General features: G+C 38.4%; 1 protein-coding gene across 4 annotated transcripts; it reads right to left on the bottom strand.

Annotated features, from left to right (window-relative positions):
• Positions 1 to 47737: 47737 nt before the first annotated feature.
• On the bottom strand, positions 47738 to 113382 carry LOC150091466 (glutamate receptor ionotropic, kainate 2-like). 4 transcript variants are annotated; one of them, XM_090375694.1, is made up of 15 exons: positions 113007 to 113382; positions 78897 to 79058; positions 70497 to 70748; positions 70140 to 70315; positions 69001 to 69054; positions 68052 to 68216; positions 67034 to 67186; positions 66739 to 66840; positions 64952 to 65053; positions 62534 to 62737; positions 61081 to 61641; positions 60573 to 60795; positions 52562 to 52827; positions 49990 to 50435; positions 47738 to 48450 (listed from the first exon to the last, which is right to left on the bottom strand). In XM_090375694.1, the coding sequence occupies exons 1-14, from the start codon at positions 113098 to 113100 to the stop codon at positions 50199 to 50201; spliced, it is 2751 nt and encodes a 916-aa protein (XP_090231820.1). In that variant the 5' UTR covers positions 113101 to 113382; the 3' UTR covers positions 47738 to 48450; positions 49990 to 50198. The 4 variants fall into 4 exon arrangements, with proteins under 4 accessions (XP_090231820.1, XP_090231810.1, XP_090231828.1 ...); XM_090375684.1 differs by lacking the exon at positions 62534 to 62737 and adding an exon at positions 62222 to 62425; XM_090375702.1 differs by lacking the exon at positions 62534 to 62737 and adding an exon at positions 62222 to 62425 and having other exon boundaries at positions 49990 to 50411.
• Between the last annotated feature and the right edge of the window lie 30797 nt (positions 113383 to 144179).

The raw sequence follows: 144179 nt of genomic DNA, 5'->3' as shown, positions 1-144179 counted from the left end.
CAATAATTGCCCACATGACGTGGAATTCGTATGAACAGATGAATCGGACGAAGGTGACAGTGGAGTTGGAGATTCACTGACCATCTATCACTGGACCGCGCAGTTTTTAGGTACCAATCGACACCGTTTACAAAACAGCAGCGGTCAGCGTTTAACGATGGTCTCAGGGATTGTGATCATAATCCCTAAAAAGGCATTATTACCATATCGAACTCCTCTTCTTATAATGTTATCATCAATGAATACATTACGCTTGTTGAAAATGGAAAAAGATAAATAGAGAATGTAGTTAAGCCGCATTAAATTCAATTGCTTGTTGAGTTGGTGGAAAGCCTTCAAAGTTTGCTCCATTTCGTTGCTACGTTACGTAGATATAAATAACTCGAAAGTGATTATATAGAGTAATGAAAAGCATTGACATCCAATTGTAATTTCTGTAAAAGGTTCCAGTTATTGTGGTTTTGATAAACACAAATGTATGATTACGAAATTGATCTCCAGGCTAAAGCAGACTGCACAATGTGCGAACAGCTGACTGATGATGTTTTGTTCACTGTGAAGATAATCGGATGTACAACTCGAGAGCTTTCTCTAATTTTCTTTGTCGCGTTTAGCTATAAAGTTTTGAAATGGAGGAAGAAAATTTCGGCTCGGATAACTCAAAGATTCCAAAGAGGAACATTAAAATTAAACTTTGCGTGGCCAGAACACTACCGAGATCTTCAATCTTTATGTAAAGCCGATATAGCTAATTTGTGAAAGACATTGTCAGAGCACTGAGGAGTTCCTCCACTGAAATAAGCATTTTAATAAGAAAGATTGGCTAACTGGAATGAATGGTGGTTGACAGGTGGTTGTTATGATAGACTGTGGAAGATAATATATGGGGGAATGCAATTTCGCTTTGTAAAATAAATGGTTAATGTCTGAGTTGCAGTATTGCGCATTACTTTTGGGATAACCCTTGCTGTTTCTTGAATCCAATAAATCCAGCTTCGCAGACCATGCAGAATTCAGATATGAATAGAGCGCCGACCCCGTTCGGAAGTTATGAAAAATCGTAGATCCCAGTGCGGTACATGGTCATACATTTCTTAGGATTAAAATTGGAGTGCCGGGAAAGCAAGATAGCGATGCTCGTGAAAAATGTCTTCCTTCCCTCTTCGCCAACGGTGATCGGAGCCTTACAGCAAATCTCTTTCGGTGGGGAATTTCACACTTCGCTTCGTCCGGCCCTTCTGAAGCAACAATGTGCTCGCGGGTGGTGCTAGACTTTGATACATCGCAACATCCTGGCGGGAAGGTACGGAATTCGCAGGGCGGGTGTCGCTGTCGAGGGCACGAAGTCCATTAGAGTAAATCACGACAAGTGAGTAATAAGAGGCGGATAAAAGTAGCAGCCGAGCGCAGAAGGAACGCCGTTTGGAAGGGGTGAAATGCGAGGTTGAAAATAAACGAACACAAAGGCAGTTCAGCGAAGAAACAGAAAATACAGTATTGGAAAAGTAACCGGCGTTGTTCTAATGACCACTTAGTTACGTGTAGCTCTGTGATTAATGCGAAGGTATAGTAATACGCGTGTTCTAGCTGACCGTGGTTCGAGCCCACGTGATCACTAATACGGTAACATTCATAATAGCTAATAAGAATTAAGAAATGGAATTTAAAGAACAGAGGCATCTGTGGCCGGCCGGAGTATAAGCAGAAACTAGTAAATAAATTATACTATTCTCTTTAAGCCACTCTGACGATGTTGATGAACAACATATAACGAAACGTAAGGTGTGCAAGGATAATAAAGCTACATTTTCTCTGTATTGTACACTATAGTCTTTAGTTCATCTGCGAGTCATTCTGATCCGCTTTATTTTAAACACTTGCTGTATTCGGAACTACAGCGCCACTCCAGCATTTAAATTATGCTGATGGATTCTAATAGTGGACAAATTGTTTTTGTCAAGCGGTTCCTATGGTTCCCCATGAATCCGCGTTGAGTACTCCATGATGTATGCACAACGTTGCAAGGCCAGTCAGTGTTGTTTGACTGGCGATGGATTCTAATATTAAATTATTTAGAATTAAAGCTAATTTTGTTCGTGAAAATCGCCTTCTATTAAACCGGCTGAGATGATTTCTGTTATAGGTTCCGCCAACTCCTAGACTTGACCTTTCTTATTGAAGATGGTTTAAAAATTCTCTGGAGGAATGAGTCTCTCTCTCTACACAAAGGATGAAAGGCACCAGGATCAAAAATACCGTTCTCTGTCTTCCGTTATCGAGGTCAACCCACATTCGCCATGGATGCTGACAGACCACTCAGAGAACGGGTTCTTATCAACAACCTATCGGGATGTGTCAAAGCCCGCGCTTCGTCTGACAGCCCATTGAACTGTATATTTCTGTCGCTGTCTTCTGTCAGAAGCGGCATCGTACTCTCCAGCCATCGCAACCATCTGTAATTTAATTACCACAGCACCAGAAGTAATTAAATTTTAATTAGTTTCGATTACACTCATAATCCCTATTTATGTCACGCTGCTGCCGCGTTCCACTCTAACGGTGGTGGTAGTGATACGACAAAGAACGTGCTACCCCTTAACCGTCTTATCTGGGCACATTACGAGACTTGTTTTGACATCTTGTAAGATCTCTCGGTTCTCCTTAAAAGATTTGGATAAGTTTAAACTTCGTCCCCAAGAAATAACTGGCCTTTGTAATAACATACAGCAAACTGCTCGAATTAAAAGAAAAATAATAACAAATAAATAAATGTGTACAGTGATTTTAATGGCCTCATTTTGATAGCTCCCTCTGTCGGGGAAATTGAAGTACTCGTTATTCACGTTGAGATATATTTAGTGTTAGAAGCAAAGTTTATTTAATTCTTGCGAGTATCTGAAGGATTTCTGTTTGCTGAAGTATTAGAGCACTTCGCTCTCAAGAGATGTTGCTGCTGACACCAAACAACCGTCTACAGCTGAAATCCAACGCTAAAGCGGGTTTTAAAATGGAAATAAGAACTTTTAGGCTTCCTGCGATGTCCATTACTACTGCGAAGGAAGAGGATTGGCTTTTAGTGAGAAAAGCTACGCGTAGACCTTGCAGACTTTTATATAAGAGATTAAGTTACCCAGATGGGGAGTGCATCTGCCAAAGATGGAGTTTAGTGATGCGTCGCTTTTTAAGAAACAAGATTCAGACTTCTGTAACGTTGCAGCATGGAGGTAGCGTTAGTCCCGATGCGTTACTTTAATTTCTCCTTCGGAAGAGAGCATCACCACTTCTGCAGTTTGTTCTTCCTCTCAGTACGGTCCCCAGACGTCCATTTTCCATTTCGTTATATTCTTCGAGGCCCGAAGATGTTTAAACTTCGCCATCTGCAAGACACGAACCCATCGAAAGCGATTAATAACTTTCGAAATGTGCACCAGATGCCACGCGGTTTCTTGAGAACTTCTAAACGGACTGCAGCCACTTAAGTTTGCTGTTTGGATGACGCGCATTTCTACAGGAAAGCTGAGAGACAGGCGAGAGGGTTACAATCGCCTCTTATGCGTAGTTTCCGCGAAGCTGACACAGCTGATAAGTTGAGGTACTTACATAAAATGTAAGCTCCTTACGGAACTTACGTAAGATGACATAGATCTTAGTGAAAGGTGAATGACACGTGATGCTCCTTGGAAACGTCTCGGCTTACATTAAGGTGGCGGAGGTGCTGACGTGATGCATAAAGATTGCTTCTTAAGGGCAGCCGCGGTCAAAAAATCTTGCGCGAGCCATGAGATGGCTACTAGCGAGTTGCAGCCTTGAAAGGCGTTATAAGAATCGTTCTTTGATCTCGAGATGAACCAAATATAGTCACGTGATAAACGATGAGCTCCACTTGATCTACAATACTATGAATGGACAAGTGACGAATATTTGGTGTTGTTTTGTTTTAATACCAAATGTATTCATCCACCACTACATTAATTAAAACCCTTCCTGGACTATACGTCTTTTATGTGTTTTCATACTTCAGGATCGTTCCAGGGTTTGTCTCAGTCCGCTTTTGCTTCAAGAAATTTCAAGTCTTATCGTTTCTCTATCTGATTACTTTTCGATTTCGAGTATTCGTCTTTTCTTTGAGGCTTCCTTATCAGACAAAAATCAGAGTGGCTTATATCAATGAGATTTCACGTAAGAAGATTTTTCTGGACCATCTCTTAAGACGATACAGTTCCTTCCATTCGTTCTTTCGACTTGCTTACCCCTCCCCCCCTTACGTGATTTTCTTCTCTCTTAATCTCTCTGCTGATGATTTAAACTACCTTCGGGAACTTTTTAAGCATTTTCCAATCCTCTCAATGTTTTGGACGTCCATTTCGCCATTATATTTCTCTATAATTCGCATTGAACTGCTCCGATGATATTATTTGTAAACATCACACATCTCTATCCTTATCCTGAAAACAGGTAGTTTTATTCTTCGAGCGAAGATTCAAAAGCAATGCTTACAGAAGAAACGGGGAGGCTTCCATCTGATTGGTAGGTAATCGATGACGCACGTCATCGATTACCTACCAGTTACTTTACCTTCTGAGATATACGAATAAAGATACAAAATTTCCTTCACAAATTTCTTCAAATTTAAATCAAAATAAGCTAAGTTATACAAGAATTATGTCCTTTGTGGAAGTACATGCTATGCCAGCTGTCCAAAGATAGTTCTCTGGAATTTTGTTATTTGTCTTTGAAGAATGTTATCTGTTGATGCTTCCAACAGGTTGTTTCTATCTTGAACTCTGCCTTCGAGAGTTACTTCCGAAATTCAGACTTGAAAAAAATATTTGCTCAAGGAACATAAGAGATTGCGCAACCACTGTTCTATGATGTTGATGCATAGATGGAGAAGTGCACTTTCTGCGCATGTGCCATGATGTCCAATAACCCAGTCATGGAAGTTAACCCTCGGTAATGCATCTTCAAAGTCACGCTTGTAATCAAATGTCATGTGGTCCATAAAAGTTATAAGCACAAAACTGTTGGTAAATGATGTCACTTATTGAATCCGGGAAATTAACAGTCGGTAGAAGTTTTCTGAAGGAATGCTTTATACATTCCTTCAACCGATATTAACACGCTTTATTTGGCCAAGAAATGTACGATCCACTTTTGTTTTATCACGAGGGATTTGTCCTTTTTTTTTGTCCATTTGATAGATGTACTTTGAGTCAGAGAGAATCAAATAAGCTGATTGCAAATACTCATTCCGTTTAATGTTTACAAAAATACCTTTGGAGTCTCTATTTGCTCCTTCAACGAAGCGAAAACCCTTTAAAGTCCAGCAAAATAAAAGTTTTAATATCGTTCACATTCTTAGCGAAGTCATTCGGGAAACGTTTGCACCAACCTGACATTCAATCCACTTCTCACACACGACCTTTGCATCATTTCGAAGTTTCGTAATCCACCTAAAGAACTCGCTCTTCATTTTACAGCCCCTCAAAGAAAAAAAGGGGGAAACAAAACAAAAGACTCTGCAGGGATATGTCAGAAATCCAATCTCACCACACGCCTTCATACAAATGCACAAGAATAAATATTTAGCGAGAATTCTCGAGGGAATGTCTTTCTTTGCACTCTTACTTAATAGAATATTTGAAGGACCAATCTGAAGTAAGTCATTTGCATTTTCATTATGTCCCTTTTCCGCTGTTATCTGTCCGGTAATCAAATCTTCGTTGATTCCATCTGACAGAGTCCTTACTTGAGAGAGGAAATATCATTTTCTCTCTCTTTTTCCTTTTGTTATTACGTTTGATGCTCGTGCTAATTAACTGCATTTAAGAAATCGTTGCGTTGTGAAGAGTAAAAACAAATTTGTTCATTTATACATTTCTTCTGTGACGTAGTTTTCTTTTTAAAGTTACAAGGACTTATTAGTTTTCTTAAAGAAATTGCTTTCATCCCGAATATCTTTTGTTGCAGCATTCATTGATAGAATCAAACGTTCAAAGTGTAACATAACCTCGGGGGAAATTTAACAAAACTCACGGGGCCAACAACAACAATTCTAAATGGAAAAACCTGGTTGAGAAATAAGCTGCAAACACCGATTTCATTTGAAATGCTAATTAGTCTGCTTCGAAGGTATTTGTCTAAAGATTTATCACGTTTTTTGAGAGTTATCACCACTGGTCCGATAGTAAGTACATTGGAGATAAAAGATTGAAAATTATCAACGTCAAGCAGAGTGGACGAAATGGATTATTGAAGTGGTGGCAGTTGGAAATCTTTAAATGTCCTTCCTGTTCTCCAGGACGTAAATCCTTGCAATTTTGATTTCTTCAAGATGTAATAAAGAATCATTTTGTTGAGTGGCAACCTAGATCAATGAAAGACAACCATTTTCGTATTTGCCACTGGTTTTCAGGGTTTCTCCTATGTTCCTTTTGCCGTAGACACTAGATGAGGTCTCTGAAATATTTCTGTCTGTCCTCATCAAATGACATTTTCGTCCCAACGCTCTCAAGAAATTTCTGACTGTAGCGAAATGGCAAAGTCTGTCTCTTCGATGATTTAATTTACTGAGTAATTAGGAAATTGTTTCAATTATCTGTTCGGAATACAAGCGAAGTTGTACAAGGAGATTTCTCAAGGTCACTGAAGCAGGTAAAGCGATTATTTTTCCCTCCGGAAGCTAACCACATTACCCACAAAGTGATGCGCCATTAGCAGAGAAAGACCATTACTTTAGAACCACATTACCAATTCATTTTTATTAGTCCTGAAATGCCGAGAAATCCCCTTAACGAACTCCTCATGCATTGATAATTGGATGTATTTATTTCACTAACAAGCTTGTTCCTCCTTTACTGGCCAGCGCGTAGATTTGTTTCAATTAAGAAGATCCAAGAAGTCATTTTAGATCATCAAGAAAAGACAAAGCAGAGCATTGGCTCGCTCTTTCTACAATTCTCTGGCGAAGCCATTTATTCTGTTTTCCTTATTGAAGGTCACCTTCGGACATAATGACTGTATTAAACTTACTCCAATCAGTGCTTGGATTAGAAATAAGTACCATATCGCCCGATGGACTGGAAATTAAAAAACCCCAAATCTTTCAGTCAGGAAATAATACGGAAATAACTCTTGGATTCAATCTCAGGACTCATTACTACAAACAGGGTGTCCAGAAATTCAATAACTAGTTTTGATCAGCGACTTAGGCCATATTGAGCTGTTTGGACGAACTCTGTGGAAGTAGGAATATGAAAAATACACTGCCTGGCCACTTTATTAGTACCAGTGAGGAGCTATGCGTTATGGTGTCCCGAGACCGCTATTATCCGAGTATTCCAGGAATGGAGGAATGAAACACGAACAGCGACAGATGCTGTCGCAAGCTTTGAATGACAGAAGGAGGTATGTGGCGCCTGGAACGGATTGCCAAGGCGGACCATCGTCAAACGACAGCGCAAGTGCTTGATGCCTTCGATGTATGAACCTCGCAACCAATTAACTGCTGGAGAATTTTGCAGAGTTGAGTAAAGCAGTCGGAAGAGTGAATTTATTCGACAAGAACCTTTTAACGATTTTATTTCTTTTTCTCTAGATAATAGAGTAATTGAAACGAAAGTAGCAGTTTAGATCTGTCATTACATTTCTGTATGGGAAGAAATGCCCTAAAGCAAATTCATGAACGAAAGATAAATGTTTATAATAAAAGCAGCCGCTATTATACCACAACAATGACGTAATAGAATGATTTGAAACGTGGTTGGAAATCTATCAAAAACGAACCAAGGTGTGGAAAACCATCTGATGCTGCTGATGCAGGGCCAGTTGGAGTAGTGGAAAATTGAATTAAGAGTGATCGATGTACATTGGTTTGTAGGTTTCAGAGATTGGTATAGAGGTACATCTACCCATTGGTAAAAATAAGACCATTCGCGAATACCTACTCGCATCTAAGGCTGTAAGATGGGGCTCAAGAAACATTGTATTGAGTCATCGACGATTTCCATTGTCAACCTGAAAGATGTCATTTATGGGATGGTTACTCTTACAAGATATGGGCTTATCACTGGAGCGCTGAGACAAAAAATCCAATCCAAACAGTGGAAACCGACACCCTCATTCCCCCCTCCCATAGAAAAACGTTTTTGTACGGACAAGGGGGCAGAAAAAGTATAAAAGAACAAATTCACATATTTTGTGGTATGTTCTCTTCCAAGTGTCACCTTCGAAGGTGACAGAATCTCCAGCAGATGGAAGCTGGAGATTAACGGAATCTCCATCAGCAGAAGCATCGACTTTGGTTTCCAATATTTCTTTCAATGAGCCAGCAGAAATCAGATACAGATTCTTGTTTTTTTTTTTCTTTCGGGGGAACAAGAATCCTGTCCGTACTGTTTCACTGATACGATTTTCCTTCACCCTTTCCTTAATTACTTTACTTAATTTTAACCTTATGCAGTACAAAAAAGACAGGGTTCTGCACATCCGAACATGTACGACTTCTCTTAACCATATATTTACATCCATTAGGGTGTGATTAGACCGGGGTTCGAGCCCGTCACCACCAAATACGGAGGATGCGGAAAGGTCAGGGAATGACCACCGCATATCGCAGAGCAATATGGCCTTAGTTGCTAATGCTCCTAAAAACCAAATAACAAATAACAAACCATTAGGGTGTTTCTTTAGCATCTTACAATACGCGTAGCTTATAGTAATCAATATAATGATTTGTAGAGGAGATCACAGCACTCGATAGTGCAAAATATATCACACAAAGGTTCTGCTTTTATTACTTCATGATTATGTATCAAATGTTCCATTCGGATGGAATTGAAGACAAACGGGAATTAAACTGGAAAGTGGATTGAAGTCGACAAAACCACTGACAGGTTTTCTAGTCATCGGAAGGTCATTAATAAACAAGGCGGAAAAAAAGCGGGTGAAGTCTTCGTGAAGGACTGGAGGAATTCTTAAAGATATCGTCACTCGGGACTTGTAGTTAGCCGATTCCAGGTGGAGGAAACGGGCTTTCCCTTAATGTTAAACAAAAAATTCTTCAACAACAGAAAGTTTTGTAGCACGAAGAGCTTTTTCCCTAACGTTTCACAAAAAAAAGATTGACTCTCTCGACAGATGCTACACTTGAGCAGACACTATCCATAGACAAGCTTAGAGCTTCTCTCGATAGCGATCAGAGGTGGAGGGGGGAGAACGTTCTAAGTGCATTGCACCCTTTTATACTTTCTGCGCTGTTCTGTATTGAGTTACATCTACTGTACCCGAGTACCCGATGCGTAAATTATAAGAAATCCTGAGGTATTTGTGCAGCAATTCTTATCGAGTATAAGAGCGGAAGGGAAGGCTTTTTCTGTTTTAGTTGCCTTTCTTCGCCTTAATGTTCAGCTGTTCGTTGCATACTTTAGTCGTGGTGTCTTCCATATATGTATGTAACTAGAGTCGAGCTGACCTACGGCACCGGAAAGTGTCGTATCCATCATGAAGCGTGCAGGGAGGAGAATTATATTGCCCCCTGTAACAAATCCTGAATGACAGTGGAAGACAGATGGCGGGCTCCAATTCCACAGCAGATCTATAATTTCACTTCGCTATCGATTGATTTTCGAGATCGTTGGGGAAGTAGCCAGTGGAGGCACACGGGTCTGCCGTTACTTACATATTCAAGAGGCTTGAGAAACTTGCAAATCCTTCTTTTGCAGCGTGATAAAAATCCGAATATTTTAAGGAAAGGAACTTTATGGCAAACGTAAATCCAATAAGAATTTATCAGAGTATCAATTGATCCCGTTGTGTTGTGGAGTTTCAGTTACGGAATTTGAGCCACTCTCACGTTTATGGGGTGGAGGGTTCTTCAATGGGATTTTTGTTGTTATGATTTGCTAGTCTTCGTTCACTGCCTGTGCAAGTTACAGATGGGCCTGTCAATAACTAGACTACCCGGAGAGAAATCTAGCGACCCACTATTCATACCGGTTAATTGATTAATGCTCTGGAAGAAAATGATATATAGTGTCGTGCGAATTACCAAGGAAGATGTGTAAAAGCCTGCCATTCAAATATTTGAGTTTTACTTTGTTAATCTCTTATCTATTTGGTCATGAAAACAGTTTTCGAATTTTGAAGATTAAGTCTGTAAATCATGCGATTTATGTCACTAATATATGAGGGGAGTTTAGAAGAGATTTGTATTCATCCAGAAGTTGTGTGGAAAGATGAATTTTTAATACCATAATCTTTATAGAAATTACACAAATTTTGGTTTGGATCTGGCAATTCTCTCCTTTTTTTATTTGAAGCACCGAATGAAGTGAAGTGTCGCAGTGGATAAAGTGGAATAGTGATCAGTTATTTGGTTCCTCTTTCTGCAAGAGAAATCTCCCAAATCAATCTATGAAGTAATGGTCACTGTTTATGGAGAAGACTGCCAAAGTTAGAGTTATTACACATTGGTATAAACAATTCAATGTGGAAGAACCTCGGTGTTGATTAAAAATTCCCAGGACGTTCAGTAAATGCTGTAACAGAATAGTGTTGCAAAAATTGCGTCATTAATTCTGAAAGATTGCCATATTAGCGTCAAAGAACTAACTGCAGGGTTCCAAATTAGTGTAGAAAATTAGTCTGTGGAGAACATCATCCATCAACATTTGTATATGAGTAAAGTGTCTGCTAGATGGGTTCATAGACTTCTGATCCCTTGCCAGAAGAAGGAAAGGGCACAATATGCACGTGAAACGTTGTCGATGTGCCAGGCAAAGCAAGGGCTTTTTTTTTTTTTTTTTTCACGGCTACTCACCATGGGTGAAACTTTGATCTGTCATTATGATCCCGAAACTAAAAAAATGTCAAAACAATGAACGTATGCAGAATCACCACCCCACAAAAAGACAAATGTGCAACCACATGATGGCAAGCTGATGATGTCAGTTTTTTGCGATCTGCATGGTGTTGATACTAACAGATTTCCTTCAAAAGGGCTGCACTATGACAGCGAAGTACTATTTCAACCTCCTCATAAAGCTAAGTGCTACTATAAAAGAAAACGACGGGGAAAGCTGTCAAAAGGTGTACTCTTCTCTAGGATAATCCCTTCCACGATCGATTGTCGACATCGAGCTCGATCTGGAGGCGGATCCAAAAGCGGAAAAGACCCGCGCCCTGCAATGAAGTGCTAAACATCTGGCAGACTGGTTGGAAGTCCTCCTCCCTTGGCCCAACCACAAGAAAAATTTCTCCTTGAAGTCACATTTTCTGTCTCCAAGACAGTACCAACATGGCTCTCTTTTACCCTCGAGACATCCTTCCTGATCACCGGACACGGCTCAATGAACGAGAAACTACACCAGCTTGGTCTGCAAAGAACTGACCTCTGTCACTGCGGTGCCAAAGAAAACTGGGGACCTACGATGACTTTAGACTAAACCTAACACAAATCACCCACCCGGATCAGAGAGGACCTGGAGATACTACTGCAAAAGCCTGAGAACCTTGCCGCCCTTCAACGCATCTCAAAAAGTGTTTTTGCGCAGAGAAAAACCATATGCAGAACGCCGGTGGCCACCAGCTAGAAGCTCTGCTTAATGAAAGCTTGGATAAAGTTAGAACAACAAGACTTCAAACATTTATGATTTTGATGCGAATGGTGAAAAATTGTTGTGCATCAGATTCCACAAACAAGAAATTTTGGTCGGTTTTATTATGATTATTTTCTTGACGAAAAGAAAATGGTGAAATCTTTAAACGATATTTTTATCTTTTTATTTTGTTGTCTAAAATGAATGGTGAAAATTTTCCCCTATACTTTGGACAACATTATCTTGTTACATTAATTCATATAGGTTTACTAGACATTGAGCAAATGAATATTGGCTTTGGACTCTTTATGTGCATCAAGAGTCCAAAAAAATTCGATTTAGTTACAGATATAAAATACAATAGATGATGCTAGTTGATCTCGAAAAAGTTAAATATCTGTATACATCTCCACAGAAACTTGCATCTCCAAATGGCTACAACATCCGGAATAACCCCACGTGCATTAGATAACTTCGCTCCCTTTGAAGTGGTAGCGATAAGTGGAAGTTTTGTTCTCCAGTTCACCTGGAAACTTAGACAAACTCCAAGGACAGAAATATTTCAACCAGAATAATTGCCTTCCATGTTGCGCAAATACGAAGCCGCGGTCCAATTTATTTCTCCACTGGAGAAGTCGCCAAAGGCTTTAATTCCTTCTTAGTTCGAATTTCCCATTATTTGTGGAGTTCGGCAGCGTGTGAGCATCTCCTGTACTAATACAGCTCCAAAGAAATGTTTTTCTTAGCTTTATTGAGTTTTTTCTTTTGGTGTATTCAAAGAAACGCCATTACTTTGGGTTGTACTTTAAGGAATATTCATGTCACTTTTTCTCTGTCACTCGGCGAGGCTTTTTTTGCCTTTCAAGTCAGAATTATTAGGAGCGTTTCGAAAGAAATTTCGGTATGGATCGCACGAATGGTTTTACAAGAACACGCGTCGTGTATCAAAATACACTTCCAGTCGATTTTTATTGTCTCGAGTTTTCCATTTTTAATATCTTACAGTCCACCAAAACGATGTTTTGGTTTTTCTTTATTCACCAGCTGGCGCTGTGTGGTGTTTTTTAAATTATTCGGGAATTGTTTGTTTGTTTTTTTTTTTTTGCTTCTGTTCTTCGTAAAATGTATGGCGTTTTTATGCTTTGAGAAATGCATCTTAAAATCAACACACTGTACGAAGAATTTAGTTTTCTCTTTTCTGTTTGTCATCTGCGCATTGTGCATGAGAAATACAGTTTTGTTTTTTAAAATAAACGGAGGATTAAATGCGCATCCGTTTATTCTTCGATAAGTGCTGTTTTTCTAATCTGTTTTATTCGGACGTAATATCCCACTTCACTCCCATCCTATTTGCATCCCCTCCATCCCTCCAGGTTGTGTTTATTCTCCAAATAAGCCGAAGAATAAAGACAAAACTACAAAACTCTTTTTGAAGAATCGATATGACTTGCAAATTGTTTCCAAGTGTTAGAGAGTTTCAACTGGAAGTTCTGAGAATAGCTTTGACAGGATTTAGCTCTTTGCTTTGATAATTCCTCCCTGAAATAATTTGGACAGATTCTCTTAGGAAACATGTTCAAAAGCTCAGATGTGTGCTTAAAAAGCGCCATCACCCTCAAATATCATAGGTTAATGACCGAAAACCAGGACCTGTAGTTGGTTTGATCATCTTTTCCATCCACTTTATCAATTTATGTTTTTTATTTTTTCTGGACCATTCCAGATCTTTCTATAACATTAAAGAATATTCCGGGATGTTCTAGATTATTGTTTACGAGCGAGAGAAAGGTATGGATGTTCCTGGAAGGTTCTAGAACTTAGGAGACAGAGTTCTCTACTGGTATACACTGCCCCACCATTAATATCGGGACACCCCTCATTGGATGGGGAAACAGGTCTTATTTGCGGGTATGAGACATCGCAGTCACTCTGGGCAACGCTAGGTCAACGGTTAGCGACGTCATATGCAAATAAAGAGGAATGGGACTGAATCTGCCAGAAAACTAACAGAACGGGACAAGAGAATTCTGCGAAGAACTGTGCGGGCAAATCGTAATTTGCCTTTGTCTCAAGTCACACAAACCTTCTGTGACAGTATTGGGACTAATGTCAGCATTAGTAAAATACGAAGGAGACTCCATGACATGGGTTACCATGGTCGTGCAGGTATTCGCAAGCCATTGATCACCTCAACAAATGCTAGACTCCGATTAACATGATGTAAGGAGTGCAAATCCTGGACTGTAGAGCAGTGGAAAACAGTCCTATGGACACAGACGAATCGAGGTTCGCACTCTATCAGTCCGATGGCCGTTCCTGGGTGTGACGTTGTCAGGGGGAACAGTTCCTCCCTGATTGTATCCTCCCAACAATGAAGTTTAGTGGAGGCAGTGTCATGGTATGGGGCTCCTTTCATGGTTTTGCTTGGGTCCATTAGTCGTTATCGACAAAACCATGAATGCTGTGCAATACCAGGACAACCTGAACAATTATGCACTTCCAATATTATGGCAATACTTCGGGGAAGGCCCATACCTATATCAGCAAGACAACGCGCCACACAATACTGCTCAGGTCGTAACAAAGTGGTTTGAGGACATGGGTGTGGAAAAGTTGGATTGGCCAGCCCAGAGTCTTGATCTGAAGCCTAACGAGCATCTTTGGGATGTATTGGATCGTCGGGTACGTGCACGTTGAGATCGCCCAAAGAACAAGGCCGAGTGGAGGAACATATCACGTGACATTTATAAAAAGCTGGTTGAGAGTATGTCGCAAAGATTGAAGGCCGTCATAAAAGCATAACGTTTCAGCACAAAATATATGACACAAAAGTTTTTTGTTTTTTGTCTAAAGGCAGGTGTCTGGATATTAATGGTAGGGCAGTGTATGTCGTGATCTTGCAGAAATAAGCCTGATAGCTTTTGCTACATTTGCTAAAGAAGTGGTATTGAAATCGCAATGAACTCTATTTTGGATATACTGTCGCAGATAAATATAAAGTATGAGCCCCAAAGATTTCCTGTAGCTCATTTTCAAGGACAAGATTAACAGGCTGGCTTAAAGGTAATCATAAATCGATGCCTTTTGCTGTTCCCATGATATGGTGGGAACCTCCAGACCACATAAACGATTGTTACTTTTAATGACCAATATTTCTAGTTTTTCTGAGAAATCCAAACCATAATGTAGAGTATCCAACATACCTTTTGCTCTAAGGCCGGTTCCACACGATGATACATTGCCAGTACCATCAGAAACTTATGGACTTGACTCTGATTTAGGATCCGAATAAGCCTCCAGAAGATGCAAAACCCAGAACGAGTATAGATCCAGACTTTTCAACTTTTGATACTGCAAAGCCGCATCTAATCACTCGGGCTGAATTGAACGATTTGGTCAGAGATTTGGACCTCTCCTCCTTCAATTACTAGGATCACGGCTTCAGCAATGAAATCTTTCTGAAAAGGGTGTCAAGGTGTCTTTTTATAGGAAGAAACCTTTTAACATAACGATCTATTACTGGATGGAGCTTTGGTTTATTGTAACAATGTCCAGGAATTAATGAAAAAGTGAAATCTGTAGCACGGCCCCGAGCAGCGTAGGCTTGCCCTTGTGGATAAGTACAGTTAGTACGATCGCTGTCCTCCCTACACTGGGTGGAAAAGACCCGAGTTCGAGTACCATCGATGACGGAAAGAAACTTTATGGGCCTTTTTCACAAGACATAGACCGAGAAATTTGGCTTTAGACGCTGATGCTCCTAAAACAGCAGTGGAGGCTTTTCATTGATTCATCCAAGGTCAGTTTGAAAGCAGTTTTACTCCATAATAGAAATAAGTATCCATCTATACCATTGGCCCATGCACTTCACATGAAGGAAACGTTCTTTTGCAAAAAAAAATATGCTATGAAGAATACAAATTCTGGATACACTAAATACTGCTGCTTTTTATGCGAGTGGGACAGCCGAGCCTAACCCGAGCTGTTCACAATAACAACAAAATCATAATTCCAGCTATGAGGACGAACTCAGAAAGCAAAATTAAAAGAAAGAGCTTATTGTTGTTAGGCGAAAAATCAAAAGCAGGTATCGGTAGACATTATCTGTAAAATGCGTTTATTCCAGATCGTTTTTCGGGATGAAAAACTATGCAACCTCAAATAAGACGGACTCTGCTATGATGTTTAAAAAATTAAATAAATAAATAAAAAGCCTATGAAAGTTCCACCGCTTGAAAAATGGTGCCGTTTTTTATACACTGGTGTGCAAAACTTAAGGACCAACACTAGTTCTAAAGGTTACAACCACAAATTTTTTACTTAAGGTACTGTAAAGATACTACTGATGAGAGTAGATTCAATCTCAGGAGCGATTCTGGACGACAGTTAACATGGCGAGAGGTTGGCACACGGTATTACCCCGCAAACATCACTTGGAGGGATCGATATGGCGGTTGAGGTGTTCTCGTCTGGGGAGGCGTTATCTTGGATGGACGTACACAACTCCAGATACTGGAAGGCGGTAATGTAACCGGTGCACGCTACTGTACTGAGGTAATCCTTCCCCATGTGCGTCTGTTCCGAGGTGCCATTGGCCCCGAGTTTGTGTTTATGGATGATAACGCCATACCCCATCGCACTGCAGCTGTTGATATGCTTTTGGAAAGTGAGGACATTGTTTGTATGGATTGTCCTGCCCGTACTTCCGATCTAAATCTCATCGAACACATATGGGACTCTCTGGAGAGACGCCTAGCGGCACGTCCACGCCCACCAGAAAATGTTCACCAGCTGAAGAAGGCGCTGACAGAGGAATGGACGATGTTACCGCAAGAACTTATCAACAACATTGTTCTAAGTATGGACAGGCGGTGCAAAGCCTGCATCGACATTACGGGTGGCCATATCTCCTACTGAGGACCACCTCTTCCCTGTGATGCATCTGTATCATGGCAGCCAGCCAGTGCTATGTTGCCATTTTTGAATAAAAATCCCCCTGTACCGTTTTGTTTCCGTTGGTGTTGTTTCCTTCATCATTTCTGTACCTCACGAGGTTCCTTTGGTACGCTTTTCCCATATCCAGGCCACTCCTATGAGAAGCTACAGGTGAAAACTTGACTTGTCCTTAAATTTTGCACACCAGTGTACAGTGTGGAAATAAGAGAATTTGGCCGTCCCGTCAGCCATACTGTAGCCGGGACGGCCAAAACTAGAAAAATAATATTTAGAAGAAACAAGGTCAGAGAAATAAAGAATTTTTACAACTCCATAGAAATATTATACTGTATATACACTGCTGAAGCTATTTGGAGGCAGGTGGAACTTTCAACTTCATTTATGGAAGCCGATATAAAGCTAACAATGTTCAGTGATTTTTGGTTGTTGGATTCAACTCAAAATATTAACGCCTCGTGGCGTTAGCTGCCTAAGCATAGTTTAAACAACCAACCAAACCAGCCTTTGAATAATACCAATTTTTTCCCCTTTGAATCGTGCGCCAGTGTCGCACTTGCGGTCTATAGATTTATCGATTCTTTCCAAAAGTGCAGTATTCACTAAAAGGTGACCCCTCGGGTTGTAAAGTTTTACGTTCCTAATCGTCTTTTGTTCTCGGGCTCATAAAAACGGGATTAAACATATCTCGCTCTCTTTGTCCCCCTTGCGCGCGCCATAAAGAGCACGTAAACCTCGGGACTGGTTTCTTGCGTGGCCAAACTCGGTGGTGAGCGTGGAAATAATTTGCCGAGAATCGTCAAGTTTGCCTTAATTCGTGGATCGCCAGGAGAAGCGAAATTATCTTACGCCCTCTTACAAATTGTAGCGTTCGTGAATAAACTGCGAGCAATTCGGAAGCTATTTTGTCTCAACGCCGGGATATCGTTTATGACCATTGGAGGAAAGATTCCAGTTATCGCTTCTGCACAATGTGACGTAATCTTTTCATTCTTCAATTTATGACGTTTATTACTCCGCGTATATTTTCCTCCTCTTTATTTAGAATTTTATATTAACCCAATAGACGCAGTTGTTTAGAGTATAACCTACAAACGTTTTCCATCAGATGGCAGTGGTCTTTCTCTCATTTAATCTTTCTAAAAAAAACGAAGGAATGAAAAACAGATGCATCTAAGATTTCAGTAACTGACTGCTGCTAAGACCGTAGACTTTAAGGTTCTTTGGGTTGAATATTTTACAAAGATGTAGTTTATTCCTTCTATACTTAGAGAGGATTGCGAGGCGAGTCCAAAAAGCCGTGACGAATATCGAAAATAAATCACACTTGAGTTGATGTCTTTCCTGTTGCACATTTCTCACACGTCCGGGTGAGTGGGGTGGATGGGAAAACCCCGTTAATGACCCTCGATGGAAAAGTAATAAATCTTCCTTGGACTTTCCGTATTTTGATAGATCTCTTCAGTATCTCACTTAGTTCCAACGGCTTCCTGCTTTGGTAATGTGTACTTACATAAATTTACAAAATATGGGAAAATTTCTGCACTGGTCCTTTTCTCTGGCGTTTCATTTTCCGCGAAGGAGGTGGCACGTTGAGGGAGGGAAGTAGGGGTTATATTTATGATGGGAACACTCCTTTATCCTTTGAGCAGGACGTGAGACGAATTTGTTTGTATTGTGGTCAGGCGAGAGTACTGAGGAAAGGGGTTTGGAGGGGTGGAGTGTCAGAAATGATTGGACTAAGGGGCGATGAAAGAACTGTCATCGCCATGGAACGCCTTTGGGCCATCTTTTCATTTTGCAAAGTGTTCTAAGATACACTTCAGATGGATGTTTCTAAGACCATTTTTAAGACATATCTCTTTGAACATGAGGTTGATCATGAATGGGTCTTTCAACTACTATTGTGGTAAATAGACAGTATTCTCAATCGTAATCTGAAACCGATTATCATAATTAAGGAATTCTGTAATTGCTTCCTAATTATTCCATCATAATTCTCTGTTAACGTAATTCTTAATTATTTCGCCCTAATCCTTAACACGTTTCTTTATTTCATCCTAATCCCATTAGCACGCTTCCTAATTTTCCATCGTGATCGTTTTAATGTGTTTCTAATTATTCCATCCTAACTTCTGTTCTTTCAAGATTATTTCGAGGATTATTTCAGTTGAAAAATATGTTCTTTCCAAGAATACAATGAGGCATTCACGGTTGATTGAATTGTCGGCCAGACTGATTTGATAAATGTTTCAAATGCCAAAGGCTTTATAGACGATAATCGAATGTCTCTATGTTCCCCTCTTGATTATCGTCCCTCTTCCTTTTTTTTGACTTAACTACTAGCCAGTGAACAATCAACAAGCAGAAGTGGAATTCCACACTCACTGCCCAAAAATTGGAAACTTTTAGAAGTGGTACCTCTTTCCTGTTTCTGCACTCCCTCAGACACCAGATTTCGTTATTCTTCCATCAGGATATTTGTCAATGGCTGTATTGTGGTCAGTAGAGAACTACGAAGCCCAACTGCCCTTTCCAGCATATGCCAGACTTTCTCAATGGATCTGGGAAATAAGACAGCCGGTGTAGATGTCGATAATCTTGGGGATGTTCCTCCAGCTATTTATATACATTTTTATGGGCTGCAGATACGCTTTAGTTGCGTTGTCGTCTTGTAGGAATCCATTGCAATCTGGAAAAAATGAATCCCTGCAGGGTGAAGATTTTTGGATACGACAGAAAGATATTCACTGGAGGATGATGCTATGCATCCACGAGGTTCACGCTACACTTTCACCCTACCATTGGTGCAAATCAGTAGTAGTCAGACTACATTATCTTTTTCAAATCTTTCACAGTTCAGTGTTGGCGCTGGCGATGCCACTCCATGTGGACATGTGTTTTTGTAAAGGGCGGCTCCTTGAACGTCAGTTCATCCGCCTCGTATCTCTGTGAAGAACAGTATCACTACAAATGGGCCAGATATGTGTGTGACGTAGGTTTGTGTGTGTTCTGTTGCTCTGTTCTGGCCACTTGGCTACCCAGAAGCATCAGTCACCTGGACAGATGATTCTGGGTACTCGTCCACACCACGGGAAGGTGGGCCAGTCCTAATAGTGCTCGTGATGTCTCAATTCCAGACTCTGGCCCACCTGATGTTGCTTAAAGGTGGGCCAGATTCCTCTGGGGGCCCACTCCAGAGGAAAAAAAAAAGCCACTCCATTCAAAATACCATAACCCAACCACTCCCGGTGCAAGAGCACATCCGTGGTTTGGGTCCTCAAAAAATGGCAACAGAGTTCAAATATTAGAATTTTGTTAAACAATCGATAAAATGAACTAAATTTTGAAACACCACTTAGCCCGCCATCAGAAACTATATGTCTTGTTTTAATTTATAACCACATATCTTAATGAGGGCGGTTACCATCCCTGCCTCGCGGAGGCGGGTGACTACTTTCTAGCATTCGCGCTCTTCTTTTAAAAACCGCATCCACATAAAGATTAAAACTTCTAAAATTCTCTTTTGTGGCAAACAAGACACTTAGACAATTCGTCTCCATCAATCCAACTGAAGCTTCTAACAAATTTCTATAATCCAAATATTGTACACATTCTAACATTATATGCTTCGAAGTCTCCACCTCACCGCAAGAACAGAGGGCAGAGTCTCTGAGCCCTAACTCAAATAATCTGAGTGCTAACCCATGTCCTGTCAGTAGAAACATAGCACGCATTCCAAATTGAAGCCATGGTTTAACTCTTGTATTTACAATATCTACCATTGGAAAAAAGGAGTAAGTTTGCCTGCCCTTCTCAGATACATGCCATTTTTCCTGCCACTGCACCATCAGTTCTGAAACTATTCTTTTCTTTTCTGTTCTAATGTCAGAACGAGAATAGACATAATTATCCAATGGACAGGATGACACATTTAAAATGGTTTTCCTGATATTATACTTTATATAATAAACCATTCCTGCCAATAGAACTTCATAATATACCGGCAATTTACCTGCAACCACCTGCAAGGCGTCATTCGAAACGGTCCGGCATGCCCTAGTGATGGACAATAACACAAAACGCTGTGCTTGTATTAGATGCTTTCTAATTAGAGAATTTTCTACACGATGTACCCAAGCTCCGGAGGCGTAGGTCACAATGGGGACAAAGACACAATTATATAACAAATTCAAGGATCGTCCTCTTATCCCCCAGTCACACCTTACAACCCTCCTAAGCTTGGAATACAATAATTTAACTTTGTTCTTGAGATATTTAACATGTGCAATAAAAAATAACCTCTCTTCAAGCATTAAACCTAAATACCTCACCACTTTGACATATCGAACAGTTCCACCAGACAACCTTACAGTGGGAGGACGATTTTCACTTAACTTACCCTTCAACAGCATTTGCACTGTTTTCTCTATAGATATTGTCAATTTATTTTGATTACTCCAATCCTGCAAGGAGGCCATAGCATTCCCTGCCCTGGTCTCTAACTGCAGGCGAGAATCTCCTTCCACTAACATTACCAGGTCATCAGCGTACGCTATGCACTCCACTCCTTCAAACGTTTTCTCAAGGAACTCATCCATGACAATATTCCAAACAAAGGGGCCCATCACCGAGCCCTGAGGACATCCTCTAGTTATAACTTTATTAACTCTACTCTACTTTGTAACTACATTCACATCTCTTTCTGAAAAGTATTCCTTGAACACATTATATAAGTTATCAGGACATTCTGTTTTTCTTATTCTAAAAAGGACGCTCTCCCACCAGAGCCGGTCGAAGGCCCCCCTGAAATCTATAAAGATCCCTAGCACATACCTAGCACCGCTCAATTCCACAGCTTGGACCAGCCTATATGCTGCATCTTCTGTACTCTTTCCCTTTTTAAAACCATACTGGTTTACAGAGCACATAGATTTACTTTCATATTTAATCATTAGCCGCTCTATCAGCAGCCTTTCATATACTTTTCCCAAGACTGATAGAAGAGCAATGGGTCGGTATGTGCCAGTCTCATTCATTAATCGATCCATATCCTTAATGATCAATTTCACGTGAGCCCGCTTCCAGCTCCTAGGAAAAGCCCCCATTCTCAAACACATATTATACAAATTTATAAAAATTTCTGGTCTTAACAGAAAGGCCTGTTTCATAACTTTCACCTCTATTTTATCAGGGCCCGGTGACTTACCATCCCTTGCTCGGTCCACCGCCATGGTGACCTCCCCAATAGAAAACTCCTGCTCTTTACACTCAGTAATATATCGCTCATTTTGCTCCTTCATCTGAACTTGCAGAGAAGTAGAGACAACATCTTCGATTTCAGGAAACAAATCACCAAGTATCCTGCTGACCGAATCTTCCCAGTTCATAGTCTGATTATCTCCAGTTCCAATTGAACTAGTGATATCTGGGCTTCCTTTTTTATTAGTTAAAATTCTAAAAATCCCCCATGGATCTCTGGCTCCCTGCTCTCTGACATATTTTTCCCAACTAGAAGTTTTACAATCATTTATAGCTTTATTATACTCTTTTCTTTTCTCTCTATATATGCTCAAATACCCAGTTAACAAGTCGACATTCCCCAATCTCCTGCACCTTTGATATAACCGCCTATATTTATTTGTTTGTTTCCGCAATAAAGTCAAATGGCTACACCACCAAAAGACTGGTCTGCTTCTTATATATCTTTTCTTAGTACTAACATCACAAGCTTTTAATATTATGTTACTCAATGTTTCAACATACTCATTTAACCCTAAGTCTTGCCATTGTATAGTACTTGCAAGATCTTGATACACTTCATTGAACAGTCATTGAATTGTCTCAATTCCAGACTCTGGCCCACCTGATGTTGCTTAAAGGTGGGCCAGATTCCTCTGGGGGCCCACTCCAGAGGGAAAAAAAAGCCACTCCAGTCGAATCTTTTGACTTTCAATTTTTACAAGAGGAAGTCGGTTTTGTATACACACGACTACCCAATTCCAGGTTCTTCAACTCCCGCCAAATAGTTCGATTGCATTCCGTGCGTTTTATCACCCGCTTATTCCAATTGCAAAAGGCATCTAATATTTTGGCCAGTGATTGTAGCAACTCTTCGAAAAACAGCCGTGGTGAGAAACCAAACGGTGGAATATTTATTCTCATTGAAAGAAATAAAATTTCTATTTTATTATCTGTTTAAACTCTGGAGTGTGTCCAGAGTTTAAACAGACTTCTGTGTTTTTAAATAGTTGGCAATCGGTCGCTCCAGTTTGCGAATTACAGCGCCATCTGACCAAGGTTATCACTCGATATCTGTTTATTTGATCGAGGTAGAGCTCTTATAAAACACGTAGTCTGTTATTCGCACATTTATTAAAGATTTCTTAACTTACAATAATCTTCAACGTCCAATTCTGCCTTTGGAGGATTACATTGCAAAGAAATTGATTATATGGAAGTTTAACTACAAAATCGATAGAGCAAAAATAACATTAATGAACCCAAAGTGTACGAAGAGTATACCATTGCAGGACGCTAAAAGATATCACCGTAAAAATATTCAATCAAAATACATGCTGGATCTAATTACCCTATTGAAGCAATGCAACTTCCAAACAGCCCTCCTAATTACCTCGTGATATATGGAGAGCAGAACGTAATTACACACAGGTGTTTTATAATTAATATCTTCCTTTATCTACTGCAATGAATATATCATTTGGGTTATGTTTAACTAGGGCATGTTTGGAAATACGATTGATTGAGGTGCCAATCCTCTTCTTTATGGAATAATTTTCGTAAGATAATTACCCCGTTTGTTTACTGGACTTCTGGATGAAATGTCCGTAGTTAAAATAAGAAAGGTTCAGGTGTTAATTAAGACTACGCCAGTCATAACAACAGAGTGGCTTGGAGTACCCCTAAAGTGCAGGAAAAAGTATTTGAAAAGATGTTATTTAACTTTGGTATAATATTAATAAATCGTCTTGATGTTCCAACCATACGTCCTCTTTTACATTCTGTTTTTCTTATATTACTTCCCGGAATACTTTCTATTTTGTCTTTTAACAATATTCCTGTTTCTTTGGCTCTTTTGCAACACCACAATCTCAAGAAATTGAGATTGTGGAAGATATTTTAATACAGACTCGCATATAAACAAACAAGTCACGCGAATCCATCGATAGAAATTTAAACGGATTCCAAAAACTCCTTTTAGAGTAAATTCCAAACAGTATTTTACTGTTTCGTCTCTAATACATCTCGAGTAAAGCAGGATTACATTCAGTGAATTTACTTTTAAAGGAACACGGATGTTAAAGATCCAAGATTACCATTATTTGACACGTCAGAGTTTTCCACAATGCGTCTCACATTCCATGCATTTTAAAAGCAACACGTGGCTGTCTGTTTTCTGTACGCGTGCCAAAAAGTATTCAATTCCCAGCAGATTTAGCCTCTAAGAGTAAAATTCTTCTTTTTAGTTGGATTAATACCAACCGGATGTTTATGGAAAACTTCCGCTTGCGGTTTGAATAACACCAGAACAGTTCTTATAGATGAGTTCCTTTTGCGTTTAAATTTCTCTTAGTTCCTTTTGTGTTTAAAATTCTAGATATTGGTGATATCACGAATGTTTCGACACTTAACACACAAAGGCAAGAGGAACTCGAATCCCATTTTGATGGAAGGAACTTTCATGGAGTATTTTCACGCAGCTGACCATATAGTACATGTAATTTATAGACACGGTACACTAACCACTCATGGTCTTAGTTGTCTCGGAGCAAATTCATAAGCCAACCGATGTGATACATTTGTGACAGGGAAGGTTGAGTTGCATTGCAAAGAATTCCGATCTTGCCCACGAGGTGGTTGCAAGTTAATGTCTTACTAATCTAATATTAATTGTGGCCATTGGGCTATAATTCTGGTTGGTAGGGAGGATCATTGAGTCTGTAGTTAAGAATGCGATTCAGAACCATTTCGACAAGAATGATATCTTAAATGGATCCCAGCATGGGTTCGTTAAGGGCAGGTCATGCTTAACCAACTGGTAAATTAATATAATCATTAAACATTTTGATGCGAGTAACAGTTTTGACATTATATATCTAGATTTTAGTATATATTTTGACGTCTCTCATGGATGGGTGTTATATAAACTGAAAGAAGTTCGAGTTACTAGTAAGATTCTATGGTGGATAGCAGGCTGGTTAAAAGATAGAAGACAAAAGGTTCTTATAAATGGTCAATGTTCAGGGTGGATTAGTACAACAACTGGGTACCATTCTATTTGTGATTTTCATAAATGATATTGATGAGGGTACCCAAGGGAAGCTGTCCACGTTTGCTGATGATTTGTAGGTGGGAAGGGTGGTTAACAATTCGAGCCAGGCCATGTTGCTTCATAAAGACTTGGATCGTTATGATAGCCTGTTTCAGGGCTAACTGCTCCCTCATCAGGAGGGACCAGTTAGAGATAAAGAAGTTATAAATAAGAAGTTATTCGATGTGAGCTGCCATGCGATATACGAAAAAAAAAAAAGGCAAATTTGTTGTGCTCTGAGGTTTTGGAATGCGATTCTCCAAAGCCGCTCAACCTGCTAGCTGTACCTCTCTGAAATCCTGAAAATTAAAATCTGGCATCAATCGATCTCCGAGGTTGCCGGGTTTTAAAGAGTTTACTGGATTATTTATTTATTATCTGATGGACAAAAAGTCTGTCTCCTTCCATCTCTGGCCTTATTAATGCTAGATGCTCTAGGTGAAGAAATTAAGTATTTAAAAGTTTACGTACCAGGAATCCGTATCCCAATTGCAAGAAATATTCACGCCAGAGAAATAATCATGACTATTTTGTGAAAAATAACCTCTCTGAATAATTAATCAGATACAACACAATATTGAATAATTAATCATTCTTAGACCGTCAGATCATTATTCTTTGATCACGACAGCATCTTTGTCATATATTGTAACGGAATGTTTCTACGTTTCCTGTTAGCTCTAATGAAATTCCAAAATGGCCGACCATCCTCGACTGAACTGCGCTTAATCTCTTATAATTATTGTGACAAGTCGTAATAAATTAGGAACACGGTTTTGCGTCCATTAATAAAATGAATAAAATTCTCTTTATACTCCTGGTCGACCACACGGTCAGAGGAGTTCACAGGATAGAGAGAATACAAGAAACAGCACTTTTTTTTTATCGAAAACCCCAAAAAACACGAGAGGGATTAGAACCTATAGTACTTAGTGCCGTGCTTGGGTTGGAGGTTGAGAAGAAGATATTTGTTGACATTGGACTTGAACTTCTGTAGACTGTAATTTTCAGGAAATACGTATGAAGGAAGGTCGTTCCAGAAAACGGCAGTTGAATGAATAAACGAAGATGAAAAGTTGGTTCTGTGAGTTTGAAGTTGGACAGTAAATGGATGTTGTCTGGTGGCGGCACGTGTTCGGACTGTTTTGAAAGAGAGAGCGGGAATTATAGAAGCCAATTCAGAAGAACAGTGCCCATGGAAGTATCTGTAGAAGAGGCATGCAGCAGAAACAGTACGTCTATGAGACAGCGAGTGGAGAGACTGTTAGAGATGAATCATTAATTAACCTAACTGCCCTCTTCTGAATGGAATTAAGAAGCCTGAGAGAGGTTTTGGGGGCATCACCCCAGATGTGGGAAGAATATTCCATGGTAGGGTGGATTTTCGATTTGTACAGAGTGAACAGCTGTTTAGAAGAAAAGTAACGCTGAGAGCGAAAGAGAAAACCAAGTTTTTTAGACGCAGAAGAAGCAATATTTGTAATGTGCTTGTGCCATTACAAATATTACGAATCTTTCTTGAACCTCTCCCCCTCGTAGAACCTGTTGGATTATGGTAATAAATGTAAGCAAATGTTGTGTAAAGATTCTTAAAGGGACGTTGGTTTTCTTTTTAAGGTTTATTGGGAAGAAGGATTTTGTTCCCTAAAGGCAACCCTACACTACAATAGAAAATTGAAGCAAATATTTTGTACTTGACGCGATCTCTTTATATTCGAATTCCCCTATATTCTTCGCCTCTCCCTCAAGAGGTCATCAACTCAGGATGTTTGCTTAAGTCGATTACCTCTGTTCTACAAGTAGCAACCTTCAAATGTGATGGAACAAGATGGCAGCCATTTAAATTATAGGAATCACCTGAGTAGAACTCGTGCATTTAGAATCTGATGCAAACAGCCTTAAGTTGTCCTGATTTTGATATTTTTTCTTTATTTCGATCTGCTATTAATCATTTCGAAACAAGTGGAAAGTAGGATTTCTCCAACCCATAAACAGGAATTTGGTTTGGATCTAACTATGAACATGAGTTAAGTACGCACAACCCAGGCTAAAATTGCAAAAACACTTGTAATCCGGTCTTTAATTATTGTCATTGGACAACTTCCGTTGGAAAATGTTCGCAAATGATTTGATTTCAGAATTTCTGGTAGATCAATAAGAAGAAAATCCTCTGCGATAGCGATGATTTATTTCTGAGAATTTCGACGAGGTACTTCTAGTGCGCACAAATCCTTCCAAGAAGTAAAAGGCAACTTTTCTTGGAAAGATTTTTATTTTCTATATTTTTTCCTTATACCATCATTAACCATACTCGCAAGGGACACTGGAAGGTAGCTCTTTTATCAACCTCTATTATTATTACTTAGCGTTTTTTTTTTTCGCAGAATGGAACATAATGTTTGGCCAGTAAGTTAATCCATCCAGAAAGGAACGTATAACGACGAGAGATTTTTTGTTTGCAGTAATCGACACCTGACTTCATAAATACAGAATGCTCACGTGAACGAAGTAGCTAGTGACCTCAAGTAACCTTTGCATTATGGAGAAATACTTTGGTCTTTTCTTTAATAACGTGCAATTTATGGCGAGATAAAAAATGTTCAAATGGGATGATCTTTGAAAGAACTTCGCGAACTTTTAATGAGAGAAAAACAACAGGAAGAAAAGAAATAAATATGCGTGAGGGATTGCCAACTAAGAAAAAGGGGCACTGAAGACGAAAGTGAGAAAGAAAATTGATTGCAGAAAAGTCCGTGTAAAATATTAAGCAACGCCTCAAGTTAATACCCAGCGAGAATGCTATCAAATCCCATAAAGTAGGCAATAACACGTTGCTGTAGTACATAACTCCAATCTATACTCTGTGGGCGATTCCATTATTTTTGATCGTCATGGCACACCTGTCCATCGGCGAACTCCATATATTGCTGGCATGGAATTGACGTTCGATGGAAATAGGCTGCCATTTTCGAAAAGATGAATGGGCAACCATCCATCGCGTTCCACGGAGTAAAAATAAAAAAGAAATAAAGGGGTGGTTGCTCCCACTCGCCATTTCACATCAGAGCATTGACTTTCAAAGGCCATTAGGAGGTTTCTCAGCCTACTGACAGTGGCAGAATAATAATAAAAAAGGCCAAGATAAACTTAATAAAAGCGTCAGAAAAAGCCGCAATTTCTTACGTAGATGGCGCTGTTTCGGATGGCGTAGTGATACTTTAAATCATCGGGTTGAGAAACAGGAACACTAACCCCCTATGCGGTTGGATATTTCGCGAAATGCTCGTCACGTGACCGAGAAAACAATTAAACTGTTCTGTTAAGTTCCCGCACGTTGGTTACCGCCATCGCAAGCCTCAACTCCAAGAGTAGTTCGGCTGGAAAAATAATATCCCTAAAGAAGAAATGCAGCAAGACGAAAAGACCTTCATTAGTGGGGGATTTAGGGACATTACTAAGACCTAAATGGGAGTAATCCTTTGTTTTGTGTTCAACGTACTGCTTGTTAATGAATGGACTTTTGCAGAACCCCCCGCTTAATTGGATGGTTAGGTGGGTGAAGTTTAGAAAGCAAATTGTTTCCGACAAACACACGCACAGAGAAGTAATCTCATTTCTTTCGGGTGCAGAGTCCTTATTTATGTCTCGAGAAAGAGAGTAAGATTGGAAGTGAAAAGCTAAGAATGCTTGGCGGAACTCTGACGGGAGAAGTTTAATTGGAGGTGGAAATATCCCTTGGTCTCTTATTTGGGACGGTAATGACTTAAGACAGGTCACGTTTTATTTATCGGTAACTGCAGAGTTTACGAGAGCTGAGGGCGTTATGAAACACAATACTTAAAGTTAAAAACAATCTCGAAGTGTGAAGAACGAAAGGGCAAAGTGCGGTCAGTGAGCACGACCTCATCTTCTTCCGATAATGAAGTTATAAAAAATCAGGGGAATTTTAAACAGTTTTCTTCTCTCGATTGCTTTTACAATTCAACCTCCATTTGTCTTCTTTGAAGCAACTTCGACAGAGGTTTGGCCAAGATATTCCAGCTTATATAAATCACTAATGGGTAGGAAAAGCACACTTTCCTCGAGGGATTTTTCGTTCCCAACCCTGTCATATTTATAAACAGTTTCACAATCAGGATTAGCCAGCATCTAGAGTACAGACAATTGCATTGAGTTAAGAGATCCATTCAATTCTAAGATCACCTGTGGCGTATGTTAATAATAAATTAGATTAGTTATTTGCGTATCTGATGAGGTGTTTATTCTAAATTTTAATTTCATTTATAACATTCTCTGTGTGGGCACGCTAATTAGGTCCTGAAGGCGTTCATTTCGCATCTTAAACTCTTTTAAAGTTTCGTCGGTTCAGTCTACGTGAAAATTTTCATTATTTTCTTATTGACATAAACAGATATTTAATTCATGCTCTTGAAAGCAACTCGAAAATAACTCTCTTTATCTAAATTATTCATAACTAGCGTTTTAAAGGACCACACGTTGTAAAGGAGTCTCAGGTGATCATGCGCATTCAGAAGTTGTCCTTCGGCAGTTTTTTTCTTGTTTCTCCTCTTCCAAAAATCTTAACCAAGAGAGACAAACCTCTTTAAATTCATTTTAGGAAATTTCTTACGTTTCCCCATTAATTTTAGCAACCTGCTGTAATAATCAATTAATAATCTTAACCCTCCTATTCATTATGGCTGTTCAGGGATCGATAATGTAACTAAACTGAGGTGAATAACATTGCCATCCCTCTACTCAAATCTTAAAGAATATTTTGGGATATCTGGTCGGGAATTAAATTATTCAAAATCAGCTGAACTACCAATTAGAAAAAATAAAAACTTAAATATTGTTGGAACCAAATTAGAACCCGTTGACGTTTTTTTTTTTTATCTTGGCATGGTGTGGGATGGAGGACTACTATTCCATCATCATTAAACACAGAGTAGGGCTAAGACATGGGGTGCCTGTGGCCCATAAAAAGGAATGTGTCGGATACCATGGCCCTAATGCCATTATTCGGTACATTCAGTCGTGCTTTATACACCGTTGGATGAATAAGGTTGCAGAAAAACCCTTCACTATTTCACATGCTTTCCCTAACTGAACCTGAACCATGGAAACAACAGATAATTGCTGAAACCTTCATCTTATTGCACATTCCTGTTAAAAAGGATAAACTACCAGGATTTCTTTCACCTTGTCATCCTAATATAAATAATATTTCTCTGGCAAACAACCTCCATTGCTTTGCGTCCCTTGAAATAATGTTTCCATTCCAACTCCCTTTAGATTATTAATTACTTAGAAATTAGCCCTGAAATACTTTCTAGCAATAACACATATTGGAAGAGATTTTGCCAGAGACTTTCTATGCATTGGAAATCTAGCAAGTCATCATGTCTTATTGTCCTTTTGTCTTTCTGATCTGTTATAGTGGCGTGTGTAACATCAGTTCTTATTTCTGTTGTTCATGATCTTCTTGAAACCTAACCATTCCTGACTCTATGGGGTACTGGGAAAGCTGGAGTTATCTGTAGCGATTCTATCCCTTCCACTTCAACCCGAGTTCATGAGTTTCTAACTATCGTAAAGGACTTATGTTCACTTTCCTCTACATTGCCCAATGAATTTATGTTAACTGACTTATGGCCAATTTTTAATCATGAAATACACCAGAATTTTTTTGTTTTTATGAAAACCCCAAACACGAGCGGTATTAAAACCTATAGTACAGTACTTAGTACCGTGCATGGGTTGGAGGGTGAGAAGATGAAAGAGGATACTTGTTGACATTAGACTTGAACTTCTATAGAATTTTCAGGAAATACGTATGAAGGAAGGTTGTTCCAGAAACTGGAAATTGAAGGAATAAACGAGGAAGAAGAAAAGTTGGTTCTGTGAGTTTCAAGTGGGACAGTAAAAGGACGTTGACTGGTGTTCGGACTGTTTTGGAAGAGAGAGCGGGAATTAGATAAGCCAATTCAGAAGAATAGGGCTCATGGAAGTATCTGTAGAAAAGGCATGCAGCAGAAACAGAACATCTATGAGACAGAGAGTGGAGAGACTCTGTTAGAGATGAATCATTAATTAACGTAACTGTCCTCTTCTGAATGGAATCTAGAAGCCTGAGAGGGGTTTTGGGGACATCATCCCAGTTGTAGGAACAATATTACATGGTAGGGAGGATTTGAGATTTGTACAGAGTGAGCAGCTGTTTGGAAGAAAAGTAACGCCGAGAGCGAAAGAGAAAACCAAGTTTTTTAGATGCAGAGGAAGCAATATTTGTAATGTGCTTGTGCCAAGAGAGATTAGAAGTCAGGGTAATCCCCAAAAGAGATATATCATTTTGCCTACAAATCGGAGTGTCACCAAAGATAAGCATAGGAGCAGAAGAATCCTTTTAGCGAGATATAAGACAGGACTGAGTTTTAGAAGAATTGAAATCAACTAAGTTGTCTTTGCCCCACTGTAGAATTACCTGAAGATCGGAATTTAAGAAATTGGTAGCAGATTTTCGAGAATTTCAAGCTGATTGAACAGGGCAAGGTTTCTCAAAATGGAAAGTGGAATGCAATGTGCTATCATCGGCAAAACTATGGATAGGATTTCCAGTCAATGGAAGAAGGTCATTAATGTACAAGAGGATTACAGTGGGGGAAAGAACTGAACCTTGGGGGACACCAGCATTAGTGGAGAAGTTAGAAGACAGAGAGCCGTATACCATCGCGCGCAGTGAGCGGTCAGAGAGTAAACTGGAAACCCAATTACAAAAAAAGTTGGCAAACCATAAGATGGAAACTTATTTAGAAGATTTTTATGCTAAACACGATCAACAGCCTTTGAAATGTCAAGAGCAACTGCTTCAGATTTACCAAACTTTTCCATTGAATTTGTCCATAAATGGGTAACATAAGCCAGAATATCACCAGTGGATCGAATCTGACGGAATCCATACTGGCGATCGTTAATCAGACGGAAGGTTTCTAGGTACTTTAAGAGTTGGCAGTTAATTCTTTTCTCCATTACTTTAGGAAGAGTAGAAGTAATTGCGATGGGAGGGATTTGTCACCCTTTTTTTAGGAACTGGCTGGATATGAGCAAATTTCCATGCAGAAAGAAAAACACCTTTGGAATAAGAAAGTGAAAAAAGGCGACAGGGAACAGGAGTAAGTTTAGGAGCATAGGTGTTGAGAGCAAGAAGAGAAATATCATCAGAATCTGGAGCTTTCTTAACATCAAGATCGCTCAAAATCCTCAATCTTCTGTTTAAGTAAATATTAATTTACTTAAAGCGGAAAAGAAATTATTTCTGGACGTCAGTCTATGCTGTGTGAATCAATCTTAATCTGTTGTATATCCTGTATACTATTACCTTATAATGTACACTCTCTGGCTGACTGACTGCTCAGGTGTGGGACCATCTTTTGGTTCAATTTTAATTAAATAAATAACTGTAAAAAGATCGCTTAACCAGTAGCGAGTTGAAAAAAACAAACTTTTCAAAATATTTACGTAAAAAAGAAATATTGAAACAAATTTTCTTTTAAACGATAATCCCACCTAATTCAAATCCTTATTAAATGTCTGAGGTAATGAAAGATTTTAATAATTACTTTAAACCTGTTTATTTTTTTGTGAATTACAACTTGCCATCTCTTGCTGTTAAACACGAATTCTCCTTTGGAGTTTACTGGAAAGATCTTGCTTGTCCGGGGTGTTCATTTTAAAAGTAAACTGGCATTGTAACAACCGTTGGTGTAATTGTGTGAAGGCGGTGGGGGAGGATGTCACGACCGGACAAAGTGACAGGTTTGCATTTCAAGTATTCAGTTTGTCACATCCGTGTTTGAAGTCACTCGCGTCATTACTGGTGAATAAACGTGATGCCATATACCATCGCGACGTGTTTTTTTAGGGGAATCTTACTTGGAACGAAGTCTTACAGTGAATGACAACAAAAATCTGTTGATAAAAACCCTAACACTCCATGCAAAGCTGCAATATTCAAGATAATAAAGAGGTGTGTATCAGTTGGGAATAAGAAACGTGAAAGGGGTGTTTTTACCTGTGACACTTTAGGCGACATTAAATAAACAGTTTTGTAGTCTCTAAAACAAATCTCTACGGAGACTCAGCATTCAAAAGGGAATATCACTTGTTGGGCCCATTTCGCTGTAAGAAAACACCCAAAACGTTTTCCATTCTGAATCCACAATATGTGTGAACTTCACTTTCAAGTAATGTTAAAAAATTACGCTAGTGTAGTGGTTTAAAAGTTTACTTTGAAGGCTTCGAAAGTTTGGATAAGCGTGGTTTCACCTTCCACAGTCCTAAACGGAGAATATGAGAAAATCCGCACATTTTTTACGAAATCCCCTTACTTGCCCAAAACATCGGTTGATGTTTGGTGGTATATCTCGAAGAAGGATAGTCTGGGCCCATAATTTTTGAAGAAACTGTCACTTCTGATGTTTACCGAGGCATAATGCAGTTCGTTGTGTTAATAGATGTCACAGAGAAATGAAAGAGAAATCTGGCTCCAACAGGACGGGGAAACCTGCCACACTGCAGGTTTGTTTTTGTTTTGGGATCAAATCAATATCACAAGAACTTTGGCCGCTATTTCTCCTGATTTAAGAACCCCTAGACATCAGGAGCGTATCAATAGTTTCCTTATCGGGTTGCTGGCTACACACTATCAAAAGAGTTAATTTATCTATCGCTAACAACAGAGGATAACTTGAGCATTATTCAAGGTACCTCCAAGCATAATTCTGATCATAGATTGCATTTTCCTTTGATCGTTTTTTGGGTTTACCTTTAAAATGAACACCCTGTATTTTAAAATCTATAAAAGAGTAATTCATACCCATCGCTGAAAGCCAGCAGTGGCTTTCAGCGATGGCTTCATTTGACTGTTTGAAAGTTTTTCATCCCGTCAAACAGAAAACTGAATACACGCCATTAATAGAATCGACAATGACTTCTCAGATGTTGCATGCTTCTCCAAAACCAACCTAGCAATAAATGTTAAATCTATGTATTCTTTTCAACAACATTGGAGATAAAAACCTAACAATTCCATCTATTTCCATCTGTTCCATGAGATTTTCCGGTAATCAGCCAGTTCCATCTGGAACTGGCTGATTACTGGAAAACTACCAGTAATCAGCTGGTTTTCCAGTGATAAAATCAAAAGCTATAAAGGTACATAAAGTACAAATCGCATGAAGGTACTTTCCTGCGTAGGAACAAACAAGAGAATATATTTTAAAAAAGCGCATGGATTTGTTTTTCTCAAATTCTGTCTAAATTATAAATCAGTGATCACTCCTTTCACATATACGCTCGTATTGTACGCGGCTTTCTTTACTCAGTATTTTATTTCGCCAGGTTCAGCGATCAATAATATTTTTTTTTCATAAAATTTATCTGTTGTAAGTCTCTCTGGGACTATAAAAACAACCCCTTCCAAAGATCTCAGAAACATACTGACTTAGCTTTTGCGATCTTTCCGACTTTCTCAGTCGACGTGAAAGGAAGCTTAATCACTTTTCAACTTCTGCTATCTTCCGTAAGATGCGGCAGAAGCAACAGTGACCCCGGGTCTGTGCCTCAATTTATCAATGTCAGATACCTAAACATTGTTCTGAATATGGCTTCGAGTGACATCCGGGCACAATTTATAGACTTCGGTGTATGCGTTATCTTTTTTTTTTTTTGTTCGGTCTGTTATCGGACTAACCTCCTAAAGCCTTACACCATCCGTAGCAAACGATACGCTACAGATAAGAGAATTTTGCAAAACCTAAAATGTCATCCCTACTTGGAGGGTTATTTCAGCGGAAAATAATCTGAAACAGCGGTCTCACGAAGCATGAACACCACACCTCCGGTTGCTATAATGCATTGCATCATTTATGTACAAATAATGACTGTACTTGTAAGCAAACGATTAGTTATTGGATAAGCAATGGGTACTGGACCAACAAATGTTTATTGGTAAATAATGCAGCCCAATGTTCATGCAGTGCATGGTGGAAACTGTTAGTTTTTTTTTTTAATACAGAATACTGCAGATGTATTCTGTATGGTCATTAATCAGCCGATGTCTGTGGCACTCAATTTATAAGTTTCATAGATTTAAATAGTTTTCTATTTATCCAATACAAATTTTAATTGTGCAAATTTACTCCGATGGAAGGTCTTCAGACGTTTTCCCGGTGCACGCTATAATCATTATATTGATCTTTAAAGCACATAACGTTCAAATATTCACTGAGTGGCCACGTTATTTGGGTAACAGATAAGTACAGCCCATCAAATAATTGGGTACAGCAGTAGAACCAAAGAGGAACTTCAGAAAGTAGAACTTGTATCTTTTCACGGAGAGCATACCGTAACCTATGACTGAACAAGGTTTCACTCCTGTCAGCAAAAATAAGAAGATACAGTTACAGTGGGTTCAGGAACACCAACTCAGGGCAGGGGAGGATTGGAAACACTTTGCTTGATGGGACGAATCCTGGCTCCTGCTGTTTGACGTTACTGGAAGGACCATAACGTTGCGAAGACAATATGAGTTCATGAATCCATCAAGCCAGGTATCAACAATGACCCTTATAGGAGTATTTTCGGGACTGTACTGAGACAAATGTCGCTATACTGGTACCATGATACCAGTAGAGCTACATTTGGATGTCGCTTGTTAGTTGGAAATTGTTTCTAACTATTCACATCCCTTCATGGCTGCTGGTCAGAAACTGAGGAGGTGGAATGGGTTCTTCCAACAGGATAATGCACCATGTCAAATTGGACTCCTCATGCTACCCGCCGGAAGTATTATCCGATAACTACAACGACTTTAATGGAAATATTTGCTCCATCGATTGTGATAAAACTCCGTTTTACACACAAGCTGTTTAACATTTCTAATGTGTATTATATGGTTCCCTTTAGGAAGTTAAGAGTTCCTTGCTGTTAGCAAGCTTCGTACTAATTATTGTAAATAACCCCCCACCTCCAGTTATCTGTCTTATTCTACTGAACAAATTAAATCTGGAACGGTTTGTTTGATATAAATACCTTTCTCAAATTAGCCAATTTTAAAATAAACAATTTTGGAATGGAAGGTGCTTTTTGGACGGAAGGCCCGCAACCATCCAATTTGCAACAACTGTGGGAATCAATTAAATCAACGTGTATCAGTGTCCTCTCTGTGGCACGCATTAAATACCTTATTGAATGTATGCCCGATGAATCCGGATTCTTCTGAGGGCTAAAGGTGCACCTAATAACGAGGCCACTCAGTATATACCATCACAACGATACCCTTCATAGTGTTAAGAGTCGAGGCTTTCACAGAAAGAGATTTAGGAGTATAATGGCGGGTCTCATGAACAAGGTTTGCGATGTGTCATATTTCTGAGGATGTGATCTTGGATTTCGAGACTTTGGCTGTAGAAAAACACCAAGGCCTTTCCTTTCGTTCTTGCACAACAATATATAAGAGAGGGGAAGAAGCAGGTCTTTCTTAAGAAAACTGCATCCTCTCAAAGGAATCAACATAATTACACACTCCAGGGGGATTAAAGATAGCCAATAGACTGTAGACTACAAAGAAAAGCAATAAAACTCTAAGCATCCATGAAACAATGCGGTTACTATGGGAACATCAGCTTAAGCTAAGAAAGTTTGCGAAGTGTTAATTACAAACATGTGCTGTGACCAAGGAGAGTTTCGTAAGAAAATTCTAATTGTCTTTTACATTTTTTTTTTTTTTAAATTTCCAAGGGTTTTGAGGTCTCCTTATTTTAGCCTAATTAAAAGGACTTCTAGATTGTTTCTTGTCGGTGTTTTGCCCTTTTCCTCATCACAGTGTCTTTTGTTTCGACTGTTCTTTTCCGCCATCTGTTTTTGACCTAAGAAAATTGAAAAGAAAAATTTGCATTTGAAAAGTCGTGGACGTCAGTTGGAGTATTTGCTGGAATAAGATGAGATGGTCCTTTAATACGGTTGCAGCTTATTTCCGAGAGATAGTCGCAATTTCTTTTATTTATCTACTTTCTTCAAATATTTCTTTAACCCAAATCCAGACGTACGAATAACCATCCATTGAATTACTTTCTGCCACTGCCCGAGACATCCAATTCCATTTCTGATACAAGAACATACGATCCGCAGTAAACAACGTGACAACGAAGACAAAATTCGGGAGATTTAAATAGATATCGATCTCAGCTACTTCTTCAGGAAATAAAATGAGAGCGTTATAAAATCAGGTGGGTGGGTGGGTGTGAGCGTGGCTGAAGCCGAGAATATTTGCATATCGACCAAATCTATTGTGTTACAAATATTCAGTGTTCTTCGCGCATTTCCAGGAATTAATACAGCAATGAATAGAAGATGTTCTTCTTTTAGTAGCATCGTTCCAGGTTTCATATTTTAAAATCTTAAAGTTTTAAGATTCTGAATAAGAAACTTTTCACAGATGGTCTACATTGGCTTTAATTTTTAACGTGTCTTTTATCCTTGAAAGATTTTTAGTTTGTGGGTTCTGTTCCGTTTTTAATATCGATATCGCCTTAATGCTTCCGGCTGTAGCAGCAACTGACTGTGATATTCGTTTTATCCACTTGTCTCTGAGCAGTTCATGGTGATGAATGACTTTATTTTTAGCTCCAACAAAAAAGCCTTTGAAAAAGACGTCAATATTTTTATGACGTATTTATTTACATGAAATTTTCATGAATATTTTACAATCTGCTTCGAACTTGTAAGCACATGTACCGTTCGGAAAGTGGGTTATTCATGGAGCGAGTTCGAAACCATTCCGGGATGCGGATCACAGCTGTCTAAAAGATAATGCTCAGAATTATAAGTTATGAGTTTTTTCTTAAACGAATTTAAAGGAAGAGAAATTGTTTAACCCCTAACCTCACAGATCGAGTAATTCGGTGTTAAAAAATAGTCCATAAAATTCATCCCATTCAAAGGACTTCGAATCCAGCCCTTTTACAAGTGTTGTAGAAGGTCTCCAGGGATCCAGATCGACATTGAAAATCCTAAAACTGAAAGAATCCAATTTAGAAATTAAATAACGCATATGCCTTGGATATCTTAATAAATTAAAAATCGAGAATGTATGAGCGGTGTGAGCACTTGTCTGCTCACTCCACCAAAATTGAATTCCTCAACAGTTGTTCAATCCCAAAGCAGAGCCAATATGTTCATCTGCTCCTGGTATTTTCCTATGAATTGTCTTTAATTGATCATGGACTCTATAAACATTACGTTTTTTTCCCTATAGAATCAAGAATTATTAGTCAGCCATATACGTTCTAAATTTCTTTTACAGAATCGCATTTTGAACCTTGAATCATTCTGGAAAAACGCCTCCTTTTTAAGGAGATAATAAAGATGGCGAATAAGATGAGAGAGAGAGAGCGAGAGGTGCTAAGTTGAGAATCCAGGATGCCAAGGGCCATTGGTCTCTTCAATGCGTTTGCTTTGTAACTGATTGTGAGCTTAAGTCAGATCAGTTATCCGAAGCGTACTTAAAATATATATATTATTACCTTTACGCTCTTGCCGAATGCTCAGCAGTTATCCTGAGTTGAGTTCTGTTTATCCAATATTCAGCGAAGCAATTTTATCTTGGTCTGTTATCTCATACCCTCGCTCGTAGCACAGTTGGTATAATCACCGTCTTCCTCACATCGGGTGGAGAAGACTTGAGGTCGAATCCCGTGAATGAAGCCAGGAATTTTTACGGGTTTCTTAAATTCCACTTGGACTTTTCTTCTATTAAACAGGATTATCAACACCAGAACACACGTAATTACAGACGTAATATGTACAGCGCAATATGGTATAAATTGGTGAGGCACCTAAAACCCACTTCAATTGTTATCTCACTCTCATGGATAAAATTGTACTAGATTTCCTGAAGGTCTAGAAGTTGAGCAGAATTTACAATGGACAGACGAACGGAAGGACTAACTTCGTGATATATTTGCACGGTTAAGAAATTGAATCCTTTATTTATTTGCTTGAATCGATATTAGAAGTACGGATTTAAATTTTTCTTTCCAAATTCAATTTACTTTTGAAATTGAGACTATATAGCAACTTAAACTGATTATCTAAGCATCCATGCTCCTAGAATTAAAACTCTTAAGAAGAGATCCCATGTGGAAAGATCTTCCTTCATTGGCATCCCTCTACAAAATATTAAATTTCCAAAATAATCAGTTTTTTTTTAATTTAAAATGCACAAAGCCATCCTCCAAATAATACAATACCAAAATCTTTCGATATTTGCATATCTTTTCAAGTATTCAACTGCTTTATGATACTTCTACAATAGCGATAATACGAAGTCAGATATCACTGCTGATTTGGGTGTCGTGTCCACTGTTATTTACTAATAAGTAATCAAGACGAAGAACTGTTCTCCCATATTGCCTTTAAAATTTCCGATTGAATGTCAAATACATCTCAACGGATTGTTCCTCCAATTCGGAGAACACGGTGTTGTTTCAGATATCCTCATAACCAAAAGTCTATGGGATATAGTTCTGGTGATCTTGCAGGCTAGGAATGTGAAAAATGGTGACTGATAGTTCCCTCTTCCATGAAGGCTTCTTCATCCTGCATAAAAACTCTCTACTCCCGTGTAAACCACATTCATTAATCTCTGAGATAATTTTAGTTCGCAAGAGGCTAAAATATTGTGTCCCAGAAAAAATGGACCAATAGCGGCGGTTGCCATGAATTCACACTAATCTGTAAACTTTAAAATATGTGGAGTGATTCTTAAACATGACATAAGGGTTTTTCCTAGCTCAAATTCTACTCTCAGGGACAATCCTAGATCCATGAGCTATTAAGTAACCAATCTGGACCCTACATAACCTTGTAAATCATCTGCTGGGGGAAATTTCTACGCATTTGCATATCCTATGGTTTCAATTGACGCAGATGTTTCGATAATATCAAATATGTTGGATTTTAGAAATCTTTCATGGGCTGGTTTGTAACTACTTCTCACAACCCGGATTTTTTAAACTCCATCAATTGAGGCAGCTAAAGATCCAACGCTGAGTACATTGCATAATGTTCTGTAAATTATACGCAATTATTATTAGATTGCAAAGCATTCTGTTGAGTATTCATACCGGATGTTGGTGAGGTAAATATTCATGACCAGTGGGTTTTCTCAGCCCATGTTCCGCCCTGTCAGAGTGATACCAACATGCCATTTATTAAGTCCACATGAAAAACGCGACCGCATAAGTCTCTGCTATAAATCTTTGTTTAGATTATTAGACATGTCAGCTGTAACCGCATTCTTAATGAAAAGAAACTGTGGACGTGTCTGTAATCATAAGAATAACCAATCGCTGCAGTACATACTAATAAGTGAGTGAAAAGGCCAGGCAAAAAATGAATATTTATGTCTTAATAGAATGCCTTTGAAGTATCATTTATTTTAGGTTACAGAAAATTAGATTGTCTTATTCAGGGACTGCGAGGGTTCTTGAAAGACCCTCTATAACGCGGGGGAATAATTAACGGTAATTATTCGGGGATTTTATAAACATGCATGATAAATTTTCGTAATTGTATAACGTGACTGTTAAGAGAGAGATTTTTCTGATTGTGTTTGGAAGATTTCTTTTATCCAATGCAATCGAAAAAAAGAGAAGCACGCTGTAATAAATTGACTGCAGGTTTTAAATTGTTCCTTCTTTATTTAAATTGCGTTAGTATTATGATTATTATTTTTTTAAGAATCATAAGCAGTCGATTTAATTATAAACATTAAGAAATCCTACGAGGACTGAGTTAAAAAGTGAAGTTTTAATTATTAGGAAAAGATTTTGTTTTCCTTTCAATTTCAGTTTTCGAACAGTTTCAAAATTAATTAAATAGAGACAAGTAGCGCCACGTAGCGTACGAATGCATCAGTGCTGTCCAGTGTTAATATAAAATATAATATAATAAAATATAAAATATATAAATAATATAAAAATGATAATAATATAATATATATTATATATTATAATATATATTATATTATATTATATATAATATATATATTAAAATATGTTATTATATTAAATATAAAATATGAATTTAAACTTCAGAATTTCACTAACAGCAATCGTCTGCGTGTTTAATTTAGAACTTTATTTTCGTAAGCTAAAATCAAAAAGTAAAATGCGAATTGGTTAGAATAAAATTCTCTAGTTTTATAGATTTTAATCTCTTAATAGAGAGAAAGTAATCTTTGGAATGGCAAGATGACTTATTAAACTGCCCGATGGCTTTTGATCTTTAAGAAGCATAATGGAATTTTCCTTCTCTTCTTCTAATTCCGTTTTCATAAAGATAATGGAAGTTTCCTTTCGTCTTCAGAGCGAATATGGATTAAATTTTCTTTTAATTCTATCTTTATTCGACGTAATAATCCCTAAATTCTTCAGAAGAGAGGGAGGGAGGGAAGGAAAATTAAATGTGCTCCTAGTAGCGTAGATCGAAATGCGAAAAACTTACCGGTAGTTTTATACCCTAACCATTGCGTAAGTTTGGTGATGCCGGAAAGGTCAGAATTGCCTACAGGAAGAACAAGACATCGCCATTGATTTGGAAGACTGCACGAAGGAATGTTGCTCATTTTAAGAAGTTTCATTTGCTGAGGCTATTATCCTCGGTTGTCAGCGACGATTGTGCTGACACCAGGTCTAGCAGACGGAGAGATGGAATAACACGAGCCATTTACTTCAAGAACATCTAAATCACTTGTCACCTGCTTGTCTCCGATCGCTCTAAGTAATTCTTTCGTTTCTTCTTACTTTGTTTAGGCATTGAGAGAATTTGTGGAGGGACCCTTCACTGGAGTTCTTTGCTTTAAAGCCTAATCTTCGCTGGAGCTATTCTGGAGTTCTTTGCTTTAAAGAATTATTTAAGACAGAGCATGTTTTCTGGGCCACAGTTTCTTTTTCTCTAGAAAACCGGTAAAAATCTCCTACAATCCATGTGATAAGAATAATTTGTTCAAATAAGTTCCGCTGTACTTTTTTGTTTAACTAGCAAAGTAGTAATTTATTTAAATATCGATTTAAAATTAATAATAAAACTACAAAATACATTTGCACAGTTTTTATTTTTAAATTAATATACATGGTGAGCCATTTGTCAGTTTATCAAGAAGAGAAGCAATTCTCCAAGATATAAATGGCCGAAAACAGTTTCAAATTCGTTTAAAAGTCTTAGGTAACATCCTGGAAACGTCATATTAATAGAGCGATAGGAGCATGAATTTTATTTTTAAGAAACATAGTATCGTATAAAATTTGAATGAACGGCTCATTCAGAAATATGGCACAGTAGATATAAGGTAATGTTGGAACCACGAATGGGAAATGTTCCTTTTTACTCTTTATTTTTTTTTTCATAAATCATGCAGTTATTACTATTTGCTAACGCGCAATGTAACGCACCACGTACATTAACTAACTTTTCAGATTATCTTCAATTTAAGCAGTACCTTTCATCTCTAAATGAGTATGATACTTTTCAAAATTCTTGAATGTGGAAAACGTACAGGATGTGATAAAGAAACCATCTTTTAAGTAAACTTCCATTTTCTGACGTGAAACATCCCTGGGGGGGCCCCTCAGCTGAGTAAATCTGATCGGTCATGAAAAATGCGAAGCGGAAGAGACGTCATCTGAAGCTTCCGCCAGAGGCGAATAATTGTAACTTGTATTGTTGCAATCATACTTGTATGATTGCAACAATATAAGTATTTGAAATCAAACATTGCAACAATACAGGTATTTGTAATCAAATACTTGTATTGTTGCAATCATAGTTCCTGCTGTTTTGTTATAGTAGGGTTTTAGGAGCACGGCAGCTAAGGCCATGTTGCTCCGTGTATGTTGTCTGTAAATTGCGCGTGTTCTGAGGTCGATTTTCTGTCTTCTGGACGAAAAACCTGAGTTTCCGGGAAAATAAACCATGCCATACTCGCCTGAGACCGACTAACTCAGCCACGTTGTGAAAAAGACTCATAAAAATTCCTCCCGTCATCGACAGGATTCGAACTAGGGTCTTTTCCACCCGGTATGGGGGGGACAGCGATCCTACCAACTGTACTACTCCCGAGGGCACATACTTCCTGCAGCTGCCATTTGATTGTAGTCATTCAAATAGGACTTTGTAAGTCTCATTTGAACGAAACAACTTTAACAAAACTATTCGGTACAGCTACTTATATTTAAAGCACTGTTACTGAGGATGGTCGTCCGTGACCTCGAAATATTAGTATTAGTAGTGGCAAATAATCCAAGAAAGCCTATCAGCCGAAAAAACCAACACTTCCCACATCATCTGTCTATCCCCTCTAATACTTTGTCTATTGTTTCCATGAATTTATTCAAACTTCTACACCAGATGGAAGTTCGTTCCAACAATCACCTACCTACTCAATGACGGCGAACTTCCGCACATCTGTCCTGCAACTATCCTTCCTCAATTTTAATTTAAGCCCCCTCGTGTGTAGTCTGAACAAGAAGCCATCAGCGCCTTCGTGGGTGGCACAGTTAGTAGAATCGCCGTCCTCTCCATACCGAGCGGAAAAGACATGAGTTCGAATCCCGTCGATCACGGGAAGAATTTTTATAGGTCTTTTTCACAATATGGGTGAGTTAGTCGGTCTGAGGCGAGGGTAACATGGTTTTTCTCCCGGAAATTCGAGTTTTTCGTACAACAAACTGACCTCAAACACAAGCAATTTACAGACCGCATATATGGAGCAATATGGCCCTAGTTGCTAATGCTCCTAAAACCCAACTAGAACAACAACAGGCCATTAGCATGCTGCTTTGGCAGCCTGTCTGCACTGCTCAGAGAACTTCATATCAGGCTACATAATTACTCCTAGGCCCTCTTCATTTTCCACTAACCGAAGTGTAGTATTACGCAGTTCATACGTTATTCTGGGGTTACTGGTACCCCTATGTAGTACATTTCTATTATCAATGTTAAACTTAAATTGCCATTTCTCAGCCCATCTTAATTTTTCTACATCTTGTTTCAGCATCTGCAGCAGCATACCTTCATTACTGTAATTAACTACCATGGCAACCTTTGTATCATCTGCAAACTTAGATATTAAGCATGATATACTCTCATCAGTATCATTAACAAATATAGAAAACAACAATCGGCCCAGCACTGAACCCTGTGGGACTCCACTAATAACATTAGTCCAAGAAGTGCAATGACTGTTTATAACCACCCTCTCTCCTCTCCGACTCAGCCATCCCTTTAACTTGTCCTTAATCCCCCGCTGCTCCAATTTGTACAGTAGTTTTTCATGGCATGTGAATAAGTATATGATGTCAAAATTATATTTTGCTTCCAGTTCCTTTGTTACTGCGTCAGAGAAGTCAATGACATTGGTCAGAAAAGACCTTCCCTTAACAATCCGTGCTGTGACTGCATTCTCCCCTGCATGGTGCTGCATTATTTCTTTCACCAGTGAAATTTAATATCTATAAGAAATACGTTCATCGGAAAATCTTCCGCCTCAGTTGATGGATAAAACATCTGCTGTGTGCCAAAAACCTAGACATCATCAAGAAGTATGAAGACAAGCTCATCATCCCAGCATCTTGTATGACGTAGAGATTTCAGGCACGCTGCCTGCTGTTCTGAAATCGCTTTTCGCTTGTGAATTCTGGATCCTTTCCTTAGGTACGTTGCCTGGATCATCCTGATAGTCATATGACTTTACAATCATAATGATCGTAGGAATCACCTCTGCAACATCGTCCTGGAAACATTGCAAATGGGGTATTTCACTGTGATCGTCCCGTTGATCCACTCAATCTCAACAGGACAGAGTCACATAACAGATGGTTCCTACCTTTCCAATTTCTTGAATCTACCAAACTATTTGGATTATAAGTTCACTACTAATAAAAGGTTCATCTAGAATATCCTTGCTGACTTAAGAACATCGTAATATGATGTCTAACCCTCTCTTTACCATGTGACCCTTGGGCTCACTACCAGTTTCTTAACTATTTGAGTATCAGCCTCACGTACCAACCTCATTGCAGCTTCTGGAACTGCCTTATACTGCCATATATTCTACCATTTAAATGAGAAGTCACTTAAAATTATATTTTCTCCACATGTAAAACGGTACGTTACACTAATTCCTCCTCGCGGTGGGTGTATTCCTTTAATTTCAAGACTCCCACGACATCTGTTTTGCCACTAATTGTGCGAAGAACCATTTTTTTCAACAAATACTTATTCATTTATTTTAATTTAATCGGTGTTCACTGTAACGGGATTTTACTGCATACGATCTTTATTGTACAGGCAAAATGGCGCATGCGATGCCTTTAGCTACGTTAGCCAAAGGGTTTTACGTATAATTATGCTTAAAATCTCCTATTAGAGTGGAATGTAATCCTCTTTGAAATTGTAAACTTTTAATTGCGTCAAAAGTTGTTGGTAGCTAAACTTTGGCGAACAAATACGCAGACATAATTAATGACCGTATTAAAATGTCTCAGTTCATCTTAATATAGTCATTAATTATGTTGTCCTAGCTTCTAAAGTAGTCTTTTAATAATGTGGATGTATTTAAGAAAATGGAAAATCTGGCAGACAGTTGTCATGACACCTGTAAATTGACTGAGATCTCTTGGAACGTATAGTGGTTGTTGAAAATGGTAATGAATGAAGACAAGGTATGTGCCTTTCCAAAGATCTGCAATGTCGCAGGCCACCTTATTTGTTACAGTAGTTAATTACCTCTTGAGAAAGCTGACCTAATGCAATGCTGTAAATGCTCATCAAAGGAATTTCTTAAGAAAAGGCTTAAAGATTTGATATTTCGGTTTTACCTTTGCATTTATCGTAATAACATTGTATGCAGTTATTTTAAATATCAAGTGGTTGTGCGCGCCTGAAATAGGAATGAACTGAACTTTATCCCTGTCATCGTAATTCCATATTCAATATATTGGGCACATCAAGTAGCGGGAGTTCAGATTATTAAGTACATCCCAGCCAGTAATACGGTTTAAATTTCTTATGCTCTGGGACTTTCCTAACCATTGCAGAGATGAAGAAATACTAGTTCATTATTTTTGGCTTTAAACGGGAAGAAGATTCACTGCTTTCGTTTTCTTATATTTGATGGTCCCCATGGCAAAAATAGGATAGCATTAGAATTTCTTTGGATAGATACTCTGGAAAGTATTCCACAGGTTTTTAATCGCTTTACTCATTGGAAACACAAACACACAAGAAAGAAGCATAAGATGAATATGTCCTTTGGTTGCACATCTTTAAGCTATTGATAAAAAGTTGCCCTTGATATCCTTTTAAATCAATATATAAAAACTGTTCTGCACTTTCCATATCGGTGAACAGATGTGAGAAACAAAGGCAAATCAAATGATAATTCTATTTTTCATAATTCTATACTCTGTTGAATCTCTCTCTCTGCACCTGGACACATTCGTTGTATGTTCTCCATCAACTCTCCTCATAAAACTCACCAATTTCATGTCTCTCTGGGCCGTATTGAGATTACGTTTGCAAAGATAGTACATACGTGTTTCTTGTCCTGTAATAATTTTAATCTCATTAGGCTCAAATGGAAGAAAAAATATTTTTTGCTTGCACTTTTGTCTCTTTTGCAATTCTATCCATTGATAATTCATTTTTAGCGTAGAACAAAGGGTGTTTGAGAAGATATTCGTATCCATTGGTGCAGAGATATTGCTCAACTGATGGTGAGAGATATTACTCGTATACGTGATCTCAGGAATAAGTCATAAGACATTGATTCTAATGCTGGTGAAATTTTGCATACAATATAGTAAATTGGGTTAATAATCATCAGTGCCAGCCTCTTTAGCATTTAGTGATTCAAATACCCAGTGAGTACCCAATCCATTGATTTGGATATCCATTGAATACCCATTCTGTTGATTTGAATTGTGTCAAATACCCAGTGATTCAAATATCCAGTGAGTACCCATTCTCTTGATTTGAATATCCATTGAGTACCCATTCTCTTGATTTGAATGCCCAATGACTACCCATTGTAAAATAAAGGTTTCCTTAAACGAATATAAAATAACGATTCAGGTACATTTGATGAATTGATCATAATAAACTATTTTTGAATCTTCTTTTAAACATTTCAAAGTAAAATGTTTCACCACGCTCTGCCGATGTTTAAGTAATGAGGCTCGAGAGATTTTTCTTTGCGTTTTTGATGTTACCCCTTCAACCGTTAATTATACTTCGCCGCAAGACACACAGGCATTGCAAGAAGCGACATTGCCGTTAAAACAGATCCAGAATCGTTAGAAGCAATGCAATCTTAATTAAAAGACTTCAGTATCTGAAGAGCTAAAATGTAAGATTGAATTTAAAATGCTCGTGCTGTGGAGTTATTTGCAGTTCGTTGCTTTGAGACAAAGAAAGTGCAATTAAGAAAGGAAGATCAAGGATATAAGACAGTACCATCCAGCACCTTTTTATTACAAGTCTTAAATAATTGGATGCAATACTAAAGAAAAATAGATCAAGAGTTTCCCGGGAGATTTAATTAATATAAATAAACTCTCTCTCTCTCTTTAAAAAAGTTAAAAACAAGATGAAGTCCAAAATGATTTTATATTAAGAGAGCTCACTACCTTTCTTGTTATTTTATTATTCTGTAGGAACCTGTACCCTTTAATTTTTATTGCATTACATTTAATGCAGTAGTAATCTCAATATAAAATAAGACAGTCACGTGAAAAACGTTTTTAAACAAATTTATTGTTTACATCTATTTTACATATTTATAAATTAGCTACAAATTTACAGTCCAAGCTCTTCACATTCACTATATTAAAACTATCTAATAGTTGCATCAGAGGGGCTAACATAACCACGCGCCCTCTTTCTTCGGTAGTAGCTGTCTTCCGGGCAGATAATGAATCTTCTCTTTTTTGTTGACTAATATCATTATTTCACATTAAAATTGGACAAAAATATTAATTGGATCTCAGATGGACGTCACAAGATGAATCGAATCCACACTAGTGTCTGTGTTCCACCAACACACAAGGACTGGTTTTTATAAACAGATTCGTAAAGCGAGTCGTTTGTACAGCTTTTTTTCTTTAAAGAAGTTTTTTTTGGCACAAAATACAACAAACAAACTCGTTTGGTTGAAGACGGATTCACACCCACTTCTTGGTAAAAAAAATGAGCGTTTTCTTATATTAAATTCATTTGGAATTAATCAAGGAAGTGTTAAACATTTAATCTGCCAACATCATATAGATGAATAATAACATTCAGAGATATAAAATAAACATTGCCAGTATGTATATATTTATATATATCACTGTCCAGTAAATTAGTAGTGAGTATAAAGACTGTGGGAGTCATCTACAGTCTGAGCTCAGGGATTATTTGAAATCCTGCATCTTCTGTGCAGATTTCGTAGAAGCATAGCGGCAAGTGCTGAAAATAAAATCAATATTCATCATCCCGAAATATTAACTATAAAATAACAAATTTGTGTTATGATTCATTTATTAGAAATGTTGGAATTCTTCATTACAACAAAGGATGTGTACAAAATGCAAAATTTACAATATCATCAATCCAACTTCCAGCTAACCCACTTTTGTCTTGATTGAATGTTTATGCTACCAACACAGCAACGGAGAATGTTATGTTTTGTGGTATGTTTGTATTGAGTTGATTCGATCAGGTACTGCAAGTAACGAGATATCCGAAGCTTTCTTTGTCCTTGGTAGAGAACGCTATTTTTAGCTCCCCTGGCGCACTCAGCTGTGTTTGTGTATGGATGAGGATGGTAATGGATCTTTTATAGAGAAAAACGGACACTCTCCGTCTCGTTCTTTCTGAAATTATTCCTGCTGAAAAGTAGTTGTTACTGGCTGTGTTAATACAGTTGGAGTTACAATCCAAGTGTCATCTTCCTAACTTATTCAAATTCAGCATTGTCGCTCTGGGATAAGATTTTTAAAGGCAAAATCGTTCAATAAATTTCCACAAATATATATCTTTGTATATATGCGTATTGTGGTTCGCCATCTCAATGAAGCCACGAACCTGTCATGCAGCGAACTTACGATTATCTTACTGAACACAGGTTGTTTAAAAGAAACCATTCGACCCAAATGAAATGTGCGTGAAAAATTCTTTCTTAATTGAAATCTCCAAGGACTTGAAAGTTAGCTCTCTTCGCATGGGATGAAAGAATCCATCAACCATCTGCTTCACTCATTGTCCCGATGTAAATTGTCTTTTCATTACTTTCTTAAGGGATTTACGATAAGGATGTGAAAGTTGCAACAAATGGTGAGACCAGATGGAGTAGTCCAGTAATTCCCGCGTTCAGCCTGAGAGTTCTTGAGTATGGATGGTGTCGAAGCAGACATTATTATGCAGCACGGGGGAAACCTTGCCCCTCAAAATGTGCCTTGTCTTAATATCATTGGGAATTTATTGTCACACCGTGCTAAAGTAATTCAATCCATGGCAGTGTGTGGCTATCAAAGAAAATATCCCATGGCATTGCATTGGGACTTGATTACTGATGAGAAAGTTGTCCAATTAACAGTGTCTTGTAAAGGATATTGAGAAATATTATCATCTGTTTTATTTATGTACTGTTTAACATTCTCATGTGACGATTTTATGTCTTCAGCGCTTTTCTGATAACAACATGCATTAAGATATTTAAGGAAAGAAATTTGTGACCACAGCAACTTCTGGAATTCGATTGAGAGAATTAGTCATTGGGTGTGATAGTTGAAAGAAGGACATTTATAAATGTGCGCTACAAAATATGTAAAATTTTAACCGTATTGTACATTTTCAATGAATTTTTGCGATGTATCTCTGCAATGTATCATTACAATTGGGACGTGGACTTTCTATCCCACTTTAAAAAAATATTAATAATTATCCTAATGAATGCTTTATTGAATTGTCTTAATAAAGAACTCGATTTTTCCTCGAAATGCTTACCAATGATGTAATCCACTATGCAATGATGAGTTTGTTGACATAAAAAAGCGATCATGGACGAATTGGGTGGCTCTTGGATGCCCCGCAGCCAAGACTGTGTGTCATTGCAGCATTCGTTAGGTGATGACCGGGTTGGTTACTCTAGCAACACCGGAACCGAAATGGTAGTCGGACGAATAAATAATTTTATTTCTATAACAAAACAGTCACTAAGTGTCTCCGCAGTCGAAGTGTATGGGGGACTTTCTCATTTCGATCATCTGCATGATTCCGTTTTCTTGAGGAACTTCCATGGCAGCTGGAACGTAAGTGGTCCCTGGGATGCATTTCGAACACTGTCGCTTCAATGCTGGCCTTTGTCGGGAAGCTCTACACCTAACTGCGAACCTCAACTCTTCTGCCATTTCTGCACACAGCGATTGCTGAACAGAACAAAATATAAAAGTCTGCATTTGATTATAGAGAAGAAAACTGGATCCACTCTTTTCTACATATAATTAACGCTAAAATGGAAAACAAAGGAATTAAATTGTGGTTAAAAACTAATGAATATATTGCTTAATTAGCTTATTTAGGAAATACAAATATTATTAACCAATTTACAAAGGGATTATTAAATTGAGATGGATTCATAAATTAAAATGACAGGCTCTAAATTAAGATGCGACTAAATAAGAAAATTCTCCTCTTCTTAAGAAAGAAATTGCGGCATACAGGAGCATCAACAATGATTAGTTTAGGTTCACGCAAGTAACATTATACAAGCGAGGGCTACACGAATTCTGGCGAAGTTATTCCTGATCAATAATTTGATATGTACTTATTGGAGGTCCAGTTGCGAGAGAAGATAGATGAGCTTGAGACATAAATCGATAGATGTCATTCTGTTGAACAATGGCAGGTTTGTTTGGAAATACGTAGGGTCTTGAAGAAACTAGAACGCATGTTAGGGGATGAGCGAGATATTTGCAGATGTTTTTCACATTATTATTAATTAAATAAATGTTTAAACTGCTTGGATCGTCTTTGGCATTGAGTTCTTCTAAACAAGCTATACCTTCTAAATTTTGTAATTGGGTAGCCATGTTTCTCTCTAAACGCTCGCCGCTTGTGATGTAGATTCCCTGCGTTTAACTTCCCAGCTAATGCTATGGTCTCCTAAGGCTTTTTTGCTCCTTCATTTCCTCTTTTGCTCTCCCGGGTAGAACAGCTGATAAGAACCGTCCTCTCTACGGGTGGAAAAGACCAGAGTTGAAATCGTGTCGATGAAGTGAGGAATTTTTTGGGCCTTTTTCTTTTTGATTAGAAATCCTATCCATGGTTATGAAGACGATAGAACGCCGCTTTCCAATTCAACAAACTCTGCTCAAACAACTACAACTTCTGGAATATCCACGACCAGTTTCTTAAATGCCGATCTCTAGTAATTCTTCAATGTTGTAAAGAAAACTTAGTAAAGTTCTTCTAAAACTCAGCTTAACATCTGCTGCTTCCGTGCTCATCTTTGACACTTTCATTTCTGGACAGCATCGCATATTTTCACTGGTGATAAGAAAATTAGGATTTCTCTTTCAGCCTCTACATAAATATTTCTTATAAATAGATACTAACTGTATAAGTCTCACATCCTCCCTACCACTGAAAACTTCTTCCACAACTTGGTTCCCAAAGTTTCTCTCAGACTCGTGGATCCTATTCAAAAAGAGAGTTGTTCGGTTAATTAATGAACCATTTGTTACAAATTGTCCCTGCTGTCTGTCACGCAGACATTTAGTTTTTAGAGCATGCTTTTTTATAGATATCTAATGAGCACAATTCTTCTGAATTGGTGTCTGAAATTCCATCTCTGTCCTGTCTTCCTAACCAGTCAACATCAATTAGTAGTTTAACTTCAAACTCCGAGAAATAACTTTTCCTCTTCCTCGCTCATCCAGTCTACTTTTGTTCTCTGGAACACCCTTCCTTTACATGTATTTACAGAAAAGGAAGGTTTACATTTAATACATTTCGTGTCTGGGTCGCCATTGAAATGCTGTAATCCTATTAAAATATTCTACTTTGATGGAATAAAGCAGAGAAGATTTCTGTTTCATTAAAACATAATGGCTTACCCCTTCGTCATTATCCTACTTGGAGCAGCATCTGAAAAAGCGAGGTATGCGATCTTAGGAGACCATCTCATATTTGGTTACATTCCCTCCTATCCATTCTGTCATTAAAATAAAGGAAATTAATTCCAACCGAGGCACTATGCTTTCAATAATCTATCATTTTACAGTTGCAGACACTTGTGGGATCAAACTAAATTCCTCCAGGTCATTGGCTGTGACTTTCATAGACAGCAATTTAGATTCATATTCTAAATCCAGTTTATGAAATATTAAATTGTTTTAGGGTTTTTATTAATTTTAACTTGAGAAAATTGTATTCTTCATTTTTGATACTCCAATGTACTCTAACATCTAAGGGTAATTTACATTTCTCTATTAAATATCGAGCACAACAACTCGTGTTATGGTATTAAATTTTTAAAACGTCTTATAAAGAAATTTAAAAGCAGCAAATGCCTTACCCTAGCAGTCTGAGCATTTTTCCTTGAGTTCCAACAGAATTCTAAAACCGCAGTAAGGATGGCAAAAGCAAGACCACAGAGCAGAACTACAAACACCCCTCCTATATTGTCCACACCTAAGGCATTTGCCTTTCCGTCTTTATTCTTATCGTCTCGTGAGCACGATATTCCCGGACTCTTCCACCACTTGTTATAAAGCATTTGGATTACCCCCTTCTCCTGGAGATCCAGTATTGCCAAGGAGATCTTGTCTCTCCACGGAGAACCTGCGGGAAAGGACAGTAACCATGACTACCAGAAGAGATTAATTCGTGATGAAACAGTAGGTTAAAGAGATTAAGCAGATTGATAATGATTACTAAGTAGCTTCGGGATAAGCCTACTGTGATTAAGTCTGGTTGGCTGAAAGAATTTGGCGTTGACGTTTGCAGAGGAAGAGATTAGTGTAAGTTAAGCTGATTATCACGATGCTGTAAATCTATCAAATTAATTTTCTGTTCAACGCATAATTCACCAAACAAATCTGTGATTCAAATTACGTCAGATGGAGAGGTCTGGCGAAGGATTATTTCGCTGGGAGATTTATCCAGTGATGCTTTAGAGAAAGACGGCTAATAAAAACTTGCAACAGAATTATCAGCACAGTATCTAAGATTCATGTTCCGATAAGGGAACATGAGAGGGGGGGGGGGATGTATATCCGTCCCTGCTACCAGATGATCCAGAGATCATGTAAGAGTTTACTGTGGAAAATGGGATATTTCCATCCGTTTAATTGTAAATTATATGCTATAATTATCTTGGATGGAGAAGGGAAAACAAACGCACAAAACTTGTTTACAAAATAAGTTTCTTAAAGCAAGCGATATTTATAATAATTTTTATAAAAAGCTTTGTTAACCGATATTTGATTATCCAGAATACTGAAGTAAATTTTCATTGTTCATGATTGTGATAAAATTTAGGTGAAGAGGGGATGACTGTAATTCGTGGAATGAAGACATTCTGGCCTGCTACGTGGACAGAACTGATGAGGATTTCAGTGTGGTTGGCATGAGGTTTCTTGGATGCCAATAGAGTTCCACTGAAGAGGGTTGGAAGTCTAGAGTACCACGAAACATGTACTCTCGTGAGTAGCAGAGGTGGTAGAATCGCCGTCCTCCCCACACCGGGTAAAAAAGATCTGACTTCTAGTCCCGTCGATGACGTGAGAAATTTTTATGGACCTTTTCCACAACGTGGCTTTCAACGTGGGTTTCAGGCGAAGGTAGCATGGCTTTTTCTCCCGGAAACCCCAAATTGACCACAGAACACACGCAATTTACAGATAATATACACGGAGCAATATGGCCTTAGTCGCTGATGCTCCTAAAACCTTACAACAACAACGAAAAATGTTATCAATAGCAATACTGCGCTTCAGTTTATGTGGAGACATACCTAGTACTCTAGAGATATTGAGTTCTGTTGGGTGTTTGGCGTGGTGCCTAGAAAACTGGAAACTCTTTGTAGTATTGACTGCATCATTTTTGGATTACTCTTCGGTAAAGCTACTTATGATCATGAGAGCGATATGTAATGTTAACCCCAAGGGCTCAAATCTGGTGAGTATGGGCTTGCCCAGGGTCCTGAGCCGGATGTCATTTTGATTATTAGATGTGACGACTCAATTTTCCAGTTTGAGCAGGCTTTCGGAAATGTGCTCGCTATCAGATGCACTCTCGTCATCTTTGTTGTTAGGCTGTTGTCGAAGATTTTTTAAATGTATGAAGCTGTAAGGCAGGTCTCTAGTTCCTCCCATTGGCTGCACCTGGAATTACGTACCCTCGCTGATATAACAGTGTTTATAATCGCCTTCTTCCCCCATTAGGCGGAAAACGTTCCGGTTTGAATCACATTAATCATGATACAGTCTAGAACCTCTTAAGGCAGCTTTATTAGACTGTGGACTCATCCACGATAATGAGTTGGTATTTATGTAGGTCCTTTGCTTTTCCAAGTCCCCTGAAATGTTGAAGTTTGATTCTCTTTACCTAAGGGAAACAAAGCGACATTTATATCGGCCATAACTTACGCGTCACCCGTCTGGTTCCGGAAAACAACTACTGCAGTTAATAGACGAACACTAGACTCCATCCAGTGGACAATACTCCTCTCTATTACACGGGCCTGCTGCACTGGAGTACACATGCTCTGCAGATTCTGGTGGGAGCGCTCCCCCTTGACCTTGAGGTGGTGCGTTGTGCCATGATGCATAGGTAGTGTCGCTAGGTGGCGAGTACACATGCTCTGTAGGTTCTGGTGGGAGCACTCCCCCTTGACATTGAGGTGGTGCGTTGTACGATGATGCATATTATAGTGTGCATTATAGTGTACGATGATGCAGCATCTTGCAAAAGGGCTTACCTCCACCTTCCTGGGCCACTCCATTGACCTTACAGGAAACCTGAAAACAGAGAAAACAAAACTCGCCAACCATCTGCAGCAGGTCTGGCAGGACAGATGGTCAAAATCCACTAAAGGGAAGATAATGAGGAAATTTCTGCCTAATGTTGGAAGATTATACCCAAAAGTACCATCATGGTTTCACCCCTGGACTGTACACAACGTATCTGTTAACAGGTCATGTGGCTCTAAATGCCAAACAGTGTTAAATTAGTGAACGATTTCCCCGCTGTGTCTGTGGGGAAGTGGAGACATGGTCTCACATAATGTGCAACTGTGAAAATTATGAGGATCTCCGCTGCCTCCTGACGACAAAACTGACTGACTCCCCTCGCGACATGGAATCAAACCTGTTGGACTCGCAAGAGGAGTATAAGGAGTTGCCAAAATTCACCCAGGAAATGTTCAGCCGAAGGAGGACACTTTTTGCTATCTACAGTGATCAAGAACAGACACCACAACAAAACTAACCATCCTTGGACCCAACCAAACTGGTTCTCACCCAGAAACAAGATTATCCTTTGGGACTGAACTAGCATAATAAGGGACTCGCAGGACCTGACCCAAGGTAGCGAAGGAACCTGCTTATGATTGATACCCCGGACCTGACAAACCACAGACGGACTGCACGGACGGCCTTATAATTGGTGTGATCCCGACTGGGACAACCGGACAGATTGCAGCTCTGCTGCCAAATGCCATTTGGTGATCTGAATAGGGTGCTCTAACCCTATTCACTTTTAATTACCTAATCCCTGGCAGTGGGGAGGAGACTTTTTTCTGTTTCCTCCCTCCCCTGTCGTTCCCCCTTTCTTCGCCGGGCCTGGTCTTGGCGCATTATAGCCTTAGTAGCTAATGCGCCAATAAAATCAAAGCAAACCAATCTTCGCTGGTGATGCATGAGCCTGACTCACTGATCTTCTGGGGTCTCCTTCTCTATCGTCCCTATACTTCCGCATTTCCCCTAGTCTTAGTCTTCAGTCTACCCTCCATACTTTTGCGTAATTCCCACACAACTTATCAAAAATTTAAACTGCGCTTATGTAAACCTTTTGGCCTTCACTATTTCCTAGCATTTACCCGTTTCTTTTTTTTTTTTAGGTCCTAGCCACTGAAATCTCAGGAAACCAGGTGGCAGGGCCTGCCAGAGTAAAAAATTCCAACTACTGGGTACCTGGTCTGCCTCCACGGGGCCAAGTGTGGGCAACGTTGGATCCCAGAAGGGGTCTAGCGGCTAAATGGCCAGAAGAACAACGATACACAACACTACTCTTACAAAATCCATACGCTTTTAAATCTCTGGCCTTCCCAGTGAACTGTTACACCCACAATGAAAGGAACGCGGAGATGGGGGAACCCCTGGTGCCGTTAGATACGAATACACTTTACCTAAGGGAAACTTTAAAGACTGAATTTGTTGTTTTTCCTCATCTCATATCTGATGATGCCACTGCAAGGGCAATCATGTTTCCTGCTGAATTTTCCTCGCCGAAGTTTAAGAGAAACAGATTCCCAGAACCTCCAAGAATACAGAGAAAGAGAATGCCTCCCCTTAAGTTGAAACTGCTTCAATTAGCTATTTTTGAAAGCTTCTTCTTGGTCCAGAATCAGACTTGTCTCGTTGTCTTGCCATGACAACGAGACAAGTCTGATTCGCTGGTCGATGTTATAGTTGGTACTTGAAACTCTGGACTTAGCCATCTTTCTTATGGAGCATCTGTTACAGTTCGAACACGATCTTCGTCTAAGGGAGGTGAATAACATTAACGTATGGTTCTCAGTCTGCTTAGCACTCTCACTCGCGAAGTAAATATGCGGGAATTTGAGTTCTTGACTTGAACGGTTGCAAACTGCCAGAAACTAGACACCTTAGAGGAGACTTGGTTGAGGTGTACAAAGCTCTGAGTGGTAAAAGTAAAATGGAGGGTGAAATTTTCGCCATCCTTTAATGCCTCGTTAGTGGCATGATAAAAACCCTCGCACTTGCTTTACAACTAACTTACTGATTTTGTTTACAGCACTAATTCACTAATAAATCAACTAATGCTAACGTAATTGGGCTTACTGAGAGATGGTGCTGCTTCGAGATATAAGATGAAAAAGTTCATTTTGGTGAACAATGCGTGTTCAGGAGAGATTGGGAGGGACGAAGGAATGGTGGAGGGATGCTTCTGATCAAAAACCGTTGGTGGCAAGAATATTCCCTGAGATAGGACAAGAGTGATCACGATGACACGAATGTTGAGTCAGTGTCTTGTAAAATAGCTTTCGGTAAAGTAAAAGGTGATAGTTGGGGATTGTTACAAGCAAAATGGCTCCGAGGGCATGGCAAAAATCTGTTTAAGCAGATTAAACGGGACAGCAAGTACGATCATCTCATTATGGGCGACTTCAACCTATCTCTTATCGATTGGAATATGTGGTACGGAAATATACTACGTGGTGACAGTTTTTTGAACAAGCTGGACGATTGTCCCACCATTTCCGAGAGGGAATGGTGGAACAATCCTACCATTCCGAGAGGAGGTTCTAATCCCACCATACTTATCCCACCATTTCCGAGAGGGGGCTCTAATGTCCTAGACAGAGTTCTCACTAAGGAGCCTAATTGTATAAACAACTTGACAATGACTACAATACCATAAAATGGGTTGTATATAAAGAGACATATTCGATAAAAGAAGTGATTTATTGATCTCAGACAAGCCTTTATTAAAAAGGCGACCGAAGTTAACGGATCAAGGTTGCAGGGAAAGATGGTATATATATTCATCTGCAATATATACCATCTTCTCCAATAATTTCCTTAAAAGCTGTATATTGAGTGTGTGCATCATGCAGTTGGGAATGTTAATGAGAAGGTCATTAAAATCCAGAAAGATCCCTTGAACTGGAAAACGTTTGATTGTCTTTCCACTATACAAAGTTAGTGCTAAAGAGGAGTTAGTTAACTGTAGGCCATGAGTTTGAGTTTTGTGATAGGGAATGCAATGGAGGCTGTGATTAAAGAAGCGAATATCTCGACAAGAACAGTACCTTAAATAGATCCCAGCAGGGATTTTTAAGAGGACGTCATGCCTAACCAATGCGGTAAATTTCTTTGCAGCCATTAAACAGCTAGACGCAGGTAACAGTTTTGATAACGCCCTCGTGGAAAGGTGATATATGAATAAGAACAAACTGTGACTATTAGAAAAATCCTACGCTGGATTGTGGGCTGACTAAAAGATAGCATAAAAGATGGAGTTTGTTATAAATGAGCAGTGTTCAGAGTCGACTAGTGTAATAAGTGAGTCCCTCAGGGATCGATGGCGGTTTACCCTTTTACTTTTAATTTTCATAAGTGATATTAACGAGGGAATTCCAGGAGACTGTCAAAGTATGATGATCATTTAAAGGTGGCTAACAGTTCCAGTCACGCCTCGTTTGTTTAAAAGGACAGATCAGTTGCATACATAATTTAGAAAATGGTAAACTAAAGTTTAATTTTTCTAAATGTTAGGTTATGCATCTGGGGAACAGAAATGCTGGAGATGGGAGTTCAAAAGGAAACAGGCAGGTATTACGATTCAACTTTACATGAATTTTTTCACGCAGTGTAAACATACGGCTAGGAAACCATCCAAAGAAACTTATGTGGTAAAATAAGCGAAATATTGATCCTAGAAGCGTTTGTTAGAAAAGCTACTGAAGTTAAAGGAGGCCAAGGCTTCAGAAGAAGATGGTGTATATTCAGTTATAATTTAAAAACGAACGACTTACAAGATGTGGTCTGTAAATTTTGACATGTAAGGGGAGATCTGATGAGGTGTAATAAGGTGTTGAGTAAAATAAACGAGGAAGGTCTGTTCTCCCTCGTATGTGAGACAAGAATCTCAGGAAACACCAGAAGACTGGATGTTATAGAATTCGCATATGGGCAACGAGTTCTCAAATATTGGAATAAATTAACTCCCAAACTTGTGGGGAGAATAGAAATGGGAATGGGATGAATATGTTGTTTTTTTTTTCTTTTCTTTTATTTTTTTGGAGTTGATTCAGAAAACAATTTTGTTTCCTTGAGTGGATAGTCTGAGCGTGTAACACAATGGTATAATTACTGTCCTCCCGGGTTCGAATCCCATAAATAACGTGAGGAACTTTTGTGGGTCTTTTTCGCTCCGTGATTGAGTTGGTTTCAGGAGTGGACAGCATAGTCTCCCCCCTCAGAAAGTCGGAGGGTTTGTTTTTTTTCGGCCAACCTGGCAACTCCACCAGAGAACACACACGATTTATGAACACAATACAAATTGACAGATGACATCGTTCTCGGGTGGCCCTAATATGACAGTTTTGTTTGTTTGTTTTTTGTGATTCTCTTATAGCATGTGTGGAAAGTTTCAGGCGTCTTTGAGTGTCATAGTCTTCGGTCCATGCCGTTACCACACATTCACAAATATAAATGTTCTTTTATTATCCTAGATGTAGTCTTGAGTATATTATAAACAGCAAGATGGCGTTTTTTCTTGCGGTTTTGTGGCGATAGGGTCCAAACTGCCCTAACAAATGTAGTGGTCCTAACGTTCTCAATAGAACGAACTTTTTCTTTACCACGAGTCATCACCAATATCTGGTAAATCTGCTATTTATTTGAAAGATGAGACACTATTATGGCAACCTGTTTCGGTTTTTATTGGTCCCTCGTCAGATAGCAACTTGCATCTGGTGACAAAACCCTGTGATTATAAAGTTGTTTGATGTGGGGTGCTATGCAGTAATAAATAGCAGTTAAACTTTTGGCGATGCCATTTGTTTAAAGATCGTTCGATACCAAGGCAACTCATCATAGAAGCGAAATGCATTCTGCTGTAAAACCATTACATTTACCAAGCATTGTAAATCACCGATCCTCGTGGCTATCACATGGTTACAATAGCTGTTCTTCTAAAGGTGCGCCAAAGGTTGGGTTCGAATCCCGTTGAGAACAACTCTCAGATAGCCTGCATATTTCATTAACCTATTACACATGGATGCTGAATAATAGAGCTTTACTGGCATTGTTTAAAATGAAAGTTTAAGGAAAATATTAATATCGGTGAAGTGGTAGGTAACCGTACCACCTCACCGATGAGGGGCCAAATAGTCCTGAAACGACCGTCTGTGGGTGATGGTGTCCATTGCACAACTTACTATGTATATATAGGATGCTGTTGCGCCAACTCATTTAAGAATAAATTCTTCTCGCAGTCTAAGGTTTTTCATCCCTAAATCCTACACATAATTAATAACTTTTAAAAATGCAGGATTTAGGGATATTGAGAAATTTTAAGGAAATATTTGTACTTCTGGTTGAACAACTTTCACCTACGCTAATGTGTGATATTATATTTATGAGAATATATCACCAGTTTGTTTTGTCTCCTTTTGAAATGTGGCATAAATAACACAAAAAACCAACGAAACGTTCATCCATAAACAGTTTTTCAACAGGGAATCTATCCCAAAAGCTACAGCTTTCAAAAGTGAAATTATTTCTGTTATTAACACAAGAGAAAATGCTCAAATTTGCTACAGAATGAGTACATACCCATTGGAGTAGCAATTCCATATCCTTTGGAATCTAACAGACCTCCTACTTGTGTTAAATTACAGTCCCTTTGGACCATGTAATCTAACATCGTGGACTCCATGAGAAAGGCATAATTTCCCTCTAATACTCTTTCGACACCCTCTTCGTAGGAACTGACAAATACAGTTGGACGATTCTCCATAAACCGCCACATCTTTTGATAAGTCTCGATTTTGGAGTCCTAGAAAGAAAGATTATATTTTTAAACATTAAAGGAATAAATTATTGAAACAACAAACTAATTCACAGAGTATAAGATAATCTTGGGGTTGTTTTTCCTTAATTTTTAACACGATAATTCCGAATTAAACCCACTCCATGATTGCACTTCCATCATGTGAGCTGCATGATGGAAGTGTAATTGTCAACAGATCTTACACCCTGGAACAAATGATTTAGAATATATGTGTTTATTCTTCATATAAGCTCAATCTTAATATCGTTCACCTCAAAACTGTCCCCTTACCCTAAAGAAAGTCATTGTAGATCCTCCTTCAAGGGTTCCATAGGCGATTTTGTTCTGCTCTGCCAAATCCTCGACACTTTCTATGGGCGTGATCATCCTTTCTACGGTTAGAAAAGCCGCTAAGTTCGCTGTATACGAAGATATCATGATTAAGGTGAAAAACCACCAGATAGCACCGATGATGCGCGTCGAGGTAGCCTTTGGATTGAGGTCACATCCTTGATGCATCAGCGTAACTATGGTGAACCAGAAGCTGTTTCCGAGGCTGAACTGGTTTTCCATGACGTCACTGTCGCTAACACACGGATGAGGGTTTTGCCATTCGTAAGGGCTGAAGCGGGCTACAATAAACATCGTTGTACTCACCAAGACGTAAGCGGCCAATACGTACAGCCAAATGTCTACCGCTAAGGGACTCATGAAGGAAAATAAACGGACTGGCATGTTCTTGGGCAACTTGAAAAGGATTCCGATTCCAAGGTTCATGAAGGGTTTGGTGAAGTCGATTACGCTTTCGCGAGCGTAGTTGATCGTCATCGGGGCCACGGCGAGGTCAGCGTTCTAGATAAAGAAAAGAAAAACAGAAGTTTAAATATTGTAACTACATCGAGAGTGAGATCGTTTAAAAGGAACAGCGAAAGTTGACAGTACAGCGAATGAATATTTCTACTTGTAAGGGAATGCAAAAGTTTAAAACTTAAAAAGAAAATTGGTGACCAGACATAATTCATACATTCAAAAAAGCAAATTTTGGGCATGCTCACAACCATGGCGTCATGCAGTTAACTCTGATAACAAAGGAGAGCAGGCGCAGTCAAGCGTGCAGAGTTGTTTAACATCGAAAACAAGAGTTTTTGGTAGCCGTTGGCAACAGTGGAAAGAAATCGGTGTAGCGTAAAATAGAGTACATATTTATTAGATTTTTACCAGTTATAATGCTAATCAAGATGGTACGTGATTGTAAATTTATTCATTTAAAGTTATACGACCTACTTAAGTCCTTTCTTTTGCCATTCCAGAGAAGAACATTTTTCAAGCAGCAAATTATATCGGTTCTGTAAACGTACGCAGTCCTATTTTGTTCAGCATGCTTTCAAAACACATCTTGCTGTTTACTTTAAACCATCATGCAGATGGATACCTTTTCAATAATCTCTTTAACCAAACCACTCCACTCTCCAGTCGAAGTGTTTTCCGCTCCGAACTTGCTGTCTGGAACCAGATAGAGATCATAAGTGAATCCTAGGAGATCGGCAATCGTTCTCAACAGATCGATGCAGAAACCTTCGAATCGTTCGTTTCCAGTCAGGTTTTTGTCTGTTTTCAGCATTACATAAGGAGTACTCTGAGGGATGTGGGAGGAAAAGGGGAAAAGAGAGAGGAGAGAGAGAGAGGAAAGATATTACAATGCACAAATAGACAAAGATTCAATTGAAATAAGTAAAACACTAACCATCTCCACTAGCTCGCGCACCATTCCATTCCATCCGCCCGTCGAGGGATCTCTAGCTCCATATTTCCGATCGGGAACAAGTTGGATGACGTACGTGAAGTCGAGCTTCTCTGCCACCTCACGGAGAAGATCAATGCAGAAGCCGTGGAAGCGGTCATTCCCGGAGAGATTCTTATCTCGACGGAGCATCACGTGCGGGATCGCCTAAAGACGAAGAGTGCGGGAAAAGTGGGGAGAAAAATACATTATAGTACCTTAGGGGTCCATTTCTCTCCTTCTGTCAATATCGGAGAAAGATGAACACCTTTTCAAAAGAGTTTTTCTTAAGAAGTTTTCGCGAGAAATAGAAGAGACAAAAGAACACAACCCCCATTGTTGATAAAAGAAGACAAACTTCTACAGAAACGATAAAAACGTCTAGGAAGACGAAGCACCTTAATTTTTTTTTTCTTACTTGAAATGCTGGCGAGCGTCACAGTTGTCAAGAGTCATATGCTAAGAGTCTTATAGGAAAAATAAAGGAGAGATAGGAAACTGTGTTAAGTATTTCTTTATGGTTTTTATAAGAGCTTTATCTGTTTCTGGACCGATGAAAAATTACAGACCACCATACCTCTGATGATTCCCTTTCCTCTTCGGTTGTTGTTGTTGGGATTTCAGGCGCATCAGCAACTTAGGCCATATTGCGCCGCATATAATATATCTGTAAATGATTGCGTGCGTTCTGTGGTTGATTTTGTTGTTTTCTGAACAAAACAAGCCCCGAGTTTCCGGGAGGAAAACCGTACTACCCTCCCCTGAGAGCGACTACCTCAGCCACTTGTGAAAAGGCCCATGAAAATTCCTCGCGTCATTGACGAGATTCGAACTCAAGTCTTTTTCACGGTGAGTGGGGAGGACAGCAATTCTACCAGCTGTGCCACCCACTAGGGCCCTATTTTTGGGAGAAAAGCACTCAAAATTCATCTGGAACATTTGATGCATTTTCCAAACCATAATGTTTAAAATGAATAAAACACTGAAGCAGTTTGGTCAGTCATTAAATATCTAAATAGGAGTTGGTGATGCTTAAAGTAACTCTTAGAAGGTATTTAGACCACGAGAAGTGGAAAGAACTACAGATTTATTGATATCACGGTTGAAATCGTATCAAAACTGAACCGGTTACCAGCAACTTATACAGAGCATCTATAAGTGATGCCGCATAAAAGAAAGTTTTTGAATCAGACATTGAATGATACAGAAACAACCTTTTAGGGGACGAACCAGTTATAGATGAACAGCAGTAAAAGAATATCGATACATCAAAACTGTGACAAAGAAAAGGAAAAACATGTAAGAAAAATCTTAATGCCTAGCAAATAAGTTTCATATAATGAATATTATTTTGTACAGTAATATACATAACACTGAAACAATCTATAACTAAAATTTTTACTAAATTGTATTGAAACGTTATTGTTAATTAATAAATACTTTTTATGAAAGGCAGTACCAAGACAGATCTCTCTCTAATATTAACAGTGTACACTGCCCTGTCAGAATAAAATGAGCACATCTGAAAACAGCGGAATCTCCAGGCCAGATTCCTAATGCCAATCCATACACGTATTTTCATTCAATAAAAGTCACATAGTTGGTTATGAGAAGGTAACGTGAGCTAGTTCTTAACCTGATATTCATATTTTCTTATTCTAAGACACTTGTCTAGAGTTCATCATAGATATTTTCGTAGAATCCTGTAGCCATTATAAAAAGAGCAAATAGAAGCGAAGAAATACTCCGAGGTCTATACAAGATGGATTACCATTCATGTCGGGACCAGGACACGTTTTCTGAAAATAAGATTTGGCTGTTTTGGATTAACATACAGACATCACGATATGGAACAGTATCTGTAAAGTGTGGGAATTTCATCATACCATACAAAACTTGTCCGTTTTTATGATAAAAAGCACACAGTTTCATTTGAAAAGAAACTTAATGACCTCAGCCATTGGTAATAAGCTGACAATCCAACTAATTACCATGTGAAGGACCTCATTCACTGACTGGGTTCGAACCCAAAAGATGGGAGTAGAGAATGTTCTCCAAAAAGTAAGTTTCACGTGCCATACAGAAAGAAAACCACGACAACATGAAAAGAAAAACTCTCCCGAGGGTTGCCCAGTGTTCCCTTATAAATGTGTGTGTGTTAGTGTCCAGTTTAGAGAAAATAATTAGCATTTCTCAAAGTTTGTTTCTCAAAACTGCAAAATTTAGTCAGATCTTGCCTCAAGACTAGAATATTTTCAGAACTGGGGTTTGGTTATAACCAAAAATTGTTACAAATTATTGGTTTATTTGTTCAGCTTAGTTAATGTTCACTTTATTCTGGCAGAGCAAGTTAAGAAGCAAACAATCTGAACTGATACTCACCTCTATAGTGGTGACTCGTAAAGTGATGTTGGTCATGCCGAATTCGTGAAAGGCTTTGTGGTTAGTGATGTTCAATCCGTGCATCGTGGACCACTCTCCAACCTGGAGCCAGAAAAGAAAAATATTTCAAAACATAAAACATTGTCTTCACTCCGAATACTGAGAATACACTTATGTATACATAATTCAAAGGCAATAGCCGATAAACCGTGATTATACAAGTGAAATATGATTAGGATCTTCTCTTAGTACAATACTTTAAATAGCCAACTAATTTCAGTTTAATTATTGTAGTAAATTACACGCTGGAAGCTTAACATAATCAACTTCACTCCTTGATCCACTTTTCCCTAAATAGTGGACTGGCAATGACATGATTTCCCAGTTAGCATCATTATTGAATATACTGATTAAACAAAGAAAACACCGAAAGTTAAACTTGAGCCTTATTTTTGACCTTTATAATCAATCTCCACGACATTCTGCGATTCACTTAGATCAATATATCACAGATATGTTCATCAAAGAATCTTTCATACCTCCGGGTAAGGTAAAATGATTACTTTGCATATGTGTGTGTTGTAATCTGTACACATACTATGACTACACAGATATACTTCATCACATGCACGCAACTATTAGATTTATGTCGAATGAGATTGGATAGGTCTTCTTTCTTAATCAACAGCACCATTGACAGTGCCTGTAAGAAATTGTCTCTGTGAAGATTATTGCTGAGTTCGCTTTGCGATTGTCAGTAAAGCACAAGTGGGAGGACGTCCCTGGAATCCATTTTACTTAGTTATCCGCATTTGAAGAGGTCCCGTTCGCGACTGGAGAAATTTTTAAAATCGTCTTCAATCGAGTCTGTTGTTAACCGATCTCAGTCGAAGGGAGTAGGGTCTCTTCCCTTGAATTATTCCGGGTTCTACAGACACAATACACGCATACAAATATGGGTTACCCCTAGGGATCGTTAAAATAATAATTAATCAGATGAAAATTAAATTATTTGTAACATGTACTTTTTATGTAAAACTTAGTGACATAGTTCTTATATTTATAGAACTTAATTCAACTTTGAATTTACAGTTTACCTGCTACAGGTAAAATTTAAGGTACATACTTTATAAAAATAACCTATTCACTAATATTGTAAGCAACAACCAAATGCAGTTAATGCATGTTTCACAGGAAGTTGTTTTCTTAAAACTTGTAACTATCTGGTTTCTCTCTCATTGTGAACTACAACTCCTTCACATGTGGAAATTAAATGCGCCTCCCCCCCCTAGTATATTTTGTCGCTAAGTGACGCCAATGTTTAATGCACAGAACATGCTAGAATTATTTGACCTCTAGACGTTCTTGGAGAACTGCTAGAATGATTTGACCTCTAGACGTCCTTGGAAAACTTCTAGAATGATTTGACCTCTAGACGTCCTTGGAGAACTACTAGAATGATTTGACCTCTAGACGTCCTTGGAGAATATGCAAATGGTATCTTGTATAACCATTTATTTTACTTGGTTCTAAGCAAGGCAGGAGATGCGTTTATTTAAAATATTATCTAATTAAAGACCGTACAATTGAATTATTAAATTTAAGTTTTACTTATTAAAAACCAGTGGCCTCGCAACTATTTCGTTATGGGAATATTATCTTTCAGTTCAAACCAGTTTCTGTTTCAATAAGAGTGAATACACTATCGTCTCAGATACACAATTAGCAAATGATAAAGCTTTAGACTTAAACGTAAAGAAAGAATTGTTTATCCAGTTAGAACACACCTTTTCCATACTTTGCTGTCTCAATTTCAGCAGATCCAACTTGACGTTGTTTCTTCGACCCTCCTTAAATTGTATCTTCCCTGTAAGGCCCCGGAACTCAACCTGGAAGTAGAAATCCATATAATAGTTGGGTTAGAAGGATGTATTATAACAATGCCTAAAATATTGAATGCGCAATTTCATACAAACAAAACATTTTAACAACTATATGAAATATTAGAAATTTTCGTATATAATCTTGTAACTTCTTGGTAACTTTAAAACATCGAGAGCAATACAACTAGGGTGAACTTACTGAGTTGATGTAATTAAAAAGACTGCTCCCATCATTCCAAGGAAACTCCTCCTCGCAAGATACATTCGCTGGCCTGAAGGTGGCACCGCCTTGAAGAGCATGAAGACCACGAGCCAAGGCATAGACGGAATCGTAAATTAGAGCGGGTTCAGTCTGTAAATAAAATATAGCGTATTACAGAAAATCCTTTTATTAGTGATTATACAAAGTGCTGATTAAAGCTGAGATCGATTCCGTTGCTCCGATTTAAAATTAAAATATATCGCTTGTAGAAAATCGTCTCTGACTCGCACTAATGCCTATAGGATATATTAATCTAGACTTCGCTCGCAAAATCCAATTACCTTGTCACATCAATAGTTGTGAGGTTGCAGTAAAATCATCGGGAATCACGAGGAGCCAATCAGATTCGCTAAAAATAATACATATCGATATTTATGGGGAGCTAAGCAATGGGTTGTTTGGGTTAAGGAATTACTTGCCCGTAAGAGGAAGAGATGGATCGACAATCTCTCCATCGCGAGATAATTATCTAACTAAGCCCAAGGATCGTGTAAGATTGCAAACCAATCTGTAATAAAACATAATTCGTGTTAGAAATTATGGACCCTGTCCTTCGTAATACCAAAACAGCGCAGAAATGCGTTTTAAGCACGTTTACGAGAGTAGTGCATAAGTCGGTTAACCAAAGTACTTATTTGACAGACAGTTCATTTTAAGCAGTCGTAAAGGAAATACATAGTTAGCATAAAAGGAAAAATAAATGCGAGGACAGGCCTTACTTGTTCCCCTTTACTACTTTACTCAGTATAATATTTCAAGTTTGTGCTGAGAAAGATTTTAAAACCCTACATTAAATAAGGAAGTACCAGTAAGATGGGAGGCTCAGGACAGCTTTATTTTAATATCCAGAGTACGCCCTTCAGCGAGCGAACTGTTTATGGCCAACACATACAGCGCATCCATCTTTCACTTTTCTTATTACTGTTCCCCATGAGTACTGTTACATTATACTAACCTTTATCACATTAGTCCTATTAACGATGTGATGCCCTATTGGTTGGAACTTTTCCATGTCCCTTAGGGTCTGCCGCACTATCGGATGTTCTGAGTCCACCATTCTATACGCTGTCATGTTCACGAAGTTGTATTTGAAATCTTCTAAGTTGTACGTTTCAATATCCTGAAATCAGAAAGATTGTCATCACACTTCTCTAATCCATAATTTTATCTCTAAATATTTTAATCTCTAAATCATAATCTTTGTTATGACTCAAAATCATATTTAATCTTTAATCCATAATCTTTAAGTTATTACTCAAAATCATTATATTTAATCTCTAAATCATAATCTTTGTTATGACTCAAACTCATAGTTAATCTCTAATCCATAATCTTTAAGTTATGACTCAAAATCATTATATTTAATCTTTAATCCATAATCTTTAAGTTATTACTCAAAATCATTATATTTAATCCGTAATCCATAATCTTTAAGTTATGACTCAAAATCATATTTAATCTCTAATCCATAATCCTTAAATTATGATCGAAAATCCTTACATTTAATTTGCAATTTATGATCCAAAATCTTTACATTAATCTATAATCCTTAACTTAACCTCTAACTCATAATCTTTAATTTAATCTGTAATTCGTGATTCTTAATTTAATTTATGAACAAAATCCTTAAATTTAATCTTAAACCATAATCCCCAATGATTAATCAGTTAACCCATAATTCCCAACGATTAATCAGTTAATCCACAACCAAAATGTCTTCGTGTTTCAATATTAAACACTAGGAATTTATAATTATTATTGATTACACCGAATATATAATTCTCTAGATATGAGAGTTCTAAATTATGCGTCTAAATTTATATAACGCGCACTATTTTGTTCTGGAACGATTACATTAAATATTTAAAATTACCGTTTCAATATTTTTGGAGAAATCAACTTACGAAGGTGGTGAAGTGATAGTAATATTTGTAGTCATTCATCTGAACCTGCAGAATCTGCAAAGTAAAATGCGTTATTAATAATGCGATAATTCTGGATTGAACAATAATTCAATATTAGATTTTACTCTCTATGAAAATAAAGTGGAAACTTAACTAACTGTTCAAAAATTGCATCTTAACGTTGGATACTGAAAATTCATCTTTTTCCCTGATATTAACTTCTCATATTTGAAATGCCATTGAAAATATCCAAGATAAGAGACTGCGTTATAACAAAGACATTGGGGACTCTAAAATGGTGTAGGCTCAATCTAATTTATTTTTAACGCTGTGCTGTTAAGTTTAGTTCCATTTTTAGAATTCTCAAGTCTGTCGTTGTTCAGTTCTTGGAGAGTGTTGTTGACGCAAAGGAGAAGAGCTGTTCTTGAAGTTTTAAAACAGGATTTCCTGGTTTTTATACGACTTAGATTTATTGATGCACTCCAACATGAATTTTAATACTTTTCCTTCTTTTTTTATTGATCCATGGACAGAAAAATTCATGGATGGATCAATGATCCGTCTTTTTGATGAAGTATAAGAAGACTACAATATGACATGCATTTGAATCAAGATAGAGTGCATTTCCATTTCCAGTTTGGTTATCATTCACACAAGTCCGAACAGAAATAGTTCCTAATTTTTTAAAAAAAAACAGTGCAAAATACGCTGTGGTGTTTTAACGAATGAAATTCAATTCTTATATTATCTTCTAAAGAAGCGCCACCTTTCGCGATTAACACGTACTTTATAGGGCCACGATACTGAAATATCCATTGTTGTTTGCAAATACTTTTCACCCTCTATGATAATACAGGACAATAATGAAGGGATTAAAAGAAATTATCCAACGTGGTAGATTATTAGAATACATTTGTATGCACATATGAGCCATTGTTGCTAAAAATTTGCAACGAACACAACTTCCACACTACATGAGGAGATCCGGTTCGATTCCAATCTGGATGGAAGGATATGCCAAGAGAAATATTAAACGCAAATATCTTACCAGCATCTAATGAGGAAACAGGAATGGGAAGGGACTTAACAAAATATGGCACGTTAACATAGATACATACACATATTCAAAAGAGACTCACAGCCTTTAAAAAATACGGTAGATTGTCGGGCTTCGTGTCAACGACTATGCTGTAAATGCCTCTACTTTTAATATCTCTTAAGGTTTCCCTGAAGGTATCACGATTGCTTTTCCGGAAGATGACCTGCACGTTCCTAGGCAACGGAGGCTTGACAAGTTCTTGAAGATTAATCAAAGCTGTGGAAAGAGAACAAGAATTAGTTGTGGTAAGAGTTATTTCATTTTAGAATTATTGAATTGAATCATTTCCTTCAGATCTATCGCTCACAGCTGAATTTTAGCAGATCCGATTAAATTGGTGCAAAGCTTTTTTATTAGTAGATCGGAGGATGAAAGGTAGAGATCGTAATGAACTTACACATGTCTTCTTCGTATACCACTGCGACTCTGGTCCAGTTGAGATACCTGGTAAGCTCTCGTAAGGCGTCTCCTAAAAGAATTGGATTGGGATGGAGGTTGATGGAGAATTCCTTGACTTCTGGTTCCATATCCAGCCTAGATTCTATATGGGGAATGTCGAGAGCGTCGCAGAGGGACTGGATATGATTCCCCAGCAGCGGATCTTGTGGTCCAAATATAGCACCGACACCAGAACTCACTTGACTGCAAGCTGGAAAGAAACACAAGTCATGAGATTAGGTTGAAGAAAAGGAAATGTAATTAAAAATGATGAAGTAAGAGATTGGTTTCCTAAGTAATTAAAGTTATGAAAACTGAAAGTTGAAAAATAGGGATAGAAAGAGAGAGAGGGATGAGAGATATACTTCTTTACTTTTAGGTAAAATCTGTCACATTACAGCCCAAGACCGAACTTGTAAGCCAGTGTACATTATGTCCATAAATTGTGCTCTCTGGTCGATTTGCCTGTTTTTCCGGACGAAAAAATCCAATCATCAGGGAAAAATTAAAAAGAAAACCTTGCTATCCTCATGGAGTGAAAAAAAAAGACCATAAAAGTTTTCTGGGACATTGACATTATTTGAACCTGGGCCTTTTCTACCCAGTGTGGGGAGGACGATGATTATAACCACTGCGCTACCGGCTCAGACACTTACAAGCATATAGAAAAAAAACGACTATGGAAGGGCGAACTTGAAAAGGGAAATTTACTGCGAGAAAAAGTTTTACAACGATATTATGGATTTATGTTACGCAGTTTGGATTAGTTCCAAAACAAACCAGGCTATAAGAAATGTGTATATTTAGTCTGAAAGTTGTGTGTTCTGAGTTGTGGATAAGAAAAAAAATAGGAGACCCTTCTCCTGAAGATCCACTAATGTCGCTTGAAGAGGCCTCAGTATCTTTTACTTCAAGGATGGGTTTCGATCCTCTGTGATGAATGACAAGCCCACTCAAACCCTCGGTAAGGTTTAAAAATACATTTATAAATACAACTTTTTCTCAAAAACCTCATCGTTTTTTCTTGGCTTCAGCAGAATGTTAAAAGGCACATACACAGCCAACCAATTAGTTTGTGATTTGGAGCGGCGCATGCTGAGATTTGTCCCCTTAAAAGGAATTTCAGTTCCTAATGAAAGTCATATCACGCGTCAACTTTTTTTCCAAACTGCTCATTCTCAATACAGGATACAAAAATTTTCCTTTGCGTAGCCTTTTAAGCAAGACTTTTTGCTATTCATATATCACTGACTTCCCTAAAGACACCAATGATGCAATTCTGCCCTGAGTTTTTCTACTCTTCGTACTACTCAGTAATTAGCCTTTCCGGGGAAAAAACGTCCCCTGGCTTCTTATCATATTAATTGGAATCCGCGAAGCCAAACATTATTAACTACTCTTTGAAGAGGAGAGGAGTTTTATAAATGAGATCTGGAAAGGGTTTCACGTAGCGCTTAATTCTCAGTTGAGCTGTCTTTTAAACTGCAGACGTAGGAAGACTACACCATACTGAACAAGAACAATAATTAATGAAGTTGAGTTTCGCTTCTCTAATAATCACAGAATTTACTTTTGGCATAATCACCTTTTGAGGCCATCTATTTCGTCTTGAGTCCCCAGATGCTAATTGGACCCTATCTTGGAGCTCGCTTAATCTAAAAATAACGTGTCAGGCGCTAGTTTTTAAATTGAAGTTCATCGCCTTTGAAATTTGAAAGACGCGTGCATTTTGTGTAGAACTATTCAATTTTATGTAGAATAAACAAGAATTTACACTCTTATTGATGAAACGTTCCTAAAAAAGTCTCATTCTCACCCATAATGCCAGCATTTTAATAATTAAAAAAAAAATAGTGTCGATTCATACAAGTGGCATCAAGGAGCGTAATGAAAGAGTCCACTGGATATCGTTAGGCTTCGACATTGCATACTTAACTTTTCTTAAAAAGAATCCTTATTCTTGACTGTTAAAATACCTCATTCAAAGTTTTTAAACTGATTCGAGTATTCTTATCGTACAATTCAGCAGATAAATCCTCAAAGTATGTGGCATCACTAGAAGGCGCTGCATATCGAGCTCTATCTATGACCTTTCCAGAAGAAATCAGAAAAATATTTACCGGATGTGAATTAATATCACCTGCCATAGCCCAAATAAATAGCATCTTTTTTACCTCTTATTGTGCTGACGCTGGTACCGATTTTTCATTGCTAGACGGCACTTTATATATTTTTCAGTTAGACCCGATGGTCGGATTGAGTCCTTTGTATACAGACACGAGCCAGAATTCTTATTTTCCGAAACAAATGCCTCGGAATGACTGCAGCCAGCGAAGTGAGTTGCTTTGATCCGATGAGTTTACTGTTGAACTCTGTTTCCTCATGTAGAGCACGGTGGCATCGAACCATGCCACAGTGAAAGAGTCAGTTAATTGATTGCATGCCGTGTCCTGTTACCTGTTTCTTCGGCTTCATTTTCCGGTTGTCATTCCGATGTGTTCTTCTACCTTGGTGAGCCTTCACTTCAGCCATTGGAAGTCTGCGTTATGCTTTCTTAACGCCACAATATACAGTGGATTGGATTCAATGTCATTTCTCGGTGTATCTTTTTCGGTAGACTTGATATTTACTCCGGAATTCACTTTAGAGTTTAATTCTATCAAAGCGATTATTTATTAGATTCTAATACTTTACTTTCACTAATATCAAGGTTTAAATTGTGAGGAAATTATATTTATTTGAATGATAGTTCTAAGAAAAATTATTGACACTGCAAATGGTTTGTAGAAGTCTCAAAGTACGGCTGCAACAAGGTTTTACTCGTCCGGCAAAAGAATTTTAAAAATTATCGATGGTAAAATTAGGAATCGTAAATGGCATCATTCCATCAGATATAAGCATGCTCTACTCTTTTAAAAGTAATGGAAAAATCCATCAATCACTAACTCTTAAAGTATCTCTAAACCTTCAAGAGTGATGTATTGAGTAAACTCAAGCAGTTGTTCTTGATGTTTCTAAGACTTTCGATTATGTTTAGCATAAAGGTATTCTAAAGAAGATCCAGTCTGAAAAAAATGGACACCCAGTTGCAAAAGAATAAAAAATCCAACAGGTTTCTCCCTTATCGCTCTTTAAGGATGGTAGATGGCTCTGTCTTGTAACTTCTTTTCTTTCTCTTGTATATTAATTAACTTCTTCCGCTGAATAGAAATCCTATCCATAGTTTTGCTGATGATATCGTATTGCATTCCACCTTCCAGTTTGAGAAACCTTACCTTGCACAAACATCTTCAACTTCTCGAATATCCACTATCAATTCTTTAAATACCGATCTATGGGTAATTCTCCACTGGAGTGAAGAAAAGTTAGTTAACTTCAATCTTTCTAAAACTCAGTCCAGTGTTATATCTCACAAAAATGATTCTTCTGCTCATTTTCGATTATACTCAAATTTCTACACAAGATAACATATCTCTTTGAGGGATTACCCTCACTTCTAATCCCTCTTGGCATAAAAGGGATTAGAAGTCAGGATAATGTTGCCCCAAAAACCTCTTTCAAGCTTCTTGACGCCATTCAGGAGAGGGCAGTTAGGTTAATTAATGGCCCATCTCTTACAAATTCTCTGCAGTCTTTCTCATAAATGTTTTGTTTCTGCTGTATGCCTTTTCTGTAGATACTTCCATGGGCGCTACTCTTCTGAATTGGCTTCTGTAATCTCCCCTTCTCTATCTCTTTTAAACCAGTCCGAACACCTGCTGCAAGCATCCACTCACCCTCCAACTCCAAACTCAGAGATCCAACTTTTCTTCTTCCTCATTTATCCCTTCTTCTTCTATAAAAGGGACAGAAATTAAAATCTAATATTAAATAGAGAATAGGGATGAAAATACAGTTAATGAATGAATATTTGAGTAATGATTCAGAAATGACGTAAGAAGAGAAAATGGCCCAAAAATAGAAATGATAAAGCAGATCGGGCATCGAGCACAAGTGGATTGGTTGGGATGTTCATTCTTCCGCACGCCTGCTGCTCACCCAAGTAAGGAATGCACGATTACTCAAAGAAAAAAGATTTTCGCATTAAGGAAACCCTCCGCCCTTTGTGGCATTATCAGAAAATCGACCGATTGTTCACAGCGAGGGTTTTTGCGCAATTCTTTGTGCCCTCAACAATTTGTATTACGTTCGCAAGATCGCTCTTTGTAGGATTTGAACTCATTATTTCTACGCGTGTTTTATCGCCACGATTTGTGCGTAATCAGTGACCCCCGCTTCGAAGTTTCAAGTTGACAGCGCTATTATAAAAGGGGAGATTCTTAGCACAAGATCTGACACTTCCCTTCACTTTCTCCAGATATCGATCACCTCATTAAGGACGTATAAGAACTTCGGTAGCATTTGAGTCCTCATTTGCATACACATCCGACTAATTCTGCTCATTACCTCCGACCCTTCCTTACTACACTTACCACGTCTGTTCTGCAAACCTATTTGCTTGTCATCGCTTTAAGTGGTCCATCTACTTGTCTGCTCCTTCAGTTATTATTTTTCTTTCCATTCCGATAACTTCTCCCTTCCTCTATCTATTCCATTCTTTAATACAATTATGAACACCACGCGAATAATAAAAAAACAAATTAAAAAGCGAATTTTAAATCTCGAAAACACGAAAGACCAGATTTCAGTGGAAACAAAGATTTATACTAAACTTAAAGACAATTATTAATGACAGATGAGAGAGTATCGTTCCAATCTCATTGGTCCAGCTTCCTGTGATGTTACCATAGAGATAAACTGCGTATAATCAGAAATGGAATGGTAAATTCTCAGTTAACCTCCATTATCGACTTCCTGGTGTCTGTCTGTGTGTGTTTCTCCAGTTTTCTGGCTCTCGGCTGTCCCTTAATCACCTCCGTGCGGTCACGTGAGACAGCTAAACGGAAGAATAACCTTGAAATCCGAAAGGGATAGAGGATTTCAAAACACCACCATTAATTTCTCTTTTGACATTCGTCTCGCTACACGTAACTCAAACGCACGGATCTCGTGGACTCATCAGCTGTCACTCAGACTGAGAGTGCGTGATTATGCTCCGCTCCAGTTTGAGGTTTGCCTTTCGCGAGATAATTGATGCATCCGGGCTACCTCACAGCGGGGAAGCTATAAACTTGCACTTTGTCGTCTGCTCAAATGTACTTACAACCGATTTTTCTTTTTATTATTATTTTTTTTATTTTTAGCGGGACCCGAGATTTATCTTATCTGTCGCCTGACGACATTCACGATCTCCACTTTAAAAAAAAATGGAACACCGCAAAAACTTCAAGGTGACACTTCCAGCGCGCGGCGTACAGTGCGAAACTAGGCCATTTTGGCCCGCTTTCGCTTTTCTCTCGAATATTGATGTAATGACTTCTGAAGGACTTTTTTTGTGTGTCATCTTTTAATCCTCTGTTGCCAGTGAGGAATATAATTAGCTGCCATTTTGGTTTTCACCCAACACAACTTCCTGCAGTTAGACAGACGAACAAACACCAAAAGTGAATTAATTAGAAACTGTAGGATAAGAAATGGAATTAATTTTAATCCTTGATCGGGGCTATAAAATTTAATTGGTTTAGATTGTCGATCGGATTTGTGGCAGTTGCATACCATTGCATCATGGATTGTGGTACCTGAGAGAATCGACACTTGACTTGTCTTTAAGAAAAAGAGATGGGGGGGGGGTTCTTTTTTGCCTACCGGTGGGAAGTTCTAGATTCGAGTTCTGTCAATGACTGGGGAAAGTTTTTCTAACGATTTCACGCACGAGAAACTTCGTTTCCAATCGGAAAAAATGGACACACTAGACTTTAGAATTCATAAAATTTATACGAAATACACTGACGAATTATGAAAATATTTTTGTAAATCTACAGCGATATCGTATTTTACCTCTTAAGTGGTGGTTTTAAAATGATGCCATCTAACAAACGAAACATTTGGATTCATCTAAACATGTTTAAACAAGTCCGGTTATTCAGAATATATCCCTAGATAGTTAATACTATGAGGCATAAGCGCTTATGCCTCATAGCGGGATGAAAATTCGGAGTTTTCTGAAAGAAATCCATGACAATGGACAAATGGTATCGCCTTGCCCACGTTAATCATTACTGTGTCTGTCGACAAGAACAGGCGCAATATGGCCAAAAAAACCCAACAACAACAACAACAGCCTTGCCCACCAAACCAAATATCTTCTAAAAATCGGGAATATTCAGAGGTTCTTGAACACATCCATCGTATATTTAGGAAATTGCTCTCTCAAGTTTTGTCTTTTTGGAGTCAGAGAAACATCTTCGAAGCTAGCAATTGCAATCCAATGAAAATGTTCAACAGGATTTGAGGTTCTATCGGGTTGGTATACAAATTTTGATTTGATTTTTCGCTATTGAAAAATGCCTAAATGATTATATGGAAAATTTAGTTAAAATAGCGGACTGTTCTTTAGATGTCAGAAGAATAGTATAATTAAACAACAGCCTTTTTGTTTATTTTTTGGCAGTAAATATTGCCTTATAGAAGAAAACCATACGAAGGAAATTCATTTTTAATAAAATAACTCGGGGTTTAAGTTAGTTTTAAGACTACAGAAAGAAAGAAAATTTCAAAAGTATTTGCTTATCCACAACCTGAAGAAAAAAAGTTGAAAGCAAGGGAGCTCGACTAATAGTTCGAGACTGGACTCGCAGACAACTCATGTTCGTGATCTGTTCGCCAAAGACCTACAACAAAGGCCCCCTTATTTCTGAAGAAGTGGGAAGTTTTCGCTGCACTTGCAAATCCCGATTCAAGTGTAATGGGTGAACTGAAATACGCAGATACATTTCGGCTTTATTCGTTTAATTGCTGTGAAAATTAATGTGTTGTTAAATGTCAATTTTGCGATAGCCAAATAATCAAACAACTTTAAATTATCAAATACACACACTGGCCAAAAAAATACGAACCTTTATTCAGCATCGAGTCGGGCCTACTTTGTTTCGAATAACAGCAAGTGTGCAAGCATGGATTTTAGTGAGTTACCGCACACCAATGTACTGAAACACCTTATAAGGTCTTTCAGTACGTTGTGGTCTAAGTGCAACCATTCTTCCAGCAAAATATCGCGCAGCTGCGACAAAGTTGAAGGAAGAGGACTTTGGTGCCGAATAGCTCTCTTTCCAGCATATCCCGCACAATTATCAATAGAATTGAGATCAGGTGAATGTGGGGGCCAGGGAAAATGGTGAAAATCCGTGTCATACTCTCAGAACCATTCTTGAACGATGCGCTGTTGCATTGTCATCCATAAAGTGGTCATCACCGAGATAAAAGTCTAACATTGCAGGGCGCGGCACGTCTCATTCAAAATTCAAGTACTCCCTGAATAACATTCGACCTACCGGTATCAACGGATCCAGTCCTTTCCAACAAAGCATTCCCCATACCATGATACCACCTCCAGATGCTTGGGTTGTCTTAACAAGGCAAGCGAGATCCATTGATTCCTGGGGTTCTCGCCACACTCTCTGCCTAACATCAAACAAAACAAAACGTATCATGATTTAACTGACCACATTACTTGATCCATTGTCCAATCATGATGTTCTCGGTACCACTGTAAGCAGATTTTTCTGTTTTTATCTGAGACACGTGGTATCCGAATAGGCAGGCGACTACCAATACCCAAGTTCTTTAATTCCCTGTGAATGGTACTGGTTTAAATACAGCATTTCTGGGCTTGGTTTAATTCAGCCGCTGTTTACTGCCCACTGGTGTCCTATTTTTCTGCACTGTCCTTCTTAGAGTACAACGGCTTTGAAATGTATTGTTTTTCTGCTACATTTTCGCCTTTGGGAAACCAGTTGTCTTTTGTTTCTTGAATCGTGGCTTCTGCTAAAGGTGTATCTACCCATGACAAGATCTTTTCCAAAGGCTGCCAGATCACGCATTTTTCCTATTCTGGCTTCAGATTACTGCAATCAAAAAGGTGCAGACTTTATACTCAACGAAGTCAAAACGTCATCACCCCACGTAAAGTTTTCTTTGCATCTATTTGAATGGTCGCGTACATCGGAGTTATGTGGGAGCGTGGATACTACGGATAAAAGAATACTCGGTTAATTTACATATAATTTTCTTTAGCTCTCGAGATTAAAGACATTTTGAGGCAGAAGGAGACATGAAAGAGGAGATTCCAGGAGTGATGTTAAGGAGCTTATGTACACGTATTTATAAGGTTGGTGCATTTGATGCTGTACATCATATCTTTCTGACCAAGTGTAGCATTAAAGACAAGATTCAATGAGGTTAATAATCATGCTTTTTTTACCTTTCTTAGCAGCGTGGAAGCTGTCATCTTTGGGAACATATTGGATGTCGTATACCAGTGTGGTGTTAGGAAGAGTAGAGCGGTCTTTGTTAAGTCGGTATACAGCGTATTTGAATGCCAGCTCGGTAGGGCTATCTTTCTGGTCTTCTGTGAACAACGCTCCTGAAATAAACAGCAGATAGATAGATTAGATAAATAAACAGAGAACACATCCAATAGTCGTTGTACAATTTTATTAGAGAGCTGAAGGCTCTGATCTGACTCTTCAACGTTTATACGAAGAGAAATACAAATTGAAACAGCGATTTACCGTGCCTGGCGTGTCCCATACTTCTGATAGGGTGGTGTAAACCTGTGACCTTTTCACTTCCTCGAATCACTTAGCATCATCGATTCCGTTCAAGTATTGCATTGCCGGAGGACATCGGACACTGCTATTTCCAAGAGACATCTTTGTGTTTGGTACCACTAAGTTCACAGAGAATGCAAACTTTGTGATTTCTTTTCTCCTTCCGCCGTTGTCTTAGATTTCCAGACCTCTCAGGTGTCATCCGAAGCCCTGTTTTTTTTCCCTCTTACCGCCGCTTCTACCTGAGACCCCAGGCCTTCGAAGCCACCCGTAGTGAATTTCAATGGCTTACTCAGAGCTTGGCTTTGCTCCTCACGTCGCCAGAAATGCGGGATTGGTAGAGTACGGAAGCCACCATTATCTAGGACGCGTTGACAGTCAAAACGGATATCTGATCGAAAGAAAAACTTCTGTGGATGACTGTAAAGAAAAGGTTTTACGAGAATCTACCGTCTTGATTCTTCCACTTCGTGATGCCAATTTCCGAATGCTGAACTTCAAGTTAGGTGTTATTTTTTTAATGGAAAGATTTGTGTTAGTGCTGAAGATTCCTTGTGGATTAAGAATTAAGGTTAATATTAGTTTGCTTTTTTCGAATATTTATTCCAACTTTATCACTATATTCATATTAAAAACTTCTTTTATAAATACCTTAACATTGACAAATGCAAAGTATGGGTAACAGTAACCCCAGAGGAGCGTACCAACTGTGTGGTACCACACTCAGAGAGGTGGAGAATGAAGAAGACCTGGGGGTAATTGTGCAGTCAGATATGAAGTTTTCTGAGCAATGATATACAGGAATTTTGCTAGCAGGGTAAAGGAGGTGATTATCCCTCTGTATAAGGCAATGGTCAGGTCACGCCTTGAGTACTGCGTACAGGTCTGGAGGCCTCATTTTAGGAAGGATGTCGATTTGCTTGAGCGTGTACAGAGAAGGGCAACAAGATTGGTGAGGGGAATGAAGGAGGTCCTCTTACCAAGAAAAGCTTAAGTTCTGAAAATTGAAGCGTCTGGAGAAGGCACCTGCAAATGAGGCCTTGATTGGGTTGAGCAGGCTCAATTCTGTTGGGATTCTTCCCCCTCAACGAAACTGAGGGGGCATAAATTCAAATTGAGTAAAGACAGTTGTAGAATAGTTGTGCGAAAATTTGTCTTTAACCAGCGGGTAGTTTATTGCTGGAACAAACTTCCATCTGTTTTTGTGGAAGTTGATAGCTTAAATAAATTCAAAGAGGAACTGGACAAAGTTTTAGAGGAAATGGATGGTATCGATTTATCCCTCAGACATTCTTAGATAGATTTTCCAACATATTATAGAATACCAAATTCTGGGATGCATCAGTTAAGAAGCACTACATTATTACGATTTCCTTTCTATTTTAGTGCAGCTGTTGGCCTTAAAGGCTCCAATTTATCGTGCTAATCATCTCTCTTATAAGATCTTGTTTTTATACTTAAACTTAATTATCAATATAAGGACTTTGTTAGACCAAAGGAATAATTATTTTACATAAATTATAAAAAGACGGATCTTTTATGAAATTTCTCATACTACAACAGAATTAGTTTATTCGGAATAGGGCCGAATGATTTTTCATCCCGGATTCCGACCTACTTCATCGCGTTAAATAATTTCTAAATTATTCTGTATTAAAACATTCTTTGTAATAGCGTTTATCTTACCATCGAACGAGATAGTAAATAATAAAAGTAGCTCGGCTTCAAACCTTCCATTATGCAACCCACAGATCGGTTCATATAACAGAATATAACTCAAGACCACTTTGCAATTGTCAGATAGAATATGAGAACTTCAACTGTCAGTGTTTTCTTGGTTTCGCTATCTACCGACAGTTCTCCAAAAGTTGAGTGGTTGTACGGTGGCGCTGCCATCCAGCAAATTAAATTATTAGCCCGCGTATTTGGGTCCAAATAGCTATCGATTTTTACCTTTAATTAAAGAGGAAGCAACGTTTGATTGCTGAGTTATCTACAGAAGGCGGGTGTTATTTATAATTTAAATAAATAATCGCGGAAGAAACACTTTTCTGGCTCATAACTCATTCTTTCTATAAATGTCAAATTACGTTTATCCGAGAGAACGAACTTATCCACTCATTTGTGGAAAAACTGAAAATATTTCAAAAGAGGATGGAAGTCCAGGAAAATTTAGAGAGAATAAATTTTCAAGAAGAGAGAATGTCTTCAAGGTGACCTAAAGAGTTCATATTAAACACTCATAAACTCATAGCAAACTTAAAATATTTTGCGCAATTTAATAAATAAAAATAAATTTTCTATTCATACTCCGGGAAGACTACATGGTCATAGGAGTTCACAAGACGCAGGGAATACAAGAAACAGCACCGTATTTATCAGTAATCGCTGTTTGTTTTACGGGCTTTAAACTCAGTCACTCACGTGTACTTTCGCCCCTTCACCCATGACCACTCAGCTATATTACGTTAAATTACTGCGTATATCTTCACTTTTTTAATATTATTTATAGAAATCGGTATCAGTAGATACAGGCAAATCTATTCGGATCCTCAATTAATTCACTTCAACAACTTCAGCCATTTTAAAGTTTCGCTAAGAATATTCTGGAAACCCTTGGTCCTTTCAGACCCACGCTTGTTATGTCACGTACAGAAATAAACTCCCTCAACTCCTTGAGGATTTCTCCTAACTACACCACTCTTCTTCCCGTTCCCGGACTTCCCTCTGCATTTATATGCCCTCGAGGAACTTTTCACAGACATCGATTTGGAATGTTCAGGCCAGAGTTAGTTTTAAGCATCCCAATTTATTTCAAGAGTGTGATCGCGCTGACCATTGTCACCCAAGAAAATCGCCTTGCAAGTCTCTGCACTGCCCATCCCTGTCTGACCTCTTGTTACCTGTTCTTTTTCAAGTTTATTTCCACCATATTTTCTCCCTACCTCTTCCTTACAGAGACAGATCTTTCTTCTGCTTCTTCCAGTCGTTCTTCCAATGATTTCTGCCCATGAGGTCCATAAGTTACAACATTACATTGGTGTTCTTTGTATTCCTCTTTCCTTTACCACTTACCAGTCAAATTAATTAGAAAGTATTTCGAAACACAGAGCAGAAATCAAAGAAAGCTTTATCTTCAAGTATCCCTATTTTTAACACCGTGTTCTTCTCTTGTTGATTTTTATTTTATTGTAGAAACGAACCCCCCTACATCACATCTTCAAATGAGGCAGTTTCCCCCCTCAAGAATTTTTATTCGCAAGTTTTTCTCTGTAGCTATCTCTTCTTCATCTGCATTCATTCATTAATAAATGCAAATGTGCGTGTAATTGAAAGTTTGCGTTAATTTGCACACAAGAGTGATTAGATTAAACTCTTTTTCTCTGTATTTCATTCAATTATCTTCAATTGACTGCATATTTAAAAGAAATACACTGTTCATGTATAAAGAAACAATAACAGGGAGCGGATATTTCGATAGATATTTGGTCCTGATCTAAGCGAAGACAGACATCTTTAAGAAGTGTTTGCCATCCAAAGAGGCATAACTAATTAAGAGAACAAAAGAACTCTTAAAGACTTTTTTTTTAGCTTATACAACATTGCCATAAAAAAAACCATGTTTCTGTATAATTTTAAATTATATTCCTAATTAATTATTTTATTTATCTCATAAAATTATTTATCTAATTTCTCTTTATATTTATGCGAGTGTTTCAGTTAAATAATAATTTTTAGGCGAGTTAGCATATATGCGTAATGACCTTATGGCCTTAGCCAGTCCGTCCGTCTGTCCATTCGCGTGTAACTTGACTCCTATTGGACGGATTTTCTTGATATTTTAGATTTGGACCTTGTATAAGGATTTGTTAAGCCAATTCAAATTTCACGAAAAGCAGACCAATAGAAGTCTGACAATTATTATTTCTTTGTCTGTCCGTCCGCATGTAATAACTCAACTCCCAGTAGATGGATTTTCATCAAATTTCATATTTGGGCTTTATAGAAACATTTGACCACTAAAACCTAAAATATTTCATAAAATTCGGTTGTTAAACTTTTTAAAAGTGCATTAGAGTGTTTATTATCCGAACTAACTGGAGATTCCGGTAGCATAAAATTCTAATTTTTTTTTTTATGTTTAAACTTGTCGATTTTCATATCTGGTCGCCAAACTCCCACCTTTCATCGATTTTTTAAAGTAATGTGACTTTTGTCGTTGATCGATAGCATATTGTAATTTCTTATAATTTTTAATTATAATTTAGCCTTAATTATGGTGAAATATATCTCAGGCGAGAATAGTTTTACTCAGAATGGCGCGATTGATCGGCAATTGCTGAAGAGGATTCTCCTCGGTGAGTTGTTTGTTGTATCTACTGCGGCATACGTTTGAAGCTATCTGAAGAAGGTCACAATAGCGCTATAGGTGATCCTTTTGTGCGTCTCAGGTTGTTGAGGGAGACAGAGGAAATTAAGCGTAAAATGGGAGTTTTGTTGGACAGATTGGAGATTGACTGCCCGAGGAAAGAATCAACGTTCTGGAAGAGAAAAACAAGGAATATATTGTTCAACAACAATAGCTGGAACAGAGTAAATCTTCCTTGAGGCCAAGGCTAATGACTTCATAGAGCAATTATCTTTTAAGGGAACAAACGGTGGTAGTAATGATATTAAAAATAGGAATTCTGGGGTCTTATTTCGAAGTTGAGGATTAGTGTTTTGAAAAAGTTACAAGTTAGGATTTAAGTCCTAACTTGTGACTTTCTTGTGAGCATGATAGGACGAAATTTGTCTGCAACTTGTCAATCAAGTCAAAATTGGATTTTGATTGATCTGCGCTTTTATAAAGACTGAGTAAACCTCGGCAGAAGAGGCGAAGGATGTTTTCTTGTTGTTGAACTGCTTCGAACTATCCTATTATATACACAACTACATAGACACGCACTATATTGCCAAAAGTATCCGGATACGTGGATTTGGAAAAATGAACCATACCTGCCATCCACGTCTCGTTATAAAATCAATTTTGTTCACGCTAGAAGTATAAAGGATTAAGTGTCATAATAGGGTCGAAAACTAATTCGTCTGCCAATGAGAAATATATTTTCATAAACTGCTTGTGTTCTCTGGTCGATTTGTCTGTTTTGTTGGATGAAAAACCTTGCCATCTACTTCTGAGACACTAACTCAGCTACTAAGTGAAAAAAAGCCCATAAAAGTTCCTCGTGTCACTGACGGGATTCGAACCCGGGACTTTTCCTCACTGTATGGGGAGGACGGTGATAATTTCCATTGTGTTACTAGCACGGACTTGGGCTTAGAAGTAAGGAAATCAGTGAAATACAGTAGATGGATCGAGGCGTTAAGTTTAACGACCCCCAACAGGGAGTTATCAGAGGATGTCATATTAGCAATTGTTTGTTTCGTGTTATTTCAGCAAAATTGCAATAACGGCAACACTAGATTAACGGTGGCTGACGTAGATCCCTTCATTTCTTATAGAATATTGTTAACCAGGAATTCAGGGAGGCTAGAAGGAACTGGAATTTAATCTAAAAACCAAAGCACAGAAGTCGACACTAATAACATTTAAACAAATTAAGAAGCCAACTATCCTCCAAGTAACAATCAGTGGAGAAATTGTTAAGAGGGTTTTCCACCATGAGGATTTGGACTTACTTTCAACAAGCATATAGAAGACTTAAAGAGAAATTTATAAAAAAGCCTCTTTGGCTATCAAAGAAGTGACAGGTCCGACGAAGCTCCAGTTGATAATTAGGTATCTTTAACCGTTCACTATGTATGCCATAGTTATATGGTCATCGGCCCCACCTAAATAAATTCAGTTCTTGGCAGCAGAGTACTAGCTATTCAGCTGGCTGAAAACGTGACTCACAAACCGAACATGAGGTCGAGATCGATGATGTCCATTAACCTCAAGCGGTGGAAACAGACTACAAGAAATAAAGCTAAGTACCCTTGCAAACCTTAGCAATGGTCAAATCGATGCACTAAACCTTGGTGGCAATTAACGGAGAATCAGATGTCCAGAGAATAAAACAGAAGGAATAATAAAGAAACTGGAATGGAATTTAAAGGAATTAATGCTCTTTGAGAATGTTCCTGGCAAATACACTTCGTTTAGTAAACCAGTTTATTAATGAAGACAAACAGCTAGTTGTTGAGGTGGACCAGACGTACTTCAAGGCTTACCTGCAAGGTGTATAAAAATAGGGACACTAAGTTTGAAGGAATTTAAAAGGTCTAAAAGATAAGCTAATAATTATTACCTTGGCTATGAAAAGAACTCTGTAAATAAACTTAAAATATTAACTTAATAATGCAGTCTTAGCTGAGGCGCAGTCCTGCGCTTTCTTAACTGCCACGGTTTGGAAAAGGTGGGAATCTTGCAGAGGATTTTTTGGATTGTATCTTCTCTCGTGGCTTAAAGCAACACATGTACATTCATTGATATGCGCTACTGCAAAATCGATTGGTTCTTGACTAACAACAGTCGTATCAAACTATCCTAATTGACTGTAAGTATACCGGTTACCTGCTTGTTTGAGTTTACATCGCGATATTCCAGAGGATTTACAAGTCTGTCCCTTAAGAAAAATGAATAATTGCTCCCCAGATTTTCATAAACTTTCCAGATTAATACTAAGAGGAGAGAATGGAGAGCAGATATATAAATCAATAGCAGAGAAACGTGCATATTGGTGCATGAAAATATGTATTAGTTTCCATGTTTAGTAAGCAGGGATCATTAAGGTCAAGCATACTTTCGATAACTCGGCCATATTCATTAATGTCAGTACCTCCCCAGAGGCTGTTTAGTCCATTAAGATCCCCCAGTATTAAAACGGGAGGAACTTGCTGAATAAGGTCAGCAAGGCCTTCCTAAAAAGTTTCGATTCCAGGTGGCAGATATGTGGAATGGAGTATCCCAACCGCAAGACTACAACAGCTTCTAAGTCAGCAGAGAGAGAGAGAGGGATACTGCTGTTCCCTACAAGAATAGCAACTCCTCCATGTGCTTGTGCACCCCCGAATTTGTCTCTACATATTGTGGTTCATTTCGAAGAAGAGTCAGACTGATTATTACTTATGTTGGAGAGCCGTGATGTTGTTCATATTCCGACCTAGTCCACAGCAAATAGTTTTGTGAAAACGTCTCTCAACTTGCTTTTGTTTTGTCTGCTTTGGATTTATCTTTCTTCAGGAACGACTGACAAACTGTGTCCATATTTTCCTGCACAAATATTTCTAAGATTGGATCTTCTGTTCATTTTTCGTCTCCTACATCCATTTGTTCCTGAACGACAGACTTCAGCAGTGGTTTCTCGATTTCATTTTCCTGCTTCCAGCATTGGAATTCCTGGATTATGTTGGGGTTTCCTCACCACAGTTATAATACCCCGACATGCCGTTTGAGAATAACCATAATTGCAGTCCAAATTTTATTTTTTGAATTTTAATGCATTTGAAAACATTAATCGGCTTTACTGGGTACAACCTCTATAAATTCACGTGGCCTTGCCATAGTCTGACTCAGGATCTTCTTTACCTAAGGGAAAAAAGGAAGAAACACCTCGGTACCCTCAAACTCAAGAGGATTAGTAATAAAAAACGACTTGGGAGGCTATATCGTTTGATATGAAATTCTCTGATTATTGTGGAGGACCCTCTAGAACAGCTTATGGGATTCTCTCAATGAGATATGGGAATTTTTCCAGTAGATATAAAAATGTGATTGTTGTGGTTATTCCATTGTGCAAAACAATGGTTTAAACTACAATTTAGATACTGCACAAAGCTCCGAGACTCCATTTTATGAAAGATGTGGACGTGTTGAGAAGGGTACAGTGAAGAGCAACAAGGTTAGTTGTAGGCATAAAAAGCTATTCTTATCGGAAGAAATTTAAATTTGCAGTTTATAGTGTTTGAAACTATGCATCTTCGGGGTAACCTGATCGAGGTATTAAAGTCTTTAAAAGGGTTGAGTAAACTAAACGCAGAGGTCGTTTTGCCCTTGATCGCGTGACATGTACAAAGTAGAATAGATTTCAATGGGAGGGAATAATTTTAGAATAGATGTCCAGAAATTTTTCTTTAGTCAGATAGTGATTGAGTGTTGAAATTGTTATAAGGAAACCATTTTTATAGGAAACGGAAGTTTATCGAAGTTTAGATGAGCTGCCAACCTCTGGACTATAATATTTCAAATGATCTGAAATTTAATCACCTTGCTTTTTCTTTCCTTCGATAATTTAATTAACTAATTCAACATTGCTGCGCTTTCTTTGTTTGTTCTCATATACATTGCATTGTAAAGAAAGGACCTACATTAAACCTTCGCCGACAGAAAAACTGAAAACATTCTTAACTCAGAAACACAGAGGTACTCCTATGTTGTCGGATTGGTTCTTTGCAGTTGAACAGTGCGTCCACGACAGTCACAGAGGCCAGAACAGTGGCTGTGTTGCTCACCGACTCGAATATATGTTGCTCAATGACTCGAATGAGTACAATGAACAATTGTACAGAGAAATAGTGTGGGCTAATAAATCAGAATGTCTTATAATGGGGGATTTTAACTTCCCAGATATTGACTGGAACTTGTGGGTTGGGCACTCACACACTAGTCAGACTTTTGTGGATTTATTGGATGATTGTTTTCTGCAGCAGCATGTTCGAGAGCCAACCAGAGAAAGTAATACTCTTGATCTGGTTATCAGCAGTGATCCTTCGTGTATTAAGAATTTGCAGATAAAGGAACCACTAGGTGGCAGTGATCACAGTGTACTGATATGGGATTTGTTTAAAGATATAATTACCATCAGGGGTAAAGGAAAGGGGTTTTGCTTCCGCAAAGGTGAGTACAGTGGTCTCAGACAGTTTTTAAATTCTGTACAGTGGGATAAACTGACGATGTTACCAACAGTAAATTCTAAGTGGGAAGCATTCAAGGAATTAATCGTGGATGCTACTAAAGGTTTCATACCTATTATGAGACAAATTGAACTAATTGAGAATATGAACTAATGAGACTCGTGACAGAGAAGAAAAATGCATGGGATGCATATAAATTATCAAGCGACTCAGAAGCCTATGGCAGATATAAGCTAGTCTGTAATTAGGTCACAAAGGAGATTAGGCAGGCGAAGGCAGATTACGAGAAATCCTTGGCAAAAGATGCTAAGAAAAACAGCAAGGATTTCTTTACTTATATAAACTCTAAAAGGAAGGGGATGAATATGATTGGTCCACTTGACATCGATGGTTCGACTGTTGATGATCCTGCTCAGATAGCAAACAAACTGAATGAGTATTTTGCATCTACATTCACACATGAGGAATTATGAAGGTTATCAAATTGTAGCAGGGTGCTTAATGATTTTGTAATAACTCAGGGGAAAGTGGAGGAGAAATTGTTGAAGTTAAACATAAGAAAGGCACCTGGGGTGGATGGGATCTATACAGTTATATTAAAGGAGGCGGCAAAGGAAGTGAGCAAACCCTTAGCCATAATTATGAGAGCATCCTTGGACTCAGGGGAGGTTCCCATGGACTGGAGATGTGCAAATGTATCCCCCAATTCACAAAGGGGGATCGAAGGGTGACACGAGTAATTACAGACCAGTTAGTTTAACTTCTGTTCCGGGTAAAATAATGGTCACTGGTTAAAGATGCATTGCAGAATCATCTAGACAAGACTGCAGCAATAATTCAGACACAGCATGGGTTTGTTAAGGGAAAGTCTTGTCTGACAAATTTGATAGGATATTATGATGTGGTTACAAAGGAACTGGATGCAAAAAATAATTTTGATATCATATCAAATATACTTCGATTTCAGGAAAACTATTGACACTGTTGCGCATGGAAGACTACTGTACAAATTGCAGCAGAATGGTATAAAGGGTAAGTTGCTACAATGGATAAAAGGATGGTTAAGTGGGAGAAGACAGAGGGTGGTAATCAATGGGTGCTGCTCTTCGTGGACTAGTGTTATTAGTGGAGTCCCACAGGGTTCGGTGTTGAATCCACTGTTGTTTGTATATTTATCAATGATATTGATGAAAGTATATCAGATTTAGTATCGAATTTTGCAGATGATACAAAGGTTGGCAGGGTTGTTAATGGCAGTGTGTTACTGCAACAGGATCTAGAAAATTTGGGGAGATGGGCTGAGAAGTGGCAACTAAAGTTTAACCTTGACAAATGCAAAGTACTACATATGGGTAGAAGTAACCCCAGAGAAACGTACCAACTGTGTGGTACTACACTTAAGGTGGTAGAAAATGAAAAAGACCTGGGAGTAATTGTGCAGTCAGATATGAAGTTTTCTGAGCAATGCAGACAGGCTGCCAGGGAAGGTCATGGGGTTTTGTCAATGATATATAGGAATTTTGCTAGCAGGGAGAAGGAGGTGATTGTCTCTCTGTATAAGGCAATGGTCAGGCCACGCCTTGAGTATTCCGTACAGGTCTGGAGGCCTCATTTTAGGAAGGATGTAGATTTGCTTGAGCGTGTACAGAGAAGGGAACAAGATTGGTGAGGGGAATGAAGGGATCTTCTTACCAAGAGAGGCTTATGTTCTACAAATTGGAGTGGCTGGAGACTAGGCACCTGCGCGGTGATCTGATTGAGGTATATAAGGCCTTGAATGGGTTGAGCACGCTGAATTCTGATGGGAGCCTTCCACTTGTTCAGATTACGAACCTAATGGGACATAAATTCAAATTAAGAAAAGAGAGATGTAGAATAGATGTGTGGGTGGTTAATTTCTGGAACAAACTTCCATCTGTCGTTGTGGAAGTTGATACGTTGATACGTTAAATAAATTTAAGGAGGAACTGGACAGGCATTTGGAGGGAATGGTATGATTTTTTTTTTAAATTTTATTATTATTATTATTTTTTTTTGGCTGATGCTGCATAAGCTCATACACTTGCATCACATGCCACTAGTACTACTACCAGAGTTTCAAAAGGTCCTCAACTGAACCTGGTTTATAACGCAAGAAACTTAGAAACTTATTTGGGATTCCTTTTAAAGCAAGGCTAAGATAGTCGGCCTCAGTAAGAGATTGGCTCTGGGTGTTTCTAAGTGTTAGAATGCACAGAACTGATGGCATCTCATTTGGAAAGCCTCTGAATGAAAAGCAGAAAAATTGTGAGGAAAACATCCGCGAGATGCAGAAAATGATTGAAAAACTGATGGATCCCACTGGCACTAACCGAACTAGAGATAGAAACATATTACGTGAAATTAATTTATCAGCAGGGAAAACTTAAAGGAAGCTATTAACTCGCTCCCCAGTAAAGCAACGATCGGGCCGGACCAGTTCCCGCGATTCATGATAAAACTATGTAGCATAATTTAATTATTCTTACATAATCGACCCGCTCCACCACCTCTTCCAATGAATACTAAGTGACGGGGTTATCCCGAAAACATGGAAGAGATATTACGTAAAACCAGTTCCAAAAATAAACGATCCTAAAACCAGTAAAGATTTCAGGCCCATCGCAATCGGATGCTTTCTGCAAAAAAATATTTGAGAAAGCAATCCTGAACACCGTCAATCAGCACTGCTTTGGGGACAGGCCAGAATACTCACATTCTGTGCTTCCTCGAAGGTCGACTATTACAAATTTAATGGAGACTCTACTCCGAATACAGCTAGCTTTAAATAATAAACAACAGTTGGGCATCGTTTTCCTGGATGTAGCAGCAGCAGCCTTCGACAACGTCTCTATCCCAGCTATGACAGTAATCTTCAAGGAGTATTTCCTCATTTCAGGAAGCACTTTAAGCATTCTGACTAACACCCTTCAAGAAAGACAAATTATCGCAATAAACGGGAAACAAACAGCAACTTACTGTATCTCCAGGGGAGTACCTCAAGGGGGGCGTATTGTCCGCCACCTTCTTCGCAATAGCACTAGCCCCATTTTTAGCTCAAAACTGTGAACAATTTATTATATATGCTGACGATTTGAAATTTCTTGTAACCTCTAAAGAACAAGAAACTGCACGCCATCTATCAGAGGAAGCAAACAAGGCAATCAGGAAGCTAGAAGAATATCTGCACTACAGTGGCCTGATAATTAATGAAAAGAAAACTGCCCAAATGACCTTCACCAACAAAAAGAAGAAAAATGAAATTACGATTCTAGTGAATAATACCAGAGTCCAAAAATCCCCCGCACATGTTGACCTTGGCCTTAAGTGGGATGAAGGATTAAACGTCATACCTCACTTCGAACACATTAGGAAAAAGACATACGCAGCACTCTGGAGCACTAGACAAGAACTCACCGGTCTCCGAAGCCCTCATCTCATGATTCAAAAAAAAAAAAAAAAAAGTGCAGCCATTTTCAACCCACTGCAGGATGGAAGCCTCCTCAACAATTCATGCTGAGGGAAATGGACCATAATCTGCCACGCTGGTCCAGTGCGGGTTGGCAGATCGACCGTATTCAGCAGTCAGGGGCTTGAATCCCGGTCTACTCAAAGAGCGTGTGCTACTGCACTCCCGCTCTTGACCACTCGGCTACGGAGGCCTTTCAATACATCCTTAAATGCGTTACAGCGATTCCGTTGTACGCATCGACTATCTGGTCATCGGCCCCCGAGAACAACATCAAGGCCTTCTTAGGAGTAGAATACTGGCTCCTCAGATGGCTAAACAAGATCGCCGGGAAACCGTTTACCATCTCAAGAGCGGTCTTGTCTGCCAATCTGGACATCACCCCCTGGAAGTATATCATCATAACCAGAAACATCTTAACTCTGGCAGAGCTACCAAAGGAGAGAATAGATGCGCCGAAAGTGGGACGTGATCACTCGCCCTCGGATGATACGACCGAGAATAAACAGAGAAGAATAAAGTCTGAAGTGCGAATTGACTCAATTGGACTCTCTGTGGAGATTTTTCCCAGCAAATACTGTGAATTATTTTAATAATTTAAATATAGATCCAGAAAAACTATGTACAGACAAAATGTATAGGACAGAAATCATTGGTAATGTGTACCGATAGGTACAAATATAATAAGAAGACTAACTTAACAATTTATATAATAATATTTAGCTTTTAACAATTATTTAGTAAATAATTAAACCAACTTAACAATTATTTCATTAACCACATAAATAAGTTCGTGTAAATATGCTCGTAAATACTGAAATAATGTAACTACACCCTCTAGCCACGTACTGTGTATGGATGTCTCGAAAGAGAATACTTTATTTGAAAAGTTTTAATCCAGTTACTCTTTTTATGTGGAAGCACAGCCATTTTGGTGTGACGAAGGCCCTTGTAAACTAAGCCAGTTGAGATGTATGGAGAGTGTATTATGCTAGACTGAGGAAATTAAGATCACGAATTGAGGTCTGATTAAGTTCTTGGGCACTTTAATTAATGAACAACGAGGTATTTAGCTGTCAGCCTCCTCTTTTTAAAGCCACTCTGAAATTCTACTGTCCGATTCTTCTAAGCCATTTCGCAATACCTTACAGCTCTGTGAAAGTAATTATCTCTTGGCAGAGAAGCCGCCATCTTAAGTCAGTGTTTTTGCTATCGTTCCCTCGTGCCTGTTGACTGTACCTGAACAATGCGCAGTGTGATTTCTTTGGTTTTCTTTTTAATTGAGTGCTTTCTTATGATGGAATTGTCTGGCGCTTTTAATTAACTTCTTCAGAATCTAAGATGCTGGAGGCTGATTTTTTTTTCGTAAATTCATACGTCGATTGCAACCCTCACATCAGCGTTTACCTATCGAAAGCACTTTACTTAATCAGGCTTCCGTTTACGATAGGCGGCATCCAATTAGACCCCCGCCCCTCAGCCCCATCTCGCGTTTTTCACAGGATGACATTCGATCGCAGGATGATTCGCTGATGACATATTTCCCATTTTGTAAATACCTGATCTGATTTCACAGGTGAAATAGGATAGAGGACTACAAATCTTCTAAACACTATTCTGAATAATGCACGGACCTGTTTTACTCTGAAGTGAAATGCCAATAACCTTATCGTGTTTTCTGTTTTCATATCTCATCATATGACAGACATGTCTTCAAGGGATTCATCCAATAACTATATACAGGCTAATGCTGTGTCACTTTGAGGGGTTGAGTTCTTGCATCACTGGTATCAAAAAGGGTGCGGGGAAGATTCCTAGATGGTGGAATATTCCTCAAGGTTGAAAGAAAATTGATAAGTTGTGTGGGACACGATGTTCCCCATATTGTGGGAGATTTCCAAAGATATCCTAATTGTCAGTTTAATAAATATAGGCTTAGAAACTTTATGGGATATATTCATTAGAATTTAAAGTTCAGCTGGTCAATGCCAAAAACTAATAAAAAACGATGTACTCTTGTAAATTTTAAATTTATTTCAGCGGTAGTGTTTATAATTATGCATTCTGATAGAACTTGCGTACCCTACTGGTTAAAATCTCTTTTTCTATTGATAGTTTCCTCTCTAAATAACAAAAGACGAGAATACTACGAAGCCATCCATAGCTTAAGAATAGAAGAAGACTAAAAATAATTGCAGGAAGAATAAAGCAAACGATGCATGCAAGAAGAGGGAAGTTCTATACAAACGGTCACGATGTAAGACCGGGGATGTTCGGAGAAAGAGTCAAGAAATCCAAGTAATTGTACTCGCTGTTATTCGAGATCGTCACACTAGAAACAATTGTTCGAACTGCACGAGCAAAATCTCCCTTGGACATCATTATTGTTGTATTTCTCTTAGCTACACCGACTGATTGCGAATGTCTGTAAGGCTGGTGTAGAAGAACAAAGGCCGCGAAATGCTAACAACTCGCAGAGCTGCTTGTGGGATGCTGATCAAGAGAATTCAAAATTCTGTCTGACAAGCGAAGAGGCAGGCTGATTTGCATCGATGTTCAGAGCGTGAACCAGTCAATTATTTGCGGTGTAATCCTTTTTCTTGTTAATCTTCCATTATTTACAGACATCCGATGAGTGTGTGTACTGAAATTTAGCATTTATTTCGTGCATTATCCAACGGCAGCGAAGTGAAGGCAGAAAGGATGTTGCCGAGCTCATTACAACGGCGTGTTGTTTATCATGAGGTATTCGTCGTTCGCTTTCCATCGTTTCATATTCGCTCTAATTGGTTACTTATTAGAAAAGTGCGGCCAGTCTCGAGCACTAACAATATCCTCTTAAAGAGCTGAAAAAAATCATTTACTACGTAAACACATTCTACCTGACAGTATTGAATTTTTCCGCTTCAAAGGAACCGCTATGTTTTATTTTATTCTGTGCAGCTATTAGCATCTTACTGGATGTGCATTCCCTTGAAAATGCATCAAAAATATCTAATGTTTGGACTGGTTGCTGAGTCTTTAGTTACTGCAGCAGCCGCAGGCTCTCTTTTTGGCAGTTTAATGATAACCATCGTTTATTACATAATCTGGAAAAAAAAGAATAGGTGTCTAAATTTTGGATTTAGGCAGCAACTAGGAAATGGCTAGAAAATTGCTGCCTAAATTCAAAATTTAGGCAGGTATTCCAGAAAATACTTCAAAGAGCATTTTGCAGTCGCTAATACATTCGTGCATATCGTTCTAAAAATTTTCATATCACGTGATTATTTTTGATGGTTTGGATGAATTTGCTACACCTCTGAACATTGCAAAAAATTTTAAGGGCTTCGACTGCTTAACACGTTACTCACAGAAGGTCATCGTGATGTGCAAATTCGAGGAAGCGAATCTATATTTAGAAATATAAAATAAAAAAAAAACGCCGTGTGGGTGGCTTTTAATCTCATATTGCCAATTGGATTACAGCAGACTGCTTTGTTTGTCTTCTCTAGTTAAACAATGAAAACTAATCTAAGGAGAATGTCTTATATTTTCTCCATGCACTGATAAGAAAGCGTGATGTCTTAAGTTAGCCAAGCGAGAATCCTGTTTCGCTTTTGACTTTTATAAATCCTTTAGAAAATTTTAAGTAAAGGGGGGGGGGGGTCATTGCTGCCGTTTCCATGGAAACAAATTGTGTGGTGCCAAAGTGAAAGCTGAATGCTGCTTAAATATTTTAATACGCTTTCTTTTCTCGACATCACCGGTTAGTGAATACTCAGCGCTTTCCTTATCGCTCAGTGGAGGCTCACTGAAAGGGATTCTGTCGATATTTTCCTTCTCCTCTCAGATAAAGCAAAAGAGAGCTTAAGAGAACATTTAATCACGAATAATAGAGAAAACATTGGGCTTCAAAATTAATATAAAGGTCTGTGTTTCGGGCATGTTGTGTACAAAGTACAGAACCACACCGCATCTTTGTAATCGTCCAGGTAGCTAAGGAAGTGAATTTATCTTTAAGTGTAATAATAAGCGTCACATTAGCGCTAAGTTAATTTATTACCCTGTTTACATTCATCTACAAACTTGAACACGAATCTTCGGAACCAAATATTTGGGGAGCAAACCTCGATACAGAACGCTCTTCCTCAGGGCTGGCCAGGTATTGATCCGATCACTTTCTCCCCTTTTATTACTGTATTTGAAAAGGGAGGGGGGGGGGAGAGTCAATCCACAGGGTATTTCAGCTTTAAGTAAACACTGCGAGCGCTTTCCAGGAAGCCTAGTGTGATAGGGAATTACAGGGTAACGAGCCGATAATGTAATATATGTAGTACGGAAACGTTAATTTATAATCGTTTGGTTGGCGCGTTCTTTCCTTTCTTCCCTTTCCGCTTGGAAGTTGTCTGATCGCTCATCTGAAACTATACTCTGTACTTCGTTTCGAATGTTTTTTATCATCGAGTTACGCAACAAACAGTCTTTCATAAACACGATAATCCACGCACACATTGAAAAAGACTCGTGGTTATCTCTTGTTCGCGGCAACGGGGGTATTTTTGATAACAAAGACGGTAGACGCTGCTAACCGCATTACATCCGCATCCCTGCACGATGTTAAAAATGAGGAATGGGTAGATATCGCATTTTACGATGATAAAAACTATCGCTGGAAGTTTTAATTACTTTATAAATGCACTAAAAGAATTATATACGAGAATTTAAAATCCAAGAGCTGATTTTTGTTTTTTTTCTAGCAGTTTAATGATAACCATCGTAGATTATATGATATGAAAAGAACCGTAACTTCTGCATATATTTTCTAGAATGGCTGCCTAAATTTTGGATTTAGGCAGCAACTAGAAAATATCCCAAAGAGCATTTTGGCAGTTGCTAATACATTTTTTCATATAAAATTATCCGTCAACATAAAAATTCGTAGCCCATTAGATAAATTTACTCCTTATGAACGTGAAAAACAGGACGAAACTACATTAAATTCAACGGTGGATTCAATTTGTTTTGGGAGGAGGCGATTATTTCTGTGGGTGAAGGGTTTCATCACTTATCGGTCTGTAGTTCCGTATTCATGCAGTCCTAGATAGCACCCGTTTTCAGTCAACCGTTATTAGTTAGAGAACTCCACGAAGTCACGTGATAAATGAGTATCCTCTAGAGATGATTTCGTTGAAATAGTGAAGAGCTAGATAATTTGCTCTCTGCAGGACACTTCAGAGAAAGCGATTGAACGCTGAATAGGCCAGGATGCCTTTCGTTCCATCAGCTCATGGACAGAACGCTGAGAATAATTTATCAAACAAATTGTATGATCGACTTCGGGAACTTATAACAGCCAATTAACCTCTAAGTGTTTCAATGCCAAACAGCCACAGAGAAGTGGGTGCGGAGGGAACAGAAGGGGGGGGGCGAAAACTGTAGGTAAACAGCGTAATTCCAGCAACTCCAAGATTCGATTAACTGTTGGAATTCGATTAAATGAGGATAAATTTTACAAATTATTAATTTGTCAGGATTAATGATGACGTGAAAGATTCATCAGTTCTAATTATCTCCGGCAATGAATAGTTTGGCACGTAAACAGTGCCTTATCTAATGCCTACCTCGCGGAGAAATTAAACTCCTATTATATGGCGCCTGCACGGTAAACTGGCCTCACACTAGCGATTATATGACACATTAGCTTCTACGGCACGTGTGTCTGACAGCTTCTAAGAACACTTGAGAAACTTAGTTTGAACACTTAATACGCACGTTAGAATCTGGCAGAAGCTCTGGTTCCTTTTCTTGGTACTTTGCACGGACATTGGGGTCAGGCCTTCAAAAATCAAACGTCTCTGAAATCGGTTTTCTCTGCAGTGAAATATGGTTTCGAGGATGGAACAGTTTGCAACTGTTTGAGAGCTTTCCTCTATGGAAAGCGAGAATCCAAAAGGTGATATCCTCTTCCAGTTATTATAAAACAAGTTGATCTAACTCCTTCAAGGTAAAAAAGAAAGCTAACCTTATTAAAATTGTAGTACTAAACGCTATCATTTACCAGCATTACTAAGGCAATGATTAGTTTATTTAATGGGTAAGTTTTCTTCCCGGTATTACGCTTTTTTATTAAACTCAAATCTCTCATTTATGTCACTTAATTCAAATTTTATATCAGAAAAATATACGAATAGTTAGCAGAAATTAAACAAAACCCTCCTACATCTGGATTTGATCACGTATACCCAAAACAATAGAAACACATGAAACCATTATCCAACTGATTCAACTATCATTCTTGTGCCTAAATTCGATTTCTGGTTGAGCCTTTTCGAAAGACGTATGATTTATCTTTGTAGATGTAAAAGTCAAGACTAATATCGTAAACAAACATCTTCAAGAACTGTTTTGATAATGTGTAATAGCTTAAGGTGAAATTTAGCCAAGTTAAATTAAACAAAACGGTATAATCTACTTTCGCGATCTCTAGCACCCCAATTGATCATCAGTTTTCCCACGTGACACTTCTACTAACATCTTCTGAGCTGGAAGACACCAGAAAAGCCCAATCGCGCATTATCTATGGGTAGAACGCCTTTAAATATATCATACATTATTAAGGCAGTTCTTGAATATGGTTGTCCAGAATTTTGCATTGAAGATCTTTAATCAGTTAATGTATTTACAGTTTTCAATGCAGCTACTGCTGTTTTAGAGCATCTTCGGCCATTATAAGAGAAAACAGAAGAATGGTCTTGCAATTGGTGACCGATGAATCCACAGACAACAGTCCCTCAGCGAATCCAAAATACTACAGAGCAAAGTGACTCTGGTCTTCCTACCGATGTTTAATCAACACTCTCTTAGGGTATCTAAGATTATTAAAGCATCGTGGCCGCCCCTTTTTGTACTCTTTCGCTCTGGTTATTCAACGTGACCTCGCCGTTTATTATTAGCCAACATAAATAATGGAATCGCCCCGAACTTACTTTCAAATTTCCGCTACACAATGGATTAACTTTAAATCCAAAACTTTTTTCCACTTTTTTTTTCCAGCCTCATAATTGTCTTCCTGCGGATAAGGCATATAACCTTCCTTCGTCATCTATCACCGAGAGAATGCACGTGTCTGTGACGGGATCGTGACAAAACGCGTCTCGAGCCACGTTTGAAACTGGCAGCTGTTTTCAACGCGAAATTATGTGCGCGCCCTCGAAGAAATGGTGATTTTGGTGACCCGGATGTGCAAGAGGAAGGCTGACTTTAGTATAAGCTCTTCCCAGCATTCCAAGTTATATTATTATCTGCTCTTTTTTAAGAGTGCTACTTTTTTTAAGGATTTTATTTGTTCCAGAATATCTTATTATTCCGGGCGTTGTAGATACGTGGCGCTGTCTTCGTTTATCATTAAGAACTAATCAAGCTTCCGGTATAGGAAAAATATAAACTTAGAAAATAGCTTGCAATGCTTTATTTTTGCCATTAGGTTTCCAAACCGATGTTCCTCTAAGGAGGGGAAAACTCATCAAAGGATGGAAGTGCATCAGTCGGTGCTGACCTGGCAAAGAAGTTCTGATAAGACGCCAGAGATGTCATATGGTAGCAGAACTAATTAAGCTTCCTGTATATACAAGGGAAACCCTTATTTGGAAGGTCTTTTTACGTTTTTTTTCTCTGTTTATTGGGAATGGTAAATACGGGAAGTTTTTCTATTAACGTGATAGATATTTGGCTACTTCAAATACAATTAAAATTTTTGTTCTCTAAACGTGGATGGATCTTTGAAGACGTTTTTGGTTGTTAGCTACTCGGGACAATTAATACACGTAGCGGGCACATTAAATTAGTGGTTAAACATCTAAATGTATAAATTAAGAACTTAAGTAGCTAGTTAATTACAACATATAAACGATTATTAAGCAGATACAAAAGTAAAGAGATGCGAAACACGATGAACTAGATGACGTTTTGAAATAGAAAGAAATAGATGACGTTTTGGATCAGTTCTGTCAGGATCTGTGTGAGAACTTAACAGTTGCTATTCTGAAAGATGAAAGAACTGTACGTCAGTTCTTTCTTCAGCAACTGGTACGTTCTTTGGTACTAGGTTGGGAAACTGACAAGTACACAAGGAAGCTTGAAAAATAAATTATCCTAAATCATGTTTGCTAATTTTAACAATTCCTCAAAGCAATGCTTGAGTGTGTGAGAATATTCAGCAAGGTTAGAAAAACAAACTAAGGAGTTCAGCACTTTTCAAGTTCATCTAGTGTGTCTTTCACTGAAAGATTCTTAATAATTCCCAATCAATTCTATTCAACCACCTCAAATCCAATATTCTAGCTCCATAAACTTGGGGCTACAATATTGGATTTGAGGACAGCGGGTTAGCGGCCTAAATGATTGAGGCATAAAGTGGGGACTGGGATTAGGCTCTTTGGAATGTATCTACCCATTAAAGCACCCTCGTGAGTAGCACAGTGGTTATAATTACTATCCTACCACACTGGGTGGAAAGGCCAGATTTCGAATCCCATCGGAGAAACGAGGAAGTTTTGTGGGTTTCAGAAAACACCGAAGAATTCAGGCCATTACAGACATAATACACTGTCGCCTCATACCTTTAGTTGCTTCGTCACTGAACACTCTCGTAATTCTCTCCGGGATTGCGCTTTTTACAGTTTCAGCGTAATTATCCACATGGCTGATATGCTTTGGCTTTTGTTTCGTCTAAATGCTAATGGAAGGCTAGGCTTTCGTCCCATTTCAGGCCCAAATCGGTGGTAAGGAACAATTTCCAATTTTAATATTGATTGATACCTTCTTGTTTCTTATGGAGATTTGAACTCACTTGTAGAACTGTGTATATTCGAGGGGCTATTAAAGTTCTTAGATGTGTGAAATGATGCACGTGCTCATTGATCTGTGGAAACGAATCTGGATTTGTGGGAGTGACGAAGAATTTGAGATCGTCTTTCTGAGATTTGAAGTCTGTGTGGGCTAAGAGGAATGGATCTAATGCAGCCGCAAAAGCAAATGTAGAGAGGATGCCCCTTGAGAAATTCCCTTTTCAGCTGCAAACTGACATGGCAAATAATTGTATGAGATGCTCACATGTCTGGGTTCCAAGATGTCGAAGTAGCTTCTTGCTACATTGAAGTGGGTTTTTAAGAGTAGAATTGGCTGCCTTGCTCTCCAGGGATATGTCAAACTTGGTGAGTGTACGCTGGATCCTTAAGAGGGTCCTAATAAAGTAGCTTGGTTTGATGTCTTCTGTACTGCTGTATGTGAGTGAGTTTTAACTAAAACAGTGATGGACAGTTTCTGTTCACGAAACAAAATTCGATTTGTAGAAGCTGCGTTGAGGCGATTTTTCTTTCTTTATAGCAAGGTACACGCTTTACTTCTGCGAGCCCTTTTCGTTTATAAATACACCCCGAGTGACAACGGCTGTCATATTTCGATACAAGTCAGCAGCAACACCTCAGAAAAACACAAAGCCATTTAAGTGTGGGTTAAAAAATTGAAAAGGAGTAATTTCACTTGGATTAGTCAAGTGAACGGATAGTATCAGAATTTAATCCTGTCTTTAACCTCATTTTCAGCAAAAAATAATACGCTACTCGAGGTAACTCTAATAATACCCAGATTTATAGACAAGAGCGGATTTCTAGTACTTGGATTAATCCTAACTTCTTTGAGTATAAGCATATCACAAACACTGCTTTCTGATTGTTTTTTTTTTCTTCTTCTCCTTCTACCATGGCATCTGCAGTTCCTCCTGTTTCTTTCAAATCAATTAGCGCACGTTCAACTAATCCAAATTCGCCAAATTAACTCTTTTTCATTTATTCTCTCTAACTTAAAAGCGACCTGATTTATGTGTCAGTGCGAAAATGTCAGGAAGATGCCATCCGGACGATTCTTTGAAGTGGCATTGATATAGTAGTAGTAGTAGTAGTGGCACATGATGCAAGAAAGCAAGTGTAGGAGCTTATGCAGCATCAGCCAAAAAAAAAAAAATCATCACACCATTCCCTCCAAATGCCTGTCCAGTTCCTCCTTAAATTTATTTAACCTATCAACGTCCACAACGACAGATGGAAGTTTGTTCCAGCAATTAACCACCCGCTGGCTAAAGGCAAATTTCCGCACATCTATTTTACATCTATCCTTTCTTAATTTGAACTTATGTCCCCGTAGGTTCGTAATCTGAACAAGTGAAAGGATCCCATCAGAATTCAGCGTGCTCAACCCATATTGTCATTAAAATTTTACTCTTCGCAGTAGCTGTGTTTTATGACTGTTTATAATTTGGGCCACCTATGTTTTGAACTAGTGCCATCGTAAATATTTTGTTCCTCCCAATATTTGTTCCTCGGATGTGAGATGAGCACGACTTGAATTTGTTTACTCTGGTAATGCTACGTCTGGATAATAAATAAAGGTGGAATTGTCTGTTTAGCTGGAGGACAAACACGAGTTCCCGGGGGGGGGGGACTTTGCTATCCACGCCTGAAACCGAACTCAGCCGCTGAGTGAAAAAAGCCCATAAAATTCCTCGCTTAATTGACAGAATTGGAACCTGGTCACTTTTCCACCCTATGTGAGGAGGACACTGGTTATGTGACCCCTGTGCTACCAATGTGGACTGTACGAAGAGAAAGAAAAGAAGACAGTAAATGATATATATTATAAATAAGAAAAACAATCATGAAAGAAAATACTCTGACTGTAACGGGCTATGCTGCTTTGTGGGTGTAAATTACTGATGTTTCTTCTTCTAACGGAGTTACTTGAATTGTAATGGAATGGTTTGAAGGAGTGCAGTTCCTTGCAAAATCATCCCATCTGCCTGTCGTTTCGAAACACTGCCAAACATAATTAAGATACTTAGATTGGGCAGAGGATTATTTAATTCGTCTCATAAGTTGAAAAATCGAAAACATGATGTAGAGTAGTGATAATTGTATTAGTAGTGACGAAAAAGATGCAAGGGAGCAAGCTTATACAGAATTAGACAAAAAAAAACAATTTCCCATTTCACCTGTCCACTCCCTTCAAATAGTTTGTCCAGTTCTTTGCATTTATTCAAACTATCCACTTCCACAAAAATTGATGGAAATTTGTTTCAACAATCAACCACCCGTTGGCTGAAGGCAAACTTCCGCACATCTATTCTGCAACCGTCCTTCCTCAATTTTAATTTATGCCTCCCTCATGTGTGTAGTCTGAACAAGAGGAAGAATTCCATCAGCATTGAGTTTAATCCATTCAAAGTCTAAACCACCTCATTCAGCTCTCCTTGCTGATCATTAGCCTCCAGATGCGGCGATTTAATGAACCGAAGCCTTTTCTGATAACAGCCCCCGTTTGTCTCCCTCAGTAATTCGTTGCTCTTCTCTGTACCTGTCCCAGCAGATCCACGTCCTTCTTAAAATGAGGCCTAAACATTATTTTTAAAACGGGATAATCACCTTCTTATCCATGCTGAGAAATTTTCTGTACGTCATTGACAAAACCCCCATGTGCTGCCCTAGAAGCCCGCTTAGAGAACTTCATGTCTGACTGCACAATTACTCCAAGGTCCTTTTCGTTCTCTACTGTTCTAGTTTGGTACTACACACTTGGTAAGTTAATCTGGGATTACTGCTACCCTTGTGCAGTACCTTGCAATTGTCAATATTAAATTTCAGTTGCCACTTCTCAGCCCATCTGCCTTAATTGAAGAAAGACAGGAAATTTTCAAAGCCACTTGTCAACGTGGGCATCGTTCTTCTGAAGTGTAAGAGATGGGTCAATAAGTAATCTTAACTGCCCTCTTTTGAATGGAGTCTAGAAGCCAGCGACAGATTTTGGGGGCATCGCCCCAGATGTGGGAACAATATTCGATGTTGGGGCAGACTTGAGATTTGTACAGAGTGAGTAGCTGTTTAGAAGAAAAGTAACACTGAGAGCGAAAGAGAAAACTGTTTTTTTCAGATGCAGAGGAAGCATTTTTTACCGTGCTTATTGCCAAGAGAAATTAGAAGTCAGGGTAGTCCCCAATAGAGATATGTGATCTTGTCTATAAATCTGTATCACCGAAGATGCGCATAGAAGCAGAAGAATCCTTTTTGCGAGATATAAGACAGGACTGAGTTTTAGGATTGAAATTAACTATGTTATCTGTGCTCCACTGGAGATCAGCATTTAAGGAATTGGTAGAGAATATTCGAGAAGTTGAAGCTGTTGGTGCAGAGCAAGGTTTCTCAAAGTGGAAGGTAGAGTGCAATATGCTGTCATCAGCAAAACTGTAGATAGAATTTTCAATCAATGGAAGAAGGTCATTAATGTGCAAGAGGAAAACAGTGTCAGAAAGAACTCAACTTTGGGGAACATCAGCATTAGTGGAGAAGCTAGAAGACAGAGAGCCATCTACCATCACACGAAATGAGCGGTTAGAGAGAAAACTGGATATCCAATTACAAAAAACAGTTGAAAAACCATAAGATGGAACTTAATTAAAAGAGCTTTGTGTAGACACCGTCAAAAGCCCTTGAAATATCAAGAGCAACTGCTTGAATTTCACCAAACGTTTCTCACTGAATTTATTCATAGATGGGTAACATAAGCTAATAAGTCAAGAGTAGATCTATATTGCGAATCATTGATCAGAGGGAATGTTTCAAGTTAGTTTCGGAGTTGGTGGTTAATGGATTTCTCCATTACTTTGGAAAGAGTAGAGGTAAGTGCAATGGGACGATAATTGGATGGGATTGATTTGTTACCCACTTTAGGAACTTGCTGTATATGAACATACTTCCAAGCAGAAGGAAAAACACCAGTGGAATAAGAAAGCGTAAAAAGGCAACACAGAACAGAAGTAAGCTGAGAAGCACAGGTTTTCAGAACAAGTGAAGAAATGCCATCAGGACCTGAAGCTTCTTGGCATCAATATTGTTCAGAATTCTTCTGATATCCTTTCGACTGAATACCACAGGAAGCATTGAGTCAAGTGTACTGGGACGGCAGGAGGTGGTTTACCAAGATCATCAATACAAGAGGTAGAAGAAAAGTAGGATGGTAGTTAGTCTGTTCATCTTTATCTGAGGTGACAATAGAACTGTGAAGTTTTAACAGAGGTGGGGCACAGATGGCTAATATCTTCTGCAAAGACCAGAATGCTTGAATATCAATTAGACAAGAAGCAATCTAGTTGGGACTGATTAATAACTGCTTTACAATTATTGCGAGGTTTAGTGTAGGCAGAAAATGAATCTGAATATTTGGATGCAAGAAAATGGCCATATGTGACATTCTTATCTTGAACAGTCTTGGCACATTTATTGAAAACCCAAGGTTTAGATGAAAGTACGAGATTTCGAGGTGGAGTATGGAATAAAGGAGATTATTCCTACTACAACAATAATTTCACACCATCTCACATTATCTTTAAAACAGTAATCCATCCATTGGAGAAGAGACCCTCACAAAGTTGTGATCTGATGTGCCTGGAGGACCACTCACTTCGATTGTGTATTTAGAAGGGTTGTTTGTAAGAAAAATATCAAGCGTGTTGGCTGTGTGGTTTGGACTGTCTCATATTCTGGTAAGTAAATGGATACTTTGTGCGACTTCATTTTTAATTGCGAAAACATCCGAAGCTCAATCGGTTAGGTCCGTGTGACTAGAAAACAGAAGCCAACTGGAGTTGTGAACATTAAAATTACCTCACTGCTAGGAAAGTCAAGCTTCAAAGAGATGAAGTCAATGAGTTCCAACTGATTAGTGGAACTGGGAGAATGATAGAGGTAACAGATGAATTTGACAGAATATGGTAGAAAAATTTTAAGCATGAGGACGAAAAGAGCAGATTCCAAATTATTAAGTCACTCAGAGTGAATATCAGAATGGACAAGTACCTGCAGAATTACCTGCCTTTGAAGCTAAAGGAACCTTACTACGAATAATTGGGACAAGTGCGATTGAACAATGGTTGAATCAACTAATAATTCGGATTCTGTTATAAAAAGTAAGTGGGGCTTGGCAGACTGTAAGTGGGGTCTGCGCGAGTAAAAGAGTGGTATCGTCACCGACCTTCCCAACCGGGTGGAAAAGGCCCGGGTTCGAATCCCATCGATGACGCGAGGAATTTTAATGGGCTTTTTTCACTTCGTGTCTGAGTTAGTCGGTCGCAGGCGTAAATAGCAAGGTTTCCTCCCCCCCCCCCAGAAACTGGGGTTTTTCGTCCAGCAAAACTGACAAATCGACCACAGAACACACGCAATTAACAGACATAAGACACAGCACGTCAGATGAATTTAATTATTCGGATGGCCTAAAAAAATGATAGTTTGGTTTTTAGGATGTAAGTGGAAATGGACGTCATTGAGATTGGGACTGAGACCGTATTTTTGTGAAGTGAACGACGGAGTGTTTTGAAGTTTAGATCTTTTCTCAGCTAACTCGGACTTCCCCCGGTCACTATCTGGTAAAGTAGAAGCAGAGATATTATACACTAGTTGATCCTGAAGCGTTCTAGAGAGTTCCAATAGGTTAGGTCCGGTGGACTATATAACGGCAGGCTAGCGAATGCCGTTTTAGAACTATTCTCTCGAAATGTACGGAAGATTGGATCTGTAGCCATGACGCCAATCATAATCTCAAAAGACACCAATTATACTGCGTAATGGAAGAGATGGGAGGTTCTGGAACTTTTCTCTTGAGACTAAACATGTGTTCCACCACTTCAAGCTTCCAATAAGAAAAGCTGTGGTATTGCATTGGTGACACACAGAGGGGCAGCATTCCTCTGTGTAGAACGGAAACCATACCTTGATCCCTGCTTACATTGGTTCACACCTGGGTGGTTATATCCATCCAGGTGTGAACCAATACTAGGTGCAGTGCTTCAGAACCGTCACACAAGGTTTATACCCCCCAGGGTTACTAACAGTCCCACTATCGGGAATGTATAAGCACAGGATTCGGTTATCGCAAGACGACCGGACTTACCGAAATTCCGTCCAATATACTCAAATGTCACTTGAATATCAGTTCCATCACCGTTTCAGATTCCCAGGTAACAAGTCCTAACTTGTCATGCCTGAGAAAATGTTTCGCAGGTGACAGCCTTTGATATACCTTCATCAGAATCATCAATAAATGTAGAAAGCAACAGTGGTCCCAGCACTAAACACAAAGGGACTCCACTAATAACAGTAGTTTAAGAAAAGCAGGCCCGTTTATAAACACACTCTCTTCTCCCACTAGGCCAACCCATTATTCACAGCATTAACTTGCCCTTAATACCACACACTGTTACAATTTGTAGAGCAGTCTTTTATGTGGATAAGTACCGAAAACTCTTTTCTGACACCTATCACATCAAGAAATTTTTCTCTCGGGCATTATTCACACCTCTTGACAACACAAGAGTTGGGTTTTTGTTTCCATTATCCTGATCGACGCTTGCCTAAAAATACAAGTATATTAAAGTGTATTCAATCATAAATTGCGATTGAATACACTGAGGGTTACCAGGTTTTCTTTCCAGCTTAGTAGAGTTTTCGAGGGTTAATGAATGCAAGTTTAAGTGAGGGACTTCCCACTTGATGAAACTGCGTATTTGAACAGTGGTTCCAGTTCCCCAATCTATGAAGATGCTCAAGTCCCGTAGTGTTATTTTGGACTGACAGTTTTAACTCTGTGACTTTCTTATTTACTCTGTGAAGGATTCACGACAAAAGTCCCTATGTGGACCAAAAGAAGAATTCCCCTCTTTGTCAAAAAACGTGGTTGCTGAAGATAACGTTGAGAATCTGCATAGTCTATAACAGAGGGAGTCCTCTTGGAGAGCACAGTTGGTAAAATCGCTGTCCTCCGCAGACTGGGTTTGAAAAGACCTGATTTCAAATCTCCTTAATGATGCAACGAATTTTTATGGGTCTTTTTCACAAAGTGGCTCAATTAATCGATCTCAGGCGCAGGTCCAGCAGAAAGCACGCAATTTCAGACCTATGGCCTGAGTTGCTGCTGCGCGTACAACTACTAACCTGTAACAGGGGGAGGGCTGGTTCCGCACTTAATTTACAGATTAAAAAAAAAGCATTTTGAGGGGTTGAGGAATGGCACAAGATTTACTTAATTACCAATTACAATTTACGGTAACAAAAGAAAAGAAGAATCTTCGTTATTTTATTTCGATCCAGAATAGCAAAGTTTTTTTTTTTAAATAGCCAAAAGTGTGTGTGTGTGTGTGTGTGTGTGTGTGTGTGTGTGTGTGTGTGTGTGTAATAGAACAGATAATTTCTTAATTTCAGAGTATTTGTGATATATTCATGATTGTAAAGAAAATTGATGACATGTCATGATACATCCGTCACGTACGTGTCTTACTTGCGGTCGTAATCTTATTGGGAAGACGCTACCCATTCGCCATAGCAAACACTGGTAGTTTGCTGTACTCCTCTTCCCAGGCAGTGATTGGCTCCATAATCGAACAGGATCCCATTGTGCGTGCTCTGATTCAGCATTTCAGCTCATCACCCAAATTACTCGTGGCCTACAAACTTCGCATCGCTTTGCAACACAGAGAGAGAGAGAGAGAGAGAGAGCAAGCAAGCAAGCATTGCCTGCTGATACAAGTACGGACAGGATTTCAAGCCTTTAAGAGCTTGAAAGCCCAAGTAGCAGAGAATTATCAATTTGAAACGTGCTCTTTTTGGATACGTGCGCTAAAACCAATCTATAATCCAAACAAATGATGAGAAACATCCCCACATAATGCAAGAACATGGAAAAGGCTGTTACTTAATACAACGCTCTTTGATGAGACTGTGGAAGATCGGTTTATGGTGCGACGATTTTCACTTTAACCTTCCATTATCTCGTGATTGAATTTGAGTTTTGTAAAATGGTTGGAGAATTGTAAGGCAGAGATTATATTTTTAAATAAAATAGTCATCCTTTTAATCAATATGTACAGCAGGGTCGTACTAAAGTTTCGGATTGTACAGCATTCTGAAAATGTGCTGGGATATTCACAGATCCATTGGATTTTTTCTTAATACGGACCTGTCGTACATGGCCACATGTACCACAGAAATACAAATTTCCCCAGCGCACGCACACACAAGAAGATTTTGTTGATCATTTCAAATACTCCAGTAAAGAATCAGCTTAAACAAAACCAGATGTTAGACCGAAAAGGGCTTTTAATATTTTTTCAGAGAAAACCACCTTGAGCAGCTATACACTGGCATATCACCAGCGAAGCTGGGAGAAACTTTTTTAAAAAAACAAGATGAACCAGAAACACCATGAGTCGCCACTTCCTACGATCTAATCGAGCAAAGAACGATCATCCTCAACAACGTGAATGATATATTTTTTGGATTCTTCAAGTCTGAGCAGCTTGCAGCTTTTTGTTCGAAATCTTTCCTCAGAAATCCATGATTTTTTTTCGCTGTCAAAATGAAAGTTCCTATTATTCGAAGAGTCGTTCCATTATCAGACGTAGTCAATGCACAAAGGTTTTAGACCGTTTCTGTGGTTCAAAGAATTGTTGGACGTCCACAGTGGGTTTGGCCATCTCGAAATCGTGCAGACCATTGGAAAATACGCTGGCTGGATACACACGCTGCCATCATTACTCTTCAACCCAACACATAATGTCACAATGACAACACCTTGAACAACGCAGTTCTAACACGACTGGATGCGAATGACTTACGATACTCAAATAGCCTTGTAGATGCAGTGACGTACGTCAGCTGCCAGGTCATGTTGCATCATGGTCTTACCATGTTTTGACATCCATGCAGTGGACAGTCATGAAACTTAATCCTAGAGGTTTCAGAAGAATTGGATCCAATATTTGCGTTACTGTTGTTATTATAACATTTGTTTCACTTGATTAAGAGATTCCTTTATGTGCTTGACTTAGTATTTCTTCCTACAGACATATTATTCAATGTCCATAAAAACGAAAAGCATGTAGTAAATGAAACTCCTAAGAATTTTCCTAGTGTGTGTGTGCTGTCGAAAAACAATATTTTGGAGAGAGAGAGAGGAGGTGGGGAGCGTCAAATGAATAAATGGAGTCATGGAAGAAAAGTCGTATAATTAGAAACAGGATAGAATTACCGTCCTAAAATACACTGTCCGTTCATTGGCCTGACGTGTTATCAAATAAACAGTTTGTCTCTAACATCGTATTTATCGTCTCAGGATGGTTGTGGCTAAGATTGATAGGTCTAATACATAGATGTACATGAGGAAACAACCGAACTAATAAATTCAGCATTACTGCTTTATAATTATCAATTTATGTCCACCCATTTCATTTGGGCTGTATATTTGTTTGTCGAAGTCATTTCCCATTCGACTCTAGAAAAAAAGATAATTCTTTTACCAATCATTTTCAATTTTGGCCAAGAGTTACCTGTTGTTTTTGGATAATCCATCATCACCACTCTGTTTTTCCACTTTCATTTATGCATCAAAGAGATCTGGATTCGAATCTTGTGGGAGACAGGGATCAAATAAGTAGGAAACATTAGTTATCGTCAGCCGATGAAAGAGGTTGACATCTTTGTATAAATGTCACTCAGTTCATTAGAAAATACACCCCTCTTACCTTCTTTTTATTATTCTGTTTAACTAAAAGCGGACCATTCGCATAGAAACAGTTCTGTACATCAGCAGAGAATTGTAAAGATTTAACAGCGCCATTGCAATAATCTGTTTTCGTATCCAATGTAGGCTACACACGAATTGTGAAAACCAGTCATCCTTAAAGAGGTTTAAATAACATAAGGAAATGTGAGTAGTCTCAGCGAGTAGTGGACCAAACAAATCAGTCAGCTGGAACAGATGCCTTCTGGATAGTTGGTTCCTCCCGGCGACATCTTGTCTTATCACATGGACTGAGCAATTGTGCAATATAGGCCTACCGCAAGGATTCGGATTTTATCCACTGAAATAGCCTAAATGGCAAATCCATCCCAGAATAATGAGGTAGATGGAAAATACGGGACAAGAGAACCTATTTAATTTTCACCTTTTGATACAACAAACTCCTCTCTTTATCCCTATCACTTTCTGTGAGGTACAGCTAATGTTTCTCTTGCTTGCCAACATGCCCTGTAACAGAACTAAACTGCGGTGTCTTTTAATTTAGAGGATCATTTTGTTTTGTTATTTGCTGCGATTTCGCGTCTCTATGTGGCTAAGTGGCCCGAGGAACAGCCCCCCTCACATCTCGTTCTCTCCATTTCGCGCAGCACTAGATTTATCTTGACGGTTGATAGCGAGGTGGCGCCAGTTGTAATCGGCTCATTAAAGATGCCGCTTGGATGTCAGCGGTAAAGATAAGCACACAGGAGCGACAGAGTGAGGAAGGATGGTGTAATTTAGTCTACTCCATAAATAAAGAAGTGGGAAATGAAGTTTTGCCAGTGAGTTACGTCACAATTAGTGTCAAAGAGTCATGACGTCACATCTGGTGAAATTTCATTCTCTGTTGGATGTAGAATATGAATTCCTTTGGGATGCTTATCAGAATATAGAAAATGGAGTGAAAGGGAATACGTAGATTCAAGGTATTGTGGGGATAAGGGGAAAAATCTGGGGCGATGGTTAATGGTAAATGAAGAAATTAGGGAAGAATCTAATCTAGGGAATGGAAAAATGGGGAAAATGTAGGGAATGGTAAATGGAGAAATGTGAAGAAGAAATGATGGAGATCTATGGAACGGTAAATGGGGGAAAGTGTACAAACAAGGGGAAAATCTAGGGAATTGTAAATGAGGAGAAAAATCTGAGGAACGGTTAATAGAGAAGTGCGGAGAAATTAAAAAAAATTGGTTAATGGGAGATGTGAGGAAATTAGGGAAAATCAGAGGAATGGGAGAGGACTAGTAAGGAAATGGGTGGAAAGGATTAAATAAATCCAGGGAGTGAATTAAGGAAAAGGATTTCCAACCCTAATTGGAAAATGAGGGGAAAGGATCTATAGGACAAATTAGGAGAGGTTAATAAATAAAATACCGAGGCCATGAAAGACATCCACAAATTGGAGAAATTTCTCAACTTCCTGTTAAGAATAAACCTAAGAAACCCGATCGATAAAAGAAAAAGGTATAGCTGTCATTAGTAACTGCTGTGTCCAGGTGTGGCATGAAGGAAAATGATCACCTTCGTGCGGAAGAAGTTTAATATTCCTCGCTTATTACAACACTGCCCTATTACAAACTGTTAATATTCTTTACAAGAGAAAGTGTGTACTCTTTGGCTGTTTCTGCCAGTTATTAGGGTTTAATTTGAAAGTCATTAACTGTGTCATCCGTTAATACAAGAAGGCGGAACATCTGCATACCTAAACGTCTTTCTTGTTTGCAGCGAACAATCGGGGTCTGTTTAATTACTTTGTCCTTGATTCTTATATTTGTCGACTGTCTTAATTTGGTAAGCGCATTGGCACATTTTTCGGCAATCAGTAATGTGGTTTGCACCTCAGACACTGACTTCTTCATTGTTAAATACAATTTTTTGTTCATCATTTTAATTTTCTTCAGTGAAACTTATCTCCTTTAACATCCCCCGGCAACAAATTGATCGATTCTTTTTCTTGCAGAGATTTATAGATTATTTTGTGAAGTTCACAGCGAGAGCGAAGAAAGACGTACATTCAGGTCATCTTATGTAGGACTTAATGAATTCGGCGCTTATGTCAAATACAAGAGACCTGATAAATCAAAGTTACTTATTAGTACGCGTGCGCTGCGACATCCCTGGCCTAACCGACTGAAACTTGATACCCCCTTATATGAATAATAACAAAGTCTTTTACTTTTAAGAATGTATGCGATATACATTCTGTTAAAAGAAGCTCGGATATATATCTTAACGGTTTTCTGTAACTTTTAACCTTTTAAATTTCAGCTCCTGTTTGACTCATCTCAAGTTCATTTAAAATTCTCTCTCTAAAAGTTGGAAATTAAACAATTCTTCACAGACTCCACCTCAGTTATCCATAGGCATAATTGAGACAGAGGATATCAATTGAAAAAGGCTTTACAACAGTCAGATCAATAAGTCTTTGATTTAATAGTGTGGTAGGATGGCAAATATCAAGGTTTATGCACTGTATTTGAGTTAAATGACTTACAAAATCATGACTGAGTGCATGTTTTATATTGCTAATAAAATTAACTTTTCGGGAAACAGGAAATTATTTTTTTCGAGACAAAGCTGATGAAAGATTGAAGTGAAAATCATTAAAGCTAACGCTATGTACTGTAGTTTAATAGTGGAATGTTATCGAAACATTTGGGGCTGGAAAGAAAAGAACTGATACTTCAGTCTTCATACTTCGAGACTTACAACTTGACAAAACAACTGAACGACTTACCCACTCTAACGACGGATGGTAACGCGGGGGACAGTTTCATTACGAGCAACTGAAGAACTAGGTATCCCAATGCAAGGCAGGTACCTGAAGACATAGCTCTGGCTGCCACTAACAGGCCCTTCAACTAACAGAGGAGCAGCGGCAACATGACGGAGAGCATCTCACAAAATTCCCTCCCACTGTCACAGTCAGAGGCGGAAACTCAGTGCAGACGGCGCGATTAAAACTGTAGCGGGACCACCTGAAACTTTACAGCTGCAGTGACAGTTACGGACGCTACCTGCCGACATTCTCCAAAGCGATGAAGGTTCGTATCGCCCTGTAGATAACAGCACGTTTCGTGGCACCACCGGCATGGCTCCGTGCACGCTGCAACGCTCTGGCAGTCGAGAAACATCTGACGGCGGAACTGCCGCCGACACTTCGCTGTGTTGCGGCTGCGACGCAGGAGGGCGCTGGGGTTGTGCAAACGCTGAAATTACGGCAGTGACAGGTTCGCACAATGGTACGAACAGGTGATTCTATAATATCACCCCGAGAAGCCCAGGGTGTAGAAGTTTATGACAGCTCACTGAGAGAGAGAGAAAGCTATTACAGTTGACACCGGGAATGGGGTCGGGGGGTTAAAGTGCATGAGGCGAAATGAAAATCGAAAACGAGTTTCCCTTTACTGTCTTATAATTGCGTTAGTTTCAGATTGCCTCGCACTTCTCCTAATCAGGCCACATAAAACTGTCAGAAGCTATCGAAGAGAATTAGATTTATTCTCATTTTTAAAATCTCTGCATTTGTTTATAGGACAATGCTACTCTCATCAGAAGAGTGAAGTTAAAATGGAGTCAAGTAACAACGTTCGAAGAAACCAATAGATTTTGTTTTTCCTGTAAAGTATGACCTGTAAATTGATTTTGAAGGAAAAAAATCCTGACAGAAAGTGCGCCGAATTTGATAGCTTATTTTGTTCAATATTCAACACCTGTGAGGATATAAATACGTAGCTGTACATTATTTTATTTACAGTACACATAGAAACCAGCTATCAAGCTCCAATAGACTTACCCCTGTAAAGGTCGCATTCCTGGGTAACTCACATGCCTTGCAGGGAGATTGCAACTTACTCTGTGTCTGGTTTTTTTTAGATTAATTTCAATTAAATTAATTTTATGAAAAATAATTTCATAAAATTTAATTCGTCACAGCATGTTTACGTGCGAATATTATTACTAATTGTACATATCTATTTAATTTAAAAGTCATAGTGAGTACAGTTTAGAACTTAGTATAACTGGATGCTTTTTATATAAGTTAAATTCTATCAAATTTGCGTCATTTCCGATCGGATACCATTGGCTCCAGGATTTTTTGCTGAAATTGTGGAAAGCACTAGTTTAAATGAAAATTGGAACAGAGATTCCAGTGTCACTCCACAGATACTGGTGTGTCAAGACATTGGTGACAATTGACAAAATGATTGGAGTTATTTTTCCTTCTTCTACGTAAAAAGGATGAAACATTCGATCTTAATAAAGGATGCAAAAATGGCTAGTTCCAGTTCTTTACAGATGATACCAGAATGCACACATAAAGCGAAAATTTAAATAAAAAAGGGTTTTGTCAGAAAACTGGATGTTTATTATTTTTAAGAGTGATAATTTTATTTTTGAGGAATGTTCTCGGACAATTGTTCTTTTGTGAAGGCAAGGGCTAATTAATATAACTGAGTTTTGCTTATTCGAATGTCATAAATGTGTTCTACATATTTTGCGCGTGCATATAATAAATTTATTATTTCTACTGATTTCAGTCCGCGTTCTATTAGCCCCAACTGTTCTTCGATAACCTACTCGTTCTTGTGAAATATTATTTGGATTTTAGAAGAGATTCTTTTGAATATTTCCCAACGGACATCTCTTTCTCTGCTCGGAGAAATTAATCATTCGAGTTTGAATTTTGTGATCTGTTCGCTGTATTTTTCCAGATTTGAAAGTAACAATCTAGCTCTTGTTTGTTGTTAAAATGTTTTTCAAGATATATCTGAAATATCCCAGGTATTTGTGCCCGAGTACCATGAGAAAGATGGTATATACCTCAAACTAATTCATCACTTGGAATAAAGAATTTTCCCACACGTTGCCTTAACAAAATCTCGTTCAGCTCGTGTAAATTGGATTTATTTAAATGCCTCTTCAAACACACAGCGTAGGAGTCTGTTAACTAGCATCTGCAATTCCGATAGAAGATTAAAAGCAACGTGCAGCACTACGAGTTTATTCTCAATGGTTTCCAAAATGATTTCGATGTTGTAATTGAATTCAGGACACGCATTTTAGTTTTCAATCTCGGGCTTGATGAGAGATGCTAAAAACATGCTGGGCCACAGACAACTAAGTGTGTTTTCTTCTCATGGATGCTCTTAAAAGATGTCTCGTGTGTTTGACCACCTGGAAAAGGTACAATTAAACAATAGAGGGAAACTCAAATTTAAGACTCAATGTCTGAAATATAGAGTCAAAATATATGAGAGAATTGTGGTATTTCTGTGATGTGCTGTCTTAGAATCGATACATGTTTGCTGCTTATTTTCTTGAATTTTTCATGGATTCCAACGCTGTTATTTCTGTTTAATTATTAATGATAAATCAAGTATTCTGCGTTATCCTCGGTGAACGTGTTGAAAGAGGCACTAACAAAGTTCCTCTACGTGCTGCTAAATCAAGATATTGCTGATAAATATTTCATCTTGTCATCTTCTGACTTTCTTAACTCATTATGCATGTATAGCTGGCTGAAACAGGATTACTCGCCTGTCGCAGCTGAACTTGAAGCAGTTGTACTTTGCGGAGAACACCAAGAGATGAAAGAAATTTTCCTTTCCACTAGGATAGAAATTTTCGTAATTATTTTTAAAAATGAAAACAGTTCTAATATTCAAATGTAATACATCTTAATATTATTTTCTTGTTGGCTCTCATTTTCAAGGACTCGGACATTCACAGGTGATGCACGCAAGATTTAAAGAAATAATACGTTATATTTTCTTTTGGTTTTTTCTTAGAAACTTCTTGAACCGTTTTTTTGAACAACTGACGAATATTTGGATGCCCGAATGGCACCAGCCAGACTGGATTCCGCCTACGTATGTACGCTCGACATCATAGACAGGACAACGCAACCTCCAGAGAAGCCTTCATCGCTGTAGAGATACAACAAACATCTTCATCACTCTGATGGATTTCACAGTAATGGAAAGACGACTTTTAACTTTATTATTTCTTCTTTTTAAGATCATATTCTGCTCCTATTCCTTTACCCTTTATAATGGCCTGTCCTGTATTGATTAATAGTCATGTTAGTTTTGCTGGAGTGGAAAACGTTTTAGAAAACATGCTCTTACAGAGTTTGGCCAACCTGGTGAATTCTCGGAGTGCATTTGAGATTAACAGGGAAGAGAGGATGCTGCTGTTATGGTCAGATTTTCTGGATAAATAAGGAAACATCGTTCCTTACATGATTCTTTTCGAGAATGAGTAAAATCAGAAAGCTAAGCGATTATTCAAACGTCACTGTGATACCAGCGAGAGCATCTTTTCTTTTGAACATCTTTTTGGTTTCTACTGAAACAATGGAATAACTTCGCAATAGTGGAAGTACTCTGCGCCAGGCTAAACTCTCATTCTCCATTTTTTTTCTGTTTTCAATCAACTTTGTACAGATGTCATTTACGACAAGGTTGATTGATGAAGTGGAAACAAGTCTTGAAAGATCTTAGACGACATAACGATGGAGCGATTTTGTAGAATTAGGAACTTGAAGGATGAAATCGGTTTGATATTAAAATAGAGAGCAAACAAATCTTGGAATGTCCCACTGGAGTCCGAAGTTTTCAATCTGGCGCAATTGAGAGATTTTATTTATTAGATCGGAAAGCCAAAATAATTCAAAAATAGTCTATGAGAATAATGGTATTGTTTCTCACATCCAGTATCATAGACTAGATGGCTCTCCAGTTGGGTATATCTTTAAACAAGACGTTGTTGTGTTCTGGAGTTATGTGCCAAAGTGGACAAGGGGGGATTATCGTAAGATTTCTTTTTCTTGAAGGAACAGAAAAAAAAAAAAAGAAAAGGTAAATTATTATCTGAAAAGAACTAGAACAGAGTGGAAAAGTGATGGGCACTATCATATGGCACGTGAGAATGATGTTAACAAAGTAGTCAATGGGGCGAGAAATTAGTTTTTATGGCCTAAACCTCTCTTTCACAGCAATGAATACAGCAAGTATCACAGTTCACTGGTTTTTGCCTCAACTCGGAAACTGTGGGATAATTAAGACACACGTAAGTTAGATCCCTTGTTTGGTTGCCATTCAAATGACATGGGATTTCAATTTTACTTCTTTGGTAAGCGGCAACAAATCTTTCAAATTAACTGCGTGGGGACAGCGAAGAATAAACGCGTTACGTGCGAATATCTGTTTGAAAAATTGGAAATTGAAGACTAACAGTTCAGTTATGTTGTTCACAAATGGATGCTTTAATAGTCAAATGTCATGTGACTTGCAAAGATAAAGGAAGAGCTAATAGGCTTCCATTCCACTCCTCGCTTCCGGATCGACATCCAAGAAGCGATTTGTGAGAGAAATTGAATACGCGCGGGTGGTTTCAGTTCCTTCCCATCTTAAATAACTCGGAATACAATCTTTGACATCCATCCCAGTTAGAAGTTTTGTCCTTTTGTTATCGAGCATTCCGAGTCACGTGCCAGGTCACATCCTGCTCTTCTGCGGCGGATCGGCGTGTCCACAACGACAGCGACCACACTACATTCCGCAGTAATGTAGCTTCCGGCACGCCGCTTCACCTCACAAGTCAACACGCGCTGACTGATTAAAAGCGGGATACGATGCTCTCAAGAGTCGGTTGGAGAAGGTAAAGTTCGATCCGATCCGATATGAACGCTGCGTCTACTTGACCCCTACTTGTCAGCTTTTGTTTGCCAGCTTTCAGATCGGCAGTCCGGGCCTTTTCAGCATTCGGTATCTTCACGTGCGTGTAGCTACGCCAGAGATATAAAAGTCGGCACACGTAAGTTTGCCTCGACAAAAGGGATTTCGAAAAGTCTTGTTCGCGTACTCCAATCACTCAGCTGCATTCTTGATTCCCATCTGTTTGCCTTCTTCTTCTTCGTCTTCGCGGATGCTTACAGGCGAGTTCAGACCATCTTTAAGAATAAGTGAGAATATCCAGACTTTACTGAACGCTTCTTATCTTAGGACTCGAAAACCTTCTGGATATTAATGCGACGTAATTGTTTTCTTCCTTCTCTAATCTTCCGTTAAGTATTTAGCAAAGTTTTCAAAAGTTACGGACTAACAGACCAGGGTCAAAAGAAAGAGATGCCGTAGTCAGCTACGAAATGGAACGAGAGAGCAAGCCGCGCGAGCGACAATCGTGTCAAACTGCCGCTGTACTCTGTGTGGCGTAATAATGTGATGGAGGTCTCATTCGTTACATAAGAATGCAGGCTAAACTTGAAAGCCAAGGTGTTCCCAGTAATTGATAGAAAGAATGAAACAGCACATAAAAGTGCCTTTCCTCATTGGTCCATTATACGCGGATGCAGCAAATGCCTGTCTGGGAATGAAGTCGTGTACACACACGAACAACGTTTAAGGGAAACTAATATTACATCCCCTCGCCCAGCTAGGATTTCTAGCAGCGAGTCTCGCTCGGAGGAGATTTAAAAGGGGGATGGGTGGGGGAGGGAAGAACGCCAGAGTTACACAAATCCCAAGAGAAATTTCTTCGGAAATTCTTGGGAAGTCTTCGCCGAGTTTCGAAACGAAAAGCACGGAACGGCATAATGGTGCGGTTGAGGAGAAGAAATAATAGAAACTTGAGAACAGATGAGGCTGCAATCGTAACAAACACGTGCTGCTATATCATCCTTGCCTTTCCTTAAGATTACTTTTATAAGAAGAGCGAGAACCACCTGTGATACCGCTCGTGTGGGAGAGCGAATAAAAAGGGGAGAGAAAGAATGGAGAAAATACAGTTTGTTCGTCAGTAAAGAATCGTTAGACTTCGGAGTGAGGGAAGGGGTAAATGTAAAACTGTCACTCTCTTTTTTTTTTTTAATTCATTTCCCACTAAAATCGAATTCATAATAGAATTGACGTTTCGGAGTTCGCATTGTTCCCTTCGTCAGGTGCACAAAAGACAAAAAAGGATGTTCTACTGAATTTACGTTACTCAGTTGAGCTCTGTGCCGGCCCTTGTCACAGTTTCCCCACAAAATTCAACTGTGCAGTCTATTTTCTCCCACCTTGGCGACACTAGAAGTGGTGGTTATTATTCCGCTCATTGTCTGAACACACCGTCGCCTTTGTGTCCAGAAATGTTATCCGTCTGACTTTCCAGAATCATTCGGTGTACTTATTTACCACTGACCTGCCTTCGTCAGCGATTTAATCCGATGTAAGCGCGCTACCTAGTGGTAAACGTTTCTCGTAATATGCAACCAACACTCAAGTAACTTCCAGATTTTATTTTTCTTGATCTTCATGCCAGAAGATTCATCGAACATCGAGGCATTTCAGGAAACTTTTTTAATCTTTTGGCACAAAAACAAGTTCCAAATAATCGTCTGCTTTTAGAATGAAGCGATTGTCAGATTGGCGGTGGATGTGGGTGACTGCAGGAAAATCCATTATCTTGTCTCTCTCTCTCTCTCTCTCTCTCTCTCTCTCTCTCTCTCTCTCTCTCTGCAGTAGGGGATCTAATTAAAGATGGAACATAAAGCAGACGATGCTTAATTAAAATCCTGACGAGACGTCGTTTACTTACGATATTTCATCTCCTGACTTTGTTATCAGATTTTTCCGGGAGAAACTAATCGATTTTTAGTAACAACGTTGTAATTCTATACACAAAAATTAATTCCACAGATTTAAAACGCACGAGCTAGTAAACTACTTATTTGCGAAGGTTATATAGTTCTTCGGACTAATCATTCAAGTTAAATCCATCATTGATGATCAGCGTGCGGTTTGTCTTAGTTTAATGAGGCAACCAAAGTTTTGTAAGAATTAATAATGGCTGACCATCCTTGTGATCAGCCATTATTCGTTGCAGGTTCGTTGCTGTGGAGCAGCCAAAGATCAGATTATTGGCCATTTCCTCTCAGATACCTTCTATCTGTCTTCATCCTTTATTAAAACAACAGAACCAAGCTCCTGTACGAATATTTTCATCACCAATCGCCATTTTAAGTAATTATTTCATTTAAATATTACACCTGTTCTAAAGAAAAATTTGGAAGTGCTTGAAAAGGTGCAAAGAAGGAGGACTGAATCCGTTAAGACATTATCCCAGTGAGGAACAGCTTAAAAATGTGGTCTTCAGAGGTGCATACGGTGTGTTTTAATTCATTTGTAGGCTTACCAAGATGGCGGCTGTAAGTTTTCAGCCGCCATCTTGGTATTAGACGTTTGGTTGTAAACTTCGAAAATTAATCAAACATTAGAGTGAAAAGCTTAAATCTATCTTTAGATAAAGAGAAGGTTGAATTTAGCATAATCACCGAACTGAATATTTATGCATTTCGATTGGTTGTGTATTAGCAATTCACCAATCGATTTTAGGCTAATTACTCCCATTTTCTCCTCAGGAGAGAGAGGAGAATTTTTGTTTCATCTTAAAATCTTCCAGGCGCCATATTTGTTATTGCAGACTACCAATATACGATTTTTATCAGATACTAATAAAATAAACCCCCAGAATTGACACTCTACTTCGTTTGTTTGGAGACATTAAAATGAAAATAGATTTCCTGAAGATCTTATTCGATGTATATAAATCTACTTCATAACCCAACAGTTCGTTACAAAAAATCTGCTTCGCTTAACTCACAATATGGTTTATTGGTGCCGTCTGAAGTTTTCAAGTTCCTCGAAGAGAGTTATGCTTTACGAAACAGCCAGCACTGAAATATTGAAGTCTTGTGACCTTTGGAACAATAAGACATTTCATATGGATACGATACAAACTCAAGGAATAGAATCGAAGCTTATTCTAAAGCAGAAACCGCACTTACGTCCATAAAGTTTTATTGCTTTGTTATTGAAGTATGTCATCAAATTTGGTGACGTGTACAAATCGAAAAGTCAATAACGTAAGAGACGGATCTATTTAGGTTGACGTGCCTGTTCTGGTGTGTATTTGTGACCCTCAACGCTGGATGTAGACAATCCGGTGGTTTTCCCAATAACTATATTTTAGCTTATTTAAATTGCGCAAACAAATAGATATAAAATACCTAATGGCATGTATCGCAACTTCCAAAGGACAAAACTGTGGGCAAATGACGTCACAGCTCCAGTTTCTTTCCGTGTTTGAAATTTATCGAACAGCCGCGGTATTGTTTTGAATAATTCAAGGATTTTGGTGAATTATATATTACAGGACTCTAATAAGAAAACATGGGCGGATTTTTTAGAAATATCGTTGATTACTACTTCTGTGGGGAGTTATAAACAGGAAGGGAGAATAAGAAGTAGTATCTTTGTTGTATTATTATTGTTTATGTTAAATGAGAGAGATAAAAGTGGATTAAAAAGCCAGATATCGTGCGCAACAGATGAATATCCAAAGCTGGAATTCTACAAGAAGTTGTTAAATATAATCATTGGCGTCTTCTTTCTATTTCCAATTTATTTTTAAAATGACAGCTCAAAATAAAAGTATCTCTTGCAGAATAGTCTAAAAATGCCCCCATCTGTATAGGAAATTTTGATCGAGTCGTGCTGTAACTATGTTCAAAATGGCGCATACAGACATCTTGTTTTAAAATGGCGGATCGAACTTCCCATAATCTTGGAGAGGTGGCGCTTGCTGTCATACTAATGTTTAGATTTAAGAATTAGACGTTTTTTTGTCTCAGTAATTGCTGCTAGCATGCACTTAGCTTACAATGGAAGCAGTGTTGGAGAGATGAAGCTAGTTGGGCCTGAAATACGTACTAATATGTAAAGTGTGTGTAGAATAAAAATAGCTGCATTAACCGAACAATGGCTGTCCTCAGACCAAAAAAACAAATCCGTTCTAAATTAATGGCTTCAATGATTACACAATGAAACCTAAACATTTTCTATTTTTGGCAGTCTCAACTGCTTCGATAAATAATAAAATTTGAAAGAAATAATGGGAAGGGAACAAAATAGTAAAAGAAAAGAAAGTTTGTATTAAACAGTAAATATAATCATTGGCGTCTTCTTTCTATTTCTAATTCTTTCTAAGAAAAAAAATTCTCAAGATAAAATCAGTAATTTCAGATTATTATATATAAAAAACTAAATAATAAAATTTATATTTATATTTTTAAATTCTATTACTTAATTTATTTTGATTATTTCTTAATAATTGCAAATTTAGTTAAACACCTTTTTATTTTTAAATAGCCTTCTTAAGTTTCAAACTCTGCCTTTATTATTTTCAGTTTGCGTTCAAAAATAAAAAATTTAAATATTGTTATTATTATTATTTACCTTTTTAAAATATATTTTAAGTTACTTTTCTTACAGAACCTCCTCAAATATAATCAGTAGGATGTAGATTGTGACGTATTTTTAAGAAATATAGTTCTGAATAAAAAAAAAAATTAAAATGTATAATTTTTCATATTATTAATTAGAATTCAGAAAAGAAACCTTTGATTATTGACAATTTCTATTACCAATTTATTAAATGAGAAATAGAGGTTGATCGCGACAATTTTTCAATCTAATAAAGCTCGCATGGGGATATATATACATCCCCTTGTGATGGTACGTTTTATTGTATCTGTTACTTATAATAAATATGATTGATTAATTTTTAAGATAAATTTATATAAATGGCAACGCTGGTTCAGATTACCATACCTCACTGGCCATCTACAGCTTTTGAAATGGAATTTGCCCTCAGTTGGTTCTAGGCACACAACACGGGCAGTTTTAACCAACCTTTTGCTTCTCAGAATGGTATTCGCATAAACCAGAGTGTCAAATTATGATATTAAACTGTTTAATGGAAAAGGTCTTCAACAGGAAATAAATATCTTCTTGGATGCACGAAGAAATTGAGGTTTAGAAGCAAACATTAATCATATGTGGTTCGTTCACTGCAGAAATAAAGAGCAAACAAGATTAAGGTAATGTGGAAATCAAGATTCAAAGGTTTGAACATTGGATTCGTGCTAACAGGAGTACTGAGTTTCTAAATATCGGCTTTACCAACGTGCATTCTAAATAATATCGATAAATTGGAAAGATTCGCCCGTTTCTAATAGAAACGAGCGAACGAAAGGAGTAGTAGTTACTGAAATGTTTCTCTGGGAGACGGCGTGTGTATCTTTTCACACATTTCTAATCTTCTGTATCGGTATGGGCATGCGAAATGATTGATGACATACGTAAACGCACGCGCTGGTCTGTCTTCTTCCTCTCTTCATGCGTTTACTTAGAATTTGGAAAGAAAGACAGTTAAATAAACTGGGAAAGATTATTAATATCATGACAGATGTTTGCTTTGTGTGAACAGTGCCATAAATGGTGTGTGTCTTGGAGAGGAAGGTTTTCGAGGTTCAAAATTAGCCCATATCTTTTTGGTAAGAGGTTTGAAGTCGACAGATTTGCTCAGGTCTAGTGGGGAGGATGGTATCTTACAAAAAAGTCTTCTGGGGAACTGGGGAACAATCATTTCTCAATAAATTCAAATGAGGTGATTCGAAATGAGGTATTTCAAAATGGCCGCTAATACCCGGAAGCTAACTTACACAGCGCATGCGCTTTTTCATCTATTTTGTTATTTTTTCTCAAATAACAATTTTAACAAATAAAACCAAACGATAATGGCGGAATTTGCATCTTAGGAACGCTGCTTGATAAAATAAAATGGTGTTAAACTAAAACATTGAATTTAATTTAATATTATTATTTAATAACAAATCGCCTTAATAAAATAAGAAATAATTTAATTTTTCAGTTTATTATATAAAAAATAATCTAAATATTAGTTTTTATGAAATAATACCGATTTTATTTGGTGCCAAAGTACCAGTTATAATAAAACCAAACTTTAAAAATCCCGCAGAAATCCCAGTATTCTCATTAAGATAAATTCGGAAACTACTCTTCTTACTCTTGATGCTCTCTTGACTTCCAGATAATGATGGGAAATTTTCTGCTTATTAATATGATGGTTGTATATTTAACTGTAACATAATATCACAAATATCTCATTGTATAGACCTTGTGGACGTGCTCGTTCTCCAATAATTTCTTTAGCATCTATTGTTTTAACGATCTATTAATTTTTAATACGTTCCGAGAGGAAAAGCGAGGCTTAAGATGGACTTATAAGAATTATACTTCCAGAAATCATTTCATCTCTTGTTGTCACGATGCGTTTTACATAAAGTGACGGATTAATCTGAAAGCCTTTGAGTTTTTTATGGGTTAACAGTTATTCCTCGATGTCTGAATCGAATTTCTTTTCTTTTTATGCTCTCTTTGTTGTTATTTCCAAACGTAAGCCGTTGAAAGTGCACTTGGAAAGGAAGCAAAGGATTGCTTCGTGACAAAGAAGTGATCGATGAGTTGCTTCAGCATTTTCGGCTTCCCTTCAATACTCACGCGGGGCGAATTTTCAAAATATTGTTCCGGAATCTTGGAAGAAAAACACGAAATTTGGGATGACAAAGCGTTATTTCTGTAACATTCGAGTTATGTGCGTTTTACCAAATGTGAATAGGAAAGGACAGAGAATAGCATTTTAGAGTGTCATGAAAAAAATAAATAAATAACGCTGCTGCTGTTTAAATCCAGTTTTTCCATTCGCATTTCGTTATCGGGTGTTTCCGGTCCATGGACTGTTCTAAAAGCTTGTTTTTTGCAGATGGCAAATGTAATGCCACTGTCGCGAATATGAGAGATATTTAGTGAGTTCTACATTTAAGCAAAGAACCATCTGAGTTGTCATAAAATACGAATGCCTATCATTAGATAAAATGACTTCCTCTTAGAGTATAATCAGAAACACGCTGGAGGTTATTGACTGAGACACTCTCGCTCAGTTATTCTCTTTGCAAATATTTGCTTTTGATGATCGTGGCACTTTAAAGATAGATGGCCAAGAAGGTTGGATTCCATGAGAGGAGAAAGAAAGACTGTTAACAAAGGCAGTATACATAGTAAGGTTACCTTCTAAATCGCTAATATTGCAATACCATTCATTGTTCTGGTATACATGATAGAATTCCATTAAGTGATGAATCTCGCTTACAATCGAAACTAAATAAACCAATCACTATTTACAGAAAGAAAAATCGTTAAAATTCTATTAAAATATTCGTCTTAGCTACAAGGTGATTAAAAAGAATAAATAAGATTGGGTTTTCTTGTTTTACCACGTATTTCAGGATAATCATGCTGAAATAACTTTCATTTAAAGTAGACAAACTGAACTTAGTTTCATTGGATCTTCTTTTTCTTCAACAGGAGTGTCTCCATTTACAATGGACTTCCTCAGCCTACAAGTCACTTTTTGGTAGGAATTTTTCCCCCCATTAAGTGCGATTCAAGGTGTCTTGGTCAGTTAAACCTCGGGCTGTCATGCACTACCGTACTCCATTCATCCATGTCCTTCTAGGTCTTCCTCTTCTCCTTCTTCCAGGAGGTATCCATTCCAGGATAGTCTTTGGATCATTGGATCTTCATTATCACTCTGGCGTTTACTTAACCAATTTTTGAAAGTAATGTCGATATAATATCTTTAAATGTGAAATGGAGAAAAAAGTCAAGGAGAAATATCTGTCTACGGCCATTCTGTAAGATTCTAAACGATTGTTCGGCAAAAAAATATCGACCCATATGACAAACTACAATATATACACACGGTACATCAAAATATAGAGGCAATTTGTTTATAAAACTAACACGCTCCCAAGGTCATTATACCTGAGATGGGATTTTGAATCAAACCCACCTAGATTCACAGAAGAATATTAGCACAGTTTGGAGAAAAGAATCGATGCCCTTATTCAAGAAAATGGATGGATTGCTGTTTCTTTTTTTACCCGAACCTTGGACAATAAGACTGTCAAAAGTCTACCAATAGTGCAAGGTACTGTCCCATGTTGGAAGAGAAACTTAAACAAGCTATTCGCAGTAAACTCAGAAGTTTGCTGTCAAAAGGTGTTCTTCAACAGCAAGACAACCGTTGAAATGATTCAAAAACTTCGCTTCGAACTTCTTTCTCAATAGCCATACAGTTCCAGACTTCTCCCTTTCACACTATCACCTTTTTGGCCGCCTAAATAAAGGGATTATTGGACGTAATCTCACTCAGGATTAAAACTTTAAAGCATAAAACGTTACAGCTTAACATATAAACCATTATAATATCAGAATTAAAACTTAAATTATTTATCTTTTTCATTATTAAATTAATATTGTCAGTTCATTTAGAGAGTTCTTTCCTTTTCCAAGATTTCCAATTATTGATTTATCTTTTTTTAGACCTTTGGAAGTCCTTCAAACTTAGTATTCAATTTATTTTATTTTTGATGCCTCGCAGATAAGACTTGACGAACATCGAGGCCACTTCAGCTCTCTTTTGTAACTTCATAACACCTTTCCTGAGGTCACATCTTCCTGGTGTTCATTATGGGTATCTAAATTCTCGCAGATTTCATTCCATAACTCTGTTTGTTTCTTTCTTTAAGTATATCCCTTCGTCCTCATTAAATTTTCTTAAACTTACCTTAAGCTGGTTTACTAAACCAACTGCATTTGCATTGAACTTTCTCTCTAGAGCACTCATTCCACTAATTTCAGGCCAATTTTCTTTATTATTTCTTCTCTGGACATCTGATTCTCCGTTAATTGCCATATGCTTAGGTTTGATGCATCAATTTGTCCATTATTAAGTTTTGCAAAGGTACCTAGCTTTATTAATTCTAATTTATGTTTCCAGAGCATACGGTTGAAGGTAATGTGCAACAACGATCTCGTTTGTGTTCGGTTTGTGCGTACTCTGCTGTCAAAATCTTCTGAATCTTCTTAAGGTTGGTCAGATGACCATATAACTGCTCTATAGGTATCAACTGGATAAATACTCCTCCATGTATGAAATTATGAAGGCTAGATCTTTATGGTGGGGAACCCTATTAACAAATTCTCCATTGATTGTTATTTGGAGGATACTTGCCTTCTTAATTTGAGTAAATAATATTTTAGGGCTGACTTCTGCGTATATCTGTGATTCCTTGGTGTAACTCCCGAAGGCTTTTTGTTATCTGAAAGAGAAATAGTTAACAATTTTTTTTCTTCACAGAGAAGATGACTGCTTATGTTTGTTTCTCCTTACGCCCTGGTCCTCCCAGTGTTTTTCTTTTTTGCTAATTTTATTTCCTTCAAGATTCAGCCTGGATGTTTTGCATACTACAAATGATGTATGCAAGTGGAGAAATTTCCGAAGCAATCAAATATTTCTTTTTCGTAAAGAAATTTGTTTTAACATTCGTTTTATACAAAATAATAAATCTTGTTAGATATTGCAGAGAATTTAGTTGCAAAACCATATATTATATGTACTATATTTGGCCTTCAGAAACCAAAAATTCTCGGATTTCCCTTTGGAGACCAAACAGACCTACTAATTTGGCAGACAAATTACCACAGTTCACGTAACGTGGCCTGACGAGGACTGTTTCCAGCAAAACGACGATCTTCCCTCCTCACATCTCCAATGGACGTAACCCAGTTGGGGAATATGAAATCCTTCAGCGATAACTCTTAGTTGATGCCAGTTTCCATGGAAACGTGCCACGATTAAAAACTAAACCGAGCAATCTACAAAGTGAAAGGCGTGTACATTGGAGAGCACTGATAGCTGGTTAGGATGCAAATGTAGTCACGTGATTCGTGTTTATCAGATCTGTCCAAGGACTTTCCATCTATTACGGACACAACGTATAGCAAAGCGTGAAAACAGAATCAACTATTTCCATCTAATAACGCATTTATCACACAGTAGGGTTGTGTATCAGACATTGGACACTGCATTTCTATTCTCCTATCGTCCTAATGATGTTTCTATAGCCAGGTTTACAAATCGGGAACATTAATGGTTTTTATTCTCTGACATCACGATTCGGCAAATTATTCTGCTGTTAACAGCCTCGAGAGATATCTGAAACGCCGATTTATGGGCTCTTTTCATAGATCATTAATATTGACCAAAATGAGAGCACAAAGGTGACAGATGACAAATAGTTTTCCTGACACCGCTAAAATGATCGATAATACACAATTCAGAGCTATCAGATGTCCGGTGCGGATTAGATTTCACGAATAAAGCCTTCAATTACTCAGATTGGTTGAATGCGTCTCAGTTCAATTTTCAACGTTTAAAATGTCATATCAGGGCCATTCGAGAAAGAACTCATCCACCGAAGTGTAATACGCCCATAAATTGCGTGTGTGTGTGTGCTCTGGTCGGGTTGCCTGTTTTACTGAACAAAAAAAACCCCGGAATGTTTTGGTATGAAAAACCTTCCTTTCCATCTCCAAGACCAACTAACTCAACCACCAAATGAAAGAAAGACCATAAAAGGTCCTCTCTTCATTGACAGAGTTCGAAGCCGATGACTTCCATCCGGTGTGGGGAGAATGGTAATTATAATTACTGTGCGACCACGCTGACGAACTTCTGTACTCATTAACACTTGCATGAATCCAGAACTTTGTGGGTTGGACAATAAGGAAACTGGCTAAACCAGTCCCCCCCCCCCCTCCGTTGAAATGATCAGCTTTGTGCGCAGTATAGGGAAAGATAGAAAATGAAATAAAAAACCAAAAAGAAAGAAATATTTATAATAAAAACATAACGAAAAAAATGTCTTCATCAACTTCTGCAAAGAGTAAAGTAATGAAAGCGAGTCTTAAATATGTTTTCCATTAGGGCTCTCTTAGGATCCGCTCCTCTTGATATCTGAGAGCGGATTCGGATGAAAGGGAAGAGCTTTCTTTGAGAGAAGGAAAATGCCTACAAAAACATCATTGCTGTTGGTTATTTCAAGAGGTTTAATGGCGGGTTTTCAAAGCTAAACGGGCAAGCAAACGTAAAGGATGTCTAGCAGAAATATTCAACTGTGAAATAAGATTTAAATGGATGCAAGATATCTTGGAGAAAGGTTTCCGCTGAAATCACCCCAGCGTATAATACTAAAACGACAACAACTGGAGGTATGTCGTGAAACGACGGATGTTTCAAATGGGTCTTGGAAGTTACGAGTGCGTTCTCACATGATGCAGATATTGAATAAATGTCTTCAAGTGGAAGTCACAAACACTTTAAGACTTTTTTCTCCTGTTTGGTAAAGAAGTGTCCATGCAACTTTCTCAAGTAATTTTGCACGTGTGTAGGAAATGTTTCTAACAGTACTTCCGCATTGCTTTGAAGAAAAACAAAGGAATATAAACGAGACCGATTAAGTCGGCCACATTAAAAATATCAAAGTTACTCCTATACCAAGCATTTAAAGAACACCTTTAAAGTATCAAATGAAGAATCTTTTAAGGAATAGGACAGATGTTTAAAGAACATGTTTAAACAGTCAAAAATTAATAGTCCTTAAAAACTGAAATGGATAATTTTAAGAATCCTTTATAGAATCGTCTAGATATGGATAATCGTTTTAAGAATCGACTATTACTGCACTACATACTGTTAATGAGTGCTGCTCAATTGGATATTGCACAAAAATTAAACTGTTCTCTGACATTTTTCAGCACCCTCCCCCAAAACAACTCATGGTCCCGTCCTACAGTGGGAAAACTGGGAAAAAATTCTTAATATCTCGTGTCTTCTCAAGCCCTTAGGGGGTGGGGAATCTGTGTAATTTTTCATGAGTCGGAATACACGAATAGTTTAAATTACGGTAGTAGCCGAGACAAGAGTGAGAGCATGTTTGTAACCTCAGGTTACTCCAATAATATACTTTCTGGTAGCCGTTTAAATTGAATAATAAAAACGTGTCATTTAGGGCAGACCGGGCTAGCCAAGTGGGTAAAGTTCCTGCTTTTGCGTGGTCCTATGGTCGATTTGCCAGTTTTGTTGGACAAAAAGAGTTCCGATGAGGGAAACGGTGCTGTCCACGCTTGAGACCAACTAACTCAGCCACAAAAAAAGCCCATAAAAATTCCTAGCGTCAGTGACTGAATTCGAACCGACACTTTTTCCACCCTGCGTGGGAATGACGATGTTTTTAATCATTGTGCTACACGCGCGGAGGTGTTAGTTTGCATAAAGAGTTAATCTTTCATAACTACGATTCTTTATTACATTCACCACTGATTAACAAAGATGAAAATGGCGCATCAGTACCAAAATATAGGTACAATTATTGGTGGAAATATTCACTGAATTATTGGTGGAAATATTCACTGAATTATGACCACCTACCAAATGCTTCGTAGATCCTCCTTTTTCCCTCAGTACAGCAGCTATCCGACGTAGCACTGATTCAACAAGATGTCGGAAGCGTTCGGGAGGAATGGCCACCCAATCTGTGTGTAATGCGGTCAGCAATGCAGGTATGGAGCTGATTGGTGTATTCAGACGTCTGATATGCCTTTCCATAGTGTCCCACAAGTGCTCTATGGGATTGATATCGGGGGAAGTTCTGAGAGTAATCGATATGATGGAAGTCAGAACATTGTTCCTTAAACCATTCCTGCACAACAAGTGCCCGATGGCGCGTCGCATTGTCATCTTGGAAGATACCATTGCCATTCGGGAAAAAGTGTAACATAGAGGGGGTGTACACAGTCAGCAAGCAGTTGACGATAGCGGAGACCACTGATACGTTGTACCACATGCACCAGGGGTTCAAGTTCCTGCCAGTGAAACATGCCCCACACCATACAACCGCCTCCACCGGCCTGCATTTTTGATACCATGCACGATGGACCAAGAGCCTCATGTTGTTGACGCCAAATCCAGTGTGGAGTAAAGAACGTGACTCATCCGACCAGCACACCTTCCAGTCTTCTAACGTCCAACTTGCATGCTCTTTGCACCAGGCGAGTCTTTTACGCCAATGAACCTTGGTTAGGAGAGGATGCCATAGGGGTCGTCTGTTGGTATAGCCCATACGTGCGACGCATGGTCATGCCAGATATTGTTCCGGGTTGGCCCATGTTCTATTGGGTAGTCAACTCTTCAACAGTGGTGCGCCTGTTCGCCTGTACGAGTCGTCGGACCCAGCGCTTACCTCTAACATCAACCTTTCGCTGGCCTTTGCAGTTTTGCCGTCGGGTTGTTGTTTGGCCATTTTGACGCTAGTCCTGGTACACTTTAGCTACGGCGGCTCTCGAACACTCCATCAGTTCAGTCATTTGTGAAATCAAGGCACCAGCTCGTTGAGCACCCACAATCTGCCCTTTATCAAAGTCCGATAAATCCTTCCTTTTACCCACTATTTTACTTCTTACTAACCACTGACACTTTATCTATGCTACGTAGTCGACTAACTCCGCACTCTCGTACCTCGCGTGTCAACGGGTCACATTCAATTTTCATAGGGGTGGTCAAAATTCAGTGATCAGTCAGTGTATGTTTAGCTCGCAAATAAATGAAAGCGATCGAGTATAGTCGATACTCTTCCTTTTTTATGAAACCATCAAAGAAGAAAAAGATATTGGAACCTGTGGTACCATTGCGTGGGTTGAAGGCTGAGAAGATGAAAGAAGATACTTGTTGATATTAGACTTGAATTTCTGTAGATTTTAATTTTTAAATGTATAATGGGAAATGATATTTGAAATAACTTGGATAAGAGAAGACTGGTTGTCCTAAATTATAAAATTCTCTATCCATTTCAGAAAAAGAAGTATAATTTGAATAATACGTTTGATTGGATTATGATCGAAGAAAATGTGAATTATGATCGAACAAAAGGAAGCGCATTACCCCACCCTTGTTAGTGAACAAACTTGGTGTAATACGCTCATCAAATATAATTAATAATCTTTTAGTAAATGCTTATTTCTGATTTAGGAGAAATTATCCTGTTGCCAAATCAATATATCGAATTAGGTAATCTTGATTTTAATGATTCAGTTGATTATTTCTGTACGCTTATTATTGTCCTCTGCGTATAAGATGGAATGTATTTTGTAATGAATCACTTCTTACTCTGTTTTTTTTAATTAAGAAGTGGCTCTAAATAAGAGTTTTTAATTCCTTGAGTTCCAAAAAACTGTATTATTGTTTTTATTCATTCAGTTTGCTCTTGAAGGACGTAGCCGAGTGGTCAGGAGTGAGAGTGTAGTAACACAAGCTCTTTGAATGGACCGTGGTTCGAGCCAGTGACTGCTAAACACGATTAACGATTGTCTCACGTGCCGGAGTATAAACAAGAACACATAATCTCAACTATATGGTGAAGTTTACAAATACGCTGTCTGCTTCATTTGTGGCAGATATAAACTGGAGTATGAAATCTTCCGAGTTATCTTAAGGAACTATTTGGGATAAATAGATGGAGCCTAAGATTTAACAAGCTGTCTAGTTCTCTTCTACCAGAGTATTATTATTACTCTTACCGGGAAGCCTTGAAGAACCTTAACGTACTTATGACCATTTCTCCGACTCAACAGAAAAATCTTTTGATTTTTTTCTCCCCCCAGAGAAACGTATGTATCGAGATCTTCAAGTGAAAAAAATTAGCAGTATTCTAACTTTTTGGCCACTGGAAGTATCAACCGGAAGAGAACTGGAACCATTTCATTCGTATTTTCTGCTCAACAAAATCCCATCTTCATTGTAAACTTCACCTAACAGGAGACCGTTATAATAGAGATTGCTATACGAATTGTGTAAAGCAGCAGGTTCTATTCGACAGCGTTAAGTCTGAGATGTTCCCAAAGCTAAAATCCATTAAGAAATTGCTGACGCGTTTAGTGAGAATGCGGGACAGTGCATTTAACATTAAAATAACGCGGATTCGTTCATTATTGTCACGATGTCGACATGTCAGGCATTAGCATAACATAGAACACGCTATTCTGGTATATCATCGGACTAATTTATTTAAATATATCCGGGTTTACTGTTGGGAGAACATTTAAATAAACAAATTCCATACGCTATTTCCCTGGCATCCATATTATAAAGCTCTGTATTCGCTTTCCTCGAGTTTTCCTTAGTAAATAGACAGACCATCTTGAGAATAAAATTAACGTGCAAACTGGCAATTATGAACAAACTTGTGATTCACAAGGATCTAAAGTTTACTCGAGTAATTAGCGATGGTGTAAAATTGTATCACATTCGGTTTGTTTTATGGTATCGAATGTTTCGTGCATTTTAATTTGTCTTTCGAATTTGTGATCGTGGGCTGCGTGAAGTTCCCACGTGCCAATACATGAACTGTCGCGTGTGGGTATTATTATACTGTATTTATTAAGCTAGCTAAAGTAACCGCGTGGGTTGAATTAATCAAAATTGGGCGTGGTTTATGTTAATTATTGTTTATATGAATTGCCTGATTTTACATGTTTGATTCATTTCTGAATTAATCCAGATTAATTTTCCAGTTAATCTTTTCCAAGCATCTTGGTTTAAAGCTTTCTTTTATTTCCACGTTATTCTAGTAGCATGGGTTGTTTGAGTGTGGAGAAGCCAGGAGAAAGTTATTAACAAATAAGTTGGTAGAAAGGAAAGTTAATGAATGTCATTTCTGGAAGATTTTGAAGCTTGGGTTATTGCGGTTAGCATGGATTAATTGAGGTTGGCTAAGCAAAAGCTCAACCAGTCCATGCAGCTAGAACAGCATGGGTCTCAGTGCATTAGAAAAGGGAAAAAATTAAAATGTTGCGATCCGCCTGCGTCTCTCCATTCAAAAAGGAGTCGAAAGTGATTAATTACAGACTCGTAAGCATGGATATGTTAAGGGGACATTCAGCATCAAAGGAATTGGATGCACAAAATTCTTTTCCATCATATACTTAGACTTGTTAAGCCTTTGACTCTTTTGCAGTCTCCAAATTGTCATGCACCTAATTGGCGTAGGATAAATTGTCTTATTATCAGGTTAACAAAGAGAGGCAAAGATGATGCAGAAGCTCAAAATAGGATACGCAATTGCTTGCTTCCTTTACGAAGCACTTTATTCTCCGAATGAACCACAATGCTCGTCAATCGCATAAAAATTGCGCTGAGGTCGAAGGTAATTACATCAAAAAATGGCGCGTTTCTGAAAGTAAACGGCTTGAAGCAGTAATTCATCCTGAAATTCATCTTGCTTGTTGACTCACACTCTTATTACGAGAAATTCGATCAGAAAACTAGCAGCAATATGTACTCTCTTTGCTCATGAATAAACAAGCTAATCTCGCTTTATCTGCTCTCATTGTCCACAACCCAAGCGTAATTTTGAATGATGAACGTTCCAGGCTTTTTCATTCGTACCAAAATTGTCTTTAATTACTTTTAAAGGGGCCCTTTTCAAATGCATAATAAGTAAACCATCAAAAATTGTTTCGGGCCAATTTCATCACAGATATTAGAATGTCTGGGCGTTTCTTTTATCGAATTATTGGGGCTTGCTCCAAGGATAACGAAGTAGCTTCAGTAATCCTAGTACACCGTATAATTAAAGTGTCATTACATAATGCTTGGTCTGTGGCACTCACCTTTACTGGAGATTGATTCCATCTCTATCTTATTTCGGAACTCTTTAATAAGCAGTCATGTTGACACGTTTGAAATTCTCTAGGCTCTTCAGTTTTGTTCGTGTGTATTTCAAAGTATATCAAGGCTTTTGCTGACCATATTTTTTGTTCCATTCCATTGAAAATCGTTGTTTTTGTAAAACTGTGAAAACCACTAAAAGACCAAGCTAACAGAGGATTTCTTGAAAAAATCTCGAACAGATTCCTTGTACCAATCATACAGTCGATAAGTGAAATTTAGACCAAAAAGGGGTGGTTCGTTACAGTTCACTACGATGCAGGAAACATTCGTTATCAGCATTTAACCTCCTTAACTTTTCTTACTTTTGCAGGCGCGTAAGACACTCCATTATTCATGGAGACGATCTCAGAGGAGGGTCGTTAGATAAGTAATCAGTGACGCCTGATTAATGACCCCCAGAGTATCCCAATATTTAATTGTTTCCTTATTCGATAGAGGACATTTTGATCATTGTTCCTCGGAACTCCATCTCGGTCCTGGATCGATTAGATGAATTCATCAGCGCCTAGAAACAATGGAGACGAAACTCATCATCTCGTACACCTCACTACCCTACAAGTGAACACATCGTGGATGAGAGAAGCATTTTATAAACACGTGTCTTTACGGACGCATAATTTAAATTCGAACAACATCTTGATGATGTTCGATGGAAAAATAAATGAAGCATTACCATGGGATCCGTTGCTAAGTACCCGGATTTTGATTTAGGTCAAAGGTAGATTATTTCAGTTGATTTTATTAATTCGGTTTTTTTACTAAAGGGAAAAAAATACATATGCAGGAGTAGTAATGCATTACTTCAGGGTTTTATGAGCGAAGAACATGTTTTAGTTGGTTACTACATGAAGAGGATTATTATGAGATGCTTAATGAAAAGTGCTTTGGAATTTAGAGTAATTAAATCTGCAATTTAACTTAAGTAATGGATATGCCTAGCGTTTAAAATTCACTAGAGTTAACTGCAGATTTTAATTGCAAAGGAGCGAGCCACTTTTAATTGAGATTGCGAAGAAATTACTTCCAGGCTGTCTTAATTTCTGGACATCTTAAATTCGCGAAGCATACAAACATATAAAAATCGAAATGAAACAGCCAGACCTGTTGTATCTTTAATATTGTGATTCTGCTTTATAAGAGTTAAATAATGCAATTTGAACGGTTTAAATGTCATAAAGATCATCAAAGAGAAATCCAAAACTTCCCTGGTCATTAAAACATTGTTAAAATTCAACTCAACTAAAAGATTTCAGATTAAATAATGGACTTTGCGAAGAGTACCACGCAGTCTTCAAAGTTTTGACAAGCGGCCCTTATAATATGAGTCCCCCGCTACACGCCTTGTTGCTCTAATGGGACATTATAAAGGCGAACTTTTTTCTCTCATAAATCCAATAGCGATTACAGAAATGACATATGGCAGCTATGTTATTAGGAAGACCGAGAGGGGTGGGATTATGTACCCTCCTAGTTAGCGCACCACTCAAATAACGTGATAGTACGAATGCAACCACCTACAAGGAATTCCACACCTGCGTGTTCTTTTCCAAATCGCGATAGGAACTCCCGGAAGTCACATGATTGTTGACAGAGAGGAATTTTGTGACGCCATAATTGTCAAGAGGGTGGTAGTTAGTTGTATCCTGTCAAACATATTCGGATCAGCACACTTCGCTGTTTAAATTAATGCCCGCACAGAGAGTTATAATAAAGCATAATTTGTCTCTGGGCGACAGCAAATCTCGCAGCACGCAAACATTTACAAAGCTAAGATAAAAAAAAAATAGTAATAATAATAAAAAAGAGAGAGAATCTTCGAAGTTAAGAGAAGAATTATGTTAACAGGAAGACTGGAATTAAGTCAAGTGCCACTTCCGCTTCTTTTTTCGCAGAGTATAAGCCTCTATAACTTATAACTCAGTTATTAAAGAAACAATGACACTAATGACCCAATTAGGTTATTCAGAATATGGATAAGAGACGTTGGTTTTATAATTGATTACACGCATTAATTAAAATGAAAAAAAAACCTGCAAACGTCTGTTAAGAATATTAAAGAAAGATCTCTTTAGGAGATTAACAATCTCTGACGTTATTTTTTAAACGGATAGTGCTCTTTCATCTGGATTCTTGTAGAACCAACAAAGTCAGTCGTGTTGGGGATACAAAGTTGTAAATATTGGATGCAGCGCATATTTATTCCTCGTAATTGTGAGAGGGATAAGCCATCGGATGTCACGTGCGATGGCTTTTATGATAAAATCGCGAACTAAAACACTAAAAGGGCTATGAAATGTGGAAGGGACCTGTTCTGATGAAATCTACGTCATGGTGTCACGTAATTTGGCTAACGAACAGAAAAATATTCGCGGCGACTGACTTGCGAAACCAATCAACACCGAATACCCTTCGTTACCGATTTCTTTCTTAAAGCGTATCCGAAAGGGTCGCGAGCGCCGGTGGGCACGTGAGGGTAGTGTCTTGAAGACAATCGGGGGCACATTCACTCGGCCTAAAATCACCCTTTCCTCCCGAATATGCGATGACGAATATTCTGCTGCAGTATCATTTGCGTACAAAATAGTCCGCGCGATCTATACTTACTTCTCGCGTAAACCAGCTCGCGCTGTCCACATTTCAAAATCGATTTATCGGTTTCGACAAACGTAACGCATGTTTTTAAATAAATGCGACTCGAGTAGCGCTTTAAAGCGCGTTTGTATCTGAGCGCATGCGCGTAACGACCTCTGGTCGGTTGCTAAGTCGATGATTCTCCAAAAGACACTATGGCTTTCCAGTGTTTTTGCAAACACGAAAAGAAAAATGCGAAGGACGCATTAGAAGAGACAATAGAGTGCACTCATTGGACCGGAGTAGGCCTACACCTAGGACGTCACTGATTTTAGAATTATGTGTAGGTCTTTGGGTTCAAAGGGATAGTTGACAAACCCAAGCATTCGCCAGTACAGTCCCAAAGTAAATATTTGCGTACCGATGAGAGGAAATAATATTTGTTTTGAACGATCAACTTACAAAAAAGAATGGTAAAAAATATACAATCTAGCAGAGCACTGAAATACGACAAACTCTTTTGTTTATCTTTCCAATTTGTTCCGTTAGAAAATGAAGCTGCTTAATCTGCGGATAGATGTCCTCTCGCTCTCCTTCTGCGCGAAATCATGATGCGAAAAAAGAATATGAAAACGAAGATGAGTCTCTGCTCTGCTGATTTCAATCACTTTCTTCTGCAGAGAACGTAGTAGCGGAATTAATACAGTCTTAACTATCATGCGGGTTGTTCTCCCAAATGAAATCTTCTATCACTATCCGAAAATCTCGTTGAAAAATGTCGATGGGTGTTTCGCTTCGCTGATTTTAGTTTCAAGATAGCTTCGTACGTAAATTGAAAAAAAAGCCGGGGCCGCATTGATTTAAAAAAACAATGAAGAAACCCATATTTCGGTTTCTATGACAACAAAAACGTACAAGATGCTACATAAGAAGTCAAATATATACTGTATTCTTATTTTCATTTTCTTTCGTATTCTGAAGTGAACTACTGTGTGCAGCGTCTCGTGACAATATTGGCTTCTCGTTATCTCAAAATTTAAAACAGTGACCGAAAAGTACTTGAGATATTCCCAATTATTTATCAACTAGATGGTGATGTAATGTCCAAACAACCATTAGCGTTACCATCGGGCAGAAAAAATATGTTCTTCGTGTGTCGCTGAACAGTCTTCAAGTACAAGTACAGTAATCCTCGTTCCAACGGATCTCCACTTAAGGAACTTCGGAAATAATGCACTAGATGGTGATTAGCACAGTTGGTAGAATCTCTGTCCTCCCTACACCGGGTGGAAAAGACCCGAGTTCGAGTCCCGTCGATAAAGAGAAGAAATTTTATGAGCCTTTTTCGCGACTTGGATGAGTTAGTCGGTCTCAAGTAATGATAGCATGTTTTTTTTGTCCCTGAAACTCGGGTTTTTCATCCAGCAAACAGGAAATTTACCTCAGAACACGCAATTTACATACAATATGTCCTTAGTCGCTGATGCTCCTAAAATCTCTGCAAACAACAGCACATCCACTGAGCCTCGTTTTTCGTACTTGCAAGATCCAGTGACGTCATTGCCCCAGTTTGATGGAATTTACCATCATTTGTGAATTTTGCAAATAATGTGTTTTGCGCTGCATTGTGGGTTGCAGAACTGTTCGAAATGCATTTGTTAGATGGGATATATATTTCTGTGAATGAAATCCAATAACGAGACTCTACCTGATATACCTAGTTCTCATAAATATCTTCCCAAAGGGAAAAATGCGTAATTAATGGAAATATGAGAAATCATGCAAATGGAAATCATGACATCAACAAAACATACAATTTATTGCATTTACGTGTACAAACTGAAATGACAAGTTAACGTAATAGTATTATGTACTGTAAATCAGAAAAATAAGTCCTCAATATTTTGTTGTTCCTCCTCAAGCTGCAATTATAGTCTTGCAACGATCTGGCATTGAGTTAATCAACTTCTGGATATACGGTTACCCAATTTCGGGGTACCACACTCTTACAATGCTCTCCTGCAGCTGAATCTTGTTGGCTTCTTCTGAGCAATTTTAGACGACATTATGTACCAGCAATTTTTAATATGGTTCAAATGTGGAATGTTGCCAGGCCAGTCCAACGCTGTAATGCCAGCATTTCTGCTGTACGACTGTACCTTAAGGAGAAAAATGAGGGCAAACATTGGTGTAAGCATGTTTTAAGCCTTGTGAGACAAGAAGACAAACTCATCGTTAAATCTAAATAGCATAAAACTTACCAATTTTGCTGTGTGGCAAGGTGTTGAGTCCTGTTGAAAAATGAAGTTTTGGACGTCTGTGTGGTGATCCCTAATAACGGGTTTCAGGCACTCCTCCAAGATAACGTGTGGGTTTCTGCATTCATCGTTCCGTTAATAAACTTAATTCGCCCAACCCCTTTGCTTGTTATGCATCCCCAGACCATCTGACCAGTGGGAAACTTTACAGTCGGTGTTATGCAGTCAGGATGGTATGCCTCCGATTTTCGTCTTCTGATATATCGCTTCCCATCTGAGCCATGCAGGTTGAATTTCGATTCGTCAGAAAAGATGACGGTGTCCCATTGCTCTTTTGTCCATGAAACATGCGTTTTAGCCCAAGCAAGTCGCTTCATCCTCATTTGTTTGGTCAACGAAGGCTTCTTCTTGGGCCGATAGGCATGCAGACCACATTCCGAAAGCAGTCTTTGGACAGTTCGTGCACTTTTTCTTTCAACACCATCTCAATATCCAGTTTTAGATCAGGAGCACTATCATGGCAATTACGAAGGCATGGCCGTTTCAAATATCGATCTTGGGAAGGCGTAGTCACTCTCTTACGGCCTGATCCAGGTCTTCTCTTCACATCACCGGTTTCACGCTTTAATTTCAGCACCTGGGGTACTGATGACTGGTGGCAGCCTACTTTATCAGCGATAGCAGGTGTAGAAAGCCGTTCCTGGACAGAGCAACAGCTACACTTTTTTTTTTCTTGGTGTCAACTGAACATATGGAGCCATGCTTACACCTCCACAAAACAGGATACTTATGAGCGTGTATATCCTTCCAACGTATAATATCACAATTATTCCCACAAAAGACCGAATTTTTCTTTCTAGACTTGGACCCTCCACTAAATCTGAAGATCTTATCAACCTAATTAAAGAAGAATATGGTTTCGGAGTAGATGTCCGTTCTCTGAAGACACGATGTCCCGCCTACTCATCTTTTATAATAACATGCCTTCCATCACAAACAGAAAAAGTGTTGAATCTAAGATCCCTTTTATCAGGGGCTCTAGTAAAACGCTTCACGGACAGACCATCAAGGGAGTCCAAAATCTCCTCTCCACCGGCATAGCAATCAGATACCCTGCTATCTACACATACTACGTTCTCCTCTCGTCATAGAATCCCCAGATCCCAACTGTTCAGTGTTTACCTTCAGAATTGCAGGAGTATAATTAGCAACCTAAACCACTTCAGAGCAATCCAAGGCTCACATATTTACGACATTTACCTGCTCACTGAAACCTGGCTCTCCATAAATATTGATGATCAGGAGATTATAGATGGACAATATACAATCCATAGAAAGGACAGAGGATCTCGTGGAGGCGGAGTAGCTATTATACATTCTAACCATATACTCTGTGAAACTGCATCAAATTTCACAAATATTGAATCAGTATACTGCCTTCTTCATCTTGGCAAGTTAAAGGTTTTAATAGTATTGCTTTATTTTCCACCTCCCTTAACTAATATAGACCTCCAGTACTTAGAAAGCTCGCTGGAATCAATCTTCCCACTAATTCAATCTGCCGACATAGCAATGGTTTTGGGTGACTTTAACTGTCAAATGGCCAATTTAGAATCTTCTTCTCCATCACTGCAGACTAGGGCTCTCTTTAATATGCTTCACAGCTATGGTCTGGAACAAATTTGCAACTTTCCAACCAGAGAAAATGCCTACCTCGACCTAATATTTTCCTCTACTCATATAGATGTTCACACCGACAACCCCATATTTCACTCGGATCATTCACCAATTACTTTTGACATCACAGTGACTTCTCATAACTTCAAATGCAGCTCCCGTACTCCTCGATTCAATTTCAGAAAGGCTGACTGGCCTCTGCTCAACCTAGCTCTAAGAAACGTAGACAAGCAGCTCGCTGACGCTATGGATGACATCGATGTGCTCACCAACAACCTGATTAACAGTGTCCGTTCAGTTATATCTGACATTGTTCCTCAATCCCATCTTACCGCACGCTCTACCTACCCGCACTGGTATAATAGTGAACTAATACGTAAAATTAAATCCAAAGAATTCTACAGAAACAAATATAAGCAAACAGGTGACAGTCAATACTATGAAATATTCAGCCAACTCCGCAAAGAAGTGAAAACTCTCATATTAAACTCCTACAACATGTATACAGAGTCAGTTCAGGATAGTCTGCTTACTCACAGAGATATCAAACCATTCTGGAATTTCATGAAGCATAAGAACATAACCAGTAGAAAGTTACAACTCCGAAACGCAGATGGAATTCTCTTATCTGACGAATTCAGTATTGCTCAAGAGTTTGCCAAACACTTTTCTAGAATTCAAACAAATGATACATTGAGACCTGCCTCATTTCCTGACTTCACACCTGTTAAAGATGATATCCTCATTAATCTCTTTATCACTGATGAAGATTTAAACTCGGCATTAAAAAGCATGAAAAATGACTATACTAGAGGCCCAGATGACATTCCAGGCCTATTTTGGAAAAGGACTGTCACTACATTGAAACCCCTCATACTGCGGATCTTCAACCTGTCTCTCAGGCTGGGGAAGTATCCTAATCACTTTAAGCAGGTCAATATAGTTCCTATTTTCAAAAAAGGTGATAAAAATGACGTATGCGATTACAGACCCATAACCTTGCAAAACAGCCTGGCTAAACTCTTCGACACAGCAGTGCACAAACATCTCTTCGAATTCTTCAAGCCTTTTATCGATCAGAATCAACATGGTTTCTGCAGTGGCAAGTCAGTAGTCACAAATTTACTTCCTTTCTGGCAATACACCTCTGAAGCTCTTGATAACCACCTACAAGTTGATGCAGTCTACACAGACATATCTAAGGCATTTGATAAAGTCCCGCACGAACAACTTCTGGAAAAACTTAAGCTGTATGGCATCCGTGACCCTTTGCTCTCATGGCTACGCAGCTATATTACGCATCGTTCCTTGAGCGTTATCATCGATCAAGTGAACTCAGACTGTTTTATACCACTAAGCGGAGTACCACAAGGCTCTCCCTTAGGTCCTCTTCTCTTCATTGTTTTCGTAAATGATCTTCCTTCTTTCATCTACACCTCCAATGTTCAAGTTGCTCTCTATGCAGATGATCTTAAGATCTACTCAGCAGTGAAGGAGACTACCGATTCTCAACAACTTCAATGTGCTCTCAATAAATTCTCTCTGTGGCTATCTCTGAATGGCTTGTCTGCTAACCCCTCGAAGTGCAAAGTTATCTCTTTCTCATCTTGCAGATCTCCACAACTAATGAATACGGAGTATAGTATTAACTCTGTGATCATCGAAAGGTGTGACCAAGTTAACGACTTAGGGATTCTCTTTTCCAGCAGTGCTAAATTCGATGCCCATGTCCTTAAAATCACCAGCAAAGCATTCAAAACACTGGGATTCATCAAACGGAACACATACAAGTTCAAAAACTACAGATATGCGGTTATCCTTTATAAAACTATTGTACTGCCAATCCTTGAATTCAGTTCACCCATCTGGAATCCTCACACAAAGACTTTAACTAACAAAATTGAAGCAGTCCAAAAAAACTTTATCCGTTACCTTACGTACCGCAATCCTCTATTCTATCACTCAGTGTATTATGAATCGCTGTGTGATTACTTTCATCTGAGGCCTCTGTGCGCTAGAAGAGTTACTGCTGACATCGCCCTCCTAGCCAAAGTAATCACTGGAATTTATGAAGCATCTGATATCCTGAGTAAAATAAACTTCAATGCTCCCTGTAGACAAGTCAGGAACCTTACACCGTTTCGCCTTGACTCTGCCAACACGGACTTAATGAAGTTCAGTCCACTGAACAGAATCAGCAAATCAGCAAATGATTCTCGCATTGACTTCTTTGACAACTCCCAATCACTGATGAACTCCATCCACAAGTTTGCCTCTTCACTTAAACTGCAAAGTGACTAGCTCACATCTAATTATTGTAGCTTATTATTTGTTATATTATTTTTCTATTCTCTAACGGATTAATTATTACTTGTTTTACCGGTAACTTAACTTAATACAATCCTCTTTTGTACATATGCTTTATTGTTTGAATTTGTATCAATGTTTATCGTCCTGTAGGATTTCACATTATTGTTATTATGTTTATTGATCTGATCTCAGATACACAACAGGTAACCATTAACAGTGTATCTTTTTATTAATAAAATAAAAAAAAAAAAAATAAAAATAAAACGCCGTATTTATAGAAACGGCTGGTGCAATACCTTGTAGTTACTGTCTGATGCAATAGAAGCGTTATCTGACGCAATATCTTTGCTTTGCAACAAACAACATGACTGTAATCAAACAATATCTTATACGTTTCACTACAAATGTTACTCTTTTTAAGATGATGCAGCTTTTTCGTCCGCCACTGTATCCGTTGAAGCAAGTGCATTGTATTCTTATAGTGTCGATTTCTTCCTTACGTAGTGGAGACTTTGTGGTAGTTGAGAAAAGGCTAATACTGATTCTAGTCTCTTCAT

This window comes from Mastigoproctus giganteus, chromosome 1 (assembly GCF_048544385.1).
Source record: "Mastigoproctus giganteus isolate SK-2022 chromosome 1, ASM4854438v1, whole genome shotgun sequence".
NCBI lineage: Eukaryota > Metazoa > Arthropoda > Arachnida > Uropygi > Thelyphonidae > Mastigoproctus > Mastigoproctus giganteus.
This window is presented reverse-complemented; position numbering and strand designations above follow the sequence as displayed.

Excerpts from the sequence above, each read along its gene's own strand:
- LOC150091466 (XM_090375694.1), bottom strand. The coding sequence starts at position 113,100 with ATGTCTTCAGGTACCTGCCTTGCATTGGGATACCTAGTTCTTCAGTTG. Across the intron at positions 67,187-68,051 it reads ATAGGACTAATGTGATAAAG|ACTGAACCCGCTCTAATTTA; the intron begins GTTAGTATAATG and ends TTTTATTTACAG. Across the intron at positions 50,436-52,561 it reads AAAATGCTCAGACTGCTAGG|ACTTTTATATTTTGTTCTGT; the intron begins GTAAGGCATTTG and ends AATCAAATGCAG.